Raw genomic sequence first — 139,936 nt, forward strand, 5'->3', positions numbered from 1 at the left:
CCTCAAACCCCACTGGGAGGAAAGTCAGGTAAACCAGCACCCACTGAGGATCCCAGCCTAGGCTGAGGAAAAGCCACCTCACCTTCCCCAGAGTACCGAGATCCCAGACATGAGCATGACGGCCGGTAAGCTGGGGCTGCCACTTCCACCCCAAAAGCCGTCCACCGAAAAGCCCCGGAAGCGGTGTCAAGGGACATAACAGCATCAAGCTCAGAGACCTGATGGTGGATATGTGCAAGGATCGATTGTGTGTTCCAGTGAGCGGGCCTTCCTCTCCCCACCTTTCAGGACCCCTCCCCAGTTAGGGCTGTGCACTTTAAGAGAAGCCCTGAGGGAGAGCAAGGATTGGCCTGGATGGGTGTTTCTTCTGATGGCACGGGCACTGTGACAGGTTATGCACAGATGCTGGGCTTGGGCCCTTCGTTATACCCTCTTTATTACACTACATTGTGGGCAACCACCCAGCCCAGGGCCAGTCTTATTGCTGAACTGTCTCTGCTCTTTCTCAAGAACAAGCAGGACTGGAGCCACCATCAGAAAGGCTGGCTGGCCCAGTTGGTCCCATGTGGCCAGGCATGTGCGGTTCAGTGGCCTGCTGAGGACTAAGCAGAGGGGACAGCAGCGCCTTTCCTGAGACAAGTGGGAAGAAGGTATCAGCCATGGCTGACCGAGCGGTGACCCATGGCCCAACACAGAGCCAATTAGCAACCACCACAATGGTGGTGGGCTCGCTGCAGCTTTCACAGGAGGTCCCATGTGCAACCGGCGTGTCAGGCCAAGTTAGCACCAGGAGGGCTGAGCAGAGTCCGACTGGAGGCTACCTGAGTGGGAGAGCGTGGGTGATAACACTTCCCTCGGGCTCTCGGGAGCTGAGCCAAGTGAGACATTCAAATGCCTCTGCTCACAAGTGCGTGCGGGGGTGCGTGCATGTGTGTTGTGTGTCTGCGTTGTGCACATGTTTGTCGTGTGTCAGTTGCATGTGCATGCTTGCTCATGTTCATGGAACGTATTTAGTGCATGCCTACTTTGTTTGCGCTGGGAATTCTGGGACTAGACAGGCCAAAGTCCCTGCCCTCATGGAGTTTACATTCCTGTGGGAGAGACAGAAGATAAATGCACATCGACTGTATTGTCTTGTAGTGATAAGTGCTATGAGGAAAGTCAAAGTAGGGAATGGGCTGGGGGCTGCTGTTCAGCTAGTGTGATCAGGGAGGCCCCCCTGAGGAGGTGATCTTGGACCGAATAATGAGGAGGCAGCCTGTTGAATATCTGAAAGAGGAAGGCTATAGACAGAGGGCAGAGAGCAGGGCCAGAGTGAGAGAAGCTGCAATTCTACTATGCTGTGTGTAGTGTGGACAGGAGAAGAAGGGAGATACCATATCTGGGGTGGCATCTGGCAGCCCAGATGGGGGCAGCCCTCAGTAAGAACCTACTTGCCCAGCTCAACCCTGAGGGGCAGCTCCGACTCCCTCCCTAGGCCCAGCTCCCCTGCCTGGTGCACACGGGCCTCCCCTGCTTGTGTAGTCAGTGCCTGGGACTGCCCCTGTGGGTACCCCTGGCTCTGCAGATCCCGCTGTGTCCACATGGTGTCCAGCTCCAAGGGATGTCCAGGAAGAGTGATCAGGGCTCATACAGCCAGGCTTGACCCTGGGACCAGAGCCTGAAGCTGCTCTCGAAGCTGCATTCTGGTGGCCAGAGGCACAGCTGCCCATGGATATTCTGGTATGTAGGACCCACTGGCAGATGATGGGATGGGCCTGCCCAGAGGCCTGAGGGGACACTGGAGACTCCATACCAGGCTCTCCCAGCCCCCGCTCCCAGACTTTCCCTTGGGGTTCAGAGGCCTGACGCAGTACGCAATTCCAGCAAGTGAAGCAACCAGGGCTGGGCCCTGGGAAAGCTGTGGGGCCTTGCCTGCCCTCACTGCCCCAACCACCTCCCCTCCATGGAAAGGGCAGGCTCCAGTCCCCAGCAGAGGGGTGGAAAGCCAGTTTCCAACTTTGACCTCCATCTCCCAAACCCCACAGCCCTGGGATAGAGAACCTCTTAGGTCCAGGGCAGGGGAAGCTCAGCTGGCCCCGCTTCAGGTGACCTAAAAAAAAATTGGGTAGAATCAAAGAAAGGGAGGTGAGATGGGTATGACAAACTGTTGTCACTGCACCAAACTAGCCAGAGGCTGCCTTTGACTGAGGAAGACTGATTTGGGTGTCTCGGGAGGATGTCAGGTGTGAAGCTGTGTCTGTGGGCCTGCTACCTATGTGGATTTGGTGTCTGGGTTAGTCTGGTACCTTCCTGCTTGCTTGGGTGTCTGTGAGTGAGTCCTCATGTGCCCACAAGTCTACCTGTGCACTCCCTGGGAGCCCTGCACTGCCAGCTGCGGGGGGCCTCTCTTGTGTGTGCCTTTCTGTGTGTGAGATGTTCCGAGGTTTGTGCCTGTCAGCCGCTAAGTCTATAACACTCTGTTCCCCAGCCTTGCCCTGAGGCTCTCTAGGGAGAAGCTGCCTGCTCAGCTCTCACCAACACTGCATATGGGGATGGCAAGGAGGCTCAAGAAGCTCTCGGGAGATGCAGTTCTGCTGCTGTTGGCTGGCAGAGGTTTGCGCTTAGCTTTGTCTTCACTGTCATTACACACACACCCCCACCCACCCACCCACCCACCCACCCACACACACACACACACACACACTGCATACAGCCAGCTAAGCCAGCAGCCCTAAAATTAGTCACGCATTGATTTTGGTCTCTTACTGGTCTCTGGACGTGGTTTCAGACTCACATCACTGCCACTGCCCACTCCCAGCCCCCTCCCCCTGAAGGTGCATGGAGAGTGGTGGTGAGTAAAGACAGGCAGCTTGGGTGGGACAGGCAGTGTGGCTGCCACAGGAAGCTGGCGTGCTGGGCTCAGAGATTTCAGGTTTGGGATGGAATTAAGAGGTAATCTAGCCTCCCCCATCCCTCTACCATCGACCAGTGCTATCAGCCACAGTTGTGTGTCTGTGTGTGTGTGTGTGTGTGTGTGAGAGAGAGAGAGGGCTCCTGCTCCCGTCCAACCTGATTCTCCAAGGACCCTTCTAAGTATGGGCCCCTCACTGACACTGTCTGGAGTGGGGAAGTGGGAAAGTGGGGTGGGAGCATCCACCAGTGCATGGACTTCTGAGCATCTCCCTCATGCCCGGCTCAATGTTTGGCCAGGGTGTGGTGAGTAGACAAGGGTCTCACAGACTGGTCAGTGAGGCAAGGTGTTAAAGGCCTGGAAAGTCAGATAAGAAACAGCAGAAGTCACAGGGAATCAGTGAGTATGTCTGATGAGGACCGTGAATGCTGGTTGCAAACAGGAAGCTAGAGAAGAAAGGGTTAGAATGGACTGGAGCAGTCGGGAAGGCTTCCTGGAGGCAGGGATGTTACCTAGGTCTTGAAAGACTGATAGCTGGATAGGCAGAGAGAAGGGGCAGGAAGGGCTCGTGGAGTGATCACGGGTGTATGCACAGGAGGGGTATGCACAGGAGGCAGGGACACAGGATGGATAGGACTCTTCAGAGTTTCAGAGCTGTGACTCAGAGTGTCATGGCTGACTCTGACCCTGTGCAAGACATGGGGGGAGCTACACCGGGAGGGATGGACATGCTGCCCAGGAAACGCTGGTGAAAAAGGGAGGAGGCTGGCAAAGGGACTGGCACTTGTCTCATATGAAGAATGGCTGTGAAAAGACGTGGTCTGGAAGAAGACTTGGGGGCTGTGTGCGTGCCTGCGTGCGTGTGCATGTGAGAAACGTGAAGAGTGGACGTTCCGAGGCAGTGTATTTCAGTGGGTAAGCATGTGGATGCTATTGCCAGGAAGACGGGCGACTGGAGTGACCAACTTGTCCCAGTATGCCAGTGGCTTTCCTGGCTTTAGCACTGAAAGTTCAGTGGCATGAGTATACCAGTATGGTTGGTTGCCCTACCTGGGACTTGCTAGCTGTTACCTAACTTCTCTGTGCCTCAGATTCCTCCTCTGTAAAATGGATCTAATGGATACCTATTTTGGCTGGGTGTGGTGGCTTATGCCTATAATTCAGTGTGTCATGCATGTGAGTGGTGGGTGGGACCAGGACAGCTCCAGGGCTCACCCTTGCTGGGTTGGGTTAGGAGGTAGAGGAGGAAGGGCAGGCTGGGCAGGGCTGGCCTCACTTGCAGGCCCCTCCACTGCTGTCATCTCTACAGCTCTGCATGGGAAAAGGCGGGTGTTGGTGCTCAGGACTCCAGTGGCCGGTGCTCTCCTGTGCTCCTCCTTCCCTAGGGCTGTGTTCCATCCTGGCTGCCCTGTGGAAGCCCTGAGGAAATGGGATGTGGCCCTGTGAAAGCAGGTTGACTTGAAGAGCTGCTGGAGACCGTCCTAGAGAGTCTGATTCAACCTGTCTTAGGTAACTACAATGTACAGCCCCAGCTGAGAGCTACCAGACTGGGAGTTGGGGGACAATGACGGGACATTGGTACGGCTGGCTGTGGGACAGGTAGGGCCCAAACTCTGGGTCAGCATCTGTTGAGCCCTGGGAACCTCCTCCCCTGGAGCAGTTAGGACTCTTTTTTTATTGAGACCGCGTCTCACTCTGTCACCCAGGCTGGAGTGCAGTGGCGTGATCTCGACTCACTGCAAGCTCTGCCTCCCGGGTTCATGCCATTCTTCTGCCTCAGCCTCCCGAGTAGCTGGGACTACAGGCGCCTGCCACCATGCCTGGCTAATTTTTTGTATTTTTAGTAGAGACGGGGTTTCACCGTGTTAGCCAGGATGGTCTCGATCTCCTGACCTCATGATCCGCCCGTCTCGGCCTCCCAAAGTGGTGGGATTACAGGCGTGAGCCACTGCGCCCGGCTAGGACTCTTGAGTTGCAAGAAATAGAAACTCAGGGCTGGGCGCAGTGGCTCAAGCCTGTAATCCCAGCACTTTGGGAGGCCGAGACGGGCGGATCATGAGGTCAGGAGATCGAGACCATCCTGGCTAACACGGTGAAACCCCGTCTCTACTAAAAAAAATAGCAAAAACTAGCCGGGCGAGGTGGTGGACACCTATAGTCCCAGTTACTCGGGAGGCTGAGGCAGGAGAATGGTGTAAACCCAGGAGGCGGAGCTTGCAGTGAGCTGAGATCCGGCCACTGCACTCCAGCCTGGGTGACAGAGTGAGACTCCGTCTCAAAAAAAAAAAAAAGAAAAAAGAAAAAATAGAAACATAGTAGTGCCTCAAGAACCCAAGGGTGCAGGGAGCAGCCGGAACAGGAAGGGTCTGTAAGGCCGAGGCCACACCCCACTGACCGTTCCCTCTGTCAGGCCTTCCACAGAAGTGAAAATAGCCTTAACTGATGACATTCCACCATTGTGATTTGTTTCTGTCCCACCCTAACTGATCAATGTACTTTGCAATCTCCCCCAGCCTTAAGAAGGTTCTTTGTAATTCTCCCCACCCTTGAGAATGTACTTTGTGAGATCCACCCCCTGCCCCCAAAACATTGCTCTTAACTCCACCGCCTACCCCAAAATCTATAAGAACTAATGATAATCCCAACACCCTTTGCTGACTCTCTTTTTGGACTCAGCCCGCCTGCACCCAGGTGAAATAAACAGCCTTGTTGCTCACACAAAGCCTGTTTGGTGGTCTCTTCACACGGACACGTGAGACACCCTCCTCGCAAGCATCAGCTAGGGCCTTCTCACCATAGACTGACTTCCTCCGTCATTTCCACATGGCATAAATGGCCACCACAGGGCTCACAAGCTGCCATTAAGATGGTTCAGTGCCACACACTGCACACAGGCCAATCTGGCCTCGCTCAGTTCTGCTCTCCAGTTGTGGGAAAGAGCCCATTTAGCCAGCTTGGGTCAAGGATCTCCACCTCTAATGGAGGGAGGGTGACCTGGCAGAAATATGGCTTCAGGGGCCATCCCCATAGGCAGGATAACTCCTGCCCACCTCACGCCCCTCTTCATGCCAGGCCCTGTGCTGGCTACTGTGGACACAGACATGAGGACACTCCATGGCCTGCTCAGGAACTATTTGAGCTGGGCTTTGAGAAATGAGTGGGCGTTTTTCAGGTGGGCAGGTGGTAATGGGTGAAGGGGGATTCTGTGTCTGAGGCAAGAACTCCCCAGAAAGAGAAGACAGCAACCAGCTCTCTCCCCTCTGTCTGGGTGGAGTGGAGAATGCCAAGGCATGGAAGGACCCCCAAGGGAGACCATCCTAACGTGTTGTTTGGATTTGAGATTCACTGTGCATTTTCCTCCTCCCGCCACCGCCCACTGCCCCAGAATCAGACGTCCTTCCTCCAGTGGTTGGGCTGAGGGTGATATGGACAGTTGTTCTATTTTATGTTTGTCTTTTTAAAAGCAGGGCACACTGCTGCTCTAAACAAAATAGAGGCTCTGCTGGGAAGGAAAAAAGGAAAAGAGGACATTGGACACAAACCCTCAACCTATGAACATGGTCCCCTTGATTGTCAGCATCTGACTCTGCACAAGATGTGGGGGAACTGCACCGGGAGGGATGGACATGCTGCCCAGGAAACACTGGAGAGAGAGGGAGGAGGCTGGCAAAGGGACTGGCACTAGTATCAAATGAAGAATGGCTGTGAAAAGGTGAGACGTGGTCTGGAAGAAGATGGGGGCCGTGTGTGCGTGCCTGCATGCGTGTGCGTGTGAGAAACGTGAAGAGTGGACGTTCCGAGGCAGTGTATTTCAGTGGGTAAGCATGTGGATGCTATTGCCAGGAAGACTGGCGACTGGAGTGTCCAACTTGTCCCAGTATGCCAGTGGTTTTCCTGGCTTTAGCACTAAAAGTCCCGTCGTGTCATGAGTATAGTAGTATGGATTGCCCTACCTGGGACTTGCTAGCTGTTACCTAACTTCTCTGTGCCTCAGATTCCTCCTCTGTAAAATGGATCTAATGGATACCTATTTTGGCTGGGTGGGTGGCTCATGCCTGTAATTCCAGCACTTGGGGAGGCCAATGTAGGCAGATTGCTTGAGCCCCAGGAGTTCAAGACCAGCCTGGGAAACATGGCAAATTCTTGTCTCTACAAAAAAATACAAAAACCAGCCAGGCATGGTGGCATACTCTTGTAGTCCCAGCGTCTCGGGAGGCGGAGGTAGGAGAATCACCTGAACCTGGGAATGTCAACGCTGCAGTGAGCCGTGATCATGCTACTGGACTCCAGCCTGGGCGACAGAGCGAGACTCTGTCTCAATACCACTACTACTACTACTACTAATATCTACTTTATAGAAGTATTGTGGTTTAAACAAGAGAGTGTATAAAGGACCTAACCCAGTGCCTGGCAAAAGACATGTCCAACAAATATCATTTATTTATAATACATTATATTAGATATATAGGCTTTTTCTGGGCAGTCCCAAGTGGGGAAACTGGACCAATCTGTTTAGTGTAAGGAAAAATTTCCTCACAGATCATGGGATAGTGAATTGCCATGGTGTTCAAATACAGGCTGATGTAGGGTCTGGTTGTGAAGTGGAATGTAGAGCTAGCATCCACCTGATCCAGAAATTTCTTTTTTCGTTTGTTTGTTTGTTTGAGACATGGTCTTGCTCTGTCGCCCCAGCTGGAGAAGTTGCTCAGGCTGGCAGCATTTCTTAGTTCTCTGATACATTCAATGTCATCTCTTCTCTTTCTTTCTTTCTTTTTTTCTGAGGAGGGGAGCTAGCTTGTCAGAGAGAGCTGCACCTTTTCTTCTCATCAGGAATTCCTGTCATGGGAGGACCCCCTGGAGCTGCTTGGATAAAGACAGAGAGACACTGCAGCCGAGATTCCAGTGATCCGCGTTATGCTAATGACAGGAGTGACCGTGAATGGCTCTTTGCTGTCCTGGCTAATGGGGCTGCCTCAGGATAGGAGCTGCTAGCCCAGGGTGGCTGGACTTCCATCAGCCAGCTGCTCACCTCCCTGCACCCCAGGCTGTGGGACTAGAACAGCCCTGCTCAGGGGCTCTGCTGCATGCGTGTGCATGCATGTGTGTGTGCGTGTGTGTGTGCGCATGTATGCGTGTGCGTGCATATGTGTGGGTGCTTCCCTCCCCACCCTTTCCTTCTTGTCATTCCTCAGCCCCACCCCTTCACCCCCGCCCCACCCCCTGCCCTTTGTCCTCTAGCAGTTTAGCTGAAGACAATGTTGAGACAATTAACAGTGCCCTTTGAGGACTTGTCACTAGAAAGCTCTTTAACCCAGCCACCTGAGGTCGGGCCCCAGGCACATGACAGGGATGGAGGAGGGGTGCCAGGACCCTGCGGCAGCTGCCAGGGTAAGGCGCCGGCACCGTGTAGAAACCAGGTCGGGAGGCCTAGGTTCCTTGGACATATGGATTATCTGGACATAGCAGGGGTCATTGTTTTTCATTGTAGTTTTTCTCTCACTAGAATTTTGGTCTTGCTAACCGGCTGCAGAACCAAGATCTTAGAGGTGGGGTGCCAAGCAACACACCTGCCAACTACAGGGGCCATCACAGAAAAAATTTCCCCCGGCATGTGGCACCTTAAAGAGGGGACATCGTGTGGTGGATGGCATGTGTTAGGGTGCAGTGGGGCAGGTGGTAACCTCTCTCCTCAGCTCTTCCTACCCCAACGCTGCGCTCCTGGGAGGCCTGGGGAGTTGGTGGGGAAGGAGTTCAGCTCAACGTAAGAGCTACACAGTGGGAGGAGAGGACTAGGCAGAGGGCGGGCCCTGGGCCTCCAGGCCTGTCTCTGCCATGTCTCACAACCATCGTCTATAGCCAGACCATGCCGGGGCAGCAGGAGCCCCGATGCCGAGGTGGACCCTCTCTACAATTGTGTGTACTGTGTGTGTGTGGCGGATGGGTGTCTGCTATGTGTACTCTCGGGGCCTGCCCACCTGGCCTTCATGAGCCGGATAGTGGGGTCCCAATTGTCTCTCAAAACTCCTTTCCGTAAGCGATGAACCGGTCTTTGGTCCTCGCCAGCTCCTCTGGTCGCCACTAGAGGGCAGCAGCCCACACAGTCCGGCAAGGGGAACTTTGGCGGCCGACTCCTGGCCCTACTGCCTCCTACTTCCACCTGTCTGCACCTTCCCAGCCCCTGGGGATGTGCAGGTCCCCACCGTGTGGGTGGACCACTGGGACCACAGATCCTACTAAGGATATCCTTGGCCTCAGGCATAGTGAATATGTAAGTCTGTTAGAATGAGAAGGGGAGTGGGTGAAGACAGTGGAGGGAACCAAAAGTGACCAGGGGTGGTCAGAGCCAGAACCCTAAGGTGTGTTCATTTGTTCCTGCAAGGATAAAGGCACGGGGAGAAGAGGAAAAGCCCAGGGGACCAGGCAGCCTGCAGGGAGATGAGGCAGGACCCAGCCCACTGGCCAAATGGCACCTGATGACAAGGCAGCCAGAATCACCGTAACTGCAAAGGCAGGTGACTCAACTCAGAAAGACCAGAGAAAACATGTGGACTCCGGAGCCAGCCTGCCCGGGTTTGAGCCCTGGCTGCTTAAAATATTAGTGGTGTGACTTTGGACAAGATATTGAACCTCTAAGTGCCTTGGTTTCTTATCTGTGATGGAGACAGTAATAGTATCGCCTGTGCTAGATGTGTGTATTAAATAGGTTAGTACATACAAATCAGTTAGAACAGGTCTGACACAGAGAAAGAACACTATAAATGCTAGCAATCATTGCTTTCTGCACTTCATCTTAGCCAAAAAGCTGAAAAGCAATTTGGTCTTTGTTTTCTCAAGTAGAGATGCCGATTATGTTGAAATAACTAGTTTCCCCTAGAACCCTCTCATGAAATATATGGAATTGGTCCCCCGCCCTACAAACATTTAATGGTAACATTTGGGTTTTTTTCTTTTCTTTTTTTTTTTTCTTGAGACGGAGTTTCGCTCTTGTTGCTCCGGCTGTAGTGCAATGGCGCGATCTTGGCTCACTGCAACCTCTGCTTCCTGGGTTCAAGTGATTCTCTTGCCTCAGCCTCCTGAGTACCTGGGATTACAGGCATGTGCTACCAAGCCTGGCTAATTTTTTGTATTTTTAGTACAGACGGGGGTTTCTCCATGTTGTTCAAGCTGGTCTCGAACTCCTAACCTCAGGTGATCCGCCGGCCTCAGCTTCTCAAAGTGCTGGAATTACAGGCATGAGCCACTGTGCCTGGCCCTCGTGGAGTTTTTTTTGGAGACAAGGTCTCACTCTGTCACTCAGGCTGGAGGGCAGTGGTGCAAACATGGCTCACTGCAGGCTTGACCCCCTGGGTTCAAAGGATCCTCCCAACTGAGCCTCTCAAGTAGCTAGGACCACAAGTGTGTGCCACCATGCCCAGCTAATTTTTTTTTATTTCTTGTAGAGATGGGGTCCCACTATGTTGCCCAGGCTAGTCTTGAATTCCTGGGCTCAAGCAATCCTCCTGCCTCGGTGCCCAAATTGCTGGAATTACAGATGTGAGCCACCATGCCCATCCACCTGTCAGTATATAAATCAACAAACTGATCAGTCACCTTTGAACTTCCAAACCCTTTGACTCTTGAAATGAGTCCCTTGAATTGGGTGTGGTGGCCCTGCTATCCTTTGTTCCCTCCTTCAGGAAAGGCCTGGGTTTGCTCCCCTGGTAACTCCTTCCCTAAACACAGCCTGAGGACCCTCCCTGAGCCCCGCCCTGTCCTGTTGGGTCAGGTGGAGCTGACTTCTCACCACTTTCAGGAAATGGTGGCTTCTCTCTTCCTGCTGTTGGAGGAAATTCGAATCCTCAGCCTTACCTCTCTCAGGCTACTTTTGGCTTTAAAACTGTGGGGAAGTGAAAGTGCCCAGCCCTGGAAAAACAAGACTGGTGTGAAGGTAAAAGCACTTAACCTTTTGGGGACTCCAGTTTCCCTTATCTACAATTCTGGAGAGGGATGGGGGATATTTTTATAGTTTCCTCCTTCCCTGGGAAGATGTTTAGGGAAAAAAAAAAAAAAAAGACCAATTGAGACTTTACTGGTTGGGTGTGGTGGCTCATGCTTGTAATCCCAGCACTTTGGGAGGCTGAGGCAGGTGGATCACTTGAGGCCAGCCTGGCCATCATGGTGAAACTCCATCTCTACTAAAAATACAAAAATTATCTGGGCGTGGTGGCGAATGCCTGTAATCCCAGCTGCTTGGGAGGCTGAGGCAGGAGAATCGCTTGAACCTAGGAAGCGGAGGTTGCAGTGAGCTGAGATCGTGCCACTGCACTCCAGCCTGGGCAACAGAGCAAGACTCTGTCAAATAAGTAAATAAATAAGAGAGGGGGAGAGAGAGAGAGAGAGAGAGAGAGAGAGAGAGACTTTACTGTGCCTCTACTCACTGATGCTTCTGTGTCTCCAATACAAACTCCTCAGTAGAAAAGATCTGGACATGAAGCCCCCCTATTGGAACAATTAGGGATGACCAAGTTCCATGACCCAAGGTTAGCAAACTTACCAGTAAGGCACCACTCAGTGGTTTTTCCTCACATAGGCACTGGGTAACAACAGGAAATTGGAGACATCCTAGCAGGTGCATCATATTATGAACATTTTAATTTTAAACTTCATTTATGAATAGGTAACACCTTTCCATATCTTTACATAGTTCAATGTTTTAAGGATATAAAAAGACATACAGTGGGAATGCCGTTTCCTACTCTCAAACCCCACCCCTTCTCTTCCTAGGAAGCAAGCAATATTACTGTTTTCTAATGTATCCTTCCAGAGATATTTTATAGAAAGAAATGTGTAGCCTGGGTGATGGGGCTCATGCCTGTGTTCCCAAAGTACTACTTTGGGAGGCTGTGGCAGGAGCATTGCTTGAGCCCAGGAGTTCAAGACCAGCCTGGACAGCATAGTGAGACCTCATCTGTACAAAAAATAAAAATAAAAACATCAGCCAGGTGTTATGGCATGCACTTGTAGTACCAGCTACTTGAGAGGCTGAGGTGGGAGGATCTCTTGAACCCTGGGGGTTGAGGGTGCAGTGAACTATGATCTTGTCACTGTGCTCCAGCCTGGGTGACAGAGTGAGACCCTGTCCCTCCCTGTAAAAAATGTGTATATAGATTATTTCTCCCCATTCTTTTGCTTTTTTAAAAAAATAGTCCTATATAGGTACATAAAGAACACCCTCATTGGCTTTTAGGGCTTGGTTTTATGATGTACCAAAATATACTTAACCAGTTTCTTGTCAATGAACACTTAGGTTGTTCTCAGTCTCCTACAGTGCTGCAGTGAAAAGCCTTGTAAATAAGCATATGGTGAGGCTGGGTGCAGTGGCTCATACTTGTAATCCCAGCACTTTGGGAGGCCAAGGTGGGTGGATTACTTGAGGTCAGGAGTTCAAGACCAGCCTGGCCAACATGGCGAAATCCCATCTCTACAAAAATACAAAAATTAGCTGGGTGTGGTGGCAAGCACCTGTAATCCCAACTGCTCGGGAGACTGGGGCAGGAGAATCTATTGAACCCAGGAGGCAGAGGTTGCAGTGAGCTGAAATCATGCCACTGCACTCCAGCCTGGGCAACAGAACAAGACTCCATCTCAAAAAAGAAAAAAAAAAAAAAGCATATAGCCTTTAAGGTCTCACTCTGTCACCCAGGCTGGAGTGCAGTGGTGTGATCCTGGCTCACTGCAACCTTGAACTCCCAGGCTCAAGCAATCTCCCACCTCAGACTCCCGAGTAGCCAAGACTACAGGCACCATTGCACTTGCATAATTTCTAAATTTTTTGTAGATATGGGGTCTCACTTTGTTGTCTAGGTCAATCTCGAACTCCTAGGCTCAAGTAATCCTCCTGCCTAGGCCTCCCAAAGTGCTAGGATTATAGGTGTGAGCCACCCCACCATACCCCATACACATATCTCTCAGGCATTCTTAACTGGGGGTCCAGGGACCCCTTAGAAGTCAGCAGGTATAGAATTTAGGGAGACAAATTCAAGAAGCCTGAAAACTTGGAAGGAGAGAAGTTTCTATTTTTATCTATAACTCTCTCATATGATTAATGATATCTTGAAATATCATTTATACTAACTCCTACTTTGTCATTGTGATAGGTAGTTATTAGATTTTGTAATAGGTCTGCTTATGTCATATATTAATAAAGAAGCACATAAATTACAGAATACATTTGGTTTTCTAAAAATATTTTAATACTTGCATTTCAATATAATTGGTTTGCTTTGTAATCTTTCTTTTGTTTTGTTTTTGTTTTTTGGTTTTTTTGTTGTTGTTTTTGAGACGGAGTCTCGCTCTGTCTCCCAGGCTGGAGTGCAGTGGCACCATCTCGGCTCACTGCAAGCTCCGCCTCCCGGGTTCACGCCATTCTCCTGCCTCAGCCTCCCGAGTAGCTGGTACTACGGGCGCCCGCCACCATGCCCGGCTAATTTTTTTTTTTTTTTTTTTTGTATTTTTTAGTGGAGACAGGGTTTCACCGGGTTAGCCAGGATGGTCTCGATCTCCTGACCTTGTGATCCGCCCACCTCGGCCTCCCAAAGTGCTGGGATTACAGGCGTGAGCCACCACGCCCGGCAACTGTAATTTTTTTTTTTTTTTTTTTTGAGACAGGTTTTCATTCTGTCATCCCAGCTGCAATGCAGTGGCCCAATCATAGCTCACTGCCGTCGCCATCTCCTGGACTCAAGTAATCCTCCTGCCTCAGCCCAGAGTAACTGGGACTACAGGTACACACCACCATGCCTGGCCATTTTAAAATTTTCTGTTGCCCAGGCTGGTCTTGAACTCCTGGCCTCAAGTGATTCTCCGACCTCAGCCTCCCAAAGTTAGGATTACAGGCATGAGCCACTGTGCCCAGCCTGCTTTGTAATCTTTTTTTTTTTTTTTTTTGTCTTGAGACGGAGTCTCGCTCTGTAGCCCAGGCTGGAGTGCAGTGATGCAATCTCGGCTCACTGCAAGCTCCGCCTCCCGGGTTCACGCTATTCTCCTGCCTCAGCCTCCTGAGTAGCTGGGACTACAGGCGCCCCCCCACCACGCCTGACAAATTTTTTGTATTTTTAATAGAGACGGGGTTTCACCGTGTTAGCCAGGGTGGGCTTTGTAATCTTATGTATTTTTTTTTTGGAGGGGGGGAGTTATGCATAACATAAAATTTACCATTTTAACCATTTTTTACGTATACAATTCAGTGACATTAAGCACATTCACACTGTTGTGATGCCATCAGCACCAACCATCTCCAGAACTTTTTCATCTTCCCAAACTGAAACCCTGTATCCATTAAAAAGTAACTCCCCGTTCTTTGTCCCCCAGACCCTGGCAAGCACCATTTAACTTTCTGCCTATGATTTTGACTACTCTGGGTACCTCATGAGTGGAATCATACAATGTGTGTCCTTTCCTATTTGGCTTATTTCACTTAGCTTATTTCACTCATGCCTTCAGAGTTCATTGATGTTGTAGCATGTGTCAGAATTTCACTTCATTTTAAGGCTAGATAATATTCCATTGTATGTTTACAGCACTTTATGTCTATCTTTTTGTTAGCCGATGGACATTTGGGTTGCCTCCCTCTTCGGACCATTGTGAATAATGCTACGAATACTGGTGTACAAATGTCTCTGCTTTCTCAGTTCTTTTGGGTATATACTCAGAAGTAGAATTGCTAAATCATATGGTAATCGTTTTTTTAGAAATATGTATTTTTATGCATGAAAAATATGATTCTGAAATAAGCCTACTAGACTCTTGCTCTACATACTTTATTTTGCATGCCTGTCTCGGCCACTACATGGGAGACTTGTTCACAAGAACTAACCGGTTCCAGGTGCCCCTCAGGAACCCTCCCAAAGGTGTAGTAAATACATCCAGCTCCTAGCGGACGCCCTGCGTGCCCGGCACGGGGTGAGGTGCAGGAGATACAAAGGTGCAGAACGTACCCCAAAAGAACAGCCTAGAGGGGAATTAGGCCTGAGGATGACCGATTAAAATCACTCCAACTCCTGATTGTGCCGCTTCCTAGGTGCATGACCCAGGGCAACTTCCTTTGGTCTTCCCCATCCATAAAATGATTTACGTCATCTGCTCAGATTTCCAACAAGAACACACCTCGCCTTTATCACAGAGCGTGGCATATATTAGGAATTTCAATAATTTTGTCCCTGCCACCTGCGATAGCAAGAGACAGATCTGTCCGCAACCTGCCCAGAGGCAGGTTCTGGGGAGGTTACTGGTGCGCGGTCGGGCTGCCCTGTCCGGCCCAGGACCACCTCCAGGGTGGTGCGGGAGTGCACAAGGAGCGACTGGAGGCTGCACTCCGATCCCCAGTATAGGCGCTTGGTCTCCGCCCCTGGGGACCGTCCCGCCTCCCCTCGGCTGCAGCCGTCTGCATTCGTTCCCGTCAGTGGAGCGGGGGATCCTGGTGGTCGGAGAACGCGGGGCAGCGGCGGTTGGCCCTCCTCTCCGGAGGGCGGCGCTAGCGCGGGCCTGGCCCCGGGCTGCACTCGAGCCGAGCTCCTCTCGGCGGCGGCGCACCGTCGTCCTGCGGTCCGCGGGGCGGGGAGGCGGCGGCAGTGGCGGTGGCGGCTCTGTGTCGCCGGAGCCGAAGCGCGCAGGCCCGTCCCGGCGGCCGGGGAGCGGGCGGGTGGGGCGCCATGTGGTTTATGTACCTGCTGAGCTGGCTGTCGCTCTTCATCCAGGTGGCCTTCATCACGCTAGCCGTCGGTGAGACTGCACGACCCCGCCCCGCGCGGGCTCGCGCCCCGGCATCGGTGCTCGTTGGGGGTCGCATCGAGGGGGTTTCGGAGCCACTCGTGGGGCCATTGCCCGGCGCTCCTGGCCTTCGCCGCCCCAATCCCATCCCGCCTGATCCTGCCCCTCCTGTCGAGCCTGGCAGCCCGGCCTGACCGCGGCTCCTTCCAGGTGTCACAAAGTCCGCTCCGGCAGTGCCCGGGAAAGGGTGGCTCGAATGCCCCGCCCGCGCCTGCGGACCACTAACCGCTGCGGCTCCCACTCTTCGCTGGCCTGCGGCGCGGAACTTTTCCCCAACGCCTACCGCCTCCTTTGCGCCTCTGGCCCTTCATACTTGCTGCTCTCTCCACCTTTGACACTTCCCCTCTGACTAGTTCCCATTCGGCCTCAGTTGAGATGTCATCTTCTCCGGGAAGTCCACAGGGGTTGATGGTCCAGCAGTGCGCTGTCCTTTCCCTAAAGTAGTATTTCTCACACTGAACTCGTCTGTCTGTCTCCCCCTACTGTTCCCTTTCCCTTTCCTAAGCTGGGTCGGGGAGGACCTTGTCTGTCTTGTTCAGCTGTATCCTCAGCCCAAGGACCTGGCTCATGCCAAGTGCCCAGCAGGTGTTTATTGTATACGCGAAATTCTGTTTTCTGAACCAGAGGTTAGCATTGTACTGAGGCATCAAATGCAGACTTTCATTGATTTTGATGAGATTTCTCCTTAGTTGCCCTTAGAAAGTTTTACTTCTGCAGACTTGGAAGGGCAACACATGGGATGTTTGGTTTGTTCTTGACCTTCTGGGGTCCATAAAGGGTGGATGGGGACTGGGCTGCAGGGAGAGGGGTGACCAGGATGGTGGGAATGACCCTGACTGATAGTGTCCCTGCCTCCCACCCTGCAGCGGCTGGACTCTATTACCTGGCAGAACTGATAGAAGAATACACAGTGGCCACCAGCAGGATCATAAAATACATGATCTGGGTAAGTGGCATCTTTCTCCAGGAGTCCTCCTCACTTTTTACCCTGCCTCAAAAGCAGGAAGTGGGGAGAGTTTGGCATGAATGATGAGGCCTGTGTCTCTGCTGTTTCCTGAGCATACACTCTTACCTCCTTGCCCTGAACGCTGTCTTTTGGGTCTGCACTCCTGGGCCCAGATCTTCCCTGGGCTCCTTCCCCAAGTGGCATTGTTTCACTGCAGGCCTTGTCCTCTAGTCCTTAAGGTGACAGCCAAGTGTACATTCTCTGTTGACAAGACCATGGATTAGACTTTGCTTAGCTGTCTCCTATTGTCTTTAGCCCTTTGCTCTGCTCACAGCATTTAAAACTTAGAGGAGCCATAAGACAGTTTTGAGTATATGTTCATTGCCATCTTTCTAATCGGATCAAGTGATTTGTCCTAAGAGCGGCACAGCTTCGCTGGTCTTGCTCTCCCCTGGTCTCATGGGAGACTTCTCTTACTGAAGACACCGTCGTTGCCACTGATGTCAAAGCCATAGGGGTGACTGCTCGTGGACAGACTTCCTTCAGCTGCAGGAAAGGCTGGGGGTAGGGTGCTGCTGGCGGGAAAGTGTCCACAGCCCCTCAAGTTGCCTGGTGTCAGCAGCCACTTGCACTCTGGGCATGGCCTGAGGTTGGGAGTTCACAGTGGAGACAAGACTATAGCCCTCAGCTCTGCTCCAGAGGCCCAGCTTGTGGGTGTTGGCACAGGAATTAGCCCTTCATGCAGCCAACTGTCATTTGCTAAGCACTGACAACTGTAGGTCCTTATGAGTAGTGTTTTTCATACTGTAGGCGTGATTCATTATTTGGCTGTATAGTTAATTCAGTAGTTCACAATCAGCATTTTTTAAAAAAAGGAACATAAATAGAATTGAAATTTGAGCTTTGATCATATATATGTATATATGTGTTGGGGTCACAGCGTAAAATGTTTTTCTTTTTTTTTTTTTTTTTTTGAGAGACGGAGTTTCGCTCTTATTGCCCACGCTGGAGTGCAGTGGCACAATCTTGGCTCACCACAACCTCCGCCTCCTGGGTTCAAGTGATTCTTCTGCCTCAGCCTCCCGAGTACCTGGGATTATAGGCATGTGCCACCACGCCTGACTAATTTTGTATTTTTAGTAGAGACGGGGTTTCTCCATGTTGGTCAGGCTGGTCTTGAACTTCAGGTGATCTGCCTGTGCCTTGGCCTCCCAAAGTGCTGGGATTACAGGTGTGAGCCACCGCCCCTGGCAAATGTTTTTCTTACTGTGGGTTGCTGTCAAAAAGTTTGAGAAATGGGCTGAGTGCGGTGGCTCACACCTGTAATCCCAGCACTTTGGGAGGCCGTCAGAAGTTTGAGACCAACCTGGCCAACATGGCGAAACCCAGTCTATACTAAAGACACAAAAATTAGCTGGGCGTGGTGGTGCATGCCTGTAGTCCCAACTACTCAGGAGGCTGAGGCAGGATAATTGCTTGAATCCAGGAGAACGCACCACTGCACTCCAGCCTGGGTGACAGAGTAAGACTCTGTCTCAAAAAAAAAAAAAAAGTTGCCTTTTGGGAGCAGAGAATCTAGTTGGGGAGGCCAGACCTGTGAAATGAGGAGATTGAAGCATGAACCTAGTGCTGCCCAGAGCGGGCTGGGGGTTGGTGAGTCCAGGAAAGTTGCCTGGAAGAAGTGCCCTGCATTGTCTGCCTCTGGTTGTTTCAGTTCTCCACTGCTGTACTGATCGGCCTCTACATCTTTGAGCGCTTCCCCACCGGCATGATTGGAGTGGGCCTATTCACCAACCTCGTCTACTTTGGCCTCCTCCAGACCTTCCCCTTCATCATGCTGACCTCGCCTAACTTCATCCTGTCGTGTGGTGAGAGGGGACAGAGTTGGGGAGGCCCCTGAAGGGGTTGGGTGTGCCCATCTCCGTCCTGGGCACTAAAGGGGATACAGAAAAAGGAATCCAATTGTTGAAGTCCTCCAGGAATCCAGGCTAATTGGGAAGATGCAATTCTTACTGCTGAGGACTCTAGAGCCCACCTTGGCTCTAGTGAATAGAATTTGTTGGGGCTGGAGGCTCAGACAGGAGGGCTTTCCCAGAGAGGTAAGTTTGAAGGAGAGTTTGGGAAAAAAGAGGTTGTGGATTGGCTGAGGCAGGGCCCCCAACTAAGCAATTCCAGCCTCAAAAAAACCACTTGGCCAGAAAAAGCTGAAAGCCCTTCCGGTAGGCAGGCAGGCAGCTCTCCGTCCAGTCCTCTGACCCAAAGTCATGGTTAGAACTGGAGCCTCGTGGGGCTGTGAGCGCCCGGCAGACTCTGGCCTGGTGTGAATGCCTCCTGGCGGCTGCAGCTTCTCATCTCATTCTCACTGGTTGCCGCTGCCTCGGGCTTGAGCCTGGATGTGGAGGACCCAGTCTTCTTGGCGTTGCCCTGCCACCGCTTTCTGACCCTGGGGAATCGTTGGCCCTCTCTGGGCCTTAGCTTCTCCATCTGTTCAGAGAGGATGTTTCTGAAAGAACTGTTGGGAGACTCAGTGGACATATAGTAGGTGCGTATAGATATTTACAGATATTCCTGGAAAAGGCTCCGGAAAGTATTTGGTTGCCAAGATTACCATTGCTCCTGTTCATCATTACTGGCTACCCCAGCTTTCAGTCAGGGTATCAGGTGGAGTTAGGGGATTTCTTAGAGTGACTTTTCTATTTCTATGAGAGAGCCTGGAGAGTGAATATTATCCACACAAAGGGCATATTGTTAAAGCCAAAACTGGTTTCTTCCTTGGATGTTGGTGTGATTTCACCAAAGAATTTGTTCAGCAGAGGTTTGTTTAGGGAGCCCGTCCATGGAGAGCAGGTGCCTCTGTCCTAGGGAAGAAGTCCTGCCCCCAGCCCCTCAGCAGCAGGCTCCCCTGACTTCATTCCCTCGATCTGCCTTTTGATGTCTAAAAGAGTTTTTCCAAAAGATCTTGTGGGCACCAGGCACTATCCTACCTCCCATTATCTCTTAGCCCTAGAGTGTGGCTAGGCATAGCAGAACTGTAGTCTTTGCCTTAGAATGGGAGAGGCAGGAGAGAAGAAAGGAGACATGGGAATTGCTGTGAGGTGTGTTTGAGGGGACAGTCAGTTTCAGGCGACATGTTCTTTCTGGTGCCTGCCCTTCACCTCACCATGGGAACAGGCAGGGATGACTGTCTCTTGAGCAGCCTGTGTCTAGGATATGCACACGTGCCCTCTTTTATAAACTCAGTTGCACAGCAAGGAGGGGTGGCTGTGTGTGCGTGTGTGTGTGTGTGTGTCTAGAACGTATGAGTTCACGCCGGTATGCCTTACCTGGGGACAGGATGGGGAAAGACCTGCTCCCGCAGAATGCTGAGGAACCTGAAGACTGTACCTCAAAGCATCTAGCAAGTCTTGCCATTTTATTCCTGAGGAGCGAGAGCCTTTTTATTTGAGCAGGACTTCTCCCTGCTGCCCAGTTTGGAGTAGAGCCTCTTAGGGGCATCTAATCTGCACACCCGTGATTTCTCCCCACCTGTCACTGTGGGAGAGCTTTCTTTAGCACTCACATCCACTAAAAACGAGGTTCATTATCATGATGCTTTGGATTATGTAACATAGAAGTCTCATTTTTATAACATGCAAAGAGCTTTGTTACCTTCTAATTTTACTTGGAATGCCCCGTGCAGTGGGGCAGGTTGAGGCTCATTCTCCCATTGTAGCAGATGGGAAACAGTTCTAGGCAGTAGCCTACTCTGAGTTGAGTGTAAAGTCAGGCCTAAAACTCCGTGGAGGCTCCCAACTTCTGAGGGCCTTGTGAAGTTAAAAGTACAGTTTTCTATTATTCCCCTTAAACTGACTGACTCTTCATTCCCTCAACAGGACTAGTGGTGGTGAATCATTACCTAGCATTTCAGTTTTTTGCAGAAGAATATTATCCCTTCTCAGAGGTAAGAGGTGTCCAGCACATTCAGCTGTTAACAGGGACAGGGTAGTAAAAGGGAACTTGCATGGTTTACTTTGTGAACTTAGCTATGATTTGAAACTGAATCTGTTCAAGGATTACATGTTTGAAAAAAAACAAAACATAGATGGTTTGAGAAAGCAGTGTGGATGGGGACAGAATGTGCCCCTTTGTCTGAGGCGGGGAGGACACTGCTCTTCCTCAGTGAGTCCTTTGGGTCCCCCTGGAGGGGTCATCCTGAGGTCAGGAAGGGGCACTAGGGTGACCTTCTCCGACACAGTCCTTACAGGGCTGGGATGGACTGCACCCCTGAGCCCCAGCTTTTCCCAGTGGCTGCCAAAGTTTTCTTCTCTCATGATTTCTCCACACCCTCCTGCTCCAGTTTGAACCTCTGGGAAGAGCAAGGTCACTTCTTTGGGGAGTGTGGGTCAGTCATTCATGGCTTAGGACTTCGTCTGCCTCCTTCAGTCCAGGGGAGTTGCTTGTCCTAGTGACCAAGATGTGGGGCTTGTGGCCACATTCAGTCATCTTCAGCCTCCACCTTTCCCCACAGAAGGATTTCCATGTCTGAGGGTGGCGTTCCCTGCTTCCCAGGCCTGGGCCCCCTTTGGAGATCAGGTGTGGCCCCCTGTGCATTCTTGACCGACACAGTGACCACACCTAGCCTACTCTTGGCACCTCCGGGACACCCTCTTCTCAGTCTCTCTTGTTGCCAGGTCCTGGCCTATTTCACTTTCTGCCTGTGGATAATTCCGTTTGCGTTTTTTGTGTCACTTTCGGCTGGGGAGAATGTCCTGCCCTCTACCATGCAGCCAGGAGGTGAGAAGGGATTTGTAAGGGGCCGAGGTGGGAGCAAGCCAGCAAGCCCTGGGTTGGCAGGGATCCACTGAGGGAACCGGAGTCCAGCCCTGTGTTGGAGACACCTGGGCTCGGGGTTGGGAGAGCCGTATTCACACACACACTCACACACACTTTCTCTCTCTCTCTCTCTCTCTCTCTGTCTCTCTCTCTCTCTCTCTCTCATATTCTTGCCTGTGTCTCCACAGATGATGTCGTCTCCAATTATTTCACCAAAGGCAAGCGGGGCAAACGCTTAGGGATCCTGGTTGTCTTCTCCTTCATCAAAGAGGCCATTCTACCCAGTCGTCAGAAGATATACTGACCCCGATGCGGGCAGGATGTGGGGGCAAGATCAGGAGAGTCAGGCCCCTGGGCCTCTATGCCAGGTGGGGACCGGAAGTCGGGAAGGCACCTACCACCTGCCCTGGCTTTTCTCCCCTCAACTCTGAAGCCCCATCCCCACCCTCCTTGGGGGGCTCAGCTTGGCTCAGATCTGATGCTGCAAGAGGCTGTAACCTCAAAGGGCACCAAGGAGGGTGGCAGAGCCTACTTAGCCAGGAGGCTGAGATCCCTCAGCCCTCCCCTGTCCCTTCAAAGGTGGGTCAGGAGGTTCTGGCCCAGCTGGGGCAGGCAGGGCAGGGTCTGTGAAGCTGAAGAGCAGATGGTGACAAGTTCTCTGGGCAGGTGGCCATGGGGAGGGGCCATGGCTTGGCATGTCCAACAGAAATAGTTTTTGCTGTTGAACTGTGATTTCTCTCCAAGTACGGATTTCCGTTTGAATAAAGCTTCTAGGTGGCACTGTTTGCCTTAATACCCTGACAGTTCATCTTCCTTTCTTCCTGCTAACCTTCTGCCCTGGACTGGACTCACTTTTCTGCTCCAGGGATTCCTTTTCTGGGTCTGGGTCTTGCCCTTCCCAAGGGACTGTTCTTGTGGCCCTTAATGGGAAGGGGGCAGGGGTGAGGAACTGAGCCTGCTCAAGGAGTGGGAAGTGGGGCTATAGGCAGCCTCTCTGATGCACTCTCTTCCATCTCTTTCCCCAAGGCTCCGTGACTGTCAAACTGGGAGTAGGAGAGGGGACAATTTAGGACTGGGTTAGATTTTCAGAAGAACATCTACAATATCCTATTTATAGATCTTCCTCTGGGAAAAGGAGTGGTTTCTGGCTGAATACTATCTTAGGCTCAAGGAGAAACGAAATAAAAATTAGCTTCCAGGCAGCCTGTTTTTAAAGAAATGGGACTAATGGGAGAAGCTGTTTGTCACTCTAAGAGCATCCAAGGCCTGGCCCTCTTCTGTGCACTCTTGGCTCCTGGGGAGATATATCTGCCTTCTAAGAAGGCAGGCCAGGTCTTGGGCACAGACCTGCATTTGTTGACCTTATACTCCAACTACAGTGCCTTGCAAGTGCTCAACAGTACATATTGGAATGAAGTCCCCCGTGAGAGCCATTTCTGGCCATGTTCTATACCTCAAAGTGAGGCCGGCAGGTACAGAGACGAACTGTACACATGTGATACCTTTAAGCCACTGGAAAAACCCCCGTGCTTGAAAATATTTCCTCTATATCATGCCTGAAGTTCCATCATAGCCCTTCATTTCCTTGGCTTTAGCATTTACCTTCTCTTAAGAATACCAGCTTTCCCCTTTCCCTGAGAGGAAGAGCACATGTTGGTCTTCTCTCAGTGTGAACGAGATTGCCAGGCCCTTTTCTCCTATGCAGACCAGAATAGACAAGGCAGGGGACACTGGCGGCCTGCGTTATCCTCCCATTGGACTGATAGCTGGCCCTACTCTCCTCCCTCTGCTGCTTGGTTCTTCACCTTGATGATGTGGCTTCGCCCCCTCCACTCTACTGCCAGTGTACTCCCAGAGGTTGCTAAATCCAGCAGACCCCTTTCCTATCTTACTAGATCTAGGCAGCATTTGACATGGCTGATCACCCCTTGCTTCTTGGATGACACTTCCCTGGCACCTCTGTGGCTAGTTGTCCTCCTACCTCTCTGGCTGTTCCTTTCAGGCTCCTGTGCAGGCTTCTCCACTTGCCCATGCACAGTAGGGTCTTTCAGGGTTCTGCTGTGGGCTCCCTAGGGAAGCCCATCCATCTGGATGGTTTCAAGGACTGTGAGGAATTTAGTGTTGACCTCCAGCCCCAACATCCTTCCTGATCACCTGAATCACAGTTTTGCTGCCTTCTGTGTGCACAGACAATTCAGGTCCACAGCCCGGATGGTACTTGCTGTCTTCTGTGAACCTGCCCCTTCTGGGTACTTCCCTTGGCCCCGAGATCACTCAGGAGCCAGACAGGAAACTTCTATTCCTGTTTTCTCTTTCTGCCCACCACATCCAGTCTCTCAAAACGGTCAGGTCTACCTGAACATCTTGATTTGAGCCACTCCCACTGTCATCATCTTTCACCTGGATTATCGTGACAGCCTCCTATTGCTTCTCTATCCCGTAGCCAGAGCTGTCTTCCTAAAATGCATTGCATAGTTGATCAAGTCACTCTCTGGCCTAAAACCTTCCATGGCTCCCTGCTGCCCTCAGGATAAAGTCTGGACCCCTCAGCATGGCTTGTGAGACTCATGGTGTCCTGGTCCCTGCTCACCTCTCTAGTTTCATCACTTGTCTTCTTGCATTCTGGGTCCCAGCCTCCTGTATCCAGAGATGCAGTGGCTCTCCGTTGCCACTCTGATTTCTCCTTTCTTTTGGCCACAGAGAAAGGGTACTTTCTCTGTCAAATCTCAACTTAGACTTGACTTCCTCCGAGGAGCTTTGACTATACCCTCTCCTCCTGACCCCCACCCTGGCATACTACACAGATCACTCTGGGCTTACTTGCCTGCCTAATGGTCATCTCCCCACTAGACTGTAAGCTCCTTGAGGGCAAGGATTGTGCTGGAATTTTTGTATTAACAGTGCCTGGCTTGGTGCCTGGCACCTAGAAAGCACTCAATAAATGTTTGTTTAATGAATGAATTGTAGTGATGTGTACAAAGAGATACATGGGAGCCAGTTAACTTCCTGGAGGAAGTACAAGTGCTTTCATAGACTGGGATGGAAACCACACATCCCTCCCCTCCCTGGATGTGCTGCCCATGCCTCCCTGAACTGCTGGGAATAAGAACCTCAGTGGCTGCTGGGAATAAGGATGGCAGCCCATAGTAGCAGGGAAGCCCGTGCCAGGGGGACATATTAGCTGTCCTCCACCCCATTCTGGGTCTCAGCTTAGAGCCTGCAGCAGGAAGGGCTTAATCTGAACAAGAAACAGAATTTCCCAGTGGGTCCTTCCATCCTGGAAGCCTGGGCCCTTTGGGGTGGGAGGGCAGTGGGTGCCAAAATATGACAACTTTTACAATGCCAAGGTGAAGGATAGCGACTGACCCCCTACTCTGAACCTAACTTGGATTTCCTGGGGGTGTGCCAAGAGATTTCTTTGCAGAGAGAAAGGAGGCCTGGGGTCTGGGCTCTTGATTGGGAAGGGGGACTCCTGTTCTAGAACTTGGGAGTGGGAAGCCCATAGACACCCCTCCCCCTTTCCTGGCCACCCACAATGCAAATCGCCACACGTCAGCCTTCACTGGGCTGCCTCAGGGGGAGAGGTAGCAATGATAACTTTATGGGTTGATTTGTGGGGAGGGCAGGGCAGGGAGTCCTTGATGGGATCGCACAGCTGCCAGGAAGGCTTCATCAAATGTGTCACGCAGGTTCATGGCCAGAGTGTCGGTCCAGAAGGTGTCGTCACCCAGGTGCCGCTTCCTGGGCACTTCCCTCATGCTGATGGGGTAAAAGCCCTGGGGCACCTTCATTCTGTACGGCCGCACATGTGGATACAGCATGCGAAGCAGCACCTCAAAAGGCAGCCGCGGCACTGGCGCCACCCAGTGGCCGTCCACTGTGTGCAGCCACGCACCGCCGTGCCGGTCTGGTCTCACCTCCAGGAAGCTGCTGAAGTCGTGCTCCGGGCTGGGGTCTGGATGCACGCCCAGGCGGATGCCTTGCGAGTGGCTGATCTTGGTGGTGGGGGGTCTGGCAGGGTTGTTGCTAACGTTCCACATCGTGGGCCGCTTGATCGTGGACTTCCTGTAGATGGGCTTGGGCATCTCCGTGGGCTGTGGAATGCATTGCAGGCGCGCCTCCACAGAGGGGTGGAAGCTGCTGGAACACTGCGATCCCCGTTGCTCTGGGGTCTTGGAGAGGGCGGTGGCCCGGGCTTGCTTGGTATTAGAGACCAGAGAGTGGCCTGGGTGCAGCTTGCCGTGTAGCCACTTTCTGATAGCAGCTTCCCTGAGAATTTTGTGCTCTTTCTGCAACAACAGAGGGTACAAGAGAGTCATGGAGGCCTGCTGCCCTCTGCTTCTGTGCAAGGAGGCCCTGTGGCTGTAGCTTTTGGAAACCACGGTCTGACGGATGAGGGAAACTCTGACTCTGATGGGAGTAACACCTACCTTACGGAAGCCAGCGTTCAGATGGGGGAGACAACTTTTTCCATAAGGGTGCCCCCGGGCTGAGTGGGGAGACAAAGCATCTCTCCCAAAGGGGAGATCTCCAATCTGATGGGAGAGAGATAGCCTCTGCCCTAGGTGAGGCTCCAACTTGACATGGGAGACACAGTCCCTGCCCTAGGGAAAACCTCAAGTCTTACAGAAAGACAAGTCCCCACTTCTCTAAAGGAATCTGCAGTCTGATAGTAGAGACATGTCCTGTCATAAGAGAGTCTCTGGTGTGAAGGGGGAAAAGGCAAATGGGAAGTGCACACTGCATCCTTGACCCTGGAAGGAGAAAGCAGAAAGGACCAGATGGCCTGATGTGGACACACTTCTTGGAAGTGAGAAGTCATGCAGGGAGGATACAATTGGCTGGCTCTCTAGGCCCGGTGGCAGCAGCTCAATCTAGCTCTCTCCTTGCCTCCACTGCAGCCTTCCATATGTTGTCATAGAACCTCCCCCACCGCCATTGTCTCACTATCTCACTCCCAGACTGTTGCTAAGCAGTCAGAGGCTTTGGAGATTGACCCAGCTCCAGACACAGGCTCTGATTAAGCTAAGCCAATCATAATAATTCCATCAGACCTTGCCCCAGACCTAAGTCAGTCAGCATATGGCTTTCCTTTAGTTGTAGCTATAGAAACGAGAATGGACCCTTGATCGAATTGAGGCCATAAGAGATGAGGGGAGATGCAAGGAGCTTCTGGAAAAGGTTAGAGCTACAGAAAACAGATGGGCCTTGCCTCCTCTGGACAGTGTGTGACTCTGAGGACTAGTGACCCCGGCATTAGAGGAGGATAGGGCTGAGAACTGGAGAGAAATGGAGCTGAAACAGACCTGATGTGCTGGAGTCAGCAGCCTCAAAGCCCTCCCCACTTCAGGATTCACTTAAGATTCCCAGTATCTTCTGAGTTTTCTGGGTTTTGCACCCTATGTAATTACACCTGCTTAAAATCCCCTTTCTTACCCAGCCAAGGTCCTTCACTGATGTGGGCCCCTGCCAAATCTTGGCAGCCTCCAACTTACATCTGATCCCCAGCTGCTCTGAGTTTTCAGTTCTCTGCATACATCATGTTCCCAGGTGCCTCTATGCCTTCCCATGCGCTGCTCCTTATGCCTCGTCAGCCCTTCCCTCCTTCTTCATATAGCTAACTGCTGCGCATCCTTCAAGACTCCTCTTAAGCATCATGCCTCCTGACACCCTCCTGGACCCTCTTCTCCTTGATGGGGCTGTAACCTGCCTCCTCTGCTAGACTCTAAGCTCCTTGAGCATGGGGACCACATATTGTTCATCTTTGGACCTGAGGGTCTAGTAGGTTTCTAGCACAGAGTGAATGCCCAGTGCCTGCTGGAAGGAAGGGTGGATTTTTTAAACCAGAATGTGAGCTCCAGTTACCTGCAGGGCCTTGGTCTCATTGAAGGTTCTCATCCTGAAAGAGGCAGTGCACTAAGAGGGGCCCGGAAATACTTGTGAATTTAAGCTTGCTTAAATTGGCTTTCTAACACAGGATAAGACTTTTGACCAAAAGACTGGCTTATTTAAAAGTGGAATTTCAGTCAGAGTACAGGGTGGGAGTACAGGCAAAAGGGTGACTCTTTCAGGGTGGGAGTGCTTCTAGCCACTCTTCCACAGTATGTGGGTCACTGCCCCTCTGCTCACATGCCTGGATAGCAGCTGGCACCCGGCCCCCCGCCCCCCGGCTTCCCCACTTACTTGATACTCAATCAGGTAGTTGTACTCCATGAGGGCCAGCTGGCTCTTGAGTGTCTTCATCTTTCTCATCTCACAGGCAAAGTCCTTCTTGTCCTTTTTCCACATGGCATCCTTCAAGAACCTGGTGCCAAGGTCGGGACAGGGGTGTCATCCCACAGTGACAGAGCTTCCACCTGGGCTGGGAAGACTGGCTGCTGCTGAGGGCTTGGATGGGGATGAGGGGAGTGGCCAGAGGGAGATGAGCAAGATGAGACATCCCCATTGCCTGGGGCCCTCTGGCTTCCTACTTCTTTAGGTGAAAGAGGAAAGTCCTTGATGACATGGTCACCGCCCTCCTGCGGAGGCTGGTCACCTTTCCTGCCTCAGGGCAGGAAAGGAGGGCAGTGATCAACCCAGAGGGCAGGGGACCTGGGCAGACTTACCCCCCAGCCTAGGTGATGAGGTGATTGCCTCATTCAAAATATCCTGGGCAGTAGACGCTTCCTCCAGCTGTCTGGCATCCCAACCCTCCCCTTAAAGGCTCAGCTATGGTGAGGGCTCTAGGGAAAAGGCTGGGGGAGGGGAAGGGGTGGGCAGGCTCTAGGTGGTTCTCACACTCTCACCGGGCACAGGCACGGTGGTTCCATATTTTGCAGAAGTCAATGGGTTTGTAGCCCATGGCATCTTGGGCGTGGACGTTGGCGCCACTCTGTACCAGGACCTTCACACAGTCCAGCAGGCCCTCACGGACTGCCAGGTGCAGGGGCGTGCAGCCGTTGCATGTCTGACTGTGGAAGGCCCCGCCAATGGGGATGACAGCAGAAACGAAAGACAAAGGGCATCTGCCCATCAGATAGATGGACACACCAGTTTCCAAGCCCTGCTCTACCATCTGTCCACTGGGTGACCCTAGCTATGTCTCTCCCTTGCAGCACCTCAATTTCCTTTACTGTAGAGGGAGGAATTGGACTAAGTGAACAGTAAAAATCTGATTTTAGGAGGTATGTGACAGTTAAGAACTGCTGGAAGGAGAGCTGGCTTGGTTCAGAGACCACTAACCTCATCTACTCTTAAACCAACCAGCCCCCTGCCCTTTCCCCATGTCTCATCAGATTCCCTATGCCCACAAGATCTACATGACCTGGGCCTAACCTCCTCGATTTATCCTTTGACCTCGCCCACTCTTTCCCAACACATGATGTTACCTCTACCTGGAACACTTCCCTGGCTCTTTGCATGTCTGGCTCACTCTGTCTTCAGGTTGCAATTTAATGTCACCTCCTTAGAGGTGATTGCTTCATCCAGAATAGATCCTCCCCCTACCTGCTTTACCACCTACCCCATCACCTTGTTTATTTTTTTCATAACCACTTCCCATGCTCTGTCAAGATTTTCTTCATTTATTTGTTTGCTAATTTACTCTCTGCTCCTGCACTAGAATGTCAGCTTCGTGAGGAGAGGGAGCATTTCTGTGACTCTAGCGTAGTGCTTGGCACATAGTGCATGCTTGATACTTTGAATGAATGCAGTCTCCTGTATGCCATGCACTTTTCAGTGATCACAGTAGTCCCATGTGATAGGCACTGCCATTCTCCCAAGTTTCAGTTGAAGACACTGAGACAGAGGTTCCCAAACTTAGCTGCAAGTTAGAAGCACCTGGGGATCTTTTCTGACTTCCAAAGCCCAGGTCACACCACAGACCCATTAAATTATAACCTTTGGATTGCAACACTGGTGTTTATATATATATATATATATATATATTTTTTTTTTTTTTTTTTTTTTTTTTGAGACGGAGTCTCACGCTGTTGCCCGGGCTGGAGTGCAGTGGCGCGATCTCGGCTCACTGCAAGCTCCGCCTCCTGGGTTCACGCCATTCTCCTGCCTCAGCCTCCTGAGTAGCTGGGACTACAGGCGCCCGCCACTGCGCCCGGCTAATTTTTTGTATTTTTAGTAGAGACGGGGTTTCACTGTGATCTCCTGACCTTGTGATCCGCCCGCCTCGGCCTCCCAAAGTGCTGGGATTACAGGCTTGAGCCACCGCGCCCGGCAATGTTTATATTTTTTAATTTTAATTTTTTTTTTTTTTTGAGACTGAGTCTCACTCTGTCGCCTAGGTTGGTGTGCAGCGGCGCAATCTCAGCTCACTGCAAGCTCCGCCTCCCGGGTTCACGCCATTCTCCCGCCTCAGCCTCCCGAGTAGCTGGGACAACAGGCGCTCACTACCACACCTGGCTAATTTTTTTGTATTTTTAGTAGAGACGGGGTTTCACTGTGTTAGCCAGGATGGTCTTGATCTTCTGACCTTGTGATCCACCCGCCTTAGCCTCCAAAAGTGCTGGGATTACAGCCGTGAGCCACCGCGCCCGGCCTAATTTTTTTTATTTTTTATTTTTTGAGACGGGAGTCTTGCTCTATGGCCAGGCTGGAGTGCATTGGTGCAATCTCAGCTCACTGCAACCTCCGCCTCCCGAATTCAAGCGATTCTCCTGCCTCAGCCTCCTGAGTAGCTGGGACTACGCCACCACACCACCCGGCCAGGTGTTCATATTTTTTGAGCTCCCTAGGTAATTCCAATGTACACCTAAGTTTGGGAGCCAAAGCACTGGGGCTTAGAGGTTGAGTGACTTGCCTAAGGTCCCGCTGTCTGCTAGCAAGTTGCAGAGCTGGGATGTAGACTAGGTCTGTTAAAGGCCAATCTCTCTCTCTTTTTTTTTTTTTTTTTGAGACAGAGTCTCACTCTTGTTGCCCTGGCTGGAGTGCAATGGTGTGATCTCGGCTCACCGCAACCTCCACCTCCCGGGTTCAAGCAATTACCTGCCTCAGCCTCCCGAGTAGCTGGGATTACAGGCATGTACCTCCATGCCCGGCTAATTTTGTATTTTAGTAGAGACAGGGTTTCTCCATGTTGGTCAGGCTGGTGTCCAACTCCCGACCTCAGGTGATCCGCCCGCTTCAGCCTTCCAAAGTGCTGGGATTACAGGCATGAGCCACCACGCCGGGCTAAAGCCCAGTCTCTTTACTACACCATGTGGATTCCTGACTGCTTTATGTGGGACCCAATCCTTGTCACCTCCAGCAGCCCCTCTGCTTGTCCTGCATGGATTTGCCTGCCTGGAGGTGGGGCTGTGCCTGTGCCTGAAGTATCCCTCCTGAAGCAGGCTGGACTCACGCATTGAGGGCTGCGCCTTTCTCCAGCAGGTAGTAGATGCAGGGGAGGGCCACGGTGGTGTTGTCCTTGTGGATGACGAGGTGCAGGGGGGTCTGGCTATTGTTGGTCAGCAGGTTCACGGGAAACTTGTACTCCTCTACCAGGACCTGCAGGCATGCAAGCTTGCCCCGTTGGGCTGCGAAGTGGATGGCAGTGAAGCCCTGTGAGGTCCAGAGCAGGCAGGATGAGGCTGAGTGGGGTTGAGGTCCCAGGGTCCACAATTTATATAAATTTATTGGGGTTACCTTCACTGTCTTTCCTGTGTCCCCAGGAATGCTCACATCCTTTTGTTAATTAACCAGTGTGTGTTCATCAGCCCACCCAACCTCCCTGCCCCCAAAATGGCCCTTCCACAGCCAGAAGATGAGTTAAATTAGGAGGCTTTACCCAGAAAAGGACATCTTCTCCAGGTGACCACTCTGAGCAGGGTAGCGGGAGAGGGACCTCAGTCTTTGCCCCCACACTCAAGACCTCACCTTGTAGTCGGTGGGGATTTCCCTGAGGCTCTGGTTCAGACAGAACCGCAGCCATTCCACGTTGCCCACGGCCGCCGCGAACAGCTGGTAGTAGCTCCGGATCGCCGTCTGGTCGATCGTGGTCTGGTCGGACTCCTCGCTGGGGTTGGGATCAACGTGGGGTGCGGTGAGCGAGGCAGGGCGGTGTGGCAAGGCGAGGGCAGTCGCCTGCGCACGGAGGTGGTCGGCGAGGTAGGGCAGGGGCTGGCTGGTGGGCGGGGCAGTGGGGAAGCGACTCTGGGCCAGGGCCCGGGCACCTCTCGGGAGGCGATCCTTGGCCCCCGCCTGGCTCTCCGGGCTTCTCTGGCCGCAGCCTCCGCCCCCGCCCGCTCCAGGCCCTGCCCACCAGGGAGGCGCTGGGCCGGGTTCTCGCGCCTGGCAGCCTGGACACCTTCTCCCGCTACCCACCTGGGCTGCTTGGACTCCGCATCAGTCCAGGTGGCCTTCAAGGAGACTTTGTTCGCCCGCTGCATGGAGCCATGTGGAGTTGGCTGCGGCCGAGCACCTCTCCCTTCTCCCCTTTCTGAGTGCCAGCTTCCCGAGCCTGCCCGCCGAGCGGTGCTGCCCGCGGAGGCCATCGCGGGGCTGGAACTTGAACCCGGGCCAGGCGGGCTGCTCACCCACCCGCTGGCGCCCCGTCCCCGGGGGGCGGCTTCTCGCCCGCTGGCCGCAGTTTCCCTTCCAGGCCGCTAGGGTTCGGCTGCCTCTCTAGCTAGAGGGGCAGAGCCCGGGCGCCTCCGGGGACCCTGCCCGCCTGCCGCTCCCAACCCGCCGCTCTGCTCCCGGACTGAGCCAAAACCCCCACCCAACCTCCCAGTCCTGCTGTCCAGGAAACTCAGCATCAAACACACAAACAACAAAGACACTTAGCTTTTGTTTCCGATTATCAAACTAATAAGTAGAAAACAGAAATGTTCAATGTGGAAATTAAAAATTACCATCCCACCACCCACAGAAATCATGGTTTATTGCAATATATATGCATATCATGACTATTTTTTGTATCTCTTTTCGTTTATTAATAGCATTATATTATGAGCTAGCGCCGATTGTCACTCCACATACTAAATGTACATTATGATGCAACCACAGCCCAGCATCATAATGGATGTGCCATTGTTTCACATGAGCTGCGGGGAACGAAATGGCTCAACTCTGGTTGTTTTCTTAGAATGGATTCCTGGGGGTTGGGCGCGGTGGCTCAAGCCTGTAATCCCAGCACTTTGGGAGGCCGAGACGGGCGGATCACAAAGTCAGGAGATCGAGACCATCCTGGCTAACCCGGTGAAACCCCCTCTCTACTAAAAAATACAAAAAAACTAGCCGGGCGTGGTGGCGGTCGCCTGTAGTCCCAGCTACTCGGGAGGCTGAGGCAGGAGAATGGCGTGAATCCGAAAGGCGGAGCTTGCAGTGAGCTGAGATCCGGCCACTGCACTCCAACCTGGGCGACAGAGAGAGACTCCGTCTCAAAACAAAACAAAACAAAACAAAACAAAACAAAGAATGGATTCCTGGGAGTCGAATCACTAGGTGAAAGGGAATGAATATTTTTCAGCTGTCAATATGGGATTGCAGACTGCCTTCCAGGAAGGTTATATATTCACTTCCACTTTCACCTGCAGTGAAGCTGGTGCGCGTCACATCAGCAGTGTGGCTTTGGGCAAGTTACCTGACTTAGTTTCTACAGCAGCAAAATGGGGATAAAAGCACCTAGTTTACAAGGAATGAAGGAATGCAAACAATGAGAACGGTGCTAGCAGAGAAGCACTACCTGTAAATCTGCTATTACCCAAAGAGGAACTATTCAAACCATTGCTAGCATCAGATATTAGGATTTTAAGTAAATGTTCACTAATTTGGTAGTGGCAAATGATGTTCTAATGTGGCTCTTTGATTACCAACAAGGGTTAAACATTTAATTATCAGTGGTTTTGTCTTCTAGGAATTCTTTTACTTACATGGTTCTTTGAGGGCCTTAATGTGTTTCTTATTGATCTGTAAAACTTATTAGCATAGTGACCCTTTATGTATATTTGTTGTCAATATTTTCCTTAGTTTGCCTTTTGACTTTTTAGAATATATAGTAGCCAAGCAATAACTGTTACTTGAATCAGTGTTGTCTTACTGAGCCATCCACATTCTCATCGCTTCTCAACAGGAATGACCCCAAGTTTATCAGAAGGCTCCTGTGGCTCCAGGGTCAACTCTGGGCATATCTGACTATATCACTCCATCCCTACCACAGTCTCTCCTCTGTACCCCAACATTCCATGTATTTCCCCTAAGAAAAGGACAGAAGGTCCCCTAAGACCACGGTGACCTGCAGAGAGGGACAAGAATACAGATTATCCACCCAGAAGCACCTTTCTCCCTTTCCAGGGAACCGTCTTCTGAGAGCCCACTTGTCCCCCAACCCCAGTAGCCAGGACTCAGCACACCTGCCAAACACCTTCAAAACTAGCAAATCATGCTGGCTATCTGTCCCAGGTAGGGCCTTAGCAACTGGCTTCAAGTTGAGATAAAGTGACAATGCTTTTCAGGGATAAAGTTTGAGGATTTCCTGGGCTATTGTTGCTTCTGGGGTGTTAGGATTCTAATAATGACGACAGGACCCTGTGTATGTAGTGGGGTTGGAGAGAGCATCTCAGTACCTCTCCAAGTTCATCCTCACTATCTTGACCTGTGGTATCTTACATCTCTGTACCAGTGTTTTGCAACCCTGGCTGTACAAACACCAATGCAGGGGACTTACCCCTAAAGATTCCGATAAATTCATCTGGTTTGGGGCCTGGGTGATGGTATTTGTAAAGTTCTCCAGGTGATTCTCATGTGTAACCAGGGTTGAGAAGCACTTTGAGGCCTTTCTGCCTCAGTCCTCTTTCTAGGGAAGCAAGAGACTGCAAGTGATTTTGAGGAAGAAGGGACAATAGAGTAAGGGAGGAAGATATAGGAAACTAGGAGAGTCTCTGGGAGGAGAGAATGTGTCATCCTAAAAACCCCTTGGCCACAGCCATGCAGCTGGGCAAACATAACGCCTGGTGGAACAACAGAAGCTGGACCATGAGAAGGGCAGACAGCAGAAAATGCCCAGAGAAAGGTTGGATTTCTTCTTTGGAAGGTGATAGTAAAGGTGTGGCTCCAGAGTAACTGGTTCTACAGCTCCAGGCAAGGGAGATGGAAGACTGAGGGGAGTAGGCCCATCAGGGAGAAGTAGGGGGAACATCTAGAGAGGCGCTGTCTGCACACTTCAGGGCCAGTGCCCAAGGCCAGATGCTTCCCATCTATTCTCTAAACCACCCCAGGATCCTCTTGAAGCTTAAGCTAGTTTTGATTGAGCTTCTGTCACTTTCAACTGAAGCCTGACTAGTAAAACCTCCTGAGGTTAAAGCCTCTATTGGGTAAAAGAATTAGGACCTGTGGGATAGTCCCAGAAAAGAGCTGTGTGGACTAGGGCACTGTGAAGACCCAGGGGACATTGGAACCTGGCCCTGTGCTGTGTTCCAGGAGGAGGAGTGGTATACCCCAGAGAAATTGCCAGGTACATGAAACTAACTAATTATGCTTGGAGTGCTGAGATCCATTTATTTGAGCAGGGACACACCCTAAGACAGGCCTAGGCTGTGGAAGCTGACACTTTTCACTGTGGCCAGGCAGCGTGCTCGCCCATGGATGGGAGTAGAGTGGGGGAACATGGCTGTGAGAATTGGGAGTCCTCCAGTGGTGAGTCTGGGTTCTGGCTGTGGTGGTAATGGGGTAGGAAACAGCACCCTGGAGTATCTATTTGGAAGGAAGTGGATAATGCTTTTGGGGGAGAAAGAAAAATTTGAAAGACAGGTTCTAACAGGTGGGAGAGGGATTCTCTGCCTCTTGGGACCAGATTTGGAGGAAGGCAGGTATCTGGGTGCCCCCTACATTGTAGGGGTGGGGAGGTCTGCTCAGGACAGGAATACTAAAGAACAAGTCATACCCCTTAAATCAGATTTACATTGAAGGGGAAAAGGACTTCACTACGAAAGCCTATCCAAGTCCCTAAACAAATAAACAAGCAAACAACAAAAAACAAGCCTGAGAGGGGGGAAGGGAAATCAGAATTCAGAGTTACTACAACATATTTCCTAAAAAGTTTAATTTTCAACAAAAAACCATGAGATATACAAATAAACAGGAAAGTATGACCCATACATAGGGAAAAAAAGCAGACAACAGAAACTGCCTATGAAAGAGGCCAGATATCAGATTTAACAGACCAAGACTTCAAAGCAGCCATTATAACTATGTTTAAAGAACTAAAGGAAACTATGCTAAAAAAAAAAAAAAAAAGTAGAAGAAGTTATGGTGGCGATTTCTGAACAAATAGAGACTATCGATAAGATAAACCATTAAAAATAATCCGATGAATTCTGGAATTGCAGAGTATAATAATTGAAATGAAAAATTCACTAGAGAGGAACAATAGTGGATTTGAACTTGCAGAAGAAAGGATCAGCAAACTTGAATATAGGGAGTAGAGATCATGCAATCCAAAGAGCAAAGAGAACAAAGAATGAAGGAAAACAGAGCCTCAGAAAAAGCCGGGGGGCACCATTAGGCATACCAATGTACTCATAATGGGAATTCCAGAAGGAGAGGTGAGAGAAAAGAGCAGAGAAAGTAACTGAAGAAGCAATGACTGAAAATTAGCCAAGTTTGATGAAAAAGATTAATCTACAGATTTAAGAAGCTCAGCAAGCTCCAAGTAAGTTAAACACAAATATACCCACACGTAAGCTCATCATACTAAAAATGCTGAGAGACAAAGTTTTGAAAGCAGCAAGAGAAAAAGAACTAATCACATTCAAGGGAACCTCAATAAGATTAATAGCTGAATTCTCATCAGAAACAATGGAGGCCAAAAGGCAATGGGTAACATATTCAAAATGCTGAACACAAAACAACTCTCAAGAATTTTATATCCAGAAAAGCTATCTTTGAAAATAAACGCAAAATAAAGACATTGCCTGACAAACAAAAACTCAGAAAATTTGTTGCTAGCATCCCTGCCTTACAAGAATTACTAATGGAAGTTCTTCAGACTAGAAGTAAGTGACCCCACACCACAATCTGAATCCTCACAAAATAAACACAAAACAAACAAATCCAAAGAGCACTGGTAAAGATGACTATGTAATTATAAAAACAATATAAATGTGTATTTCTTCTCTTCTTAACTGACTTTAAAATAAGTTGTATAAAACAACATGTATATGATTGTTTTGTTGGGCCTATAATGTATAGAAATGTAATCTATTTGACAATAACAACACAAATGAGGTGGGCGAGAGCAAAGCTGTATTGGAGTAAAGACGTAACAGCAGTTGGTAACTCATATCCATGAGAACAAATAACAAGAACCAGAAATAGTAAGTTAGAAGATTAATATAATACAGTCTATAAATATGTATTTACTATACTTCTCCTCGTCTTTAAATGACATAAAACTATACAAAGCAATAATTATAACAATGTATTATTTGCATATTATATATGCACTATGTATAACAATAGCACAAAAAGTTAGAAAAGGGAATTGAGTAATAGAAGAATAATGTTTCAGTGTCTCACCAGAATTAATTTAGTATAAATCTGAAATAGATTCTGATAAGCTAAAATGAATATAGTAAGCCCTAGAGCAACCACTAAGAAAACAACTGAAAAAAAACAGAATAAAAAATGATTGAAGGAATTAAAATGTTACATTATGAAATATTCACTTAATGCAAAAGAAAGATTAAAGGAGAAACAGGAATGAAAAAGACATGACATATACAGAAAATGAAAAGTAATGGAGTCAGAAATAAATAAAACAAAAGGAAAAGAAAAGAAAAGTAAAATGACAGCTGTATATCCTACCATATCAGTTATAACAGTCAGACTGGATAAAAATCAATATTCAACTATATGCTGTCTACAGGAGACACTTTATTTTTTATTTATTTATATTTTTTGTAGCAATAGGGTCTTACTATGTTGCCCAGGCTGGTCTCAAACTGTTAGCTTCAAGTGATTCTCCCACCTTGGCCTCCAAAAGAGTTGAGATTACAGGCGTGAGCCACTGCCCCCAGCCCAGAAGACACTTTAGAATCAAAGATACAAGTAGGTTGAAAAGGAAATAGATATATTATGCAAACAGTAAACATAAGAAAGATAGAGTGGCTACACTAATGTTGGACAAAATAGACTTGAACAGCAAAACAAAACAAAACAAAACCCGCAATCAAACCATGTTACTAGAAACAAAGGAGGACATTTTATAATGAAAACAGGGTCAATCTGTCAGAAAGATATAACAATTATAAACATATATGCACCTAACACCAGAGGCCAAAAATATAGGAAGTAAAAACTGACAGAATTGAAGAAAAAATAGATAATTCAACAATAATAGTTGAAGACATCAATATCCCACTTTTGATAATGGATAGAACAAGTACCCAGAAGTACAATAAGGAAATAGAAGTCTTGAACAATACTATCAACCAACTAAATCTGAAAGACGTCTGTTGTACTCTTCATCCAACAACGGCAGAGTACACATTCCTCTCAAGTGCACATGAAACATCTGTAGAATAGACAATATGCTGGACCATAAAGCAAGACTCAGTAAATTTAAAATAATTGAAATGTTTTCTGACCGCATTGGAATGAAATTAGAAATGAATAAGAAATTAACTTGAGAAATTCACAAATATGTGGAAATTAATTCACTCCTAAATAACAAATGGGTCAAAGAAGAAACCACAAGGAAAATTAGAGACTGCTTTGGGATTGATTAAAACAATAGGGAAAATTAACTAAACTCAAAGTCAGTTTTTATTTTTTATTTATTTATTTTTTTGAGACAGGATCTCACTCTGTCACCCAGGCTGGAGTATAATGGCACAATCTTGGTTCACTGCAACCTCAACCTCCCAGGCTCAAGTGATCCTCCCACCTCAGCCTCCTGACTAGCTAGGACTACAGGAACGTGCCACCATGCTCAGCTAATTTTGTTTAATTTTTTGTAGAAATGAGGTCTCACTATGTTGCCCAGGCTAGTCTCGAACTCCTGGGCTCAAGTGATCCTCCCACCTTGTCCTCCCAAAGTGATGGGATTACAGACATGAGCCACCATGCCTGGCCTCAAAGTTGGTTTTTAGAAAGGGACACCAAATTTGGCAAACTTGAAGAAATAAGACCTAGTGTTTGATAGATCAGTAGGGTGACTATGGTTTACAACAATCTATTGTACATTTCAAAATAGCCAGGAGAGAATAATTTGAGTGTTTCTAGCATAAAGACAAGACAAGTATTTAAGGTGATGAATGTCCCGAGTACACTGATTTGATCTTTAAAAATTATATGAATGTATTAAATTATCAAATGTACTCTGAAATTATGTACATCTACTATGTATCAGTAAAATAATTGTTTTTTAAAAATTGGTAAATCTTTAGCTAGACTGACCAAAAAAAAAAAAAGAGAGAGAAGACTAAATTTATTAAAATAAGAGATGAAGGGGGATATTACTATGTACTTTACAGAAATAAAAAGGAGTACAAGGGAATATTATGAACAATTACTTGCCAACAATTTGATGACTTAGATAACAAGGGAAAAAATCCTGTAATAACACAGCCACCAAAATGGATTCAGGAAGAAATGGAAAATCTGAATAGACATATAGTAATTAAAGATAATCAGTTAGTAGTAGTAGAAGTTAGTAGCAAAAACTGCCGAAAAGTCCAAGTCCAGATGTTTGGTGAATTTTACCAAACATTTAAAAAAGAATTAATACCAGTTATTCACAAAGTCTTCCCAAAATATAAATGAAAAATGAACAATTTCAACTCATTTTGTTAGGCTAGTATTACCCTGCTACTAAAATCAGATAAAGACATCACAAGAAAAAAAATTTACAGACCAATATCTCTTGTGAATATAGATGCAAAAATCCTCCATAAAACTCTAGCAAATCATATCCAGTAACATATTAAAAAAGATTGTGCACCATGATGAAGAAAATTTATCCCAAGAATATAGGTTTGGTTTGATATCTGAAAATCAATATAATGCACTATATCAAGGGAATAAAGGATAAAAAACCATGAGCATCTCAATAGCCACAAAAAGAGCATTTGACAAAATTCTACATCTCTTATTACAAAACAATCAACAAACTTGGAATAGATTGAACTTCCTCAACTTGGTAAAGGAAATCTATGAAAATCCACAGTTAACATCATACTTAATGGTGAACAGCTGAATGATTTCCCTTTAAGATCAGGAACAAGACAATGGTGTCCACTCTTACCACCTCTATTCAATACTGTGCTACAAACAAAACTTATTCCCTGAAAATTATAAAACTTAGTTGAAAGAAATTAAAGAAGACTGGAATAAATAGAAAGATATTCCATGTCCATGGATCAAAAGATTTAATATTGCTAAGATGGCAATACTCCCCAAATCAATCTACAGATTTAATGCAGTCCTCCTTGTAATTCAGGCTGGCTTCCTTTTAGAAAATGACAGGTTGATCCTAAAATTCATGTGGAAATTCAAGGGATCCAGAATAGCCAAAACCATCTTGGAAAAGTGGGAGCACATCCACTTCCCAATCAAAACTTATTACAAATCTACAGTAACTAAGAAGGTGTAGTAATAGCATAATAGTAGACATATAGATCAATGGAATAAATTTGGAGTCCAGAAATAACCTGTCACATTAATCGTCAACTGATTTTTGCTAAGACAATTCAATGGGAGAAAGAATAGTCTCTCCAAAACATGGGACACTGGAACATCCATATGCAAAAGAATGAAATTGGAACCCTGGCTCACATCATATAAAATATTACAATGGATGAAATACTTAAATATAACAGTTAAAACTGTAAAACTCGGCCGGGCGCGGTGGCTCACTCCTGTAATCCCAGCACTTTGGGAGGCTGAGGCGGGCGGATCACGAGATCAGGTGATCGAGACCATCCTGGCTAACAAGGTGAAACCCTGTCTCTACTAAAAATACAAAAAATTAGCCAGGCATGGTGGTGGGTGCCTGTAGTCCCAGCTGCTGGGGAGGCTGAGGCAGGAGAATGGTGTGAACCTGGGAGGCGGAGCTTGCAGTGAGCAGAGATCGAGCCACTGCACTCCAGCCTGGGTGACAGAGCAAGACTTCATCTCAAAAAAACAAAACAAAACAAAACAAAAAACCTGTAAAACTCGGCTGGGTGCGGTGGCTCACACCTGTAATCCAGCACTGTGGGAGGCCGAGGAGGGAGGATCACTTGAGGTCAGGAGTTTGAGACCAGCCTGGCCAACATGGCAAAACCCAGTGTCTACTAAAAGTGCAAAAATTAGCCCGGTGTGGTGGTGCTTGCCTGTAGTCCCAGCTACTCGGGTAGCTGAGACAGGAGAATCACTTGAACCCGGGAGCAGTGAGCTGAGATCGTGCCACTGCACTCCAGCCTGGGTGACAGAGTGAGACTCCATCTCAAAACAAAAACAAAAACAAAAAACTATAAAACTCTTAGAAGAAAACATAGGTGTAAATCATTGTGACTTTGGATTAGGCAATAGGTTCTTAGATACGACATCAAAAGAAAAACAAGACATCATCAACATTAAATTTTTTTTTTTTTTTTTTGCTTTAAAAGACATCATCAAGAAAGTGAGCAGACAACACACATACAGAATGAGAGAAAATATTTGCAAATCATTGGTAAAGGACTAGAACTGGTATGTCAAATATATGAACAAATCTTACAACTCAATAATAGAATGACAACCCAATTTTAAAATGGGCAAAGGATGTGAATAGATATTTCTCCCAAGAAGATATACAAATGATCAATAATCATTCATTGTTAGGAAAATGAAAATCAAAACCACAATGAGATACCACTTTGTACCCACTAATATGGCTGTAAGAAAAGGACAGATACTAAGGGTTACTGAGGATGTGGACAAATTGGAACCCTCATCCACTGCTGGGGGAAATGGAAAATGGTGCACCCACTTTGGAAAGCAGCTGGTGGTTCTTCAAAACGTTAAACTGAGTTACCATCCGACCCAGCGATTCCACTGCTAGTTGTCTACCTAAGAGAAATGAAAACATGTCCTCATAACAACTTCCACAGGAATGTTCATAGTAGCATTATGCATAATAGCAAAAAAGTGAAAACATCTCACATGTCCATAAACTGCTGGATAAACAGAAGGTGGTATATCCATTCTGTGAAATGTTATTTGGCAATAAAAAGAAATGAAGTACTGATGCATGCATGGATGAACCCTGAAAATATTTTGCTAAGAAGCCAGTCACAAAAGACCACATATTGTATGTTTCCATTTATATGACATAAAACAGACAAATCCATAGAGAGAAAATTGGTTAGTAGTTGCCTGGGGCTGAGGAGTGAATGGATTGTGGGGAGGTGTTGAGAGGTGAAAGCTAAGGGTGTAAGGTTTCTTTTTGTGGTAATGACGACGTTCTAAAATTGTTTGTAGCCATGGATGCACAGCTCTGTGACTATACCAAAAACTTAACTCTTACAATTATAAATTGTATAGTATGGGAATTATATTTCAATAAAGCTGTTATTAAATAAAAACAACTCTTTGCCCAGTGGACACTCAAACCTTTCCCCAAGATGGCTGTAAACTATCTTGGGATGGGAATGGGGAGGGCCTCCTTTGGTGCTAGCTCTTGATCCAATAATTCTGACGTCATCTACAAAACGTTTACCTAGAAATGAAACTCAGCTCTTTGCTGAAGTTCTATCCTTCCAAACCACCCTTCTTTCCCTTCCTAGGTAGCATTCATGAATTCACTGTAGATGGGGCAGGGGAGACAGAGGGATTGATATTACAGAAAAGTTGGCAGCTTTGAAAGTAACTTGAGGCAGCCTGATTTATAGAATACTCTTCATCCATTTCTTAACTGGGGATCTTCAGTCTTCTGCACTCATGCCCCCCATGTCCTTCAGGGCCTCTGCCTAGCAACTCTCCTCCCTTCCTGTCTGGAGCAAACCAAATTCTACCTAGCATCTCTCAGCCAGAGCTGTTTAGAGTTACGCACATCTTTTGTGGCCTCCTGAGCTCACGTTCCACATGAAATTTATTAAGATATATGTGTGTTTGTTTGTTATTGAGACAGGGGGCCACCCTGTCTCTCTCTGCCGCCCAGGCTGGAGTGCAGTGGCGCCATCACGGCTCACTGTGGCCTTGACCTCCCAGACTCAAGTAATCCTCCCGCCTCAGCCTCCTGGGTAGCTGGGACTACAAGTGTGTGCCATCAGGCCTAGGTGATTTTTAAAAATTATTTTTCTAGGCACAGGGATCTCACTATGATGCCCAGGCTGGTCTTGAACTCCTGGGCTCAAGCAATCCTGTCTTAGCCTCCCAAAGTGCTGGGATTACAGGCTTGAACTATCACACCCAGCCTATCAAGCTCTTTCTTTCTTTCTTTCTTTCTTTCTTTCTTTCTTTCTTTCTTTTTCTTTCTTTCTTTCTTTCTCCTTCCTTCCTTCCTTCCTTCCTTCCTTCCTTCCTTCCTTCCTTCCTTCCTTCCTTCCTTCCTTCCTTCCTTCCTTCCTTCCTTCTTTCTTTCTTTCTTTCTTTCTTTCTTTCTTTCTTTCTTTCTTTCTTTCTTTCTTTCTTTCTTTCTTTCTTTCTTTCTTTCTTCTTTCTTTCTGTCCTTTTTCTTTCTTTTGAGATGGAGTCTCACTCTTATTGCCCAGGCTGGAGTGCAATGGCACGATCTTGGCACACCACAACCTCTGCCTCCCGGTTTCAAGCGATTCTCCTGCCTCAGCCTCCCGTGCAGCTGGGATTACAGGCATGTGCCACCACACCCGGCTCCTTTTTTTTTTTTTTTATTTTATTTTTTTATTTTTAGTAGAGACGCGGTTTCTCTATGTTGGTCAGGCTGGTCTTGAACTCCCGACCTCAGGTGATCCACCCACCTTGGCCTCCCAAAGTGCTGGGATTACATGTGTGAGCCACCGCTCCCAGCCCAAGCTATTTCTTAAGGAAGATAATTATCTCCCTAAGAAAAATTTTATTGTCAACTGTTAAGACATTAATGTAGCTTTTAAAATTTTTATTTATTTATTTATTTGAGATGGAGTCTCACTCTGTTGCCCAGGCTGGAGTGCAGTGGCGTGATCTCGGCTCGCTGCAACCTCTGCCCCCTCCCACCCCGGGTTCAAGTGATTCTCCTGCCTCAGCCTCCCTAGTAGCTGGGATTACAGGCATGCGATAATATCACACCCAACTAATGTTTTTTCGTATTAGTAGAGACGGGGGTTTCGCCATGTTGGCCACGCTGGTCTCGAACTCCTGACCTCAAGTGACCCCCGCCTTGGCCTCCCAAAGTGCTTGGATTACAGGCATGAGTCTCGCTATGTTGCCCAGGCTGGAGTGCAGTGGCTATTCCCAGGCACGATTCCGCTATTGATCAGCACTGGAGTTATGACCTGTTTGGTTTCAGACCTGGACTTGTTCACCTCTCCTTAGGGAACCTGCTGGCCCCCGTCTCCAGGAGGTCACCATATTGATGCCGAACTTAGTGTGGACACCACATCAGCATAGCTCACGACAGACCAGAACTCCTGAGCTCAAGCGATCCTCCCGTCTCAGCCTCCAGAGTAGCTGGGACAACATCCTCAGGCTCCGTGCTGGGCTTTTTTAATTTTAATTTTAATTTTTATTTTTTAGAGGGAGAATAGTTTAATGAACTCCTTGTACTCATCACCCCAGCCCCCAGCTTCAACAATTATCTTTTCCTTTCATTTTTTTTTTTTTTTTTTTGAGACGGAGTCTTGCTCTGTTGCCCAGGCTGGACTGCAGTGGCCGGATCTCAGCTCACTGCAAGCTCCGCCTCCCGGGTTTACGCCATTCTCCTGCCTCAGCCTCCCGAGCAGCTGGGACTACAGGCGCCCGCCACCTCGCCCGGCTAGATTTTTGTATTTTTTAGTAGAGACGGGGTTTCACCGTGTTAGCCAGGATGGTCTCGATCTCCTGACCTCGTGATCCGCCCGTCTCGGCCTCCCAAAGTGCTGGGATTACAGGCTTGAGCCACCGCGCCCGGCCTTTTCCTTTCATTTTTATCTTTCTTTTGCCAATCTTGTTTTCGACGAAGATAAATTCATCTCAGTTACTTTTTATTTTTATTTTGTGGGCTTTTAACATAAAAATACAGATACTCCCGTCAGAGCAAGGCATCGCAACCTTCTGTTCTTCCGCAGCGCCGGGAATCGAGGGGGAGGCATGGAGCGCGGGAAAGCAACCGAGAGAGGCAAAGGGATGGAGCGCGCGGCCCCCCCCCTGCCAACCTCGGAGCCAGCGGAGAGCGGAGGGCGGAGGGCGGCGCAGAAGCCGCTGGTTGGGGTGGCGAGGGAGGGGAGACCCGGGACCGAGGGCAGGGTCCCTGCCGGTGTTGGGGCGCCACCGCGCGCGGGGTTAGAGCGCAGTGTCGGGCGCGAGGTCCTGCAGCGCCCCCTCGCGGGAGTAGAACTCGTCGATCACGGCCTGCGGAATGCGCTTCAGCATCTCCTTGGGGAAGATGCGCAGCAGCTTCCAGCCCAGGTCTAGCGACTCGAACACCGAGCGGTTCTCGTAGGGGCCTAGGGACAGAGCGGGATTCCCGGGAGTGGTAGAAATGTGTGTGGGGCGGGAGGAGGGTGAAGAGTTTACTGGCTCCACGCCAGCGACGCGCCTTACCCTGGTTGATGAAGTTCTTCTCAAACTTCTGCAGGAATTCCAGGTAGAGCAGGTCCTCAGAGGTGAGCGCCTCCTCCCCAACCACTGCCTTCATGGCCTGCACGTCCTTCCCGATGGCATAGCAGGCGTACTGCGGGAGGGGCAAGGCGTCGGTGTCCGCTGCGAGCTTACCACGGGAGTCCAGTAGCCCCCAACCTGGCTCTGCTGGGACCCCGTTCGGAAAGGAATTTTGACAGGAGAAAAGCTCGTCCTTCAGATGGGGCTCAGACCTTCAGCTTCTGAAACTAGAGGACTCACCAGCCCCGGACCCTCTCCTCCTTACCAGCTGGTTGGAGACATCTCCATGGTCCTTTCTTGTCATGCCCTCCCCAATGGCTGACTTCATCAGCCGCGACAGGGAAGGCAGCACGTTGATGGGGGGGTAGATCTGAGGGAGAAGAAAAAGGAAGTGGTGGAGAGCAGGACTCAAGCTTTGCTCCCCCTGTCCCCAAATTGTTCTCAGGAGAAGCTCCTCATTTATTCTACATTCCGAGGGGTCAACAGGCACACCCACCCTCTCTTATCTCCCACAAAGTCTAGGGCTTGGGCATGCAGCTGTCATATGTGGCCCTAGACAGAACAGTGGAGGGAGTAGATGACATGGCATTAGTTAATAAAAGGCTCAGTATTTCAAAACTTTTGATAATGTGGACAAAAACCTCTTTGAAGCTTAATGGTTAATAGCTGAAAAAAACAAAAACAAAAACCTGCCAAGCAAAGAGAAAAACGTCATAGGGGTCGCCTTTAACCTACACACAGGACAGATGTGTGTCAGCCGTTGTTTTCTCTCCACCAAAGCAAATAACTGGAAAGGGAAGGGAAATAGTATTTACTATCTGCCAGATGCTGTCTATATGCCAACTTATTTTTATCCTCCACAATGCGTCTGGATGATATATTTGATTATTCTCATTTTATGGATGAGGAAACCTAGGATCCAAGAGATGAAATTATCTTCTCAAGATCCCAGAGCCAGGTAAGCCAGATTCTGCTCAGGCCTGTCTTCTGTCTGTGAACCATGCAATCTTCCATGTGGCTGTCTCCTGTTTGGGGTTCGCTTTGACTGGCCCCTCCTAATTCATGCCCGGGGGCAGTGGAACATCTGTTCCTCAGTGTTTCTCTGGGCTGAGAGCAGGAAGTGGGCAGGGACAGGGCAGTACCTGTCTGTTGTGAAGCTGTCTGTCCACGTAGATCTGTCCCTCGGTGATGAAGCCCGTCAAGTCTGGGATGGGGTGGGTGATATCTACAAGAAAACGCAGTGGTCTCAGTGTGGGTGGGGCCCAGGTCTCCAACCACTCAGGGCCACCTGGGTTCTGTTTCCCTCATGGGAGTGATAGCGGTGTGTGGGGGACATGGATGGTGGAGGAAAGGGCTGTGTCTATCTCAATGGAGGAAAAGCGGTGGTGCACATCTGTGCAAAGCAATGTGGGCTTTTTAAGTGTGTGGCCAGAAAAGGGAGGGCAGGGGAGCTCTGGAGGGTAGTGGGCTGTGAGGAGGCTACCGTCATTGGGCATGGTGAGGATGGGGATCTGCGTGATGGATCCGCCCCGACCCTCCACGCGGCCTGCCCGCTCGTAGATGGTGGCCAGGTCTGTGTACATATATCCAGGAAAGCCTCGGCGCCCAGGCACCTCCTCTCTAGCAGCAGAGACCTGCAATATCCATGGGCATTGAGGTAAGAAAGGGAGTGAGAGGCTGAAGCTAGGAAGGGTGGGTGGGAGTTCAGTGACCCTGTGAGAAATGGAGTGGGGGGCAGGGGAGGAATGGCCAGGCTGAGACCAAGCCCTGGAACTCATGGGAGTGGGGCAGGCTTGGGTGGGCCAGCTCCCCTCTGTTTGCAGGGTGACCCTCTGGGGTGTCAGGCTTAGGGAGGGATAGGGAGGAACCTGACACCCCTTGCTAGCCAGCTCACCTCCCGCAAGGCCTCTGCGTAAGAGCTCATGTCCGTCAGTATGACCAGCACATGCTTCTCACACTGGTAGGCAAGGAATTCAGCAGTGGTCAGCGCCAGGCGTGGGGTGATGATCCGCTCGATCCTGGAGGTGTGGCCAGGTGTTGAGAGAGCCTGGAGCCTGGGCTAATGCTCCACATAGCCCGGGGGTTGAGTGCAAGGTGAACTGGGAAGCTGGTGTTGTGCATGGTGGCAGAGGAATGGATAAGATGAGCCCTTGGCCCCATCCCCTAGGCCAGGACCACGGTTCCCGGGAGTAGGCAGACTCCAACACACACCTCGCCTACTGTCCGAGGTAGGAAAGGGGACAGAGGCTGAGGCCAGGAGGCAAGTTGGGTGGGAAAAGCCAGGCAGGGCCAGGACTTTGTCTGGTGACGAAGAGAGTGGCTTTTGTCCCCTGCGGGCTGAAGGGGAAGGACTCTGGCATATCACCCTGTAGATGAGTTGGGGGCACCTGCTTTACCTCTGTCTTACCCTAGGGCACCCACACTTGGGTCAGCTGGAGCACTCTCACCCCACATTCTCTGGATGGTTTCGTCCCTCTCACTGCTCCTCTCAATGTCCCTTTCAGTGCTCCAAGCACACCTAATGTCCCTGTCTCTATGCTTGCCAGCCCTACAAACCCTTCCCACGTGGAGCGCTCCTGAACACCGTACCTTGGCTTCAGACACTCTCAGTTCCCAGCTTTGAGGCTGTGGCTCTTCCCCTTGGGGATGTCACCAACACCTCCAGGATTCTATTATCTGCTTTCTGGAGTACCCTCCAGAAACACCCGGGACAGTTTATTAGAATTGTTTTATCCACCTGGCTGCCACATTTAAACTCCCATTTTCTACACTTTTAAAATAGCAGTTTTTCTAAACAAATGTTTAGGGAAATGATCTCCTTGGGGTGACTTTGTGGATGTGACACGGAGATAAGGAGCCCTGAGTTGGGATGGTGGCTGGACATGGGTTGTGGGAAGAGCAGAGGGCACAGGCAGCAGGCAGAGTCATGGTCTGGCTCCCTCTGTCTGCGGGTTTTTCCTAGCCCTTCCTAGGAGGCTAGCCTTTCCTAGCCCTTCCCAGGCCTCAGTTTCCCCATCTACACAATGAGGGTTGTTCTCCCAGCTATGGCCTGTGGCTGTAGTTCTGGGATGCCCTGGAGCCCCGGCACTCTAGGTCTTGGAAGGGGACAGGGTCTGCCCACCTGAGGGCAGTTTGGGCCTCAGGGGAGAGCTCACGTGGGGTCGTTGGCCAAGTTCAGGAAGAGGCAGACGTTCCCCATGGTTCCATTCTGCTCAAAGTCAGACTTGAAGAATCTGGCTGTCTCCATGTTCACCTGGATACACAGCAGGGTCGGCTGGAGGTAGGGCCCTGTGGCCTGAGGGCAAGGCCCGGCCCCTCCCAGCTGTCCTCAGGAAAGCCTGTGGACTGACCAGCTACCATTCGCTAGGCACCATGGCCATGGGGTGGTGACCCTGGGGCTGGAAAGGGCAGGCTCTGGGTTTGCTGCCCCAGTCCTCACAGGGCCTCGTCAGATGCCCCTGAAGAAGCTGAGACTTCTTTAAGTCCAGCTCTGCTCAGTGCCATCCCTGCCCCTCCTGTCACCAGCTGCTGCTCTGCCCACCTCCCTGGGCTCCCAGGCCTCCCCTTCCTGAAGCTATCTTTTCTCCCCAAATCCCCTGGCTTCCCCTCCTTCAGGCCACCCAGGGCCCATCTTACCACTGTGATTGCCTTTGGGACACCCTGAGGGCCACATGGCCCTGGTCACTGCTCCCATCCTCACCCCTCCTGGCTGGCCGGGACACTGATGGCTTCCCCATCAGATCAGGTCATGCCAGGGGCTGAGGGAGACAGGCTGCCTGCTCCCAGCCTCCAGAACGTGCCAGTCTGCTAAGTCCCTCACCCCCATGGCTGCAAAGACGATGGCGAAGTTGTCGTCGTGGTAATCCAGCACAGCCTTGGACTTCTTCACCAGCCCCGCCTGGCGGCAGATCTGAGCGGCAATCTAGGGCAGAGTGGATTGGGTGGGAGTACGTCACAGTCGGAGCCGACGCCCACCCCACTGAGCACCACTGGCTCATGGCCTTTGGTGGGAGGGATCCAAGCCCAGAGAGGTGAAGGGGCTGCCCCAGGTCTACAGTCTTTCTTGGGGTGGAGGGTGGGGGCTATTGTGCAGCTGCTAGTGGGCTGGGGGTGCCTGATACGAGAGGCAGGACAGAGTAACAGTCCCAAAGAGCAGCTGCCTCCGTACGGGTCTGGGCACCTTGGCATAGGGCAGGGCCATACCCTTCCACAGCCTGCTGGGGGGCTATCTGGGCACAGAGTTGCCCTGGGCCTGCAGTATGTGGGCCTCCAAGACACCATGCCCAGAGTCAGGAAGGAAGGGTCACAGTAGGGTGGGGGCACTTATGCCCTCTGATCACTCAGGCCATTTTGAGTGGTCAGGGTGCTGGGTGTCTGGAGGAACATCTCGAGACCTTGTCACACCAGCTGCTCAGAGAGGAAGCGGCTGTTCACTGTGGTGGTTGAGAGAAGCAGGAACGGGTAGTAAAGATGAGTGCAGGGACAGTGGTGGGGCTGTGAGCTCCCCTGAGCAGGACTTTCTACCCTGGGAGCTCCCCATGGGCTCCCTCGCTTGGGGCAGCCTGAAGATTGGACCTGGAGGAAATCTTGTACAGTCCTGAGTCCCTGAGCTGCCTGGGGACAGCTGCCAGTCTTGATACTGGCGACCCCAGCCCCGACAGCCCCTGCCTGCTTGGCACAGGAGCCATCCTCACTGGCCCAGCAGCCCAGCCACTGCTCTGTCCCTCCCCCAGCCGTGCCTGCTGGCCATGCAGGCCTCACCTCATTGTGGGGGAGCCCGGCTGCTGAGAAGATGGGGATCTTCTGGCCACGGGCAATGCTGTTCATGACGTCAATGGGAGAAATGCCCGTCTGAATCATCTCTTCCGGGTAGATGCGGGAGTGCGGGTTGATGGGCTGGCCTGGGAGAGGACGATCACAGAGCCACGCTCAGGGGTTCAAACCCTTCCCTGACCTCCTCAACGCTGACCCCAGACTCCAGAGCAGCGCTGTTTGACGGGCCTTCTGGCGATGATAGAAACGCGCTCTGGCCGTGCTGCCTGATGTAGCCCTAGATACAAATGGCTACAGAGCACATGACATGTGGCTCTGAAATGGGACTTTCTTTCTATTTGAATTAGTTCAAATTTAAATAGCCACAGGCCCAGTGCTACCTTGGACAGCGCTGCCCTCGTGCTTTGGAAGTGGCAGGCAGGAGGAAACTCAGGCTGAGGCTCTAGGGCCCAAGGGGGCAGAGCCCTCATCACCACCTCCAGGTACTAGTGCAGGGTTCAGAGGGCCTGCGGGTGACTCAACCTCCTGTCTGAGCAGATGAGTCTTCTGTGCTTGGCCACTGACTTTCTGTGTGGCCTAGGGCAAGCCATGGGTCCCCACAGGCCTCCAGCATGTCCTCAGTAAACAGATGGGATAGGGTTTGAGGCCTGGGGAAGGTGCCCACTTGAATGGATGAGAGCTGGCAGAGCACCGCAGCCCACTCTCAGGATTGTGGACAGGAAGCCAAAGGCAGGGGCATGATGGCCTTGGGGCAGGCGTGGAGCACTGCCCAACGATGATGGCATTTTACAGAGGATGGACATGGAGTGCTGATGGCAGTGTTGGGGTTCAGTGGAAGATTTGGGGATAGAGACGCACGCCTTTGCTGCTCTCCCATCACATCTGATCTGCTCGTGAGTCTGGGCAGAACTTCCAAGAGTGGGGAAGGTGTTAGGGCTTGGTCCTGAAGCCATCCAGTGCCTCCAGTCACTCACCGTTGATATCCAGAAAGTCCTCCGCCATGACCACTGGCCCCTTGTCAATGGGCTTGCCGGAGCCATTGAACACCCGACCTGAGTGTGGGCGAGGAGTGTTGGAGGGTGCTCAGGCTAGCCCTGTGTCCCTCACTGCTGCCTACCCTCCACACCACCACCAGCTCCCTCCCACTCCCCAAAGGAGTGTCCCGTGTCCCCCTCCCCTGCAGCCCACAGGTAGCCCTGTGACTAGCTACAGTGACTGTTGCTGTGAGAGTCTTCCTTCCTCTCCTGGAAACCTTTACAGGCAAGGCCTTGGCCCAGGACAATGACTCTAATGGGGGATTCCAGGACTAGAGAGAGGAGAGGGCCAGGCCGGGTCTTGGGAGAGAATTAGGGGATATTCAAGGTTTAGCAGTCCCTTTCAGCCTGGCTCCAAATAGGTGGCTACCTACTGTGTCTCTAGTCTATTGAACCCACCTTCCTCATTTATTGAACACCTGTATGTCAGACCCTGCGCTGGGGTCAGGAATCAGAGAGAAGACACACCCCAGACCTCAAAGAGCCCACCAGGGAGACAGGCATATAAACAGGGAGCGACAGTGTAGTGTGCTGAGGGCTTGGTCAGAGAAGCTGGGCTGGGAGGGCAGAGGAGCACCTCCATCCCTTCTCCTTCCTGTCCCTCACCCAGCATGTCCTCTGACACTGGAGTCCGTAGGATGTCCCCTGTAAATTCGCAAGTGGTCTTCCTGGCATCGATCCCTGATGTCCCTTCAAACACCTGTGGGAACAAGAGGGAGTTTCTCCACTAAGGGGCCTGCTGGAGGGAACAGGGCTACCCATTCTGGACATGTTTTGTACTCTCAGGGAAATAGACCATTTCCTCCTGCCTTCAGAGTTTGTAAGATAGTGTGGGAACTTTATGGGTTAATTCATTGATTTAACTAGCCAATGTCCCATTGACCCCACTCACCTGAACAATCGCCTTGGTGCCAGCCACCTCAAGCACCTGCCCGCTCCTCTGAGTCCCATCTGGGAGGGTGAAGTGGACGATCTCCGCATACTGGGCAAACTGGCAGGAGGGGAGAGCAGCCATGTGAGACAGTGAGACCAGAGGCAAAGTCCCTTCTCCTCAAAGACTTCTCCGGCCACCCCTGACCCAGTCCCAAGCAGTTCTCTCCCCTCTTGTGCCCAGACACTTGTGGAAATGAACTCGAGGGGCTGGAAAGTGAAAGTCTGAATTCTGTTTGGGAGGCAGTTGCACCCACTTCGGAGTTGCAAGACCAGGTTAGAATTGAAACTCTGAAGCTTAGTAGCTGCCTGACCTTGTGGAAGTTACTTTACAATTTCAGTAACTCATTAAATACGTAAGTCATAAGTAATGAGCTTTAGTTTCCTCATCTTTAAAATGAGGATAATAATACTAGTACTTCCCACAGCTGCTATAGGGAAGAAATGAGATAATATATGCAGATCCATTAGCATGGTGCCTGGCACTTTGTAAAAGCTCAATAAAGATGTAGTAATGATGCCGGGCGCAGTGGCTCAAGCCTGTAATCCCAGCACTTTGGGAGGCCGAGACGGGTGGATCACGAGGTCAGGAGATCGAGACCATCCTGGCTAACACGGTGAAACCCCGTCTCTACTAAAAAATACAAAAAACTAGCCGGGCGAGATGGCGGGTGCCTGTAGTCCCAGCTACTCGGGAGGCTGAGGCAGGAGAATGGCGTAAACCCGGGAGGCGGAGCTTGCAGTAAGCTGAGATCTGGTCACTGCACTCCAACCTAGGCGACAGAGTGAGACTCCATCTCAAAAAAAAAAAAAAAAAAAAAAAAAAAGATGTAGTAATGATTGGGCTGCCTCGGGTTCTGGACAGCGTATCTGTTTCTGCCCCTGTGGACTAGGGGTCAACACACTGGCAAAGTGCTTGCCTCTGCTGAGGCACCAGGAGAAAGACTCTCTGCTCGCAGGCGTCTTTCAGTACCAGTGGCATGGGACTAGAATTGACTTATGTAGTCCTTCCAGGGATCAGGAATTTTAAAAATCAGGCTAATATTCAGAATATATACAGAACTCTTAGGCTGGGTGTGGTGGCTCATGTCTGTAATCCCAGCACTTTGGGAGGCTGAGGCGGGCAGATCACTTGAGGTCAGGGGTTTGAGACCAGCCTGGGCAACATGGTGAAACCCCGTCTCTACTGAAAAAAGAAAAAAAAAATATATATATATATATATATACGCATATATTGCCAGCTGTGGTGGTGCACACCTTTGGTCCCAGCTACTCGGAAGGATGAGGCTGGAGAATCGCTTGAACCCAGGAGGCAGAGGTTGCAGTGAGCTGGCATCGCACCACTGCACTTCAGCCTGGGTGATACAGTGAGACTCCATCCAAAAAAAAAAAAAAAGAACTTTTAAAATGCAATAATCAAAAGGATTTGATCAAAGGATTTGAAAAAACATTTCTCGGCCGGGCGCGGTGGCTCAAGCCTGTAATCCCAGCACTTTGGGAGGCCGAGACGGGTGGATCACGAGGTCAGGAGATGGAGACCATCCTGGCTAACGCGGTGAAACCCCGTCTGTACTAAAAAATACAAAAAACTAGCCGGGCGATGTGGCGGACGCCTGTAGTCCCAGCTACTCGGGAGGCTGAGGCAGGAGAATGGCGTGAACCTGGGAGGCGGAGCTTGCAGTGAGCTGAGATCCGGCCACTGCACTCCAACCTGGGCGACAGAGCGAGACTCCGTCTCAAAAAAAAAAAAACAAACAAACAAACAAAAAAAACATTTCTCCAAAGACAACATACAAATGGCCAATAGCCACAAGATAAAATACTCAACATCAGTAGTTATTAGGGAAATGAAAATCAAAACCACAATGAGATAGATGTCACTTCACACACCCTAGGATGGCTATAATAAAAAAGATATGCAAGGTGAGGTGGTTCATGCCTGTAATCCCAGCACTTTGGGAGGCTGAGGCACATGGATCATATGAGGAGTTTGAGATCAGCTTGGGGAACATGGTGAAACTCTTGTCTCTACAAAAATACAAAAATTAGCCAGGCATGGTGGCAGGCATCTGTAGTCCCAGCTCCTTGGGAGGCTGAAGCAGGAGAATCCCTTGAGCTGGGGGTGGGCAGAGGTTGCAGTGAGCTAAGATCACACAACTGTACTCCAGCCTGGGCAACAGAGCAAGACTCCGTCTCAATACAATACAATACAATACAATACAATACAATACAATACAATAAAAAGATAGATAATAACAAGTGTTGTTGAGGATGTGAAGAAATTTGAATGCTCGTACAGTGCTGGGAGGAATAGAAAACAGTGCAGCCACTTTGGAAAGCAGTCTGGCAATATTCATAATAGCCAAAAGTGAAAATAACTCAATGTCCATCAACTGATGAATGGATAAACAAAATATGGTGTATTCATACAGTAGAATATTATTCAGCATTAAAAAGGAAGAGACTGCCCTGGAACCCATGGGGGCAGGCAGCCAGCTCAAGGGGCGGCCCTGGAATGGGGCTATGGTGGTACATGTGGACCCAGCTATGGTGGCTGCGGGGCTAGTGAAAAACTTCTCAAGATCCTTGGGAAGCAAAGGAGGATTTCATAAGAAAAAAATGGATGGAGGGGAGAAAACCCATGGTGGCTGCGAAGGCCCTGATGCCATGTATGTCAAATCGATATCATCTGATGGTCATGAATGTACTGTAAAAAGAGAACATACATCAGCACCAGGCACTATAAAATCTATGTTGAGTGGCCCAGATCAGTTTGCTGAGAACAAAACAAATGAGGTCAATTTTAGAGAGATCCGTTCACATGTGCTATGAAAAGTATGTTTGTATTTTGCAAACAAGTTTCACTAAACTACCAGCTCCGCCAAGATTCCCGAATTCCCGATAGCACCCGTAATTGTGTTAGAACTGCTGCTGGCTGCCACCTTCCTAGACTGTTAAAAAAAAAAAAATTATAATCAACTGTTAACTCTTTTCAGTAGTTAATACCCAAGCTTCAGTTAGCAATTTTTTCATACATAGTGTGTTGCCTGTATGCAGTTGAATTATATAAAGTTCATTGCAAAGCAGATTTGTTTTTTGCATAGCAATCAGAGTTGAAATTTGTTTGTTACATCAACAAATTAAGGACATTTTCACAAACTGAGAAATAAATATGCCAATTCATAAAAAAAAAAGAAGTACTGATAGATGCCGCAACATGAATGAACCTTGAAAATATTATGCTAAGTGAAAAAAGCCAGGCACAACAGGCCACATATTACACAGTTCTGTTAATAGAAAATGTCCAGAAAAGGCAACTCCATAAAGACAGAAAGTAGATTAGCTCAGGGCTGGGAGAGGGAGGACTGGAGTGAGAACTAATGGACATGGGGTTTCTTTTTGAGGTGATGACAATGCTTTGGAATTTGATCATGATGATGTTTGCATAACTCTGTGAGTATACTAAAAGCCACTGAATTCACAGTACGCAAATTATATTTCAATTTTTGTAACACATCAGGGTCCCAGATAGTCAGGTGGCTGAGACAGGAGGATCACTTGAGCCCAGGAGGTCAAAGTTGCAATGAGCCATGATTATGCCACTGCATGATCATGTCCCACTTCAGCCTAGGTGACAGAGTGAGACCCTGTCTCAGAAAACCAAACCAAACCAATCCAAACCAACAAACCATCAGGCTGTCCCTCCAGGATCACAGGCAGCACATGGGCAGGTAGAGCTTTGTCCCGGGGAATCCCTAAGCTCTGCTGTCTGTGCCTGCTCTGGGAGACACCCAGTCCCAGTCTTTACCCACAGCGAAAGGAGACCACAGACGTGGCCAGGGAAGCTGGGCTAGCAGAACACACCATCCCCATTGACACTCATCATCAGCTGTCATAAGCACCAAGAGATCTAAGCCCTGTACCTGCACCTTCTTCCTGGAAAAAGTCCTGGAGCAAACGCATTGCATCCCCTAGGCTCCCTCACCTCACTTCCCAGGTGGCTGATTTACTCCAGGGAGTAAGCTATAATCTTAATCCAACTAAAATTAATGGTTCCAGGCACAGTGGCTCACGCCTATAATCCCAGCACTTTGGGAGGCTGAGGTGAGAGGATTACTTGAACGTAGAAGGTTGAGATCAGCCCGGGCAACACAGTGAGACTCATCTCTACAAAAAACCAAACCAAACCAAACAAAAACCCAAAACAACAAACAAACAATTGATGGTAAAAAGATAACACTTTCCTCCCAAATTCCTAATATTCTGGGAAATTAAAGCACTCTTCTGAATTACCTTTTGTCATTAGAGGCAATCAAGACTGAAATAACAGATTATCTGGAAAAGAATGAGGAGGTCATCATTTTGTGCCACGACCTATGAAAGATATAAAGCTGTACCATGTTCTCTGACCATAAAAGTAAGTTAGAAATCAATAACGACAGAAAAAAAAAAAAGTCAGAAAAACCTCTTACATTTGGAAGAAAAGCATTCTAAGTATAGAAGCATTTATATCAGAATTAGAAAACATTTAGCTCCCGTAATAGTGAAAAACTGTATATCAACATATGTGTGAAGCATTTAAAGCTTTAAATGATTATATTAGATAAGAAAAATAGTTGAAGAAGCTAAAAGTATGCAATGTGAGAAGTCAGAAAAAAGAACAGCATTAAAACTCCAAAGAAAGTAGAGGAAATAAGAGTAGAAATTATTAAAACAGAAAACAAATATATAATAGAGAAGACCAACAAAGCCAACTGGTTTTTTGAAAAGCTGACTAAAACAGACAAATTGCTGGCAACACAGATTAAGAAATAAGAAAGGCATCAATAAATAATTGTTGGAATAAAAAAAGTCACAACTAGATAAACTGATAATATTTAAAAGATAATGAAAGGAACTATGAACAATTTTATGCAACACATTTGAGAAATTAGATGAAATGGATAAACATAACTCAAACCAAAGCCAACTGAAAATGAAATTGAAAGCCAGAATAATCCTGAAATCTTGAAGATATTAAATAAGCAAAGAAAACACCAGTCCCAGATAGTTTTAGCAGTGAGTTCTAACAGTCAAGGAATAAACACTTTGAAACTTAAGCTCTTCAAAGCTGGGAAGAGAAGGTACCGTATTTAACTCATTTTATGAGGCAATTATAGCCTTGATACCAAAATAAAATAATTATGGGAAACTGGTAGGCAATCTCACTCATGAACATGGATGCACAAATCCTAACAAAATATTAACAAATCCAATCTAGCAATGCATAAAAAAGACCAAGTTGTAAGCCAAAATAGTAAAGAAAAGAAATAAAGATAAACATATACACACAAATAGAAATTTTAAAAGACCAAGTTGGGATTATTTTAGGAATGTTAGTCTGGTCTAGTATGAGAATATCTATTCATATAATTCACCTTATTAACAAATTAAAAGATTAAAAACTATGAACATCTAAAAACATTTTGAAAAAAGTTTTTTTAAAAAAACCCATCCAGCCGGGCGCGGTGGCTCACACCTGTAATCTCAGCACTTTGGGAGGCCGAGGCGGGCGGATCACAAGGTCAGGAGATGGAGACCATCCTGGCTAACACGGTGAAACCCCGTCTCTACTAAAAATACAAAAAAATTAGCCGGGCGCGGTGGCGGGCGCCTGTAGTCCCAGCTACTCAGAAGGCTGAGGCAGGAGAATGGCATGATCCCGGGAGGCGGAGCTTGCAGTGAGCCGAGATCGCACCACTGCACTCCAGCCAGGGGGACAGAGCGAGACTCCGTCTCAAAAAAAAAAAAAAACCAAAAAAAAAAACCAACCCATCCATGATTAAAACCAAAACCAAAAAGAACAAAAGTACTCTTTGAAAACAGGAAATAAAAGGAAAATTTCTTAACCCCAAAAAGAATATCCTCAAAAAACCCTAAATAGGCTGGGTGCATTGGCTCATGCCTGCAATCCCAGCAGTTTGGGAGACTGAGGTGGGCGAATCATTTGAGGTCAGGAGTTTGAGACCAGCCTGGCCAACGTGGTGAAACCTCATCTCTACTAAAAATACAAAATTAGTCAGGTGTGGTAGCGCATGCCTGTAATCCCAGCTATTGGGAAAGCTTAGGCAGGAGAATCGCTTGAACCTGGGAGGCGGAGGTTGCAGTGAGCTGAGATCGCACCACTGCACTGGGTGACACAGCAAGACCCTGTCTCGACAAAAAACAAACAAACCCTACAGAAAATATGATATTCAATGATATGATGCATAAAGCATTCCCTTTAAAATTAGGAGCAAAGCGAGAATCTCTGCTATTTTCATTCTATTCAGCCTTGTACTGGAGGAACTAGTTAAACTAATAAAATAAAATGAGTAACAATTAGAAGGAAACAACTACCAAATAGAAAGCCCCCCTAACTCCCAAATACATTAAAGATAGTACCAAAAGGAAAACTATAGATCAATTTCTCTTATTAACATAGATGCAGAAATAAATTATTAGTCTAATCAAGCAGTGTATTAAATAAACATGTATGACCAAGTAGGATTTAATCCAAGAATGCAAGACTAGAGCAATCAACATTACGGAATTTGTCAACATTTGATAACAAAAATTATAATAATAGAGAGTTCGTCAACATAGATTAAAAACAAATCCTACAAGATTATGTAAATAGAAGCCGAAAGGCTTTTAATAAAATTCAGCATCTGTTTCGCTTGTTTGTTGGTTTTGAGACAGAATCTTACTCTGTCCCCCAGGGTGGAGTGCAATGGTGAGATCTCGGCTCACTGCAACCTCTGCCTCCCGGGTTCAAGCAATTCTCCTTCCTCAGCCTCTCAGGTAGCTAGGATTACAGGCGCACACCACCACGCCTGGCTGATTTTTTGTATTTTCGGTAGAGACGGGGTTTCACCATCTTGGCCAGGCTGGTCTCGAACTCCTGACCTCAGGTGATCTGCCAGCCTTGGTCTCCAAAGTGCTGGGATTATAGGGGTGAGCTACTGTGCCTGGCCAAGCATCTGTTTCTAATACAATTCTATATAAAACAGGAATGGAAAGCAACTACTTGAACACTAAACTATTGACCAAAACCAACATCAGCATCCTTGTACATGGTAAAATGTGAAAGTTACTTTTATTTCCAATAAAAATCAGTAACAGACACAGATACCTATATCACAATTGTTACCTAACATTGTTTTGGAAGTTTTTGTTTATACAGTAAGACCAGAAAAAGAAAGGAGAAAATTAAACATAAACAGAAAATGTCCTTTTTTTTTTTTTTTCTTTGAAACAGAGTTTCGCTGTTGTTGCCCAGGCTGGAGTACAATGGCGCGATCTCGGCTCGCTGCAACCCCTCTGCCTCCTGGGTTCAAATGATTCTCCTACCTCAGCCTCCTGAGTAGCTGGGATTACAGGCATGCGCCACCATGCCCAGCAATTTTTTTGTATTTTTAGTAGAGATGGGGTTTCTCCATGTTGGTCAGGCTGGTCTCGAACCCCTAACCACAGGTGATCTGCCTGCCTCAGCCTCCTAAAGTGCTGGGATTACAGGCGTGAGCCATCACAACTGGCCGAATGTTCTACTTTTTTAAAGATGGTGGTGGGAGGTGACTGTATTCTTCAAAATGTCAAACAAAGGCTGTGGGAAAATGTTCCAGATGATAGGAAGCTAGACAGACATGACAAATGCAATACCTGACCTTAGACTAGATCCTATACTGGAGTGAAGAAAAAAAATGCTATATTCCAATTTATCAGCTTACCTGGGAATTGGAATATGGATGGTAGATTAAAGTATTGTATCAGTATAAATTTCAGAAGTTGATAGCTCTACTGTGGGTATATAAAAGAATATCTTAATTCTTAGGAAATACACACTGAAGTACTTGAGCTTAACATACCCTCAAAAGATTCAGGAAGTCCAGGTGTGGTGGCTCATGCCTGTAATTCCTGCACTCTGGGAGGCTGAGGCGGGTGAATCACCTGAGGTCAGAAGCTCAAGACCAGTCTGGTCAAAATGGTGAAACCCTGTTTCTACTAAAAATACAAAACTTAGCCGGGCGTGGTAGAGGGCACCTGTAATCTCAGCTACTCGGGAGGCTGAGGCAGGAGAATCGCTTGAACGGCCGGTGGAGGTTGCAGTGAGCCAAGATTTTGCCACTGTACTCCAGCCTTGGCAACAAGAGTGAAACTCTGTGTCAAAAAAAAAAAAAAAAAAAAAAGTGTCAGGAAAAAATGATGCACACACAGCCACACATGGAGAGCAAATGATAGAGCAAGTGAGATAGTATGTTAACAGTTGGTGACATGGATGTTCCTACTACTATTTTTATTTTTGAAAATTTTTATAAAATTGAAATTGTCTCAAAATAAAAAGTAAAGTAAAAGTATGCTGATGGAAAAAGAGACATAATTCCCTTTATTTGCAGATTATATTATACTTTAGAAAAACTCAAGAGGCTCTGGTTTAGAAAAAAGTTTTAGAATGAATAAGATAATTTGGCTGTTTATAAGACAAATATATAAAAATCATCCCCCCCCTTTTTTTTCTATTTTAGTAGTAACCAGTTAGAAGAAGCAATGGAGAAGACTATCCCATCCGCAATAGGGCCAAAACTCATAAAATAGCTATAAATAAACAAGAAAGATACAAGAAAAAAATATTATGGAATAACATTAAACAAGTCCTAAACAATGAAGAACATTATTGTCTTCCAAGACAGAATGACTTACTAGCATAAAAACATGAATCCTGCCGGGCGCGGTGGCTCACGCCTGTAATCCCAGCACTTTGGGAGGCCGAGACGGGCGGATCACGAGGTCAGGAGATCGAGACCATCCTGGCTAACACGGTGAAACCCCGTCTCTACTAAAAAATACAAAAAAACCAGCCGGGAGAGGTGGCGGGCGCCTATAGTCCCAGCTACTCGGGAGGCTGAGGCAGGAGAATGGCGTGAACCTGGGGGGCGGAGCTTGCAGTGAGCTGAGATCCAGCCACTGCACTCCAGCCTGGGCGACAGAGCAAGACTCCGTCTCAAAAAAAAAAAAAAAAAAACCATGAATCCTTTTAAAAAGTATATAAATGTAATCCAACCCTAATGGATTATCGTTTATTTTAAAATTTAATAAAATGATTTTGAAGTTCACATAAATGTCTGAGAATAGCCAAAGTAGTTATGAAAAAGATCAGAGATAGAGGACTTGCCTTATCAGCACAGTGCTGGTGATTATCATCATCATTACTATCGTTTTATCACCTCCTGGCCACAAACTAGTGACCTTAAGGGCTTGGGGGGAGGAGCGAAGGGCCCAGTTCCCCAGCAAGGTGTGACCAGGGTAGGGGCCACTACGCCAGGAACCCCTGCTGGTCGAACTTGAGACTAGGTTTGCAGCTCTGACAGTCACACGGAAGGAAGCTCTAGCTTAGGTCCCTCCTTGTCCTGTGAAGAGGATGCCAGGAAGGTGACCTGTGGTTCCCCAAACCACCCCTCAGCCTTGCGGAGTGGGGGCCTTAGCAGGAGGCCGGCCCAGGAGGAAGGCTCCGAGGTGGGAGGAGGTGCTAAATCCCCGGCGTCTTGGGTTCTCAACCACAAGAGGGAGCCCAGGAGCACGGACAGCGAGTGCCTGGGAAACGCTTGGAACACACGTCCCGGCTCGTCTCCCACTCTGATAACCTGTGTTTCGATACCAAACGGGCCTTGCCTCATTGTTTATTACCTCCCTGGAGGTGACGGAGGGCTGTTTTTAACCTCAGGGGAAAAGTTGCTGTACAGAGCACAGGCCAGAGTGTGCCCCAAAGAAATCAGGCGGAGTGATTAAAAGTGATCATTTTCTGTAATCCCAGCTACTCGGGAGGCTGAGGCAGGAAAATCGCTTGAACCCGGGAGGCGAAGGTTGCAGTGAGCCGAGGTCGTGCCACAGCACTCCAGCCTGGCGACAGAGCAAGACTCCGTCTCAATAAATAGATAAATAAATAAATAGTGATGATTTTCATGTGGGCTTATGTGGGTGAGGGAGGAAGGGAGGGTGGAGAGGAGAGGGGTGTGTTCTGTGTCCCTGAAGGATAAAATCAGAGAAAATGAACTTTAAATAGCAAAAATTATGGTCAGATCTGGGGAAGGGCCATCAGGTTTTCACACCCAGGCATGGAGGGTGTAGTGTCTGGAAACTTCAGGAAGAGCCCCAGGCTCTAAGTGTGTGCTGGCTCTTCGTCGTTGTTATTGTTGGTGGTGGCATCTCATGACCAGTTAGGGCAGTGGGTGCCAGGGAGAATTCCATTGGGGGATAGCGAGTCCAGGAGCTTGTATCTTAAGGGGCCCTATTTCCCAACCACATACTGAGCAGGCCTGATCCCATCGACTCTCACTGTGGGTTACTAAGAGGGCTGCAGGAAGAGGGCATGATGCAGTGCAATGGAACCCTGTGCTGGAGATTCACCTGAGCTCTCAACCAGCAAGTGGCCAGGCACCGGGGAGCTGCTGCGTACACACAGAGGACTGAAAGTTCTTAGTAAGCCTGTCGGGATTTGTGCACAGGAATGCTGCCTCTAAGGTCCCTCCTGCTTACAATGGCCAGGGCAGTGCGGGAGCTCCTCTTTGGAAATTGTCTTCAGAGCTGATGCAGACTCTTTTGAAAGCAGCCACAGACATTGGGGGTCGAGTCTGGTGGTTAAGGTGAGTACTTACTCCAATTCTCAAACAGGGAGCAATTTGAATCACAGAATACAGGAGTCAGAAAATTCTCTAGAACAGAGGTTCTCCGTGTGGTCCCCATACCAGCAGCATCACCTAGGAATTTGATAGAAATGTACATTCTTGGGCCTCCTACGCCAGACATGCTGCATCAGAGCTCTAGGGTGGGGCCCAGCAATCTGCCCGTTAACAAGCCCCCTGCACCCCCGATATTCTGATGCTTGTTCAACTTCTGCAAATCAGTTAGCCTTTTCTGGGTCACAAACATCTGGAAAATCAGATGAAACTGTAGAAACTCCTCCCAGAAAAATGCACAGGCACATTCATGCATACGTTCAGAGGTTTGCACACAATTTCAAGGGCCTAATTCCCTAAACTAAGAACCTCTGATCTACACAAAATTCTTCTCTCAAATGTTCTTACATTTGAGGACGGAAGCAGGAAGAGTAATTGCCTGTGTGATTCAATGTGGGCAGAAGGTGGCGCTGTAGAAACGCTGTAGCATTTGCTAAATCCTGGAAGAGGGAAAAGGGTAGGGGCAGAGGAGAGGAATGCGGAGAGGTGCCTCCACCACCCAATTATTTTCTCTGCCAAAGCTACAGATGCAAACGATAGTCACAGAACCACAGATCTGGGGACCTAGTTCTGGTTTCCTAGGTCGGCCTCATTTTACAGTGGAGAAGGTGAACACCTGTATAGGTTCCGACTCCATGCCACCCTGGGTCCCATGGGGAATGGCAGGTGTGGTGGAGAGTGTGGTGGAGGTGGAGAGGGGCAGGAGGTGGCACCAACTGTTTAATCAGGCTTATTAGCATTTCTGCATTCCAGGCAGAAATACTGCTGGCTATTCTCAAGGGAGAATAATGCTACATTTGTCTGATGTGACCCTCACAATAACCCTATTATTATTTAATAGATGAGGAAACTGGGACTTGCAATCCTAGATCGATGGTTCTCTAAGCATCAGTTCATCTGGAAGGCTTGTGAGGACAGACTTCTGGGCCCTGCCCCCAGAGTTTCTGATTCTGCCGGTCTGAGGTGGAGCCCAAGAATTTGTATTTCTGACAAGTTCCTGGGTGGTACTGATGCTGTTGATCTGGGGTTGGCAGGTAGCTAGTAGAAAAGAGTGGGATGGAGCTGGGATTAAAATCCAAACCCAGTGTGCTACACTTAACTACTCAGCCACACTTCCTCCTGGGGCGTCCCTTACACTGGGGGGTCAAATGGTAATGTCCCTATGAACTCAGAATCTGTTTGCTAGCAACGAATGGGTCTGATTTCTTTAATATTGCTGGCTCAGGTTTTGACAGGTCCATAGCTAGTCATGCTAACATTTATTCATTCATTTATCTCATTAATGTACTCACCTTTCCTTTGAGCAAACATACTGAGCACCTACTATAGCCTACGTGTTCAGTAAAAATGCTGTGTTGGGCTTCTGGAGCTAAAGACGAACAAAACACAGTTCATGGTCAATAGCAGGGCACGGTGTGTGTGGGGAAGGGCAGGGAGGAGATATGTGGCCAGATCTTGACCAAATGCCTCAATGGATGCCACTAATAAAACCACAAAAAGTAGAAAAGAGGGAGAGGCATCCAGGAGAAGGTGACCTCTCAACCCTGGGGATGAGTCAGAGGGAGGGAACAGGGGGAAGGGTAGGATAGGAGGCAGAGGGAAAAATCTGTGCACAAAATTACAGCTAGCCAGGAGCAATAAGTTCTAGTGTTCTATACCACAATAGGATGACTGTCCATGACTGTAGTTAACAAATATATATACATATGTCTTCAAATAGCCAGAAAGCGGATACTAATATTCCCAACACAAAGAAAGAATGCTGGAGATGATGGATATGCTAATTGCCCTGACCTGATTACTATGCATTATATAAATCAAAACATCACTGTGTACCCCAGGAATATGTACAATTATTGTGTGTCTATAATAAAATACCCAGACACAAGCCTGCAATCTTTGTCGTTCCTTTCCACATACTCTGTCCTCTTGTCCAACTAATTGTGAGAAGAGTTCTTTGCCTGGAACCTGTCTCAGAGTCTACAGAGAGAACTCAGGGGTTCTGTGATCTTGGATGGGAAAGTTATATTTTTACATTCATTAATGTTTACAGAAATTTAGTGTTTCCTCTAGTTCTGAATGTAAGCAACAAACCACAGTAGAATTAGCAGTTCCACAGGACCTGTGACTTTGTCACCAGCAGAAATCACAGATATTTTCATACCAGTTACAGTTGTTGCAGAGATCTCAAAATCCTATTTGTGCTCATCACTACTTTAAAATTATAGCAGTGAAACTGGTGGCGAGATCTCGTTATTTAATTTGTTAATAAACATACATTACTGATCACATTTTTAAAAAATGATATGCAAGTGCCCAGAGATCTCAAATGGCAGCCCCATGCAGACACTATTTCAGGTGTTAGTTTTTACACAGGGAAGGGAGAGTGATGAGCGTGAGCGGAAAGGCTTGCAGCCACCTTCATAGAAAAGACCTGTAAGTGGCCGGGCGCGGTGGCTCACACCTGTAATCCCAGCACTTTGGGAGGCTGAGGCGGATCACAAGGTCAGGAGATAGAGACCATCCTGGCTAACACGGTGAAACCCCGTCTCTACTAAAAATCTAAAAAATTAGCTGGGCGTGGTGGTGGGCGCCTGTAGTCCCAGCTACTGGGGAGGCTGAGGCAGGAGAATGGCGTGAACCCGGGAGGCGAAGCTTGCAGTAAGCCGAGATTGCGCCACTGCACTCCAGCCTGGGCGACAGAGTGAGACTCTGTCTCACAAAAAAAAAAAAAAAAAAAAAAAAGAAAAAGAAAAGAAAAGACCTGTAAGCTGAGGGCACTGGGGAGCCTTAGGCGAATTTGATGCAAGGATCAGGTCTGAAAGGCTGGAGGATGGAAAGAGGATAGGAGGGTGCCAGGCTGGGAGCCCAAGGCCATTGCCATAAAAAGGTAGCAGTGGGGTGGGAGGGAGCTACAGACATGGGTGCTGGCAGGTGTGGGGGCTGGGACAAGAGGGTTCAAAGGGGCACTGAGACTTCCAGTTTGCTCAGCTAGGTCGTGGGGTGGGAGGCTGAGGGATTGGGGCTGGTTGGTGGAGGAAGGATAAGAGAGTGATCTTGTACCTTTGCAGGGCTCTTTATGGCTCAAGAATTCCCAACCCCAGGACTCAAGATACTGTGAGTGTCTGCCAGTTTCCCAGGGGCTACAAAATAGCCCACAGCCCACTTACCTTTGGTGGGGCCACTTCACTTCCCACCCATGTTGCTGAGACTGAGATATTCCAAAGGCCTTTGGAAGTCATCAAGATCCCTAGAAATTTTAGTTGGCATTGACTCGCCACCTCCTCCTCTTTCCCCTTAAAAGAAGATCCTGTGAGAGCTGCGGGTGGGGAGAGTCTAGCCCTCGAGGAGGTTAGGTGCAACCGTGCTACGGTCCAGCCTTCCTCTGAGGTTAGGTACGCCCATGCCACTGATGGGGAAACGGAGGCAGGACAACTCGTTAGGGGTAGAAGCAAGTTTCCCAAGGCCCAGGGCTGGGCCTCCATGGGTTTTTATGGTTTTTACTGAAAAGGCAGGGAGGAGAAAGCTTGGATGGCTGCGGATACAGCTAGGGTAGGAGAGTGGGAGTGGGTGCCTGGACGGAGAGAATAGAGCAGGCCCTGGGGGCCATGGAGGGAAAGGGTAATTTAAAAGAAATCCTGCAGGGCAAGGGAGAGGCGCCCTGGGATTTGGCCTTAGTGCCAGGGAGGCGGCGGAAGAGTCTTACCTTGACCCGGTCCAGCACCACCAGAGGCCCGTTCACGCTGCACACAGTCCTGTAGGCTGGGGGAGGGGCAGGGGTGAGGAGGGGTCTCACCCCAAACACCTGCTCACACACACAGAGGCATCCTCCGCCTTCCCTTCCTCTCCACACCCCACCTCCTTCCCAGCCTGGGCCGTCAGGGTCATTAGCTGTGACAGGGCCAGCCACCATTGCTGTAAGGGTCATGCCCCTGCCCGCAGGGCCCCCGCTGCTCGGACACCTGCAGGAGGCTGGGGGAGGGCCGGGCAGAGGGCAGAGGCCTCCTCAGAGTCCGCCCCCATCACACAGAGGCCTCTCATCCCTGGGGCTGCTTCCCCTCTGGCTTCCACCCCCACCTCACCCACTCCATCCTCTCTCACTCCAAACATTTTCCAAAAGTTCCCGGCCCCCGGCTGTGGCCGAAAAGTGCCCTCCTCTGCCCTCACCAGGACTGTGTGTGTGTGGTGTGTAGGGGGTGCAGGTGTCAGTGAGAAAAACCAAATGGGGCTTCTGCTCTCATCACAAGGTTTCTGGACTCCCCAGGCTCACTGGGTGCTCAGCATGGGAGGGGAGGGAGTGCAAAGGCAGGGGAAGGAGGGAAATGCCTGCAGATGTGGCAGCTGCAGAGACCCACACATGGGAAATGAGCTCAGCTTGCACAGGGAATTGGGTTAGATGTCAAGAAACACTTCCAAACTCCCATAGAAGAAGCTGTGGACTGGCAGGAGGCAAGCATAGTTTTGGTTCTGCTAGAGGCTGGCTGAGAGACCTGGGACAATCCCTTGCCCATAGTCCTGGGATACCAGTGCTCTTCTCTGGGGTTCTTGTGATGCACCAATGAGATGAGACACCTGAAATGAAGGCACTTGGCAAGGTGGGCATGGGGCCTGTGAGGCCACTGGGTCAGTCACAGGCTGGCAGGATGCAGAGGGGAGTGGCCCAACCCCTCTTTCACAGGCAAGGAAAATGGGGCCCAGAAGTGTGAGAAGCCTTGGCCAGGGCCACACAGCACATCTGTGGCAGAGCTGGAGCTGGGACCCCACCTTGTGCTTCTTGCTGGACCACACTGGTTCTCGGCTCACTTACCCTCCTGCTTTGGACAAGCCTGGCCCCAAGCCACCACATGCCAAAGAAAAACCAGAAGTCCCTCCCCTTCCCAATCTGGATATCTGTGGTCAAACTTCTTATTTTTGTTTGATCTAAGCTCTTTTCACCAGGACTTAAACTAGGAAGACCGACTGGGCACAGTGATTCTTGCACAGATCTTTACAAGGATCCTCCAAGTGTAAGAACCATTTGGAAAACTCTGGGCCTCGAGGACAGCCAGAGATGACAAGTTCAACTTGCACTTTGCCGTAGCAGGGGAACTCCCTCAGTTCCCTGCCTTCAAACCTACCTTACAGACCTGACTGGCCTGCACCTGAGCCACCCTCTTTTTCCTTCCTATTCCCACCAAGGAGGTGTCCCTGCTTCCTTCATAGCGGGTCCTTCCTCTGCACTGGGAAACAGGCTCTAGAGATGACTCCATGGGGTGAAGGACCAGAGCCTCCCTGCCTCTCTCTCTCTCTTTCCTCTCTTCCCATGAAGCTCTGATGTTTCCAGTCCTAAAGAAACCTCGCTCAGTCCCGGTCCTTCTCCAGCTCCTCCCCTCACAAGCATGGCCTCCACTACTGGCTTTCCTTCCCCACCTTTCACCCTCTCCTTGGCCCTGTCAACTCTGGCTTCAGTGGTCTCTGATGCTATACTCAGAGCCCGGGCACTCTGCCCTCTGGAAGATCTCCTCTGGGGCTGCCCATCAGCCTCCTCTGAAGACTCACACTCACACTCCTCACTGTCAGACCTTTGGGTGCCAGAGGACTTCAAGGCTTGGCCTGGCTCTCCACTTCTCCCTCTCCTTTCCTCTGAGATCTGCTTTCTTCCTTCCCTCCCCGCTTCCTTTCTTCAAGCATATCTACTGCATGGATGCCTTCTATGTACTAAGCGAGGCAAATGAAAGTGACAAATGAAAATATGAAGTGCCTACAGGCTAAAAGGATACAGAGCAAATAACATAATTACAAACTGCAGTGGGTGCTCCTAAGGGAAAGATCAGGATGGGTGAACGAGAGTGGGAGGGAAGACCAGACTGGGTGCGCTTGGAGGAAGCATCTTATGGGAAGAGCTGTTTGAGTTGAGCCTTCAGGGTCAATGGGTCGAGCCTCCCAGGGAGCTAGGGAAAGGGCACTTCTGGCAGAGGTGAGAAAGAACTCATTCAGGGCCTTCGGGGAACAGAAAGAGGGCAGTGGGCTGGCATGCACAGGCTCACTTCAGGTGCAGTAAGACCTGTCACCTCCAAGAGGGCAAGACATCATCTGTGGTGCTCATCGCGGTGTCCCACTTCGTGGAGTAGTGCCGGGAATATGGTACACACTAAAGAAATATTTGGACAGGTACAGTGGCTCACGCCTGTAGTCCCAGTGCTTTGGGAGGCTGAGGTATATGGATTGCTTGAGCCCAGGAGTTTGAGACCAGCAATATGGTGAAGTCCCGTCTCTACAGAAAATTAAAAAATTAGCCGGGCACGGAGGAACATGCCTGTGGTCCTAGCTCTCAGGAGGCTGAGGTGGGAGGATCACCTGAGCCCAGGGAGGTTGAGGCTGCAGTGAGCTCCGATCATGCTATTACTGCACTCCAGCTTGGGTGACAGAGTAAGATCCTGTCAAGAAAGAAAAGAAAGAAAGAAAGAAGGAAAGAAAGAAAGAAAGCAAGAAAGAAAGAAAGAAAGAGAGAGAGAGAGAAAAAGGAAGGAAGGAAGGAAGGAAGGAAGGAAGGAAGGGAGGGAAGGAAAGAAAGAAAAAGAAATCTTTGCGGCTGGATTATGTTAACTGACCCCATCTGCTCCTTCCCATGCTTCCCACATCAGAACCGTTGTGTGTCCCCTCCTGACCTTCCCAAGCCTCCAAACCAAATGAGAGTCCTATCGTCCAGCCTAAAGGGTTGCACCCGTAGCACCAGTCATACGTCCTGAAAAGGCAGAGAGTAGAAGAGAAAGAGGATGCACTGGGCTAAGGGGTTGTTGGGCGTAGGAAGACTCCTCAACGAGAAAGGGTAGGAAACAGAGGCTTGGGCATTACCCTTCCCACCAATAAAAAAAAAACCTCTAAACAGCCACAGCACTCCCACACCCACATGGTGTTTGGATCAGACTGTCTGGATCGCTAGTGGATTGTGCAAGCAGGGGAATGCAGGGCAGGCAGGAGAGACCCTCATTTTTATAAGCCCCAGGGAGAGCTGGCATCTGGCATGCCACACCTGCCAAAGGGCTGCGCTGGGGGAAGAAAGCAGTGATGAAAAGATGCAGGGTGGGTGGGCTGGATAGGGAGGTGGGGGTGTGGGAGGGGATGGGGCCCAAGGACCAGAAAAGTCCAGGGAATCATTTCTAATTCCACCGCCTCCGGAGACAAGTCTTTCAACTTCCTCCCTTCCTTCACAGCTGCTCCCCCACTTCACAACCCCTGTCATGTAGAATCCCCATTAACCCTGACATCCAGCAGCTCCACCTGGGAGTGGGGGCAGCAGCAGAGTGGTGATGGGGGACAGAGGATTAGGGGATCCACACAGCCCTTCCCTCTGGAGGAGGGGCTGGCCTGGAAGAGGCCTAGAGGCGGCTGCAAAGTACTTGCCGCAGGCCCTCTGGGAGTCAGATGCCTTCCCCGGCCAGGCCACTCGGGTGATCAGGGTGAGATATCAAAGCTCAACATCTTAGCACATCAGCCTCAGCTGTGAGTTGCCTTCCTGGGCTTCTCGCAGCTTCCAGGCCTGGCTCTGCGTGAACACATCGCTTCATAGCCTGGACCCTTCTTTGCAGATAATCCACTTCCGCGGCTGTTTCTGTTCAGCACTGGACTATGTACATCCTTCAAGGCCTTGCCCCTGACTGACTACTGCAGCCCACTGGGTCCTCTCCCGACTGCTGTCCCACAGTACTATAGACAGGGACCCTAGAGGGATGATGTCTCTCCCCTCAGATGTCTTAGGGCTCTGCCCCTCCGCTGTCAGGCCAGCCTGATCTTTTCTTCTAGGCTGTTCGGTTTGGACACAGCCAAAATGGGGGCTGAGCAACAGAGGTGTCCTTGACTGCAAGCCGGTCCTTTTGTTTGTATACTGCAGCCTCCACCTCCATATGTCCCTTGCATGGAGTGGCAAAACGAGGCCCAGAAAGTGGGCTAGTTTCTCTTAGGACGCGCCACAGTTCAGGACGGTATCCTGCAGCGCTCAGCGATTATGGCCACTCTGCAACCCTGGGATGTTCGCCTGGACCCTGGAGAAGGAAGCGGGTGCATTGCCACAGGCAGAGGGGCGCTCCTTCCATGGGCCTTCCAGAGACTTTGCCGACACTCCCTCCAGCTGCCTGGCCCACCCCCTCTCCATTGTCCTAGCTGACACTTTGGGTTGTGCTCCGGCCTTCTGGCTGGTGGAGCGCCTCCCTGCCCCCACCTCCCTACCGCCTTTTCTGTCAAAGGCTCAGCGGGGCTCCCGCGCGGCCCACTAATTAGCGCTGGCCCAGCCACACCTGCAGCGTCCTGGGAGAGGGCTGAGACAGGCGCCCATGCGTGAGGCCAGGGTGGGGGCAAGCCCAGGGCAGCAGGTCCCGCACCTCCTCCCCGATCCCGCTGAAGGGATTAGGGGAGGGAGGGCAGGGGCTGGAAGCTGAGGGCTCTTCAGCCCAAGACCCTGCTTGTTGGGACTCTCTCCGTGTAACTCCTTCCCCTTCCAGTTGAGGAAATCCAGGCGGGGAAGCAAAGCCAGTGGTTTGACACTCAAGCTCCTGGGGGATCTGCGGGGATCTGACCTGGCTTCATCCCTCCAACCAGGCTGCCAGCTTGTCCTTCCTGACCTTTGCTCCTGCTGGGCACCTCCACCTGCCAAGCCCAACATCTTCTGCCCAAACAGATGAAGCTCCAGGATACCTCCTCCCCGGCTGGGAGCCAAGGCCCTTGGGGAACAATTCTAGCTCCTCCACCCTTTCTGGTGTCTCCCCCTTTCTGGCCAGTCCTCTCTCAGCCACTGCAGTGAAATCACCCTTAAAGTCTCAGGCCTCTTTAGCCCACCTGCCCAGGGAAGGCAATGCCTCTTGAGTCACCTGGACTCATCTCCACCCATGGCTGAGCGAGCCCTGGGGCCTCCTTGCCCTTAGCTCCCCCCTCCCCAGCTTTTCTGCCAGAGTTCTCCTGTCTGGGAGTGCTTACAGACCCAGGGTAGGAGGCCAGGCTGGGGGGGAGACAGGCGGAGAGGGACAGAACAACCCTGCCTCCGGTGTACTGAGGGTGCAGCCCTAAATTTTCAAACCCTTGCCAGCCCTGCGCCTGTCCACAGGCCCCAGGGAGAACCCCCCCACCCCTCCCACCCTCAGAGCCTGAGGAGGAAGCAAGTGGGGTGGGGAGGGGATTGGGAGACACTGCAGATGAAGGGACACACCGAGGAATCTGAGCATGCCCCTGGGGCTGGGAGGGCATCTGGGCTGAGCTGAGGCTAGTCCCGTGCATCCTGTGAAGACACTCCATAGGCAGCAAAAGTAAAGGTGCTGGCAGCGAGCAGAGCCTAGAGGGGCTCCCCTGCACGGACCTTTGCTCTGGGTCCCTGTTGGGTTGTTGGGTGTGAACACATTTTCCTGGGTGGAGGCCATATACAGCCAGCATCGAGGGAGGCATGCAAACATGGGGTGGCGGGGGGGACACTGCCACCCCTGGGTTCCAGCCTGGGTCAGAATCTCCAGGGAATGTTGACTATAAATAAGGGGCTGGGTGGGAAGGAGCTGACAGGAGGTGGCTCCAGGCTTGGGCCATCCTGCCCAGAGGAGTGTGGGGTTAGATGTTATCTATAGGGTCCCTGGGCATCAGGAGGTGGGAGCACATTCCAGGAAGAAGGAAAGCAGAGCATGAAGGTGCAGATCACACACCACGCTCGGCACCCAGCAGCTCCCCAGTGCCCACAGGGAGGAGGGACGGCCTGCAGGGAGTGGGGCTCATCACAACAGACTGGCAAGAGTCACACATCCTAGCTTAGGGCTCCAGGCCTGGGCTCTGGACCCAAGGGGGCCCAGTCACTGCATATTTTTGGGCCTAGGCGACCCTAACTTTGGTCTAGGGAGAATCTGGACCTCCTATCCTCCCCCAACCTCCATGGGGCAGGGCCTACAGGCCTTCCTTGAGAAATCTGACCCACCCCATTCTCACCATTTCTTCTTCGCTGGAATGTGCTCCACCCTCAGCACCTGCCTCAGGCCTCAGGAGGTGCCCCACACCCCAGGGCTCTCCTCCCATGCGCCCCTGGGCCCCTTTGCTCTGATTTCACCCCTCAGCTACCCTCTGAGTTCACGCCACCTCCTCTCCTGGCCTGGATAGTAACAGAGGAACGGAGGGAGGTGGGGTGGCTGTGTCAGGCTCACTTCCCCTCACATCACACTCCCTGTTAGGAGCCTCTGGCTCTGCATAGCTGTGGCGGCCACGCTGGTTTACTCCAGTGAGCCTCTGGCTCTGCATAGCTGTGTCGGGCCACGCTGGTTTACTCCAGTGAGCAGGGCAGCCTGAGAATTCACCAGGCCAGGGAGAGTGACCTTGGACAAGGAGATGCAGGGGTTCCTTTTGGTCCTCTGGACCTTGCCCCAGACATCTGGGCCACCCTTGCAGGACAGGCACAGGAGCCACACGTAGGGCCTCCCCTCTGAAATTGACAAGGGTACATCCCAGCGCCTGTGGACACTTCCATGCCTCAAACCTGGATACTCGTTCTTATCCCAGCTGTACACACTCTCACCTTACTCAGATATATGACCCTGCCGGAACACATACACACGTGCTCTCTCCATAAGCGCACATGCACACACATACATCACACCTAAGTGCACACACACACACCTTTGCCCTGAGTGCATAAGCATGCTGTCACACATTTCCTCACCCCAAGTGAAGGTGGGAGCACCCCCTAGACACATGCTCCTACCTGCTTATGCACACAGGCACCTCCCCAGTCGGGAGCAGAACATGACATGCACCCATTGATGTGACGCACACAAGGCACCTATTTCCTCAGGCTGAGAGTGCTGACACTCTACACTGCCACACACGCCCCTCCAAGTACACTTAATCACACCCCGCCTCACGCTGAGTGCTTGGGTGCACACTCCTCACACAGGCACGTTTACACAAGAGCAGGTGCACAGCACACCCCACTCTCAAGGGCAACTGGAAGCTGTCTCTGGACTTGGGGTGTTACGGCAGGATTGGGCTGATGACAGCTATTCCCCAGCCCCTCTTCTGGGGTAGGCTGGGCTGGGGACCTGCAACCCCTCACCTGCAGAGGTGGCCCCTGGTCCAGGTGGCCCCACGGTGTCACTCTGCTGGACAGAGAGCCCTCCAAGTCTCCCCAGGTCTTGGGTCCTCCTCCTTTTCTGAGGCAAGAAGCAGAGCCAGGGAATCTGGCAGCCCACCCCAGCTCCCCACCCTGACCTCACCCACCATGGTGGAGGGGCTACTCACTGACACGGGGGTGGGTGATGTAGTTTCGGGTGACCGCCTGCATGTGCTCTCGGGCTGCGCCTAGGTTGCAGCCACTGCTGGGGAGCCCCCCAGGCCTGCTGTCTATCTCCATGGCCATGGTGCAGTGCCCGGCTGGGAGCCCAGTGCCTGAGCCTGCTGCTGGTGGCAGCTCTGAGACCTCAGGTCCAGCTGGAGCTGGAGAGAGCTGCTCAGCCTTCCCCTGCGGCCACCCCTCCCCTCTCCCCTCCCTTCCCTCTCCTCCTCCTCTAGGTTGACAGTAAACAAGGAAGCCTCGGGCTCTGGCTCCCAAGCTTTCCTCACACTGAGTTGTGCAGGTCTGGGAGGGGCCCCGGTCACCTGGGAGCTGCAGGATGTGGAGGGAGAAGGGCAGAGGGGAGGGCTGGCTTTTTCCTGCTTCTGTGCTAGGCGGTCCCTCCCCGCCAACCCTAAACTGTGTGAATTCAGTTCCTCCCCCTGGACCTTCAGGTGCTGTCAACATTCCCACACTCGTCCCTCAGCACAGCTCTTTCTGGTCTCTCCACACCCAACTTCTGGCAGGCTGCCCTCTCTTCACTGTTCTCGCAACCTGACCTCACCCTGCACTCCTTGCCCTGACTATACCTGGATACTTCTTCCCCGCACAATTCCATCGTCATCTTTTTGAACATCTGTAGAGAATTATTTCCTGGTCAGCCTCAGTTCTGCCTCCTACATGAAGCCTTCTCTGGATTCTCTAGCAGCCAAGATTTACTAAACATCTAGCCTCTTTCCTAAGTCATGCCCTTTAGGAGAGGCCTCTCTTGTCCCTGCCACTGGGCTGTGAGCCCCCAAAAGCTGAGCCTGTGTCTCCACCCACAGACCTGGGTCTCCTGAAGCCTGTCTGTCTCATTTTATTGAGAGATCTTGAGAACGAGGGCTGGTCTCTCTCCATCTGATCGTAGAACCAGGTCTCATCTTCTCACATTCACCTCCAGAGTTCTGTACAGCAGGCCTGCCCTGACCTTTCCAGTCCAGGTCAGAAAGTAAAATAGAGGTCCCTGTATCGTATAACTAAATACCTGGAGTTATAAATCAAGCTATGTGCACAGCCTGGCCTGGGTTCCACCCAAGACCTCACCACTCCTTCCCAAGAACTCTCTTTGTGTCATGAAACTAAGAGTTGTGGTTTCTCCTGGTGAGTGGAGTGTGGTACAGGTCCACTGGGCAAGGCAGGGTGGACCCTGGATGGTAGCTGGACCTGCCCAACCCAAGGTCTTCCGGTCACCCCCATGCCTCATTCTAGACTCAGGATTTCTGCATTTCTAAGCTCCTCCCCAAACCATACCACTGAGCAGAGGGTAGGGCAGAAGTATGTTTGTCTAGGGATCACTGTCCCCAAGCACCCACTCCAGGTGACTCAGGACAGCCAATTTGAAACCAAAGCAGTGGCTACTATGTTTCTCAGAGCAGACTGGAGGAGACTGTGCTTGTTATTTCTGTTCACAGAGTCAAAATCTGACCCCGCATCCTCCCGCCTGAGGACCCATTTCAGGTCTCTGGTTCCTGTCTCGTAATGCCCATCCTTTCAAAGAACTCTCCTGTGGAGGGCGGGGGTGGGTGTGACCACCAAGGAGCAGCACGAGGAAGATCTTTGTGGTGATGGAACAGGTCTGCATCTGGATTGCAGTGGTGAGTCCACGAATCTATAAAATGACATGGCACTATGCACACACATGGTACCAATGTCAATTTCCTGGTTTTGATATTGTACGATAGGGAAGATGAAGCTTATCTGTCTCATACGATTGAGTTCCTGCCAATGGAGGGAACTTCTCTGTCCTATCTCTGCAGCTTCCTGTAAATCTACAATTACTACAAAATAAAAAGTTAAATAAAAGGGTCTTGAGCAAGACTCTTATTTAACTTTTAAAAATTTTATATTGTTTGAGCAATATAAAATATATACATTATATATATATATTTTGAGACAGAGTCTCCCTCTGTTGTCAGGCTGGAGTGCAGAGGCATGATTTCAGCTCACTGCAGCCTCCGCCTCCTGCGTTCAAGCGATTCTCCTGCCTCAGCCTCTTGAGTGGCTGAGATTGTAGGTGCCTGCCACCACGCCCAGCTAGTTTTTGTATTTTTTGTGGAGATGGGGTTTCACTGTGTTGGCCAGGCTGTGTGTATATATATTCTAAAGGGTTTCATGTTGCAGTCTGTGATGGGTAGGCCCACTCTGAACACCTGGACTCTTGCTTGCGTTTACCTTTGATGCCCTCTCTCCCTCTCTCTCGACCTGGTCTCACCTTTCATCATTCACCCTCTTCAACGTGACAATGTTTCCCTCTCTCAAGTATTTTTTATGTTTGAAAGAGAGTTTGTAAAGGGCAACATTTAACCAAAGAATTAGTGTTGGTGCCATGAGCCTCTATTGAGTGGGAGTCAGGTGCCTGCTGACCCACACATGTGAGTGCCCTGACCCCCAGAATCCCAGTTTCTGCCCCCTCCCATCTGAGATCCCTCTGACTCTAAGCCCATTTTCCCTTCCAGTGACAAGAGGGATAAAAGGGATTGAGGGGTAAGTAGTTGTGCTGTGGGCGCTGTTTCCCTTCTTGTCATTGTTTTCCTTTTATTTCAGTGAGAGACACACACACGCACACCACTCACGCACACAAGCTGCGGGACCAAGGCCGTTTGGTCTTGAGTCTCTGAGCTGGGGGGCAGGTGGGGAGGAGTGCGAGGCTGCTGCCCCTCCTCTCCGGGGCCTGCTTAGTGCAGTCCGCTGGGGCACAGGAGGCTGGGAAGGTGCTGTGCTCAGGACTCAGTGTCACAGGGTAGGAGTCTTAAGTGTTAGCTTTCTTGCCGCTGCCGGCGCTGCCCACTTTCCGTTCTAGCCAGCTGTATGGCTCGAAGGCCGAGGAACCCAGTTCGTAGCCAGCAGGCAGGTCCAGCAGTGGGGCCGAGGAAAAGCAGACAGCTGGCAGAGGGGGCGGCAGCGGGGGGGAAGCCGAGGCCGAGGGCAGCGGGTTGAGGCGTGGGGAGGAGTTCCTGGGGTCACCTAAGGAGGTGCCCCTGTGGCTGGCAGGTAGGCCTGGCAGGCTAGGGGTCAGCGCCAGGAGGCTGGGGGCCCTGGGCACAGAGAGCAGCCGGCCCTGCTCCAGCAGCCGCAGAATGTTGGAGGTAGCAAAGGCCTCGGAGGCTGAGGAGGACGCCCGCTTCTCCAGGTCTCTGCTCTGGTCTTTCTTCTGCTTGGTGCGGCGGTTCTGGAACCAGACCTTCACCTTGGGGTGGGGGAGGGGTTGTCAAGGAGGGAGATGGGACAGGCGAAGCAAAGTGGGGGCAGGCGGGAGGAGAAGAGGAGAGGAAGGGCATGGGTGGGGCAGGTGGTGGATGGGGTGGGGCAGGGTGTGAGGGTGGAGCGAAGAAGGGCATGGATGGGGCAGGTAGTGGATGGGGTGGGGAAGGGTGTGAGGGTGGAGAGAGGAAGGGCATGGGTGGGGCAGGTGGTGGATGGGGTGGGGCAGGGTGTGAGGGTGGAGCAGGAGGGAAAGAAGAGCAGATTGTTGTTAGGGTCTCCCCACAACCAGCCTGCTCTAGACCAACTGATTAGGGACTCTGGTCCCCCAAATTATGGAGGCCCCTCTACTGCTAAACTGACTCTGGCCTAGGATGGAGGAACGGATTGACAGACAGAGGATGGAGTTTGGGGGTACAACTGATGTTCTCCTCTTGACCCACATGCCCTTGGCTCAAAGTCAAGTTCACGGCCTCAGCCACCATTTATGTGCTGGTAATTCCAACTCTACCTCAAGCCCAGGAGTCTGAACTGAGATCCAGGCCACGTATCCACCTGCTTGCTAGACATCTCCCCATGGATATCTCAAAAAACACCCCAAACCCCACATGTGCAGCTCTGTCCTCCAAACAGAGGCTTCGCATGTTCCCTCTTCCATCATGGCCGCCTCCACTCACCTATGCAGGAGCCCCTCTCCCCGCTCCCTAGAGCAGACCCTCCTCTCTTCCTTTGTTCTCTCTGACCTGGACCATGGCACTGTCTCTACAGAAGCACCTCTCGACCCTGGCTGCCCATGAGAACCTGGGGAGCTTTAAGACCCTAGTTCACTTCTCACCTTGGACCAATAAACTCAGAACAGGGGAGCCTGGGACCCAGACTCTACTAGTTTTTAAAGCTCACCAGGTGGTTCCAAGGTGAAGAAACTGGTGTTTTAAAGGTGTCTCTGCCCCAGGTCTAAACTGTAACATTTAGAGGGCTTGGGGCAAGAGAAAAAATGGAAGCCTCTGGCTCATGGCCCACCCTGGCTCTGACCCACACGTGTGTGGCTGCCCTAGCCTGTTCACACTCTGCAAATAACCCCGCATTGGCTGCTTCTTGGGCCTGGGGTGCTGAATAATGTCTGTGGTCTGCCCTTGGGAGGACTGACCCTGGAGAGGCCCAGACAGGTGCTGGATGTGGGCTCAGGGCCATTTGGCAGGGAATTCTGAAACTGGACACTTTGGTGGCAGGGATGGGTGGTCTCGAAGGTGGGCACAGGCTTCTGGCAGGCTAGACCCCTTGGCTTTGCAGAGTCCTTATCACGTAGTGGGGGGGCACGGCCAGAGGAGGGGCCAGATTCCTGTCTGAGGACGGTGAGGCCTCTGCCTCCATGCTGGCTGCTGCTGCCTTTGGAGGGAGCTCTTTCTAACCTGATCTGACCGTTGCCCGGTTTGAAGTTTTTAGCAGCACCCTCCCGCCCCATCACCTATAAAGGCCAAGTTTCTCAACGTGACACCAAGTGTGACTGGATGTGGCAGGTTGTTGAGGGGGACTTCTGTTGGCCACACAAAGCTGAGGACACTGTGGTGCCACAGTCTGAAGAGAGTCACCAGCATCATGGAAGAGGTCTTTTTCAGGGCCTCTGAGAGGAGGTAGAACTGGCCCTGCCCCTACCACTCAGCACCCAGTGCTCCAACCCCCTTCCTAGTCTACATGAGGAAAGGGAACTGGGCAGGAAGCTCAGGCTCAGTCCCCTGGGGGCCACAGAACCTCATGGGAGGAAGGGTGTGCTGCCCCACAGACACAAGTTGGGGGAGGGCCCAAAAGAATCACTTGTAGGCACTAGGAGAGACTGGCATTCATGCCCCAGTCCAGAAACTCATCAGGCCACAGCACCTACAGGCCCATGTCATGGGGGCCACCATGGGAGGACCCAGAGTTGTTTCCCTGGGAACACAGAGGCCAACCCTGCTCCTCACCTAGAGCTGGGGCAGGTGTACCAGGAGGGAGGTTGAGAACCGTGGAGGGGAGGGCCCAATAAGAAAAGGTCAGGAAGACCTTGCTGGTCCCTTCCTGTAAGGAAGGTTTTGAGAAGGTGCCAAGAAATGGGTGGAGGAGGAGGCTGGAGCCAGAGGGTTGCCCAGGTTAAGAAGACAGGCAGAACCAAGGCAGACTAGGCCACCTTGGCCATGCCAGACATCACCACCTCCTAGGAGTGACTGGCCCTCCAGCAAAGGCCTTCAGAAAGTGAGGCCTGGGTGCCTCCCCTCCTCACACCAGAAGATGTCCAGTCTTTTAAAAATATCTCCGCCTCCTTGAAGCCACCCTCTACCCTCTGATCCTGGAGGAGGTGGCTGTTGGGGGAAGAGGGAGCAAGTGACTGAGACAGATCACAATCCCCTCCAGAGGCTGCACTGGGAGGAGGCAGAGTGGGCAGGGGTCCTTTCGTAGTTCTTCAGCAGGATGATTGCGTGTTCATGCTCCTATGTGAGATGTGCTTTCCTCAAACCTCAAACCTTGCTGGCAAGCAGTGAGTCAAGGCTGTTCTGAGTGGGGAAGCAGTGTGGGGCTTCAGGAGAAGATGAGATTTAAACTAGATGTGAGCTTGGTGTTTTGAAGGACATTGGATTGAGTTTCTTTCTTTATTTTTGTTTTTAGAGACAAAGTGTTGGTTTTCTGCCCAGGCTGGAGAGCACTGGTGTGATGAGAGCTCACTGCAGCCTCAAAATCCTGGCCTCAAGCGATCCTCTTGCCTCAGCCTCCCAAGTTCTGGGACTATAGGTGCACACCACCGCACCTGGCGGACACAGATTCAATAACCAAAAATGACCAGAAAGTTATGGGATCTACTTGAGGTTGATTGCTTCCTTTATGTGTTCATTCACTCATCAGATATACACTGAGGCCCAGGGAATCAGCAGTGAACAAAGCCGAGTGAATCCTTGCCATGTGGAGTGGGCAGTGGAGTTGGGGAGGCAGAGGATGAACAACAAACACAAACAAGCCTATCTGTCAATTGGCAACAAGGACTTTGAGCCGTGTTTCTCAAATTATTTGAGGTGAGGACCATTTATTAAGTGTCCAATTTTGTTGAGGACCAATACTTTAAAAAAATACAATTAAAATGAATTACTGGAAAGATTACTATATACATTTTTTTTTTTTTTGAGATGGAGTCTCACTCTGTAGCCCAGGCTGGAGTGCAGTGGCACGATCTCGGCTCACTGCAACCTCCACCTCTGGGGTTCAAGTGATTCTCCTGCCTCAGCCTCCTGAGTAGCTGGGATTATAGGCGTGTGCCATCACACCCAGCTAATTTTTGTATTTTTAGTAGAGACAGGGTTTCACCATGTTGGCCAGGCTGGTCTTGAACTCCTGACCTCATGATCTGCCCACCTCAGCCTCCTAAAGTGCTGGTATTACAGGCATGAGCCACTGCACCAGGCCTTTTCTAAATACCTATTGTCTATTTCTGTACTTACCGTGTCATAGACAGGTAACAGTTTATGGGCTGGCAGTGGCCCAAGGGTCATACTCTGGGGGGCACTGCTTTAGAGAAAGGTGGCAGGATAGCGGACAGGAAGGAGCGGGGGTGACTATTTTGTTAATGGAATGACACATGCAGCCTCCCTGAAGAGGAGACATTTGAAGAAGATACCAGTAAGGGATGGTCAAGGGAGATTCAGCCAAACCTAGCTAAAGGCAGTGACTGGAAAGAAGAAAATCCTTTCCTATTTGTCACCTCTGGAATCTGACTGCTGAGGGAAGCAGTCCCACCAGATCCTCAAGGACCATAGCGCTGCACACTGCTGCATTCCCTGTCCCTGCTGGGAAGCTTCCTGACCTTTTAGCCAAGCCAGCACCTCCCCGTCCTAGGACGTGAAGCCAGGCACCACCTCCAGGAACCCCTGAGCCTCAGTGTCTCATCTTTAACATGGGGACAATAATACTTGGCTATTGCAGAGATGAAAGAAGAAAACCCATTGAGGGGGCTTAGCATCATGCCTGGCCCACGGGAAATGTGGGTAGTTATTTATCGCTTGCTTTCTTTGTTTCTAGCTCTGTTTCTGAACTAGAGGGAGAGGAGACACAGATGTCATGATTCTGGTCCTTGGGAAGCTGAAGGTCTAGTGGGGGAGTGGCACTAACTCATTACCGACAAACAGAGGGCAATTCGTACTCAGGGAGTGGCAGTAACAGGGTGTGACAGATGAATGACCAGGCATTTGCAAGGTGCTCTCCCACATATCCCATCTTCCTTCAGCTCTGAGTGTAGCAAGGAGAGGTGGGTGTGAGCTGGTGATGGGTTTGGGCATCTCCTGAGAAGGTGAGCCTGGACTCTAGGAGAGGAGAAGTCAGAGGCAGATGGAGCAGGGGCTGGGAGCAGGGGCTGGGACCAGGGGTGCTTGTTTCTTGGCCACATATGGGCTAGGTCAGGAATTCTCAAACTTGGCCGCACATTGGAATTTTCTGGGACAATGTCCAGGCCTCATTCCACACCCATATTAAATCAGAATCTCTAGGGAATGGGGCTGAGGCCTGAGTATTCTTCTAAAGCTCTGTGGGTGATTCTAATGTGCTTCCCAGCATTGCAAACTTCAAGAGCAGGAGTAAGAAGGCTCAACTCTCTACTTCCCACCATCAATCCCATCAGGCCCATCAGGCCGTAACAAGTAGGTTCATAAGGTCCTGCAAATGTTGTCTCTCTGTCTCTCTGAAGAACAGACAGGCTCAGAACCCTCTGAATGTGTCCCTCCTCCCCCAGGAGGCCTTCATTTCCACCTCCGGGTCATCCTCTTCTCAAGGTTAAATCCAAAGTGATCCGTCCTTTTCCGCTTCTGGGAAACCATTCCTAGCCAACTTCACAGGGCGGCGAGGCCAGCACGCCTCTCCCCTCACCTGCTCAGTGCACCTTCTGGGCTGTCTCCCTCCTCTGTCTTCTCAGGGCCCTGTGTGACCTCCTGGAGGCTGTCATCTTGACTCCCTGGGACTCAGTGAGTGCTTGGTGCCTGCCCTGCCCGCCTCCCGATCTCTTGCTGGGCCACACTGTGACCCATGGCCCCGCCCCGCTCCCTGATGTCTTGCTAGGCCACACTGTGACCCACAGCTGCGCACCAGGGGATGGGCATGGTTTCCACTTGGCTGCCAGGACTACAGAGGAATTTTCCAGGAGATTACCCACCAGCTTCTTTGGGATCATGGTCAGTATTAAATTCCAAGATTCATTGTTGATCTGGAAATGGCATTCTTCTTTTAAAGACTGTTTCCTGTGACCATGGGCCCATACTTAATCTGAGGTGAGCGGTATCTGTGTATCTAGGATGGCCTGGTTTTTGTAATCTGCACTGGAAAGGTATAATCTATTCTGCTGTTCTGGAAGAAGCCATCTGGGGCACAGGCATCAAGCATGAGGCTGAGGACAATGCTGAAGGGCTGGACCAGCTCTTATCCAAGCTAACTGGGCATCCCGGGGGCATACTGGGACTTGGCAGTTTGTTCTCCGCCTGACTCCTGGGCTCCTGGCCCTAAGAACGTCCTCCAGGCCAGCTGCAGGAGGGGAGTCCTGAGCCAGCCTCTCACCTTCCCTTCCTCTGCAGCCACATCCTCTTATGTCCTGCTCGGACCCTGGTACTCCGGTCATTCATTCAGCAACACAGAAATATCAAGCATTTGATGCAAGCCAGGCATTGCCAGGTGCTGAAAAAACAAAGATAAATAAAACTCCATTTTGACCCTCTTGGCTGTCAGGCACTAGCAGGGTGGGTCATGGGCAAGCAGTAAGTGTTATGGTATGGTAAGTGTTTTGGTCGAAGTAGCAGACAATATAGTGGAGAATCAGAGGTCAGACAGCCCCTAATTCAATTCTGGTTCCCTTACTAGCTAGATGACTTAGGACAAGTTACTTAACTTCTTGGTGCCTCAGTTTCCCCATCAGTAAAACAGGGTTCATAACTCTTCCTCATAGTTTTGTTGTAATGACTCCGTAGGCTAATAATCATGGACTTAGTAAAGTGCCTGGCAGATGATGAAGTCTTTTTTTTTTTTTTTGAGATGGGGTTTACTCTGTCGCCCAGGCTGGAGTGCAGCGGCACAATCTCGGCTCACTGCAAGCTCCGCCTCCCGGGTTCACGCCATTCTCCTGCCTCAGCCTCTCAAGTAGCTGGGACTACAGGCGCCTGCCACCACGCCTGGCTAATTTTTTGTAATTTTAGTAGGATGGGGTTTCACCGTATTAGCCAGGATGATCTCAGTCTCCTGACCTTGTGATCCGCCTGCCTCGGCCTCGCAAAGTGCTGGGATTATAGGCGTGAGCCACCGTGCCCAGCCTATGATAAAGTCTTTTAAGCAACATGGTGATCACATCTGGTCAAATTTGCTCACTTTTCCGTAAGCCAGTGATTCTCAGACATCACTGTGCACCTGGAATGAAAAGTATATAGGTTGTGGGATCTTCCCTAGAAATCTGACTGGGAACCTCTGGGCTGAGGGTGGCACAGGCATCTGTATTTTACCCCAGGGGAGCTGTACGTACAGCTGGTCTCCAGAGCATACCTTGAGAAATGCTGCTTTAATCAAACACCAAACTTTCTTTTTTAAACAAAGCATGGTGACAAGGTGTATCAGAATGTTTCTAAAATTAAGGAGAACTGGACTAAATGGGGCTGTCCCTGTTCTCCAACATGAGAAGAGCTTTGAGTGCATGCTACTGTTGGGCTGATAAAGGTGGGCAGAGGGTTCTTTTGTAGTCTCAAGAGAGAGATTCCTCTGAGGCTGCCCCTGCTCTCCAGGGCAGCCATGCACAGCCTCTATTTCACAGCCATGGAGTCTGGGCAAGGCTGGGACGGAGGTCAGCTGCACTGTGTCTTGCTCACTGTTCCTACTGTGGTGGACTCTTTATCCTGCAGAGCCCTGTGGGTGGTGGGGAGCCAAGGAAAGGGCTTCCCCGTTCTGCCTGCCCAATCCTGTAAGTGGGCTTCTGATTTAAATCTGCAGACAACTCAACTGAATTGGGCATGCTAGATTATAAAAAGAGACTAGCCATGGAAATGGGCCCTGAGCAAGCTCTGTGTTTTCTCTGCCTGAATTGGAACCATGCCTGGGTCCTCTGAGTATCCAGGGAAGAAGGTAGAGATGCTGTTTGGCAGAAGGAAGAGAAGAGAAAAAAGAGAGAAGAGAAGAGATAAGAAGAGAGAAGAGAGGAGAGGAGGAGAGGAGAAACAGAGAGAGAAGCAGGTATTTTGGAGAGCAGTTGGAGCGCATATTCAGCAGAGCACTGGGAGGAAGGTCTGTGAGCAGCTGGTGCTGAATCTGTTGGGCCCAAAAGAACCTTTGGCTTTCAGTCTCTTCCAATTCCTGGCTACACCGTGGTTCCCGTTATTGAATTTCCACAAGGCTATGGCTTCTGTTTTTATCCCTGGGGAGACCACCCATTATCTGAGGGCACCTGAAGGAATTTCTTATCTTTTCCCCCAAAAGAGCTCTGACAGAGACTCTCAGATAACTTAACTTAAATCAGAGAAAAACCAGTCCTCCCCAAAATCTGACATGCCTTCCTGACATCTCTGCTGGGATCTCAAACTTAACTAATCCAAAACAATATTCTTGATTACGCTCCCACCATCTTGCTTCTCCCCTACTTTCTCAACTCGTTAAATGGTGTCACCATTCTCCCAATTGTTCAACCCAAACCACTTCCTTTCCCTCACCCTGTGCGTGTAATCCATGAGCAAGTCCTAACAGGTTCCAGCGCTAAATTAGAGTACCTCTCACGTCAGTGCGCTTCTCTTCTCCACCACCGCTCTGTTCAAGGTCCATGTCAGTAGTCCCTACCCATCCACTCCTGTCCCCTGTGGTCCCTTCCCTGGGTGGCAGCCAGAGCAACTTCTGTAAAATGCCAATCATCTCCTGTCACTTTCTCTTCAATGTATTATCATGATCTCTAAGCCCCGCATGATCCTCCCCTACCTACTTACTCAATTACCCTGTAGCTCCAGCCACTCTGGCCTTCTGACACTTCTAGAGCATTCTATGCCAGTTCCTGCCCCTCAGGTCTTCATAGTTACCCTCTGCCTTGACATGTCCTGGCTCCTCATCTGGCTGTCTCTTCCTTCTCACTCAGGCCTAAGCTCAATGTCATCTTCTCAAAGAGGCCTTCCCTGAACACCTCAATAAAACACTTCCTTCTAGTCTCTCTCCTATGACCCCATTTGAGCTCCCTCATAACACTTATCACTCTTGGAAATCCAGTTTGTCTTTGTCTCCATGGATCTTAACTGCACAAGGGCAGATGCCTGGTCTGTTTTGTTCTAAGCTATAGCCCTAGTGCCTAGAAGAGTACCCGCTATATAGTAGATATTCAATAATATTTTTGAACAAAAGTATGGGTGAACATACTGAGAATGCCACAGAATCCTAGCTACAAGTTAGTTAACCTCTCTGAGGCTTAGTTTGCTTAAATGGGGATAATAGGACCCATAAAGCCATCTTCTTCTAAAGGTTAAATGAGCTCATGAATGCGCCTGCTGCAAATCTTGAGCAAGTTATTTATTTAACTTTTCTATGCCTCAGTTTCCTTTTTTTTAAAGTGGAAACCATATACTCTTATTGGCTGGGCATGGTGGCTCACACCTATCATCCCAGCACTTTGGAAGGCGGAGGAGGAAGGATTACTTGAGACCAGGAGTTCCAGGTCAGCCTAGGAAACAAAGCAAGACCCTGTCTCTACAGTAAATAAATGAATGAATGAATGAATAAATAAATAAATAAATAAATAAGACTTACTGTCGTATGCTAATGAGGTGATTCAGGGTGGATCTCTAGGTAGTTTCAGGACTGGGGCTGGTTCTAGAAAGACCATACTTGTGATTAGAGGGTGGAAACTTTCAGCCGACCCCATTTTTTCCTTCTAGGCAGGGGAGGGAAATGGAGATTGGATTATAGTCTTTTTTTGTTTGTTTTTGAGATAGAGTCTTGCTCTGTCACCCAGGCTGGAGTGCAGTGGAGCTAACATGACTCACTGTAGCCTTGACCTCCTGGGCTCAAACAATCCTCTCGCCTCAGCCTCCCAAGTAGCTAGTACTACAGGTGTGTGCCACCACACCCTGCAGTTTACTGTTTAAACTGTAAAAAATGTTTCAAAAAACTGTTTTAGAGATGAGGTCTCCCTGTGCTGCCCAGGTTGGTCTTGAACTCCTGGGATCCTGAGTGATCCTCCCTCCTTGGCCTCCCAAAGTGCTGGGATTACAGGCATGAGCCACTGTGCCAGGCCAGCCTGGATTTAGTCTTGAACAAGGAGACCAGGAGAACTTCTGGTTGGTGAACACGTGGAAGCGGTGGGAACAGGGACACTGGAAACGGTATGGGAGCTCCACGCACCTCCCCCTTACCTTGCCCTTTGCCTCTTCCATCTGGCTGTTCCTCACTTGTGTCATTTATAACAAACCAGCAAGGGTAGGGGAGGTGTTTCCTGAGTTCTGTGCGTCATTCTAGTGAATTGTCAAACCTGAAGAGGGTGATGTGGGAGCCCCCAGTTTTAGGCCAGTCCATTCAGAAGCACAGGTGGCTCCTGAAACTTGAGTCTGCTGTGGCACTGTCTTGTGGGACTGAGCCCTTAACTTGTAGGGTCTGAGCTAGCTCTGGGAATTGCTGTCAGTATTGAACTGTTGAATATACTCAGTGACGCTGGAGAATTGGAGCACTGCCTGCTGGTGGTTGGAACATACCATACGCTTGGTGTTGGAAGAAAAATCTCACATGTATCCCACAAGGTTGTGGTGAGGACTAAACTAGTTAGACTATGTCACACCCTTGGAACAGGACCTGGTGCATGGGAAGTGCTCAATAAGCATCAGCTGTCCATGACTTTTACTATCTGTCAACCCTAGGACTGGGGACAGAGAAAGGAGGGTCATCAGTGGGAACAGTGCGGAGGACTCACTGAGGGCCTACTGTGTGAGCAGCTGTGTTCTGGTTTCCTTGCGGAGCACGACGAGGGGCCGTGGCCTATAAACACATTCTTGCCCTTGGGAAGCAAATACTGGTGGAGATCCAACACCACACACATGTACACATACGCGCACACTCACACACACACACGTACACATGCGCACACACACACACATTCTCTCTCTCTCTCTGTGTCTCTCTCTCCAGGTCAAGCCATGTGGAAAGGTCTCTTGGGAAGAGGGCAAGGCACCTGCAGAAGGCTTCCTGGAAGAGGAGGGGCTTGGGCTTGACCTCCAAGGGCAGCTCCGTGTAGGGAATACGGGCCTCGGTGACTTCCCCAGGAGCTCTGGCCTGGCCCTGCCACTGCAGCCTCCTCTCTGAACACAGGCCAGGCTTCCCAGCCCCCTGTTGAGCCCAGCTGGAGAGAGGCCCTGAAGGGTTGTTTGGGAGCTCTGCAGTGGCAGCTGGGGGAAAACAAGTGCAGGTGGAGATGACCCAGCCCTGCAGGACAGCAGCTGCTGTCCTTCCCCAGCCTGCCCCTCCTCCTGGTCTGCCCCTCCTCTGCCTCTCGCCCCTTCTTGCCTCTTCCTCTGTCTTACACTCAGTGTACCCCAGGAGGAGCCTGCTCACCCCTCAAGGGGACCAGGACTTCCACGGGCATCTGACTATCCCCTCCCCAGGGGTGGGCTACACAGCACTCTGTTGGTGGGATTTGAGGGGCTGGAGGAATTACACTGAGGGAAGCAGGGAGAGCTGACCTCACTGAGGCAGGGACACAGGGGAGGACAGCAGCCACACAGCACAGAGGGGAAGCCCTCACTCCAGCACAGCCTCCTGCCTCACTCCAGGAAGGAAACCAGCACACTGCTCCAGACCAGCGCTTCCTCACTCCCCTCCTCCCTTCCTCTCCACTTTCTCAATCCTATTTTGGCCATTGTTTGCAATGCATGTATTGATTGATCTCCCTCAAATATGAAAGCAAACTACTAGAGCTCTGGCTGAAAGAAGGGTCTCTGAGTTATTCTTTGACAAGCTCAAGGAAGGTTGCCCGTTTATAGGCAGCATGAAGACGAGAGACTGCTTGTCCAAAGCCCAGCTCTGGAACGAATTAGTTCTCTGACCTTGGGCATAACTTCCTGTCACCTGTAACATGGGAATGACATCATCTGCTTCTTGGCAGGGATTAGTTACTTAACATAGGCAAAGCACTTAGTGCCTGACACATGTTAAGTACTAAGTATTATTATTATCATTAGTAGTAGTATTCTGTAGCTCTAGTACCAGCTTGAAGGGTCTCCATTCATACAGGGTAGGTGCTTAATTTACAAAAGTTTTTTTTCTTTCAAGTTAAGCATACTTCTGTTAAAATGCCAGTCCTACCCAGGTGAAGGGGGTGTGCAGACCCCTCCTTTCCAACAAGAGACTGAGGCACCCTGAGATGAAGGGAAGGTGATGGAGAGTGGGAAAGGGCCGGAAATGGAGAAGCAAGAGGTCCCCAGCCCAATTTTATAATGTTTCATCTTCCCCAGAATCTTTATTTCCAACCAACCAAGCCCTCACCATCCCTTCTCGTCACTCCTCTTACATGCCAACACCCCCTCAAGCCATTCCCTGCGCCCTGAGGGCTGCTCTCCCCGTTTCTCTGAACCTTTTCCATATTCCATCCAAAAGTGCCTGATGTATCCAGAAGGCCCTCGCTGGCATTTCCTGACTGTCTATGGTCACGGTGTGTTTATTTGCTCTTTCGCTCTCATTTACCTGTAGCTGAAAGTCTTTCCCTCGTGTTTGTCTGAACTCCTCCGAAGTTGGGTCTCCCTGTAGCAGTTCACAGGGCCTCATATCCCCAGGAGTTCCCAGGCTGCCAGGACAAGAGTGGAGTGGCCTGGCCCTGGTCTCTTACCTGGGTCTCGGAGAGGTTTAGCTGGCGGGCCAGCTCAGTGCGCTCGCGGCCCACCACGTACTGGCAGCGCTGGAACTCCATCTCCAGGCGGTACAGCTGCTCGGCAGTGAAGGATGTACGTGTCCGCTTGGGCCGGTCCAGGTCCAGGCCCTTAGGCAGGACAATTTCCCGAATTGTCCCCTTGGCATCTGCAGAGACCATGAAAGGAGCCAGGTTAGTTCATTAGCTAGGGAGTTAGATCACCAGAAAGCATCTTAATAAAAGGTGGTGTGATCTATCGCGGAGCTCCTCTGGCCTGGATCTGGTTGCATGACCTGTAACAAGTTGCTCACCCTCTCTGGGCCCAGATTCCTTAACCACCCAATGCAGGATATTGTATCAAATGAGTGGCTAAATGTATGTGAATAGGCCTCAGTACAAATACCATCATGGTCTGGGAAGAAAGGACTCACTCTGACCCAGCCAGGATTCTGGGCCTTTGCAGAGTACGGAACAGATGGGAAAAATATGCTGGATCCTCAAGTACATAGGGAATGATGGGTTAGAATTGAGTGTGATCAATCAGGTAAGGCTTACTGGAGAGGTCAGAGCCGGGTCCTAAGCTGTGTGTGTGTGTATGCGTTGTGTGTGTGTGCATGCATGAAGGAGTGTTATCCACAGACCTGGGGTCCATGAGGAGGCGGCTAGCTGATGAGGGGCAGAGGACAGTCTGGGGAGCTGAGGTCCCCAGGAGGAGCCCAAGGACAACTGCTGTCATATCAGGCTGCTGGGATGCTTTCCAGATGGGGGCTTCTGCCACTCCCCATATACCTAGTCCTGAACAGTAGGGCCACTCCTGGACTCTGACCAATGCCCTCCACGCACAGTGCCTCCAATATTTTGGAGCCCACTGAAGAGAGATTGAAAACCCAGCAGCCCATGTTCCCCATGCACTCCTGATAAAGAACTTAGTCACATTTAACTACAGGGGTGGAGATGATGTTTGGCCCACACATACTGATGGCTTGAAATCTAGTTATTAGAACATTTTCTGTTACAAATTAGATTGTGGAAATATGATTTACAAAATCACTACCAACAAATGATGTCCATGATAACGAAGCTAAACTAACAGGAATTTCCATTACTTAACATTGGCAATGGGAAGCTTACCAACTCAAGGACGCCGTGAGGAAACCCAGGGAAGAAAGCAACCCTCCACAGGTGCAGGAATTCCAATACCCTCCAGGGGGCGCACGCAGTCGGAGTTTGCAACGCGGCCAGACTGGGCAGTGGCTGTTGACGTTGCAGCCATAACAAAGGGTGACACGTCTGCAGTACTTGCTCTGGGTCAGGCACTTAATTTAATTTAATTTTGTTTTGTTTATTTATTTTTTGAGACAGGGTCTCACTCTCTCGCCCAGGCTGGAGTGCAGTGGCGCATCTCAGCTTACTGCGGTCTCGACTTCCTGGGTTCAATCCATCCTCCTACTTCAGCCTCCTGAGTCGCTGGGACTACAGGAGCGCACCACAACGCCCAGCTAATTTTTGTATTTTTTGTAGAGACGGGGGCATAGGGGATTTCACCGTGTTGCCCAGGCTGGTCTGTAACTTCTGGGCTCAAGTGATCCGCCCTCCTCAGCCTCCCAAAGTGGTGGGATTACAGGCGTGAGTCACTGCACCCGGCCTTATGTTATTTTTATTTTTTTCTTTGTTTTTAAAAAATGAGATGGGGTCTCACCCAGGGTGGTTTTGAACTCCTGGGCTCAAGTGATCCTCTTGTCTCAGCCTTCCAAAGTGCTGGGATTGCAGCTGTGAGCCACCACACCCCGCTGTTTTAAGCAATTTAACCTTCCCAATGTCTCCATGAATTTGGAATTATTATGATCCCCGTTTTACAGATGAGGAAATGGAGTAACAAATTTTAAGTAATTTACTCAAGGTCATACTGGCAGTGTCCAAGAAACTCTTGAAACACCGTCAATTTTTTTTTTTTTTTTTTTTTTTGTGAACACACTCTGTTGCTTAGGCTGGAGTGCAGTGGCACCATCTCAGCTCACGACAACCTTCTCCTCCCAGGTTCAAGTGATTCTCCTGCCTCAGCCTCGCGAGTAACTGGGACTACAAATGCGTGCCACCATGCCCGGCTAATTTTTGTATTTTTAGTAGAGACGGGGTTTCACTATGTTGGCCAGGCTGGTCTCGAACTCCTGGCCTCATTCATGATCCATCCACCTCGACCTCCCAAAGTGCTGGGATTACAGGCATGAGCCACTGCGCCTGGCTCCATCATTTTACTTTATGCCTTCCCTCGGTTCGTTCTTTCTTTCTTTCTTTCTTTCTTTCTTTCTTGCTTGCTTGCTTGCTTTCTTTCTTTCTTTCCTTCTTTCTTTCTTTCTTTTTCTTTCCTTTTCCTTCCTTCCTTCTTTCTTTCCTTCCTTCCTTCTTTTCTTTCTTTCTTTCTTTCTTTCTTTCTTTCTTTCTTTCCTTCTCTCTCTCTCTCTCTCTCTCTCTCTCTCTCTCTTTTCTTTTCTTTTCTTTTCTTTCTTTTTGAGATGGAGTCTCACTCTGTTGCCGAGGCTGGAGTGCAGTGGTGCAATCTCAGCTCACTGCAAACTCCATCTCCCGGTCTCACACCATTCTCCTGCCTCAGCCTCCTGAGTAGCTGGGACTACAGGCACCCGCCACCATGCCTGGCTAATTTTTTGTATTTTTAGTGGAGACGAGGTTTCACCATATTAGCCAGGATAGTCTCGATCTCCTGACCTCGCAATCTGCCTGCCTCGGCCACCCAAAGTGCTGGGATTACAGGCGTGAGCCATCATGCCCGGCCCTCAGTTGGTAATTCTTAATAATTCAATTAATAGGTTGAAATGAAGTGGACTTGGTCATGAGTAAAAGATGGAATCTTCTGGATGAGTTCATCACTCCCCTGGAGAACATAATGGAAAGAGCTATATTTGGGACATGCTGTCTACCAGGAGGCTCCTTGTGATCCACAGGGACTGAGGAACCTACCTTGAGAATCCCTGCTCTAGATGGTTACCCTGAGTCCCTCCCTCCAAATGTGGCACCCCAGGAGACTGACTCTTTCTGGGTCCTGCCAGTGCCAGTTGACGCTCCCTCTCCAGGGTATGATCTGGCTCCTGGCTCAAGAGTCCTGGCTCTGATCTCACAGGTTCTCAAGCACCATCCTGTTCACAGTCAGCCTCAGGGAGAAGGTGAGCCAGGGTGGAGGATGTGTCACTGCTCACTCAGAGGTGGCCTCCCTCCCCATCCCAGGCCAGGTCCTACCAGGCTGCTGGGCAGAGCCTATCAAAAGCTGTGTCGTAGAAACTATAGACCTCTTAGGACAACTCAAGCTTCCCAGCTCCAATTCTGTTCACATTCTAAAATGATAGGGTAATATTTGTGACCCCACTGTGACTGGATCAGTCTCCTTTGCTCAGGTTCCATAATTTCCAATTGTGAGAGCAGACTCAGAACTTTGTCACAACACTCCCAAGTGAATCCATCTCAAATGGCACTGATTTTATCAAACATGTTTTGTGGGGTACGAATAGGAGGAACGGTGCTGTTACAGCTGGTGTCATACTCTCCCCTTAATCAGCCTCCTCAAGCCCACCCTGGAGCATCTGAACCTGAGCCCCTAACCATAAGATCAAACCACCCCTCCCTCTTTATACAAGACCTAAAAGGAGGATTGCCACCTCAGGGAGCAGCCAAGTGCAGCTGTCTCCCTCAGGGTCAGGGAGGCACGAACCAGACGAGAAAGGCAACCTCAAACTTGCCACCAAATATCAAAACATGCCATGCGAATAAGTGCATGAAAAATGTTCAACATTGCTGGCCGTCAGGGAAAGGCAATTAAGGTCACAATAAGAAACACCTATCAGAACAGCGAAAAGAAAAAATACCAAGAGTGGAAAAGCTGGTGAGGATACAGAGAAGCTGGATCTCTCCTACATTGCTGATGGGAATGGAAAATGATACAACTAGCTTGGCAGTTTCCTAAAGAGTTAAAAATATACTTATCCTACAACTCAGTGACTGAACTCCTGGGCATTTATTCTAGGGAAATGAAATATTTGTTTTGTTTTATTTATTTATTTAGAGACAGAGTCTCGCTGTATCCCCCAGGCTGGAGTACAGTAGTGTGATCTCAGCTCACTGCAACCTCCACCTCCCAGGTTCAAACGATTCTTATGCCTCAGCCTCCTGAGTAGCTGGGGTTACAGGCACCTGCCAGCATGTATGGCTTTTTTTTTTTTTCTTTGAGATGGAGTTTCACTTTTGTTGCCCAGGCTGGAGTGCAGTGGCGCGATCTCAGCTCACTGCAACCTCCACCTTCCAGTTTCAAGTGATTTTCCTGCCTCAGCCTCCCAATAATACCAAGTAGCTGGGATTACAGGTGCCTGCCACCACACCCAGCTAATTGTATTTTTAGCAGAGATGGAGTTTCACCACATTGGCCAGGCTGGTCTCGAACTCCTGACCTCAGGTGATCCGCCTGCCTCAGCCTCCCAAAATGTTGGGATTACAGGCGTGAGCCACTATGCCCAGCTGAAATCTTATGTTCACACAAAAACCTGTATACAAATGACCATAGCAGCTTTATTTGTAATAGCCCCCTAATGGAAACAAATCAGACGTCCCTCAGTGGGTGAATGGTTAAACAAACTGTGGCATAACTGTACTCTGGGATAACACTCAGGAAAAGAAGGAATAACGATTGATACACACAACAATTTACTGAGGAAATTATACTGAGGGGAAAAAACAGTCCCCAAAAGTTATACACTATATGACTCCATTCATTTAATATAAAAGTAACAAAATTATAGAGGTGGAGACCAGATCAGTGGTTGCCAGGGTTTGGGGATGGAGGAAGGACCTGGCCATCAATGAGTAGTAAGAGGAAGTTCCTTTGTGGTGACACCATAGTACCGTATCATGGCTGTGGGGGTGGTGACATGGATCTATAAATGTAATAAAATGTCATAGAACTATATACAAAACCCCAAAAAACAGTGCAAGGAAAAACAGGTGAAATCTGAGGAGGTCTGTAGTCTAGTTAATTATATTGTACTAGTGTCAATTTTCTGATTTTGATAATGTACTATAGGTTTGTAAAATGCCACCTACAGAGAAGCTAGGTGATGGATACACAGGACCTCTCTGTACTATTTTTGTAACACCTTGTGAGTCTATAATTATTTCAAGATAAAAAGTTGACAACAAAAGCATGCCATAAAGCTAGAGTGATGTGTTGTCACAGAAACTGACTAATCCATTAGTAGAAAGAACACAATATTGTCCCTGTATTCCATCTGTAAGATGATTTAAAATGGTACACAAATAAACATATGTCATGTCAAAAGTTAGGCATTTATTTTAATGTTTACTATAAAAAATTTAAACCTATAATTTTATAAGCTTAGGGTGAGGCTAAAGTGGAAATTTAATCTTAAAATGCATTAAGCTAAAATATTAAGAAAATAAATGGAATATGAATATAACAAATGAAGATGGGACTCAAATGGCTGCATATGGGGAAACAATAGCGTGGAAAGTACAAGATAAGGGGATATTAGACACATGTATCTATAGTCATAGAGTTTATCATAAAGGGGCATTCGAGATGGGAAAAGAGTGATTTAGTCAATTAGGCAGATTGGTGATCATAAATTGTATGTTTGGAATAAAATTAAGTTAAATTTCTGTCTTGCTCCATAAATAACAAAACATTTAAAGTGGATTAAACAGCAAGTCATAGATGATAAAATGATAAGCGCATTACAAGAAAATACAGGAGGATGTTTTTAGAATCCTAGGCTTGGGATGAGATTTCTCAGCAAGCTACAAAACTGGAGGCTGTAGGCCAGGCATGGCGGCTCACGCTTGTAATCCCAGCCCTTTGGGAGGCAGAGTCAGGTGGATCACCTGAGGTCAGGAGTTCGAGGCCAGCCTGGCCAACGTGGAGAAACCCCGTCTCTACTAAAAAATACAAAAATTATCTGGGCGTGGCGGCAGGTACCTGTAATCCCAGCTACTTGAGAGGCTGAGGCAGGAGAATCACTTGAACCTGGGAGGGGGAGGTTGCAGTGAGCTGAGATTGTGCCATTGCACTTCAGCCTGAGAGAGAGAGCAAGACTCGGTCTCAGAAAAACAAATAACAAACAAACAAAAAAATACTGGAGGCTGTAAAGGAAACATAAAGGATGTATTTGACTACATTAAAGCTAAAAACTTGGGTGACAAAAGCACCAAAATCAAGGTAAAGTAAAAGAAACAGATTTGAAAAAAAAATACATTTAAGAGTCAAAGAGGCTGGTTGTGGTAACTCACGCCGGTAATCCCAGCACTTAGGGAGGCCAAGGTGGGCAGATCACTTGAGGTCTGGAGTTGGAGACCAGCCTGGGCAACATGGTGAAACCCCTTCTTTACTAAAACTACAAAAGTTAGCTGGGCGTGGTGGCATGCACCCGTAATCGCAGCTACCCGGGAGGCCAAGGCATGAGAATCACTTGAACCTGGGAGGTAGAGGTTGCAGTGAGCCGAGATCACACCATTGCACTCCAGCCCGGTGACACTGTGAGACTTTGTCTCAAAAAAAAAAAAAAAAAAAAAAAATTAAAGTAAATAGCCTAGTAAAATAAATGGTCAAGTAATTTATCTGGGTCATTCACAGAAAAAGACAGCTAAATGGCCAATAAACCTATGAAAGGGTAAGCATAGCTTTATGGTAATCAATATAATACAACAATGTTTCCAGCAACAATGGAAAGCCCTTTATATCCCATAAGATTGAAAGGACATTAACAGGTGATTAAAAACAATGATGACAATTAATAACAATGATGCACTGTAGGGAAATCTACATTCCTATACGCTATTAGTAGAACCATAAATGAGTCCATCTTTTAAGGCTGCATTTATCAAGATTAAAGATGCACATAACTTTTGCTTCCATTATTTTATTTTATTTTATTTTATTTTTTTTATTTTTTTGAGATAGAGTCTTGCTCTGTCGCCCAGACTGGAGTGCAGTGGTGCGATATCAGCTCACTGCAGCCTCCGCCTCCTACGTTCAAGTGATTCTCCTGTCTCAACTCCCGAGCAGCTGGGATTACAGGTGCCCATCACCACGCCCCCTAATTTTTGTAATTTTTTAGTAGAGACAAGGTTTCACCATGTTGGCCAGGCTGGTCTCAAACTCTTGACCTCAAGTGATCCGCCCACCTCGGCCTCCCAAAATGCTGGGATTACAGGCATAAGCCACCACACCTGGCCTGATTTTATTTTCGTTGGCATTTGTGCTAGAGAAACACAGGCTCAGGTGCTCCAAAGTATATACAACAATGATGTGTATTGCTGCACTGCTCAAAACACCAAAAATTTGAAAGCATCTTCAATATTTTCCACAAGAGAAATGGTTGAACAAATACTGGTACATTCATATTATAAAACACCATGTAGTAATTGAAAAGAATGAGGCAATAAGCTATATGAACAGACATTAGTGTATGAAAGTAAGTTACAGAATAACATGTGTAGTTTAATCTCATTTATGTAGATTAAAACAACTGAATATTTTCAACCATTCAATATGTATTTAATAAGCACTTATGTGTCAAATACTATTCTAGGGCCTGGGGATACAGAAATGGGCAAAAGAGAAAAGTACTTGTTTCCATAAACCTTGTACTAGGGAGGGAGACAGATAATAAATGTAAAGTTATTTATTTATTTATTTATTTATTTATTTATGTATTTATTTATTTATTTTGAGACGGAGTCCCCCTTTGTCGCCCAGGCTGGAGTGCAGTGGTGTGATCTCGGCTCACGACAACCTCTGCCTCTTGAGTTCGAATGAGTCTCCTGCCTCCACCTTCTGAGTAGCTGAGATTACAGGCGCCCACCACCATGCCCACTAATTTTTGTATTTTTATTAGAGGCAGGGTTTCACCACGTTAGTCAAACTGGTCTCAAAATGCTCAAGTGATCTGCCCGCCTCAGCCTCCCAAAGTTTTGAGATTACAGGCGTGAGCCACTGCACCCGGCCTTCAAACAACCTATTTTTAATAAAAAATAAATTTTAAAAATATGTAAGGCAATGATGAGTGCTGGGAAGGCAATAAAACAAGATAAGGGGATATTACTGTCCCTGCCCTAAATAACAAAACCCAATAACCAGAGAGAGTATGTGTGCTGCCACACCCTTTCTACTTTGATGGTCTTGGAAGCAGGAGTGAAGAAGCTTTACCAGCCTGGGTTTCTGAGTACCAAGATGAGCCCCTGTCCACTTGTGATGGACTTATGTGAGTGATAAATGCATTTGTGTTTTGTTGGGCCTCTAAAATTTGGGATTGTCTCTGCAGCAAAATATAGCCTATCTTACTAAAGTAGCCCTCTTTTTTTGAATTGCTCCTTTTCTGGGAGGAGTTTGGGAGGAGCATCAGGAAAGAGGAACAGCTTTCATTCCAGGGCTTCCTTGCAGGTAGGCACTTATTAGGGTGAAATGTACTCATTCCGAGTCCTACATTTTGCTGCCCCTCAAGTCTCCTCAAAGAGGGGTGAGCTCTGGGGGTATGTGGGAGGATGAATTCTGCCCAGAGAGCCTTTGCTTGGGAGAGGTGGTGACCCCTGGCCTAACAGTAGTTAGCTTATGCTTCTGACCTCAGGTGCCCTGCTGGCACCTCTCCAGTAGACACCCCCCGCGACGCCCCGTCCCACCTCCAAAGCCCTATCTCACTTCTTTTCCTACCTAGAACCAGGTAGTCTCTGTGCACAATAAGCTGATAATATGCTGACTTTTTTTTTTTTTTTTTTTTTTTTTGAAACGGAGTCTCGCTCTGTCACCCAGGCTGGAGTGCAACGGCGTGATCTTGGCTCACTGCAACCTCCGCCTCCCGGGTTCAAGCGATTCTCCTCCCTCAGCCTCCTGAGTAGCTGAGATTACAGGCGCCCACTGCCGCGCCTGGCTAATTTTTGTATTTTTAGTAGAGACGGGGTTTCGCCATGTTGCCCAGGCTGGTTTTGAGTTCCTAACCTCGGGTGATCTGCCCACCTCGGCCTCCCAAAGTGCTGGGATTACAGGCATGAGCCACCATGCCTGGCCGATAATATGCTGACTTTTAAGTGTGCAAGGCCCTTCCTGCCCCTACCTACAAACATAATGTGATTACTATAAAAATTCCTTATGGAAAATTCATTCTCAAGTTTATTGGGAACATTGAAAATGCTAGAATAGTCAACAAGAAAAGTTAAACAATAGGAGTGAATACATGTATTACCACACAGCAAGTATGTTACAAATCTACAGCAACTAAAATGGTATAATGCTGCACAAGGGTTATGAAGCAAATCCATGTGTCTGTGTGGATCTGGTATGTTATGAAGACAGTATTTCGAATTAGTTGGAGGAAAGACAGGGTTATCAGAGATATGACTTTTGGACAATTAGTTCATTATTTGGAATAAAGTTATTTATCTCACACTGTGTGCAAAAATAAACACAAATTTAAATGTAAATAAAGCTCTAAAATTTGAAGAACAAATATAAAATAACTTTCTAAAAAGCAAAATAAATGACATATTTGAGTACCAAAAATAAATGCTTCTGCCGGGTAAGAGACAGTTAAAACACAAATGAAGATTGGGAGAAAATATTCATAATGAATGCTTAAGAGAGTCCTAATGTCTGGTGTACACACAGCCTCTGTAAACCAGTGAGTAAAGTCAAGCAGTCCAGGGAGAAACCAAACAAATTATTCAGAGAAGGAGAAATGCATGTGGTTAATAAATATGAAAAACGACTCGGGCTAGAGGAATCAGAAAAATGAAAGTTTTAACAGCAATGAGATACCTCCTTTTTTTTTTTTTTTTGAGATGCCATATTTTATCTATCAGACTTGGAAAGTTGTGCTGGCAAGGCTGAGCAGAATTAGGTTCTCTCAAGCTGTGTTAATAAGAACATAAATTGATATAATATATGGTTTTTGAAGAGAAATAATGCCTAACTAAACTTAAAATGCACAGTGCCTTTGTCTCAGAATTTTTATAGAGCTTTCTATCACACAGAAACATTGGCATACTTGATAAATACAGACCCATTGTTTGTAGCATAGTTTGCAAGAGGGAACAAAAGGGAAAAAACTGAATGTTTATCAATAGGAAAATTGTCAATAAAATCATAGTCTAGTAATAACTTTCGCTATATGTAGACATTAACAAGAATGAGACACATAACCTGGATGGATGTTTATTGTATACTACTAAGTGAAATGGCAAGTGTGCATAAACCCATTTTTATATTTTAAAAAAGCAGTAAAAGTAAATCCTCTGTGTGCATGTGTCTGTGTTTTTATAACCACACAGGAACAAATCTGGCAAAATAAGCACCTCACTCTTCTCTTGCCTCTGAGGAGTGGAAACTGATCAGGGAGAAAAGATTCTACGCATTTTTTGTCTTTCTTTATTATTTCTTTTGCTGAAAAAACTAGGTAATAAAATTTTTTTGGTAACAAAAATTTTTAATATGTTTGTGTATGTATATATAATGTTTTAAATGCTGGATGATGATTTTTCTAACTAAGAGCTAGAATCTAGAAGCCCAAAAAGGAACGACCATTAAATGTGATTAGGGTTTAAATGTCAGTTTAGGAAAAAAAAAAAAAAAATCCCACGAAGAAAGTTTTTTGTTGTTGTTGTTTTGTTGTTTTTGTTTTTTTAGAAAGTGACCTGGGAGTTGTTTGCAATACATGTCACAGAAAAAGGGCTCCTTTCCTTACTATATAAGTAGCACTGCCAAAGATGAGAAAACGATTAGTGATTCGATGAAGAAATGGCTAAATATATGAATAATTCACAGAAGAGAATATTAAATGAAAAATAACTACATAAAAACATGCTTAACCTCACTAGCAATTTAAACTACTAATAAAATGGGATTATTTTGTCACTTGAAAAGATTTCACTCTAAAAAATTAAGTATATCCTGAGTTGGGAGGACGTAGAGAAATGGCACTTTTATACAAGATGGCTAAGAGCATAAATCAGTATTTTTGATATAAAATTTGGAAATACTATCATAACTTTAAATTTATATCCTTGGATTTTAAAAGTTTGCTTCCAGGAATTTATCCTGTAATTATATTCATACCGTGTATATGTAAAATGATTGTTGTTACTTTAAATATTTTATTATGACAAATTTCAAACATTTACAAAATTAGGGAGAGCAGTATAATGAGCTCCAATATACCTGTCACCCAATTTCAACTATTAGAAACTCAGGAATAATCTTATTTCTTCTATTCTGCTGTAATTGTTAGCAAATTCTAGAAGTCATAACATTTCGCTTACGAGTATTTCAACATGTATCTCTAAAAAAGGGGGACTCTTAAGAAAGTCACCTACAATACTATTATCACAATAAAAATTGACAGTTATTCCTTAACATAATAAAATATCCCACCTGGTTTTACATTTTCCAAATTGTCTCATAAATAAGATTAAACAAAACCATTTGTTCAAAGGAGCACTCATTCTATGGTAAAAATGAGATGTTGCCTGATAAAAAGATAGGAATAATTAAATATAAAACAAACCATTTGTTCAAATTAGGATACAAAGATGTTCACTACAGCCTTGTTTGTAATAATGAAAAATTACAACCAACCTAAATATCCATCAATAGAGAACCAGTTAAATAAGTTATATTATATCTACATAATGGAATCCTATGTGGTGGTTAAAAAAAATGAGGGAGTTCTAGAAAGAAAGATTTCCACAAATATTCTTTTACCATACTTGCAAGCTAAGACAATTTTTTTAAATTAAAAAAAGCCATTGCCAAAAATCCCATTTTTGTAATATATAACTTACATATTTGTATTTTTCAATTACTAGGTAAAGTTTGGAAGGTAAATCTTAGGAGTGGAAGTGTATTATGTAAGAGAAATGAGAAACTTTTAAATTTTATATGACATAGCAAAATAGTATGGATTGCTTTTGTAATTAAAAAGATATTTTATGAGAGGCCCAGGCAGGAGGATTGCTTGAGGCCAAGAGTTTTAGACTGGCCTCCTCAATATGGTGAAACCCTCTCTACTAAAAAAAAAAATAAAAAAAAAAAAAATTAAAGCCAGGTCAGCATTGTGGGGATTGCCTGTAGTCCCAGCTACTCCAGAGGCTGAGGCGAGAGGACTGCTTGAGGCTAGGAGTTCAAGATTATAGTGGGCTATTGTTGGGCCACTGCACTCCAGCCTGGGTGACAGAGTGAGCCCTTGTCTCTAAAAAATAAAATATAATGACATAACAAAAATAAAAAGATACTTTATACTTTTGAAAACAAAAGACCATCCTAAACCGAATCAAAGGATAAATTGTAAACTAAAATGTTGCAACACATATTGAAAGCAATACATAGAGTTTCTGCAAATCAGTGAGGAAACAGTATATTTGCAAATTAAACTGGTCAAAGGAAATGAATCAATAGATAGAGGAAATACAGCTGGCTAATGAAAATGAAGATTGACAAAGATGAAATGATACAAAATGTCCAATGTGGGAACAGGGCAAAGGGGTGGGCATAAATTACTAAACTTCTCCTGCAGAATAACTTGGCTATATTTATCAAGATGTAAAATGTGAACTGTGCTGGCAAATTTGGGGAAACAATCACTTTCAGACATCCCTGGTGGCAGTGTAAATTGTTACTATCTTACGGAGGACAATTTGGGATTATCTTGCAAATTTCAAACACAGATACTATTTGACCCAGTAACTTACTTTTAGGAACTTCTCTGACAGATATACTCACACATGTGGAAATGACCAAGAACAAGTTTTTTTATTTCAGGATTACATATAATAGAAACAGATAAGAAAATAACCAAATGTCCACAAATAGGGCACTGGTTATATGATATTCATTATGATCCACCTAGTCCATTTAAATTGAATATTATGCATCTATTAAAAAACAAACAAATAGCTATTTACACCCCAAGATATATTGGGAGAAAAAAATTATATAACTGCACTGATTTCCATAGGCTTAAACATTATCTGGAAGGACATATTAGAAAGTCCTTGAGCCAGGTGGGAAGTGGGTGATGGGGACAGGGATGGGAGAGGTTTTTCACGGGATACTTTTTAAAAAGTGCTGTGGCTCCCACCTGTAATCCCAGCTATGTGGGCGTTTGAGTCCAGCTTAAACCCAAAATAGTGAGACCCCCATCTCCTGATGTCTGGAAAAAAAAAAGATGTTTTGATGAATTATCTATTTTACAATTACCCATTACAGAAAATGAAACATATTTAAATTGCGTGTGTAAACCTTTTGAAGCAGCAATCATACTGCTAGAAACTTACCCCACAGAAACAAAGGTCGAGAAGACCGCTGCCTTCGAAGCTTACTTCAGTGTTTATACTAAGGAAAAACAACCCCGACGCCCCTCCTGTCTTTAGGGAAATTAGGCTCTCCCCAACCAAAGGAATACTTAATTCTACAGTCAAGGGACAGCAAGAACTAGTTCAGCAGAAAAGATGATCACTGCAGATTAAATTTTTTGAAATGGTAAATTGCAAATCAGCCTATGAAATATGATCCCGCTTTTATTTATTTGTTCGTATAAGAGCATGGAAAAATCGCCTGGAAGGACTCGCCCAGAATTGAAAACAATGGCTGTTCCTGGGATCCTTCTCTGCCTTTGGTTTTTAAAAAAAATCGAGCTCGTATTACTTTTTGAATTTAAATCCTCTATTTACCTGTCTACATTGTAAGTGTGGCGCTGCCGGAGGCTGTGCTTTGCAGTGTCCTTTGCCCGGCCCTGGCTCCCGCAGCTCCGCGGGAGGACGCCGTGGGCTGCCAAGCAGTGGGGAATAGAAGGCGGGATAGGGGCTCTGAAAGTCAGTGTCTCCAGCAAGACGCTAAGGAAACCGTGGCATCAACTGCGCGGTTATTTTTGGCTCCAGTCGTGGGCTGCAGCCTTGTGAGCTGGCAGGGGCAGGGGCACAGATTTATCTAGTTATTTCTGTCAACCCTCTGGCTGGCTTTGCCCGTGGAACCTCACACCCAGCAGCCGCCAAAAGCCGGGACACTCACCATTGACTTTATGAGCGGCCCAGCGCTTCCCAAGACCTCCGCTCCAGCCTGGGCCGGCCTCTAAGCGGCCGCATATGTGAGGGTTTTCAGTTTTTGTAATTTTGTAGTTTTGTAATTTTGTAGTTTCAGGTTTTGTAATTCAGTGCTTCCCAAAGCTGCGGATTGCACAAACAAAATTCCAAAGCTATGGCGTTGCCAACTTCATGTTTTAACAATTATTCTATGTCCTGCCATGATCACTGTTTCATATAAGAAGGACATTGCAACGTCAAAAAATAAGATAATCTTAGAACACACGTTCTTCCAGGAGAAGGCGTTGGCCGCCTAGTACCTACAGAAATACGCGATGTTGATGAATTCTGTCTCGTTTAAATTATTTGAGAAGTATTTATTGAGTGTCTACTGTACGCTAAAAGCATCCGGGAAGATCGCCTGGATTTGGTGGGCACAGTGACCACCTTCTACGCGGTCTTTGCCTGGCGTCGAGGGAACAGGGCTCGGGGAGCGTGCCCCCTAGACTTCAGCGCGGAAGTCCCTACCCAACTATTCATGGCCTGGCTGTGGGAGCTGGGCAGAAATAGCTCACATCCCTGGGACACTGCATGCCGGCAGCTTCAGCCAGGATCAGTCTGGCACACAGTAGGTACGCATTAATGTTTGTGGAATAAGTTAAAGAACAAGAAATGCGCGGTAGCTCAGTCCTGTAATCCAGCAATTTGGGAGGTCGAGGAGGAAGGACCGCTTGAGCCCAGGGGTTCAAGGTTACAGTGAACTATGATTGCACCCTTGCACTCCAGTCTGGGCGACAGAGCAACCAGTGTATCTAAAAAAAGTAAAAGAAAAAAGGAAAAAAAAAAAAAAGAAAGAAAGAATAAAGTATGTTAAGGCTACCGGGGAGACGTTCAAGGAGGGCCCTGAGCCCTTACAAGCCCAAGCCCCTATCAAGACCTTACAGCACACTCCTCCAGTCTGGCACTCACCCTGACTCTTCGGGTGCATTCACCCTGGCTCTGTAGGTCACATCCAAGCCTGGGGCTGCTACCTCTTTCTGCAGTGCTGGATGTCCCCAGTCAGCATCCACCAACAGTGGGAGAACCTAGGGCACTGAAACCCCCAACCACCTTCTGGGATAAGCGCGGTTGGGGGTGTGAGGAGTGAACTAGGCTCCTAGATCTGTCTGGCCCCAGGGATTGGTGGGCAGGCTCATGCAGCCTTGGTGTCCTCTATAAGAGTATCTTGAACTGGGGTACAGAATCTGCAGATGCACAGCCAGGTAACTGGCTGCTGGCTCTCCAAGGGTAGTCAGGTCTAGCATTATTTGTGATTTTATATTAAGCAAAGAGCAAATAGGCAAAATTCACATGCTCCACCTCCCACCATTAAAATAGAAATCAAAGAAATGTAGCCAACAAGAAAGGAGCATGCGGCCAAGAGGTTTAATTGGGGAAATGGCACCCAGGCCAACATGATGTATAGACACCCTGTCTCCTTACAGATGGTGCACAAAAGAGGAGGACTTGAGCCCGGTGGCTTTGACTGACTGCGGGTGCATGCCACTGCCATCTCTTCCCTTTTCTGTAGCCCCAGGTACCCACTCACTGTCTGGACTTCCAAAGAATTTGGCTTCCTTGCCCCTCGGACTCCCCAGAAGCTACCTGGGGGACCGTTCCTGAAGAGGCGGGTGTGTGGGGCGGGGGATGCGGTGGCGGTTCCATGGGTTCCTGGGTCTACCAGACCAGAAGGGGAACAGAAATCGCCTGAGGAGGGAAGGAGCTGTCTAATCTTCCTGAACGGTTCCCTGAAAATGAAAACTGGGCACACAAGACACAACTACAAGATGATTTTTCGGGTTGCTGGTCTGCTTCACTGTGTGTTTGTGGGGGTGAGGGTTATGGAAGGGGGAAAACAAAAGAAGACCCAAATGAGAGGGCCTTCTGGCATAGACCCACTAAGGGAATGTGGGCCTCCTGCCGAAAACAAGTAAAAGGGAAAAATAACGTAAAGCAACTCCAAGAAAACAAAACAAAAAAAAGAAACCCTCTACAAAAGCTAAAACCAAAAAATAAAAACAAGTACAAAAATCTCAAAGTGTAGTTCCTTGCATGAGCCATTTACACTTTTCCACGTCTGCCTGGTGTGCTGGTCCTGGGTTATCAGGTCTATTAACAGACTCAGATATTGAGACGAAAGTCCCATGGTCCTTGCTAAACGCCTGCGCAGCAGGGCTAGGCCTGCGGCCAGGGCCGATCTCCCCAAGCCCAGTGGCTGCTGGAAATCCAAGCAGAAAGCGAGCAGAGGCCGGCCGGCCATGAGCCTGGACCCGGCTGCTGGAGGCGAGGCGTCTGTCCCTGCAGTAACCTGCCAGCCAGAGCCCCGAAGCTGCACCCCCTTGCACGGCTTCTTCAAACGCGCCACTGGGAGATAGGGCCCCAGCGGCTGCACGCCATTGTGCTGTGTGTACGAGTTTGGACTTGCGTGTTTCTGGAGCGTGGGTCCCGGCTGCCCGCAGATTCTCCGAGGGGCTGGACTCCACTAAGGTCAATCCCACCCGTCCCACGGCGGGCATCGCCCAGCCCAAGCAAGAGGCCTGGGCTTCACGAGTCCCCTCACGGCCCCCAGCCATCCGCGCATCCATTCAGCTCCCGGGTGAAAGCGTTTTTGCTGCTGGTGGTGGGGTTGCAGCGAGTGGCTTCTTCAAGGGATCCTGCAGTCATCACGCCCTACCGCTCCCAGACAGAGGGGTTCGGAGGGTTTCGAGTGGGGTTTGAGGACCCACAGTGGTGGCTCTCAGCCCAGAGAGGCCGCTTTGGGTGAGCAGGAACGGACACTACGCATTGTCTGTAAAAGTTGCTGTGTTGGTGGACAGAATTTCCCGGATCTATCAAAATCGGTCGTTAAATTCGCGTCCGGATTAATTTGGGAAACAGGTGCGTTTGAGTGTGCAGGTGCGAGCGTTGATCGTGGGGTCGTAGGGAGTCTGGGGTCAGAGTTGTCCACCTCTTCTGCCTGCTGGGATCCCAGCTCCACCGAAAAGGCTGGTGCTCGGCCACTGCCCTGTGCTGTTTGAGCCACGACTCAGGCGGCCTGTTCCTTTGGTTGCTTCCTGCCTGCCTTTGGTGTGCGGTTTCCAATATAAAACAAAAGGATTCCTCCGTCCCCGCCCTCACTGGTCTAGGGACTGTGCACGCGGAGGTGTGGAGCGGCCTTCTCGGGCCTTAGGGTCCGAATGGGAGGCTCGCTGTGTCCGCGGTGCGATGTGCGGGGTGCCTGTTGTGCGCCCGGCCTATCATCTCAGCAGCTCCGGTCCGTGCCCTTGTGTGACGGGAAAGAGCCTTCATTTTGATGCACGGGAGGCATCACATTTGGCCTCCCTGGCTCCCTACCCTGCATTGGCAGAGGCTTGAGTCACTGGTCCCAAAAGGTTCCCACCAAGGAGATTGGGGAGGGCCGCACTGTGTGGTCTGCAAGATGGTGCTGATTTTCTTTTACCATCAGTGTGTTCTTGACCCCTAGGTGCTCACCTCCCAGTACAGCCCAGACCCTGGGCCAGAGCCAGAAGGAGGGGGAAAGGGGTGACTTGGGAGAGGCCTCAAACAACAAAGGTCCACTGCCCCACCCATCAAAAGTGGTTAACCTCAGAGCTACACCCTTCCTTCTGTCAACAAATATTTATGGAGATCCTACCGGGTGTTTGCAGTTTTAGACATCACCTCTGATTCTTGGCAAGTCCTTTAAGGTAAGGGCTATGGGTCCCTTTGTAAGATGAGGAGGCAAGCAAAGAGAAACAAAGAAATTGGTTCAGGTTTAAAGGGCTATAAGGTCAGTAATCTAAACCAACTTTGCTTAACTCTGGCGCCCAAGTTCTCCTCCTACTCCCTGTGCCAAAGGACTCCCTCAACAAACCTGCTCCCCTGTGGTAGGCTCTTAGGTGGAGGAGTGCAGAATGAAAGGAGGCAGAAAGGACCCAGAAGGCCTCCCCAAGAAAGGGAAGGTCCTGAGGAGGCCCCAACCCAACATTGACACAGGACAGCAAGTGCAAATGCCTCCCTTTTACCTTTTAGTGGTTTCCTTCCACAGATTCTTTGGGAGGATGTGTTCTCAGAGGTCAAGGGAAAAGTGTATTGAAGGCCTATGGAAGGGATGTTCATTCAGGGGCCAAGGCAGTTCAGACTTTCCTTCACCAGTCCAGGCCTGTCTCATTGATCAGAGCCCTGAGCCATGGCAGGACTGCCAGTGACTCAGGTGACCCTGGCTAGGAGAGATTAGTGGTAAATCACATCCTGAGCGTTTCAGGCCCATAATAACCTCCCCATCATTAAATGGGGAAGGGCAGAGGGATTTATAAAAGCCACACTTGCCTTTCATTTCTGTTACGTGTGTAAATATATCCTCTATGCTTTATATCTAATATTTTGATTATATTTTACAAACGCAATGGCACCTCTGTGTGTGCACATACATTTATAAAAAGTACACCCCCTGAAGACTCACACAGGCTGTCTTACATCCAGTGCAAGCCCATCTCTGCCTGACTGTGGATTGCTCCAGCTTGGGTGGCCCCACCTCACAGGCTGGAGGGTCACTTTTGAATTCCACTTCCTATTAGTTTACCCCTGAAGGCTATTTAATTGACATCTGTACACAAAACTTATTTGCTCTACATAAAGGGTTAGTAGGGCAGAGAGGGTGTTAGGTGGGCACAGAACTCACAATTGTCCTGGGGGGAAGAAAATGCCCACCCATAGGTGGGGTTCAAAGTGATGAGTGCCACAGGCAGGGACTTTAGATCTTCCCCTGGGAATGTGTGGGATTGGGGGACTGAGTTCTCTGGCAGTCCTACAGATTTTTTTAAAGGAACCAAAAGGGCTGCTTATGCCTTCACTCAGGACACCCCACAGTCTAAAGAACAAAACCGGATTTAATCCCTGGTGCCCAACAGGTCCATACACCTGCTAGAATTCCTGATGGTATAACTGCCTTGACTTAAGCAGTCAACTATGAGTGGCAGTGAGCACCCACTGTCCCAGTGACATCTGGCACCAGCAATGTTTCCCAGAGCTAGGGCCCCTACCTCTGTATTCAAGGCAGTCATCAGTCACCCTCACACTGGGCTGCCTTCATGCTCTGCACTCCAGTCCTCAGAGCCACCCACACCCAGCAGTCGCAGAGAGGTCGTACCCAACTGGCCCAGGGTGTCCCAGTCAGCTTGAGGGTAGCCGAGCTCAGACCAAACAGAATCCCTTCGCTGGAACGACCCAGGGCCAGCTTCCAGCCTGTTCCCTTTCCCCAGGCGGAGGCCAAAGAAATCAGCTCGGGACAGTGGCCTCCAGAGGCCCAGAGGCTCTCCCGAGCGGCGCGTGTGAAGAGGCTGGAAAGAGGCAGCGGGAGGAAGCCGGGAGGAGGGAGCCCAGGAAGGAGCCTGGGGGAGCCATTACCGCCAGTGGCCTCTTCTGGCGCTGGGTCTCCCGGTCGCAGGGCTTGGGGTGGAGGAGGCAACGGACTTCAGTCTCTGGCCGCGACCTGCGGTCGGGCTGAGGGCAAGACCCTGGAGTCCCCTTTCTCCTCCCATCTCGCCGGGCAAGGCCCAGATCCTGGGAAAGCGGAGCCCTCGGCACTGCGAAAGGCTGGCGCTGGGGGCCTGGGGAGCCTCGGCCTCGCGGCGAGGAGGCCAGGAAGAGCTGGGTAATCGGTCGCAGTCCAGATCGAGGCGCTTGCAGGAAGAAGGTGCCGGGAAGACGCGTTCGGCTGAGAGGAATGGCCGGGAAAGAAGAGAGGAGGACGAAAGCCAAGGGAGAAAGGGAAGGACGTGAAGGCCAGGCCGCGGGAAGGCGGCGCCGAGAGCCGGCTGGGCCCAGGCGCCGCGAGGAAGTGGGAAGCGAGACAGTGAAGCACAGCTGGCGAGCGCCGCGCACGCCACTCTCCGCGTCCCGCGCCATCTCCCCCGGGCAATCCGTGCGGGTCCGGATTGCCGGGGATGGGAAACGCGGCTGAGCAGGACGGGAGGAAGCACCCCGGCCGCCCTGCAGAGCCAGGGCCTTTTCCTCCCGCGGTTGCCGACCCTGCTCTCTCCACGTCCTGTCCCCGCGGAGCGCGCGTGACGCTTTTCTCCGCACTTGCTTGAGGGTCACGGGACAGAGACCAGGCTCTCAGCATCCGGCACTCCATTTCTGCCCCCGCCACAGTAGAGGTCCCGGGTGGGCCTACGACTAGGGGACTGGACCGAGAGGCGGAGAAACGGGGACCGCTTCGGTCCCATTCGCTGCTTTGTCCCCTCACTCAGCTCAATGTCCAGCACACAATAGACGCTCAAAATATTTGCTGAATGAATGACTGGATGACAAATAAATGAATATATGAATTGGGAGATGTCATCTGCAAGAAGGTCGGGGGCCCCAGTATGGGTAGGGTGAGGGTCCAGTGGAGCAGGGCCACGGGCTGTCCCCTTACCTCGCACCAGGATGCGGCGGCAGTGGTCTGCCTCGCCGGGCCCGGGCTGCCCGTCGCTGTCGGCTCCGCTCTCCCTGGAGCCTGCGGGACTGGAGGCTGAGGTCCCGGCCACCTCCGTTGGGCTGTGGCCACCGCCATCAGCTCGCAAGTCCTCCGCTCCGCCGCGGTCCCCGCCGCGCCCACCGCCGCCAGCAGACTCCGCCCGGCGCGCGGGGCCCCGGTCGCGCTCGGCGCCCCCATCGCCCATGCCGACCGCCACTGCCAACCCCACTATTGAGGAGCCAGCCTAGGCTGGTCGTGAGCGCCGCTCCCCGCCCCTCACGCCCCCGCCCGACTCCTCCTCCTCTGGCCCCGCCCCTGGCCGCTGCTCCTCCCCTCGCCGCTGATTGGGCGGGAGTCAGGGTTCCTAGACTCCCAGCTGCGCCGGGGCTCCGCGCCAGGGGGAGAGATGGAGGGGGAGGGGAGCGGTGGTCCCACTCCACCCGTAGTCTAGCCCTGCTCCAAACCGGGCAGAGGGAGAATGGGGCGGCCTTGAGGAATGCCCTACAACCCCTCCTAAAGTTGATCAATCTCTCCTCCCCTCCACCGTTCCCCTAGCTTACTCACCTCCCCACTCCCTTGTTCCCACAGAAGCGCAGCCGCTGCGCTCCGGCCGATTCAGCGGGATCAATAACCAAAGTGCGCAAAGAAGGCGACCTCGGCGAGACCTAGCAGAGAAGAGGAGGTTGGCCTTGCTCGGGGGCTTGGCAGGGTGGGGTCGGTGGGGGTGCTGGAGGCGGGGGCGCAGGCCTGGGCTCAGTGCGCCAACCCCTAGATTTATACCCACACCCACACTCATGAACACAGACCGGAGGACCCCCTCCCCCGGCCCTCATGGAAGATCAAGGGCGTGAGTGGGCGAATGAGGCTGGGAAAGTGAGGCAAGGAGATCGACTCACCCGCGTCCCCGGGGGACACTGAACAGGCGCACAGGCAGACAGCCGGGTGCAGGCGCCCAGAGACTCGAGAGCGAGGCTGACCGTGGTAGGCGGCAAAGTCCTGGTTTCCCCGCAGGTCTGAGGCCGTCACAGGGGACCGCACCACGAGACAGGGATAGAAGGTGGGGATTTCCTTGTTTCCCTCCGCGGAGCTTTCCCCGTGCTCTGTCGCTGTGTCGCTGTCCCGGGTCCCGCCTTCTCCGAGTCTGCGGAGAGGTAAAGGGCGGAGGTGAGCAAGGCTGGAAGTGTAGCAGGGTCAGGCTGTGAGGAGTTGAGCAGCTGGGATCCTGGGGCTCAGTACCCCTCCCCGAGGCGTGGATCCCCAGCATTTACTGGAGAGGCCGGCGCTCGCCCGAGCCTAGTGTCTCTCTCAACGCACTGGGAGGGGACTTTCTTTGACTCAGAAGGGGACCTGGACGAAAGATTGAGAACGAAGGTGTGTGTGCAAATGTGTGCACGCGCAACAAGGCCTGTGACCCTTCCCCTAAAGCACTACAATCTCAGACTTTCCTTCGTGTTTTTGACCTGCTGGCGTGAGCAGGGTGCTTCGGTCTGTCCAATAATCTGGTTAAGGGGGTCTATGAGAGCGGGTGTGGATATGCCCGTGAAAGTGGCTGTAGCGTGGCTGTAGCATGGCTGCATGTGTCCCTGGTGCAGCCTCCATTATCCCTGTGAGTGGGAAAGCAGTTATATGAGTGTGTGCGTGTGTCAGTACCATAGTGCGTGTACAGTGTTCATGTGAATGGTTGCCTGTTTCTGATGCCAGATATTCCTGGTAGAAGGTGAGGTTGTGGGGGGGACACATACCAATTATTTAATTGAATAATTAACAACTACTCCACTTAGGATATGGAACCTAGGGAAAGGGGAGGGTAAAAAGGGCAGGTCGGGAGGTCTTGCTGGTAATAAACAAGGGAGGGAGAAAGGGAGAAAGGAAGAAAGGAAGAAAAGAAGGAAGGAAGGAAAGAAGGAAGGAAGGAAGGAAGGAAGGAAGGAAGGAAGGAAGGAAGGAAGGGAAATGCAGCCACAAAGTGATTTGGGTGGGTGGCAGGAAAGGTGGGATTGAGCCCAAGGCTTAAGTCAGGGTGTTCAGAGGGAGAACAGCGTGAACTACCTGTAGGTGCTGAGAGTTTGTGGGCCTGGGGCACAGGACTGTAGGAATGTGTATGTATGTAGGAGGAAGGAGTGAGAAAGAGGTTTCAGGAGGGTCCTGGGGAAAGTGTGACCCAGTGGAACTGAGCTCAGCTGAAGGAATCCATGTTGCTGGTGGCCATGAGCTCTGCACTGTTCCTCCCGGCCTGGCCTTGGAAGTGGCAGTGAACTCCTTACTGACTGCCAAGCAGGTCAGACCCTCTCTCTCTCCATCCGCCAAGCTTCCCAAAAGTCTTGTCTCTCACCCAGCCACCACCTCTACTCTGCACTTCAGTTTTTTGCCTCTCTGGCTCTCTCAAGTTTATTTTTATTACTTGAGTAAGATGCATGTAATATACAAAAATTATAAACAGAAATATAAGCAAACACTCGGCTTGCCTGGACACTGCATCCCTACCCCCAGCTCTAGCGGTTCTGCTTGCTGCAGATGAGGCCCCAGTTTCTGTGCAGACAAAAATGGAAAAGCAGCACTTGCTGGACCGTGCCAGGCTTCGTTTGTTGTCATCGTTTTAATTTTTCATTTCACAAATGGCATCTTTCCATGCCAGTAACTCGAGTCTCAGTCCTGGAGTCCTTTTCCAGTGCCCATGGATGAGGTCCTGGGTGTGAGCACACTCCTGGGAGAGGTCGGAGGCCTCTTATAGAGTCCTCCGGAGCCTAGACTCTGGACGTTCTGGCAGCTTTCCCTTCCCTGTCTGCTCCTGGGAGCCTTGCAGGGAGCACCGCCCGGCTCCAAGCCAGCTAGGTATCGACTCTTGGGTGTTCCAGTCTTCTCCTTTCTCCTGCACCCTTTATTCTTCCTTTCTCACGTTCTCTCTTGGAGGTATAAGATTCGGCCTCCCTCTGGAATCCTGGGTGTCTCTTGTGGGCAGGCCTGGGCAGTGGGGCCCCAGCCCCAGTGCACGTGCATGTGGGGATGGAGTGAGGAAGTCAGGGCTTCTGTGGGCGGAGGCGCCCGGGTGTGTATGGAGGAGCAGTGGAGAGGAGGACTGGGTCTCCTCACTGAGCCCTTCCCTGACCCAGTCAGACCCCTTTCAGGCCGAGCTGGGAGCCTGGCCGCAGGAACAGAGGTTCTTGAATCCCAGGCCGCCTGGCCCCCAGTGCCTCCCTAAGCTTGCTGCCTGGGCGGTCTAATTCCCCACCAAGGAGGCGCTTTGTGCGGGAGCCACTAGGCTCCCACCCGCGTCCTCCCCTTCCTAGAGACAGAGGACATCTTGCTTCGCTAAGTCCCCCGGGTCCTTGGTGAGGAAAGCTGGACCACCTGTGCCCGGGTACAGACACATGGCGAGGGTGTACTGGGGGATGTAGGGGTGCGGTACCGCCCCTTCAGAGTATGTGCGTGGGTTGGGGAACAAAGCGTGCCTACGCTGAGTCCCTGCCTGGCTCTAGAGGAAAGTTCCTGCCCAGTACAAGACCAACGCAGAGCTTGGAGGCGTGGCGAGTCCGCCTGACGCGAATTCACTGGGATCAGGGATTCCCCATTCGCCACTAGGACCTGAGCGCCGGTGTCCCGGGCCTGCTGCTCTCCTCTTCACCTTCAGTCTCCCCCTGTGGCCTCACTGTGATCTCAACCCGCCAAGACCCCAGGGACCCAAAGAATTTCTTCCGACTCTTCACTTCCTCTCTTTTTTGGTAAGGAGATTGAGAAACTGAACCTAAGGGAATTGGAAGGGGACTGCCAGACGGTGAGGGGAGGGCAGTAGTGGTTCAGGTCCTTCATTCTCAGTGGGAGAAATGGGAAGACCGTTGGCAGGGAGGGGCACTCCTGCTCCCAGCTCCCCTTAGAGACCCTTTAGAACTGGGATCCCCTGGGGCTTCTCCAAAGCCCGGCTGGAGTCGGGGAGAGAGGCCATCCTCTCTGGATTCAGCCTTGCTCAGCATCCTCTGCCACCCTCCAATTCTTGCCGCCTTTTCGGGGCGCGGGCCTGTTCCGGTCATTCCCTGTGGACCCTCCAGCCCTGCACCACACACCTTCTCGCCTTTTGGCCGCTCAGCAGGAGGGACGGACCTCCCGAGCCTTCGTGGCGCTAAGAACTGGATCCCCGGTGCCTGCGGATAAATACACTCCCCTGCCCCCTACCCCCAACACCACGACCCACAGCAGCCCTCTCTAGGGACGGCAATGTGAGGCCTGTGCTGGCTGCTAGGGGAGCGAAGGGATGTATGTGGGCGCGTGGAATTCGTAGGCCAGGTTCCCCAGACACTACCCAGTACCTCTCTGCGAAGCCGTTCTGTCCTTTACTGCCAGCGCTCTGCAGTTCTGGAAGAGCCTTCAGTATCCGGCTCAGGTGCTCAGAACCTGTGTCCAGCATTCTGTCTACTTTCGTATCCTTCGGGATGCTCTGGCCGGTGCACCAGGCCGGCTCTCCAGGCCTGCACTCTGTCCTGCTCAGTCTGGCTACTTAGGGTGCACTTCCCTCTAGCTGAGGCTGGGGCCTGGCCTCTCTCCCGCGGTGCGCAGTCATGCGGTGCCTTCGGGGGCTCCCCCTGCGTCTTTCCTGTCCTCCCCTTTGACCCTCTCTGCCTCTACCACCCCGTTGCCTCTCTCAGCTAGCGCATCCCCCCAGCCATTTCAGGCCCAGAGCCCCAGAGGCTCAGGCAGCCTGGGTTCCTCAGCTCTGCTCTGACAACTTTCTTTTTGGGTCTCTTGCCCTCCTCTCTCTTCTCTAGTTTTGGGGCCCACCTTAAGGTCCCTGGGAAATCCTCCGCAGCACTTGCCCTCCTCCCAAAAAATCCAGTCTCCAGGCCTGCCATTCTGCTCAGCCATCATGCAGGAATGGGAGTTCTTTTGCAGCTAAAGAGAGCTGGGAGCTTGGGATGAGCAGAGAGGAATAATCCTCACAGAAACTACTCAGGGAGTAGTTTCTTTGTCTGAGTTGGCAGAAAGCCTCTGCACCCCACTTCCTTCTCCAGCCCCCTGTCTGTGCCCCAACTCTAGTGCCTGGGATCCTGACTTCTGCACCAGCCTGTTTGGGAGGGGCCCACTCACCCACCCACTGCTAGGGAAGGATTGACATTTTAAGATGTGATCGTATTGGATTTTGGTATTTTTACAATGAGCATTGTTATTTTTATAAAACAATAAAAATATATTTATTTCTGAGAAAAGTAGCAGCGCTGAAAGTGAAGGAGGTAGCTCCAACAGTAAGACCATAGGCAGGTCCTTGGGGTGTCGAGAGAGGTGGGGGAGCTCCTCAAATTTCACTGTGTAGGCGCCTCCTGGATCACTGGCCCCTGCAGGCTCAGTCACTGCTCATTTCAGACAACACAAAATGACTGTGGCATGTCTGTGCTGGATGCCAGTGTTGCCCTCTGGGGTTTATGCAGGAGAAGGACCCTTGGGCTGTAGGGGCACTCTCTATGAGCACAGGTGAGAGGTTACCCCTGAGTGGGGAACAGGGAACCCAAATTTGCTGTGCTGAACCCGCCTGGTTCAGGGTGAGAAGCCAAAGACTCCAGCCACTGCACCACCTCTGGACCCACCACCTGTCCAACCTGGCATTTACCTTCGCTGGCCTAGGCCCACAGGGTCTTCAGTTGGCTTTGTGTGCTCTGGGTTGCAGGACAGTAGCTTTAACTGCTGCTGAATCCTTCCCTCTGCCACCTCAGTGTGGGTTTCTGGGCCTAGTCTCCCCTAAGACACCTCCAGGGCACAGCACAGAGCCCCCTAAGGCAGCACTTACCTGCTTTGCCTCTCTTTGCTCCATCTTCTCTGCCCCAGCAGGGATTCCAGCCAAGCTGTGGGAGCTCTAGAGCCCATCAAGATCTGCTGCCTGTGTGCCAGGCCTGAAGCAAGGTGCTGGCAACTTTCCTGATCTGCTGAGTCCCAGGGCCTAACCAGGAGGGCTTCCCCCAGGGAGGCTGTGGGTCTAGGCCGGGCTGTAAAGAAGGCCACACTGGAGTGACCATTGCTAACATGTCAGACCTGAGGAGGTCCTCTAGGTACCTAACCAGGCAAATATACATTAGGCAGTACTGCCTTGGCTGTGGCCTTGGCCCAGGGCCAGGAAGGCTTAAAGAAGGAGGCAAACTGGAGTTCTCAACACTTGCCACATATTAAATCACCCAGACAACTTAAAATGGCTGGTGCTCAGCTGAAGACCAAATGGCTCCTTAGTGGTTCCTAGTGGCTATCCGTATATTTAAAAGGCTTCCAGGTGAAGCCTGGTTGGGAACCACCTGAATTTGGAAAAGGGCTGGGGAAGCTGGCACTTTGCTGGAGCAAAGGCCAGTGGTGATCAGCATACTCTGGTTCAGGAAATGAGAAATGGTCAGGACTCTGGGTGGGATCAGGGAGGGGGCAAGCCAGGGGTAGTGGGGTCTGGGAGGTGGGGGAAGTTTTGTGGGAGGAGGTTCATTCGGGGATGGTTGAACAGACCCGGGCAGAACATGACTGGACCCAACCTCCAGGTGTCCAACTTAATCTGAAAAGCCCTGTCCATCCACAGGACTCAGGATTCTCCAGGGCTGCCCAAGAGCAGGGAGAGGATGGCTGGGCCAGAATAGGGAGAGAGGTCCCAGTCGGAAGCCAATGGAGACCAGTGTCCCCAGGTTCTGGAAGGGGGGCTTTCGGACTCCTGACTTGGTAATCTTCTCCAGATTGATCCCAGACTAGTTGGCTTCTTCCTTCTTCTCCCCGGTAGTTCTCTGTGACTCTTCCTCCTCCTCCCCTTTCACCTGATGATTTGGTCACCTCCCCCTCCCTTTGCCTCCGTTTCTCCTTCTTTTCTTTAGCCTTCCTCTTTCCCTTCAGCCACCCCTTCCCTGGGCAGTTCTGTCCTTCCTGTCCCTTGAGTTTTCGAGGCAGTTTCCCTAGTATCCTCCTCACCAACACTCTCTCCTTCCTCCATCTCCCTTTTCCTTGCTTCCTTATTTCCCCTCTTCTCTTCTGCCCTCTCCCTGTAGGGGTAGGAGTGCCCTCTTTCACTTGTCCATTTTAGGCAAATACAATCCCACTAGGTGTGGAGTTGAAATGAACAAAAGAAATGCAAGAGACTTGAGACAATCTTCTAAAACTTTTTCTTCTTTCTTAACAAATTAAATCCCTTCACTCGCACCACTTTGATTTTATCTAGATCATTCCCCAAATTCGCTCGATCCTTCATCTGTTTTCTAACATGGAATATACTGGCTAGTGCTGGAAGTTGTGCTAGACTCATAATTTCATGAAATACTCACAAGACTATTTAGGGTAGGGACTCAGTTGTCTCAATTTGCAGAAGAGGATACTGAGACCAAGGTCACAGAGCTGGTTCATGTGGGACCCCAAGGGCCCTGCCAAGGCAAGCATTTCTTCCCCTCCTTCCAACTTCACTCTGTGAAGGGGGCTGTCTCCCAGTCTAAGAGGTTCTTGGTAGGCTGGATCCAGGCTCCTGGCACAGCACAGAAGGGGCCTTTTGAATTGAGGGGCAGTGTCATTCACTGCAGGGGAGCTGTGGCCTCTACAGAGACTGAAGGAAACTTGGACTGCAAGGACATGGACACTTGCAGGGCAGAGCCTGGATCAACCTTGGCTGGGTGGTGGGCTTATGTTCTCAAACTATGTGTGTATGCTGTATTGATTTTTGTGTTTTGGTAATAGCTTTATTGAGATGTAATTCACATGTCATATAATTCACCCATTTAAAGTGTATAATTCAATGGTTTTCTCGTGTATTTACAGATATGTGCAACCATCACCACTGTCAATTTTAGAACATTTTCATCACCTCAAAAAGAAATCTGGATCTCCCAGCCTTCTATCTCCTCAAACCCCCAGCCCTAAGCAAACACTAATCTACTCTCTGTCTTTATGGATTTCCCTATTCTGGATACTTCATATAAATGGAATCATCACCTGTGGCTTTTGTGCCTGGCGTCTTTTATTAGCATAAAGTTTCAAATTTCATCCATGTTGTAGCGTGTATCAGTACTTCATTTCTTTTTCTGACTGAAGAATATTTCATTGTATGATTAGCTCACTTTTTGTCTATCCATTCATTATTGATGGAAATTTGGATTATTTCTACCTTTTGTGTGAGCATGCCTGTGACTCCCAAACTGGTTTTCAGCCTGCAGGTCAGCAGCTTGACCAGAAGAGCGGGGAGGTTTCCTGGGAGCAGCTAGACGAGCCCGGCAAGGCTTGGGAAAGGCCACTGATGGCTATGGGTCCCCAGCTAATCAGTCACCTTCTGGAAATATTCTTTCCGATTTTGTCCAATGGGGAAGAGCCACCTGGGCTGCAGCATTGTAGGAATACAGTCTCTGAAGCAATGATTCAGAGTAGTGGCTCCTGGCTAGGTTGGGTTCAAATCCTGGCTCTACCACTTAACTAGTTGCTAACAGGCTGCTGAACCTCTCCATGCTTCAGTGTTCTCATCCATTAAGTGGGAGTAATATTAGTATCAACCTCTGGAACTGTTAAGAGGAGTAAATTAATATATTTAGAGCACTTTACACAGTGCACTTTACCTGGCACTCTGTGGGTGCCGAAGGAAAGATTTAAGCTTGTGTCATTTAAGGCTTAAAGCCAACAATACACTGTAGCCCTAATTGATCCCTCTCCTCCTCCTGCCAGGGTGCATGAAGAAATGAGGAGGTTAGCCATGCCCAACGGAGCAGCGGGAGACTGTCCAGCATGCGGGTTGTGAACCCAGATTCCAGGGCCCTCCACATTGACTACCTTAGTGCCTGTCCCAGATGGTGGGTCCAGGTGAAATGAAACTGGCTGCCAAGGCTGAGGATAGCAATTCTCCTCCCAGTTTGGCTCAACTTTCTGCTTCTCAAAAGTGGTCATTGGGTTCAGAGGACAGTGTGCTGTGAGGCCCGGGCTCGAACCCTGTCTTCCTTTATCCAACTCAGCTCTGGCACAGACACTGGGGAGCATTCTGAGTTTATCATTCCGCTCTCACACCCAAAGCCAGATCCTGCATTCTGCCCAACCTGAGAACCCCAGCCTATCCATCAGCCTTTCCTGAGGCTCAAGGAAGAACAATTCAGGGAAGAAACAACAACTCGAGCCCAAGAAAGATCTGAGTCCTCTGGCACAGAGACAAAGGGAGATTGTAAAGGCTCTGTGTGTGTGTGTGTGTGTGTGTGTGTGTGTGTGTGTGTGTGTGTGTGGCGGGGGGGTAGGGGGGCACACGGGAGGGGGCAGGCATCATTTCCCAGGCATTTCTCATGAGGTGCTCCTGGAAAGCTCAGGGTGCAGCTGGGATCACTGGGACTGCTCCCTGGGCTGTCTTTGGGGAGGGGCCTGGAGGCCAGCATGGGTGGCCTTTGTTATATCCTTTCATACCTTTTGAATTTGTGGTGTGTTAAAAGTCAAATGAATCCAGTAAAACACAAGTTTAGAATAGGCTTGAAGCATTTTGTTCCTGTGTTTCCATCAAGGGCAGTGGCTCACCTTTCCTTCCTGACTGTGCCTCAGAGAGCTTGCCTACAGTGACTTACCACTTAGGCAGGCCTCCTTTTTGTCTTTGCCACTAGTCACTACAAAGTAGGCAGGTCTCCTTTTCATCTTTTTGTCATTTTTGTCTTTGCCATGCCTTCTGTGCAAGCCAGAACACTGTACATTCAAGGTCACTAACCACCTGTCTCCCATATCCCCAGTGCTGGGAAAACCTCAGATTTGGGGCCCTGTTGCCTCAAGCAATAATCATTTATGATCAGTGATCCATGTCACCTGCAAGCGGGTTCCAGACTGAGCTTGGCAAACAGAAGCCAGGCATCTCTGGCACCTCTTCCTAGGTCACCCTCTCTCTGAAGTTTCCCCTTCACCATGTGAGCCAGAGTCCCTGCTCTCAGGCGCAGGTGTGTCCCAACACAAGCACCCAAGGCCGGTCTGCTGAGTGGCCTATTGTCTATGGTGAATAGGAGAGGTTACCCAGGGACTGGGTCTCTAGGAGCCACCGGCCTGGTGGGAACAGGCTAGAGGAATTCTCTATCTCTTAGCCCTGGGAGAGGACTTTCAAAACGCAAGAGTGAGGAGCTGAATGACAGCCCGTGTTGGGTGACTGTCGGGCCTCTGTGGGAAGGCACTGGCCACTATCCAAGGCCTTCTAGAGGTGGCAGCCTAGGCGGCCTGTCCTCTTACTCCAAGATGCTGCTAGGAATTTATATCTACTGGAAACAGTTCTCCAGGAGCTGTTGCACATTCTTTGAAATATTTGTCATCTAACAAATGTTTATTGAGTTCCTACAATATGCCAAGCACCGGGGGACAGCTGTGAGCCAAACAGACTCGAATAGTCGGTCGTGCAGACTACATCACTGGAGATGGCCACCCTTCCTGGGACAGTCAGAGTGATACACGATCAAGGCTGGAACCCCGGAGTGTGATCTCTGGGGTTGGGAGGAGCATTCTACCTGGTTGTTTACATGTTGCCCATGCCAGGGGATAAGTTTAAGTATCCGATTTTTTTTTTTCCTGGCTAGAAAACAGCCTCTGAAAATAACTCCCCTTAAAGAAATGCTTTTTACGAAGCCTCCATGGTCCTGGAATAATGAAACACCAAGAAGGGAAGTACAGTGCCTTGGGTTGGTTTCAGTTCGCTTACAAAACAAAACAAAACAACCCCAAACAAACATGCAGACCCCCACCTTGGAAGTGTTTCTGTGTGTGTGTGTGTGTGTGTGTGTGTGTGTGTGTGTGTGACCTGTTTGTAAATGCGTGTGGTGTGAACTAATTTCATCAACTTTTAAAATAATGACTTTTACTTTTTTTTTTTTTTTAAAGAGACAAGGTCTCACTCTATAGCCCATGCTGGTTGCAGTGACACGATCACGGCTCACTAAAACCTTCTACTCCTAAGCACAAGCTATCCTCCGGCCTCAGCCTCCTGAGTAGCTAGGACCACAGGTGGGAGCCACCACACTCGCCTAATTTTTTATTTTTATTTTTTGCAGAGACAAGGGTCTCGTTAAGTTGCCCAGGCTGGTCTGGAACTTCTGGCCTCTACAGCTTCTCTCCCCTTGGCTTCCTAAAGTGTTGGGATTACAGGTGTGAGTCACTCCGCTCTGCCTTTTTTTTTTTTTTTTTTTTTCTTTTAAAAGGAAAACTTGCATCTGAGAAAAAAATTCTAAGCAGCACAAAAGGTTAGGAAATGACTAGTAGGTGCCTCTCCAGAATCTCAGCCCCATCCCTAGAAGCTCAAGCTATCGTCCCATCTCACTCTCTGGCTGTAAAAATGAGATTAAGTCGCCCTGTCCGCGGTTCTTCCTGCCTGCCCGCCTCGCCCGCGCCTGGCGCTGGCTCCTGGCTGCGGGTGTCCTGCTTACCTTTCCTGCGCCCTCATTGCGCGCCAGCCACGTGGGAGAGTGCTTGCTTCCCCACAGCGTCGCCAGCTTAGCGTCTTACCGAAGATTTTGATCTTTGTGCGTCCGACGGGTCTCTTAAAGAAAGACATGAATTATGCTAGGGAAACAAGAGGAAGCAAGAGAACGGCAGAATGTTTGAGGCAAGAGACGGTTTGCTTGGGCCCTAGGGCGTGCGAGCGCAGGCTGGGGACAATGCGGGGCAGTCGTGGCCTGAGCTCCAGATCACACCTGCACTCAGAGGTGGGAAGCCCTCATGCCAGTCACAGCCGCGCGAGCCGAGGTGACGGGGCAGCGGGGTCAGCGGGAATTAGCGCGCCGGGGCCGGGGCGAGGGATTGCCGCGGGGCGAGAGTTCGGGACGGGATTAGCGGGTTCAAAAGCAGGTCAGGGAGAGCTAAGCAAGGCGACGAGGTCCGCGCGAGGTCAAGGTCCCCGAGAGAGGCGGGTTCCGGGCCGGGATCGGGAAAGGCAGCGGGCATTGGGATAGCTGGGAGGCTGCATCGGGAAGACCGAGTTCCGAGCGCGTGGAGGACTTGGCCAGCTTTCGAGCGTAGGCCGCGTCCTCTAACGGCCGCGGGGCGAGGACACCTCTGACCATGGGCCTTGGTCAGGAGGAATGAGCGAGCGGCGAGGTGAACCGGGTACGAGTGCGCGGCAACTTCAATGAATGTATCGGAGGTCGTGAGGCGCGCGCGCCGCATATCTGCAGAACCGGGTTTATCTATTCGTCTTTTACATCGTAATCCTGTTTCCTTTTATTTTTATAACACTTTTTCTTTCTGGCAAGGGAGATCATCTCTTAGGCAAACAGTCAAAAAAAAACTGCACTGAACAATGCAAAGAAATGTTCTTGCCAAGAGTCAGTCTCTTCCCCGTCCCCTGGCACCTGTGGCCTCCCTGCAGAACAGATCCCAAAGTGTGACACCTTCTGTGTAAAAATCATCGCAACTCACACTCCACCCTTCTGTGCGTCCTGCACATGCACCAAGGGAGAGCTGGAAGGACAGCCGAGGGACACACGCTCTTCTAAGAAAGAAATAGGTTTTAGGGGGGTGTGTGTGTGTGTCTGAGCCCCTGACTTGAAGTTACTGGAGAAGGTATTCGTATATTATTTGGGTTCTCTCTTAAGGAGCTTTTGGGTTCTCTCTTAAAGAGCTCATGGGGAACACACGTGGCGGTACTGTGGGATGCGAAGTGGGCGCCTCACTAGGAAACCCTGGCCTTGGTGGATGATCTAAGAAAAACAAACAAACAAACAAACACCCAGACGGACGGATACATGGGCACTTTCGGAATCGCTGGGTGCAGGCCGCCCGGCCGCCGTCGCCATCTCCGCCGTTCACTACTCCAGGCACCTGCCTCTCTTCCCCAGCCACGGCCTTTAGGGCTCTCTTCCCGCAGATGTCGCCTGGAGAAATGGAGCCCGGATGCTCAGGCGCGCGGCGTGGTATCCCCAAGCCCGGGACTTCTGTTTTGGCTCTGGTTGATTTTCCACGGAGAACCGAAGAGTCCGCTCCGCAGGGCGAAATTTGCAAGTCCTTGGGGGAGCTGGTGACGGGGGCTGGGGCGTGAGTGTGAAAGGGCAGGAAGGGAAGGAGAGGGGAGAGGAAAGCCGGCTGAGAAATGGGGGAAAGCCGCGGAAGCCGCGGAAGCCAGGCGCGCGGGAGCTGAGCGCGGAAGCCGGGTCGGGGGAGGGGCGGGCTGGGACCACGGCGAGGGGCGGGGCCGGAAACGGGCGGGCGCGCGCCCCAGACAAAGCGCGGCCGGGTCGGCGAGGGCCAGCTGCGCTCCCCGCAAGGTCTCCCGAACCTTCGCTTGGCCGTCGGGCTGGTTGTGGTGGGGACGCGCAGGTTGCTGGTGGGGAAGCCAGTCCAAAGGGATCGATCGCTGGAAAAACCCCACGCATTCAACCCAAACGGCCTTCTGCTCCGCGTAACCTCCGGGTGGCTGGAGCAGAGCCTAAGGGTCAAGGGCGAGGGGCCCCGAGGGGCCCCTTCCCTGCCCTTTCGTTCAGGTGGACTCCGTGGCCGTCGTTTTGTTCTGAGACCCCCCCCCCCGGGAATTCCACTGCCGGGCCCCAACCCCGACTGGCAGGTCAAGGTGCAAAACGTCCCTCCATTAGAAATGCATTCCCCTGGCTGAAAATGTCTTCTTTTTCTCAGTTTTACAATCATGTACACAATGTTAAGACTCTTCTTGATGCCACTTCCAACCTCTGCACTGTTCGCATGGCTAGAAGAGCAATCACAGAACTGAAAGCAGGGAAAATATTCCCGTGCTACCCCTAAAAGACTCAGTCTCTCTCTCTCTTTTTTTTTTTTTTAATGTGCGTCCTTATTTTGCATAATGTTAGTCCTGGTGAAGATGTAATTTTGTATTCAGTCTTTTCTACTTGAGGCCACACTTTAGTATTTGCTCTGTGCTATGATCCTCATAAACATACTTTTCAATGGCCGAGTAATGCTGTATTATGTTACTGTGTAATTTACTTAAACGTTCAATTACTTGATATTCTGCCGTGTCTAGTTTTTCTGTATGAAAATAATACACAACCCAAAACCTTCTTGTATATAGTTTTCTCCTTTGGGGAGGATTATTTCTTCAAGATTCTTACTGTTTCAGCAGGAAGGGGACATTTTCACTACTCTTAATAAATTGCCCAACTGCTTCCCAAAGCAATTTACGCAGGCATTTATTTTCGGGTCATTATGGGCGTAGTGCTACCGGTCAGAAAAGTCCAGACTAAATCAGTCCCACCCTTACAGCACTTTCCCTGGACCCCAAGCCTCTGAGAGGCAGGCCCCCGGAGCAAAAATCACCGCTCAAAGTGGGGAGCACCGTGGGCGGAGGGAAGAAGAGGCAATAGGAGCCGGGGAGTGGGTAAGGGTTGTGAGGGTTCTTTCCCCAGCCTGGAGAAAGTCAGGAAAGGCTTTACCTGACTTAGAGAGGAAGTGAAGATGACTCCCGAGCACAGCCCCAGGCAGGGGTTTGTCAAGTAGAAATGGAGGGAGAAACATAGAAACCTTCGCCTGCGCAGGCTGCAAAGTTTGTTGGGTTTGGAGAGGTAAGTAGTGGTTATACGCTGCACAGGATCATAAATGTGGGTGGGAAAGTCCAGGAAAGTGGGACTCTCGCCAACCAGTCCAAGGAAATTGGAAACAGACAGCCTGGTTATTGTGCATTTGCATTATTTTAAACGGTTTTGCTGTATTAATAGAGGCATGATTACATAATCATAATTATGTTTTTCTGAAAAGTAGTTTACATTTCCTTATTTAAAAATACTAATTGTCTTGCCTTCTGACTCTTCAGGCTGAAGAAAGAAATACGAATTGTCCTTTAAGAAACAATTCCTTCTCTAAACCACAGTAATATGTGTTTTAAACCATAAAAGCAATACATATATTATTTGATTTTTTTCATAAGAATATATTCATATAAGATTAATTTAAAAATTATAAGTGAACACAAAGTCATAAAATAATCAGACAACTGTATACAAGTCCTTCCTTGATCCTCTCTCCAGAAGTAGCATGGCTTATAGTTACTGTGTTGCATATGTGAACTATTTAGATGCTTTTTGCAACAATGATTCATATTCTCTGCCACTCTGTAATTGCCTTAAAAAAAATAGCTCATAGTTTTGTTACATGTTAATGGACGTAGGTCTGCCTCATTCCTAACAGCTGGCTTGGTAACATTATATGGATGTTCCACCATTTTTTGTCTGTATTTAAAAATTACATATTTAATTATTGGTTGTATTTTATGTAATAAATGTTCAAACAATGACAAAAGATAAAGATAAAACATGAAACATCCCTTCATGCTTTTCCCTACTTCTACCCTATCTCATTCCTCAGAAGTGTGAGGTGAGAAATTTGGGGGTTGTTTCGGCAGCTCCCCTCCCTAGTGTGTTTTAAAAATTGTGTATGCATGGTGGCTCACGCACTTTATGTAGGCATGGTGGCTCACGCTCTTTGGGAGGCCGAGGTGGGCCGAAGTGGGCGGATCACCTGAGGTCAGTACATCACCAACCTTGCCAACATGGTGAATGAAACCCCATCTCTACAAAAAATAGAAAAATTAGCTGGGCGTGGTGGCGAGCGCCTGTAATCCCAGCTACTCCGGAGGCTGAGGCTGGAGAATCGCTTGAACCCGGGAGTCGGACGTTGCAGCCGAAATCGCACCATTGCACTCCAGCCTGGGCGACAAGAGGGAAGCTCCGTCTCAAAACAAAACAAAACAAAACAAAGCAAAACAAAAGTTGTGTGTTTAATCTCTTTAAACTGAGGACTCACTCACATTCTCCTCCTCCCTGAATTTCACAGCCCCCTTCTCCAAACCACTGGGTTGTATTTAAGCTTTATTTTTTGGTGTGTGTTTTTATTTTATGTACATGGTATTGAGTTTTATATTTCATTTTATTTTTAATATTATTTAAAAGTTTTAAAAACAATTTCAAATGTATGGGAAAGTTGCAAGAATATTACAAAACTCTAGTATAGCTGTCTTTTAGCTGCAATTGCATTATTCTCTTATAAAATTATTTTTATGGAAGCATTTGAGGATAAGTTGCAGACACCATGCCCTTTTACTATTAAATACTTTAGCATGCATTTCCTGAGGGCCATCACCTACATGCCACATTGCAATGATTAAAATTAGGAATCTTAACGTTGATATATTATATAATCTTCAGATCTTTTTTTTTTTTTTTTGAGAGGGAGTCTCGCTCTACCCAGGCTGGGGTGCAGTGGCCGGATCTCAGCTCACTGCAAGCTCCGCCTCCTGGGTTCACGCCATTCTCCTGCCTCAGCCTCCCGAGTAGCTGGGACTACAGGCGCCTGCCACCTCGCCCAGCTAGTTTTTTGTATTTTTTTAAAATAGAGACGGGGTTTCACCGTGTTCCCCCAGGATGGTCTCGATCTCCTGAACTCGTGATCCACCTGTCTCGGCCTCCCAAAATGCTGGGATTACAGGCTTGAGCCACCGCGCCCGGCCATAATCTTCAGATCTTATTCAAATTTCATCAATTGTCCCAATAATGTCCTTTATATTATTATTATTTTTTTCTGGTCCAAGATTTAATTCAATATTATCCATTGCATTTAGTTTTTAAGTTCTTGTTAGTCTCCTTTACCTGGAAACAGTTTATCAACCTTCTTTGTACATGTTTGTAACAGACATTTTGGAAGAATATGGACCAGTTAGTTAGATTGTATATATTAGAGTTCCTTGTTTTATTTCAAACAGTCTGAAACTTACAGAGAAATTGTCAAGAGCATTACAAAGAAACCACCTCCTCCACTTACCTGTTTGAACTCAAGTTGCTGACATAATGCTTTAGTTTGTATTTCTAACAAACAAGGACATTCTCCCTTGAAATCACAGTGCAATCGTCAAAATTAGAAAATTAATGCTATCACAGTTGACTCCTCAGACCCCATGAAACCTTGTTAGTGATTCTGGAAATGTCCTTCATTATCAAAAGGATGCAGTAAAGATGTATTACAGTCAGTTGTCATGTCTCTTTAGTCCCCTTCCATCTGTGACAGTTAGTTCCAGTCTTTGTTTGACTTTCACGGCCAGTTATTGTGTAGAATGCCCCTTGGTGTGGGTTTATCTCATGTTTCCTCACAATTCAATTCAGACTATGCATCTTTGGCAGGAATATCACAGAGATGATATTGAATTCTTCTCATTGTGTCGTCCTAACAGATGGTACATGATTTTGATGTATCCTTCACTGCGATGTTAACTTTGATCATTTGAGTAAGGAGTAAGTTTCTCCCTGTAAGGTTATTATTTTTCCCTTTGCATTTAATAAGTATTTCGCAGGGAGGAACTTTCAGACTATGTATATATCCTGCCCCTCATCAAACTCTTAGTGCATTGTTTAGATCAATATCAACAAATGGATTCCTATTGTGTTCAGTGGGCTATATTTTGTTACTATATTATTTATTTAATTTGCAAATTGTCCCAAATGTGAAAGTCTGTTCAAGCTAGCTTCTTTGTCCTTTTGTGGGGGTAATAGCTTTATTGAGATTTCATTCATATATCATACACTTCACCTATTTAAAATACACTGTGTAATGTTTTTTAATATGTATATTCACAGAGTTGTACAACCACTCCTATAGTCAATTTTAGAACATTTTCGTCATCCCCAAAAGAAATCCCATTCCCATTAGCTTTCACCTCCTAATTCTCCCATCCCTGCCAGCCCTAGGTAAATATCTACATTGTGTCTCTATAGATTTGCCTATTCTGAACATTTCATATAAATGGAATTGTTCAATATGTGGTCTTTTGTGACTGACTTCTTTCCCTTACCATAATATTTTCAAGGTTCATCCATATTGTAGCATAAATCAGTACTTCATTTTTTTTTTATTTTATTATTTTATTATTATCACTATTATTATTGTTATTATTTTTGAGACGGAGTCTTGCTCTGCTGCCCAGGCTGGAGTGCAGTAGCGCGATCTCGGTTCACTGGAAGCTCTGCCTCCCGGGTTCACACCGTTCTCCTGCCTCAGCCTCCAGAGTAGCTGGGACTACAGAAGCCCATCTCCATGCCTGGCTAAATTTTTGTATTTTTAGTAGAGATGGAGTTTCACCGTATTAGCCAGGATGGTCTCGATCTCCTGACCTCATGATCCACCCGCCTTGGCCTCCCAAAGTGTTGGGATTACAGGCGTGAGCCACCGTGCCTGGCCAGTACTTCATTTTTAATGGACGAATAATTCCATTGTATGGATATACCGCATTTTGTTTATCTATTCGTCGGTTGATGGACATTTGGGTTGTTTCTACTCTTTGGCTATTATGAATATATACTGCTGTGAATGTTCTTGGAGAAGTTTTTGGTGGACATATATTTTCATATCTCTTGGGTATACACCTAGGAGTGAAATTGCTAGGTCAAACAACTAATTCTATGTTTAGCTTTTTGAGGAACTACCACACTGTCTTCCAAAGTGGCTGTCCCATTTTACATTTCCCCCCAGCAACGAATAAGAATTCCAATTGTTCCACATCCTTGGCAACACTTGTTATTGTCTGTTTTGTTTTGTTTTGTTTAAATTATAGCCATCCTAGTGGATGTGACTTGGTATTTCATTGTGGTTCTTATTTGCATTTCCCTGATGACTAATGATGTTGAGCATCTTTTCATGTGTTTATTGGCCATTTGTATATCTTCTGTGAAGAAATATCTATTCATATCCTTTGCTCATTTTCACATTGGGTTACTTGTTTTTGTATTATTGAGTTTTATTATTTATTATTTTTATTTTTAAGGTAGAGTTTTCTAGCTGCACAGGTTGGAGTGCAGTGGTGCAATCAGCTCTCTGCAGCCTTGAAATCCTGGGCTTAAGTGATCCTCTCACCTCAGCCTCCTGAGGAGCCAGGACTACTGGTGTGCACACCATGCCCAGTTAATTTTTCATTTTTTGTAGAGACAGAGTCCTCCTATATTGCCCCAGCCGGAAGGGCTTTTTCTAGTTTTCTTCTTTTCTGTATTTATAGCTACCTTCTTGACCAGTGAGAAATCTGTCTCCTGTTTTCCTATTTGATCAATTTCCTGGTGTGTAACCAGTTTCCTGTGGCTGCATTGCCTCTCTGTGCCCCACTCCTACTGAGGAGGCTCTGCTCACCCCAGTGTGGCTGAGGTGCCTGATGCTGACACTGTGTGGATGTCTCCCTGCTTGGATCCCAACACACCCATGTGGATTCACCGTGGCAGGCTTTCTCCCTTGTGGGGATGCTTAGCTTGCTTGGCCCTACCTAATGGCTTTTGGATGAAATTTTCAGGAAGGGAAGAGCAACTATATATATAAAATTGTGGGGTTTTTTTTTTTTTTTGCCACATCAATTGACTCTTTATTTTATGAGAGATTTCTCTGTAGCATGAGATGCTGTTTGACAGCACTTTACCCACAGTAGAACTTCTTTCAGAATTGGAATCTGTTTTCTCAAACTGTGCTGCTGCTTTATCAACTAAGTGTATATAATATTCTAAACCCTTTATTGCCATTACAAATAATGTTCACAACATCTTCACTGGAAGTAGATTCCATCTCAACAAACCACTTTCTTTGCTCATCCATAAGAAGCAACTCCTCATTCATTCAAGTTTTATCATGAGATTACAGCAATTCAGTCACATCTTCGGCCTTCACTTCTTTTTTCTTTTTTATTATACTTGAAGTTCTAGGGTACATGTACACAACGTGCAGGTTAGATACATAGGTATACATGTGCCATGTTGGTTTGCTGCACACATCAACTCCTCATTTACATTAGGTATTTCTCCTAATGCTATCCCTCCCCCAGTCTCCCACCCCCTGAGAGGCCCTGGTGTGTGATGTTCCCCTTCCTGTGTCCAAGTGTTCTCATTGTTCCATTCCCACCTATGAGTGAGAACATGTGGTGTTTGGTTTTCTATCCTTGTGATAATTTGCCGAGAATGATGGTTTCCAGCTTCATCCATGTTCCTGCAAAGGACATGAACTCATCTTTTTTTATGGCTGCATAGTATTCCATGATGTATATGTGCCACATTTGCTTAATTCAGTCTATCACTGATGGACATTTGGGTTGGTTCTAAGTCTTTGCTATTGTGAATAGTGCCACAATATGCATACATGTGCATGTGTCTTTATAGTAGCGTGATTTATAATCCTTTGGGTATACACCCAGTAATGGGATCACTGGGTCAAATGGTAATTCTAGTTCTACATCCTTGAGGAATCGCCACACTGTCTTCCACAATCGCTGAACTAATTTACACTCCTGCCAACAGTGTAAAAGCGTTCCTATTGCTCCACATCTTCTCCAGCATCTCTTGTTTCCTGACTTTTTAATGATTGCCATTCTAACTGGTGTGAGATGGTATCTCATTGTGGTTTTGATTTGCATTTCTCTGATGACCAGTGATGATGAACATTTTTTCATGTGTCTGTTGGCTGCATAGATGTCTTCTTTTGAGAAGTGTATGTTCATATTCTTTGCCCACTTTTTGATAGGGTTGTTTGTTTTTTTCTTGTAAATTTGTTTGAGTTTTTGTAGATTCTGGATATTAGCCCTGTGTCAGGTGGGTAGATTGCAAAAGTTTTCTCCCATTCTGTAGGTTGCCTGTTCACTCTGATGGTAGTTTCTTTTGCCGTGCAAAAGCTTTTTAGTTTAATTAGATCCCATTTGTCAATTTTGGCTTCTGTTGCCATTGCTTTTGGTGTTTTAGTCATGAAGTCCTTGCTCATGCCTATGTCCTGAATGGTATTGCCTAGATTTTCTTCTAGGGTTTTTATGATTTTAAGTCTAACATTTAAGCCTTTAATCCATCTTGAATTAATTTTTGTGTAAGGTGTAAGGAAGGGATCCAGTTTCAGCTTTCTACATATGGCTAACTTGTTTCCCAGCACCATTTATTAAATAGGGAATCCTTTCCCCATTGCTTGTTTTTGTCAGGTATGTCAAAGATCAGATGGCTATAGATGTGTGGTATTATTTCTGCAGCCTCTGTTCTGTTCCATTGGTCTATATATCTGTTTTGGTACCAGTACCATGCTGTTTTGATTACTGAAGGCTTGTAGTGTAGTTTGAAGTCACGTAGCATGATGCCTCCAGCTTTGTTCTTTTTGCTTAGGATTGTCTTGGCAATGCAGGCTCTTTTTTGGTTCCATATGAACTTCAAAATAGTTTTTTCCAATTCTGTGAAGAAAGTCATTGGTAGCTTGATGAGGATGGCATTGAGTATATAAATTACTTTGGGTAATATGGCCATTTTCATGATATTGATTCTTCCTATCCATGAGCATGGAATATTCTTCCATTTGTTTGTGTCCTCTTTTATTTCGTTAAGCAGTGGTTTGTAGTTCTCCTTGAAGAGGCCCTTCACATCCCTTGTAAGTTGGATTCCTAGGTATTTTATTCTCTTTGTAGCAATTGTGAATAGAAATTCACTCATGATTTGGTTCTCTGTTTGTCTATTAATGGTGTATAGGAATGCTTGTGATTTTTGCACATTGATTTTGTATCCTGAGACTTTGCTGAAGTTGTTCATCAGCTTAAGGAGATTTTGGGCTGAGACGATGGTGTTTTCTAAATATGCAATCATGTCATCTGCAAACAGGGACAATTTTAGTTCTTCTTCTCCTAATTGAATATTCTTTATTTCTTTCTCTTGCCTGATTGCCCTGGCCAGAACTTCCAACACTATGTTGAATAGGAGTGACGGGAGAGGGCATCCTTGTTTTGTGCCTGTTTTCAAAGGGAGTGCTTCCAGTTTTTGCCCATTCAGTATGATATTGGCTGTGGGTTTGTCATAAATAGCTCTTATTATTTTGAGATATGTTCCATCAATACCTACTTTATTGAGAGTTTTTAGCATGAAGGCTGTTGAATTTTGTCAAAGGCCTTTTCTGCACCTGTTGAGATAATCATGCTGGTTCTGTTTATGTGATGGATTACGTTTATTGATTTGTGTATGTTGAACCAGCCTTGCATCCCAGGGATGAAACCGACTTGATCGTGGTGAATAAGCTTTTTGATGTGCTGCTGGATTCGGTTTGCCAGTTATTTTATTGAGGATTTTCACACCGATGTTCATCTGGGATATTAGTCTAAAATTCTCTTTCTTTGTTGTGTCTCTGCCAGGCTTTGGTATCAGGATGATGTTGGCCTCATAACATGAGTTAGGGAGGATTCCCTGTTTTTCTATTGATTGCAATAGTTTTAGAAGGAATGGTACTGGCTCCTCTTTGTACCTCTGGCGGAATTCGGCTGTGAATCCATCTGGTCCTGGACTTTTTTTGGGTGGTAGGCTATTCATTATTGCCTCAATTTCAGAGCATGTTATTGGTCTATTCAGAGATTCAGAGATTCAGCTTCTTCCTGGTTTAGTCTTGGGAGGGTGTCTGTGTCCAGGAATGTATCATCTCTTCTAGATTTTCTAGTTTATTTGCATAGAGGTGTTTATAATATTCTCTGATGGTAGTTTGTATTTCTGTGGGATTGGTGGTGATACCCCCTTTATCATTTTTTTATTGTATCTATTTGATTCTTCTCTCTTTTCTTGTTAGTCTTGCTAGCGGTCTATCAATTTTGTTGATCTTTAAAAAAAAACCAGCTGCTGGATTCATTGATTTTTTGAAGTGTTTTTTTGTGTCTCTCTCTCTTTCAATTCTCCTCTGATCTTAGTTACTTTTTGCCTTCTGCTAGGTTTCAAATTTGTTTGCTCTTGCTTCTCTAGTTCTTTTAATTGTGATGTTAGGGTGTTGATTTTAGATCTTTCCTGCTTTCTCTTGTGGGCATTTAGTGCTACAAATTTCCCTCTACACACTACTTTAAATGTGTCCCAGAGATTCTGGTACGTTGTGTCTTTGTTCTCATTGGTTTCAAAGAACATCTTTATTTCTGCTTTCATTTAGTTATTTACCCAGTAGTCATTCAGAAACAAGTTGTTCAGTTTCCATGTAGTTGTGCGGTTTTGAGTGAATTTCTGAATCCTGAGTTCCAATTTGATTGCACTGTGGTCTGAGAGACAGTTTGTTGTGATTTCTGTTCTTTTACATTTGCTGAGGAGTGCTTTACTTGCAATTATGTGGTCAATTTTAGAATAAGTGTGATGTGGTGCTAAGAAAAATGTATATTTTGTTGATTTGGGGTGGAGAGTTCTGTTGATGTCTATTAGGTCCGTTTGGTGCAGAGCCGAGTTCAGGTCCTGGATATCCTTGTTAACTTTCTGTCTCATTGATCTGTCTAATATTGACAGTGGGGTGTTAAAGTCACCCATTATTATCGTGTGGGAGTCTAAGTCTCTTTGTAGATCTCTAAGAACTTGCTTTATGAATCTGGGTGCTCATGTATTGGCTGCATATATATTTAGGATAGTTAGCTCTTCTTGTTGAATTGATCCCTTTAGCATTATGTAATGATCTTCTTTGTCTCTTTTGATCTTTGTTGGTTTAAAATCTGTTTTATCAGAGACTAGGATTGCAACCCCTGCTTTTGTTTTTTGCTTTCCATTTGATTGGTAGATCTTCCTCCATCCCTTTATTTTGAGCCTATGTGTGTCTCTGCACGTGAGATGGGTCTCCTGAATACAGCACACTGATGGGTGTTGATCCAATTTGCCAAGCTGTGTCTTTTAATTGGGGCATTTAGCCCATTTACATTTAAGGTTAATATTGTTATATGTCAATTTGATCCTGTCATTATGATGTTAGCTGGTTATTTTGCTCATTAATTGATGCTGTTTCTTCATAGCATCAATGGTCTTTACAATTTGGCGTGTTTTTGTAGTGGCTGGTACTGGTTGTTCCTTTCCATGTTTAGTGCTTCCTTCAGGAGCTCTTGTAAGGCAGGCCTGGTGGTGACAAAATCTCTCAGCACTTGCTTGTCTGTAAAGGCTTTTATTTCTTCTCTCTTATGAAGCTTAGTTTGGCTGGCTATGATATTCTGGGTTGAAAATTCTTTTCTTCAAGAATGTTGAATATTGGCCCCCACTCTCTTCTGGCTTGTAGGGTTTCTGCTGAGAGACCCACTGTTAGTCTGATGGGCTTCCCTTTGTGGGTAACTCGACCTTTCTCTCTGGCTGTGCTTAACACTTTTGCCTTCATTTCAACCTTGGTGAATCCGATGATTATGTGTCTTGGGGTTGCTCTTCTCGAGGAGTATCTTTGTGGTGTTCTCTGTATTTCCTGAATTTGAATGTTGGCCTGCCTTGCTAAGTTGAGGAAGTTTTCCTGGATAATATCCTGAAGAGTGTTTTCCAACTTGGTTCCATTCTCCCCATCACTTTCAGGTACACCAATCAAACGTAGATTTGGTCTGTTCACATAGTCCCATATTTCTTGGAGGCTTTGTTTGTTTGTTTGGTTGGTTTTTTTTACTCTTTTTTCTCTAAACTTCTATTCTCACTTTATTTCACTAATTTGATCTTCGATCACTGATACCCTTTCTTCCACTTGATCAAATCAGCTACTGAAGCTTGTGCATGCATCACGAAGTTCTCGTGCCATGGTTTTCAGCTCCATCAGGTCATTTAATGTCTCCTCTACACTGTTTATTCTAGTTAGCCATTCGTCTAACGTTTTTTCAAGGTTTTTAGCTTCCTTGCGATGGGTTCGAACATCCTCCCTTAAGTCAGAGAAGTTTGTTATTACCCACCTTCTGAAGCCTACTTCTGTCAACTCGTCAAAGTCATTCTTTGTCCAGCTTTGTTCTGTTGCTGGTGAGGAGCTGTAATCCTTTGGAGGAGAAGAGGTGCTCAGATTTTTAGAATTTTCAGCTTTTCTGCTCTGGTTTCTCCCCATCTTTATGGTTTTATCTACCTTTGGTCTTTGATGCTGGTGACCTACAGATGGGGTTTTGGTATAGATGACCTTTTTGTTGGTGTTGATGCTGTTCCTTTCTGTTTGTTAGTTTTCCTTCTAACAGTTAGGTCCCTCAGCTGCAGATCTGTTGGAGTTTGCTGGAGGTCCATTCCAGACACTATTTGCCTGGGTATCACCAGCGGAGGCTGCAGAACAGCGAATATTGCAGAACAGCAAATATTGCTGCCTGATCCTTCCTCTGGAAGCTTTGTCCCAGAGAGGCAACTGCCTATATGAGGTGTCTGTTGGTCCCTACTGGGAGGTGTCTCCCAATTAGGCCACACAAGGGTCAGGGACCCACTTGAGGAGGCAGTCTGTCCATTCTCAGAGCTCAAACACCCTGTTGGGAGACCACTGCTCTCTTCAGAGCTGTCGGACAGGGATGTTTACATCTGTAGAAGTTGTCTGCTGCCTTTTATTCAGCTATGCCCTGCCCGCAGAGGTGGGGTCTAGAAGCAGTAGGCCTTGTTGAGCTGTGGTGGGCTCCGCCCAGTTTGAGCTTCCTGGCCACTTTGTTTACCTACTCGAGCCTCAGCAATGGGGGACACCCCTCCCCCAGCCAGGCTGCCACCTCGCAGATTGATCTCAGACTGCTGCACTAGCAGTGAGCAAGGCTCTGTGGGCATGGGACCTGCCAAGCCAGGCACAGGAGAGAATTACCTTGTCTGCCAGCTGCTAAGACCTTGGGAAAAGCTCAGTATTTGGGTGGCAGTGTCCCGTTTTTCCAGGCAGTCTGTCATGGCTTTCCTTGGCTAGGAAAGGGAAATCCTTCGACCCCTTGCACTTCTTGGGTGAGGCGACGCCCCACCCTCCTTTGGCTTGCCCTCCATGTACTGTGCTGCACCCACTGTCCAACCATTCCCAATGAGATGTACCAGGTACCCCAGGTGGAAATGCAGAAATCACCTGTCTTCTGCGTTGATCACACTGGGAACTGCAGATCGGAGCTGTTCCTATTTGGCCATCTTTTTTTTTTTTCTTTTTTGAGATAGAGTCTTGCTCTGTTGCCCAGGCTGGAGTGCAGTGTTGCAATCTCAGCTCACTGCAACCTCTGCCACCTGGGTTCAAGCAATTCTCCCACCTCACCCTCCCATGTAGCTGAGACTACAGGTGTGCTTCACTACACCCAGCTAATTTATGTATTTCAGTAGTGACGTGGTTTCATCATGTTAGCCAGGCTGATCTTGAACTCCTGACCTCAAGTGATCTGCCTACCTCAGCTTCCCAAAGTGCTGGGATTACAGGTGTGAGCCACCATGCCCGGCCCCATGTTATATTTTTAAAGATCTGTCTCTGTTGCTTCAGATGGCTCTATAACTCTCCATGGTGTGTGACCACTTCATTTTACTCTGCTCTCCCAAGGTCAGATATCTAGGTGGCTCCAACAACTCCCCTGCCATCTCAAATAATGCCATAACAGGCTGGGTGTGGTGGCCCATGCCTGTAATCCCAGCACTTTGGGAGGCCGAAGGAGGTGGATCACCTGAGCTCAGGAGTTTGAGACCAGCCTAGGCAACATGGTGAAACCCTGTCTCTACAAAAAATACAAAAATTAGCCAGGTGTGGTGGTATGTGCCTGTAGTTCTGGCTACTCAGGAGGCAGAGGCAGGAGAATCACTTGAGCCCAGGAGGTGGAGCTTGCAGTGAGCCAAGATGGTGCCATTGCACTCCAGCCTGGGTGACAGAGCAAAACCCTGTTTTTTTAAAAAAAGCCACAACAAACATCCTTGCACAGGTTTCCCTAAGCACCTGTGGGAAAATATCTTTGGGAGCTATACCAGGAGTAGAGTTTCTGGGTCACTAGAAACATCTAACTTGCCTAAACATTGTCAGCTTGCTGTCCAGAATGGCTGCTCCAGTCCACACTCACCAATGTGCATGTAGTTTTGTGTATCCACACATCCCCTCCACTGTCAATTTGGTATTTTCCCACTCTCAAGTTTTTGCCAGTCAGTTAGGCATCAAGGGATATTTTGTTGCTCTAATTTCCATGTCTCTGGAAATTACTAATGATCTTGAGCATCCACCCAAAAGCTTATTGGTCTTTGACTTTTCCAGGTCTATGCATTTAGCTGCATGTAGTCCTCTATTTTCTTAAAACCTATATGGGCTCTGACTGCTCATATTGTTTTCCAACCCTCCCAACCTCCACCCTTTTAAATGTCTTGGAAAGCTTTTTATCGCTGCATGGAAGTGAGAGCTTGAGTGACCCATAAAGTATTAAGCCATTTCCCTATTAATGGGCATCTGGAGTCTTCAGAGGTTTTTCGCTACCACAAACGAATGCTCCCATAATCCTCCTTAAACGTGCATCTTTGCACTTGTGCCTGAATTTCTTCAGATAATTTTTTAGAAGTGGTGTTTTTAGTTTAGCATGCATGTTTGAAGACACCATATTTAGCCATATATGAGTGTTGTCAAGTCTGTGGTGGAGACCAGGGGCTCAGTCAGAGACCACAGTTTGGGAGGAGAATAGGTATCACTGAGAAGTGTTCCTGATTTGAGACATAGGAAGATGCATTGAAGCTGGAGTTAGGTAATAAGGATAGCTGCCAGGAGACAGTGCTGAGCACACGCGGGTAGTCAGCCAAGTTGACTGGGATGTGCCAGGTAGTGGGAAGGGAGGCCACAGCCTTCCTGAAACTGCCCCGTAGACACCATCAGGCCCAGAGGCAGCTGCTCTGGAAGGAGCAACAGGGAATTTTGAGTCCACTGACAGGAGTAAGCAGTATTTTTTCACAGGAACATTGACCACCACCTTCCCCTGATGGCCCCAGAGATTAAAGGTGGACAAGTGGACACCTGCCTGGTCATAGTCTTCTTCACAGTCTGAAATCTTGCTTCCTAAGGAACTGCAAGGATGTAGGTTTCTGCCACATACAGTTGGGCAGATTGTGCATTGCACAAGGTTACCTGACCCAGAAGATAAATGGGGACTGAAAAAATTACCCTGAGCTAATTCATACAGATTTTTTTCCCTGTCTCTGAGCCATGAGGGAGAAGACAGTGCTAGGGCTCCCTGGCCTCAGGTCAGCTGCACAACACTATCCAGGGGACAGTCCCTAGGATCGCTCTCTCACCAGCTATCTCCTACTGAAGAGGACATGTCTCCTTTTCCAGCTCTCCTTCAGGGAGGCAGCCCAGACTCCCTGGGGAGACTCTATCCTGTTCTGCTTTGGAGCGGGCCAGTGTGGGGCTGTGTGGTGAGCAGAAGAGTAGCATTTTCATGGGGTGCAGACTGGGGCAACTGGGCTGAGCTTCAAACTTGTTTTCTTTGAGGAAGAGTTGAGGACTGATTATATGCACCAACTCCTGGCTGTTAAAGAAGGAGACAGAAGGCCATATGAGGTGGCTCATGCTTATAATCCCAGGGCTTTGACAGACCAAGGCAAGAGGATGGCTTGAGGCCAGGAGTTCAAGAACAGCCTGGGTAACACAGTGAAACCCCATCTGTAAAAAAGTTTAAAAAAATTAGCAGGTGTGGTGGTGTGCATCTGTAGTCCCGGCTAGTTGGGAGGCCGAGGTGGAGGATCACTTGAGCCTAAGAGTTTGAGGCTCCAGTGAGCTATGATTGTGCCACTGCACTCCACCCTAGGTGGCAGAGAGAGACCTTGTCTCTAACAGAAAAAAAAAAAAAAAAAAGAGGCCAGAAAGACATGGGGGGTCTTATTTCTTTTTTAGGAATCCCCAACCTCAGTCACAGAAACAAGCACCTACAGAGACGAAGACACAGAAGGTGGGTGAGGACCACTGTGGGCTTGGGGAGGGAACAGCGCTTCCTTTCACACAGCAAGAAGTTCGGGCTGCTTGGGGGCTCCAAGGGGCTGGAGTTTGAGGAGACTTGGACAGGATCAAGTGGTTGATTTGGTCTGAGGTCAGCCAGGGGCTGTGTAGGGCCCAGTGTAGAGCTGTGGCAACCTCATCCCCACGCAGCTTGGCCTCACAACAGCTCACAGAGCAGTTACTTTGATGGGGGACGGGGCCGGACGCTGTAATCCCAAAATGCCTGACAGGTATGAACCCAGGCAGCTCAGGCATTGGGGGACTTTTTCATGCCATGTGACCCAGAAATTCCACTCCTGGGTATAGATCCTAAACATAATCTCCCACAAGTGCTAAGAAAACCTGTACAAGGAGAGATGCACAGTTGGGCAATTATGATGCAATAAGAAAAGTGCTGATGAAGGTTAATATTTATTAAGCACTTACCGGTCGGCTTATGAGCTCCCTAACGACCCAATGAGGTGGGCCTTATTACCCCATTTAATAGATGGGGAAGCTGAGGTTTAGACAGGGTGACTTTCCCAACGTCACACAGTAAACGGTGGAGTGGAAACATCCTTTCAGCCTCAAGGCAGAGCCTATGCCCCCATCACTGCACCACACGGCCCTTGGTACCACACTCATGGAGGAGGGCGGCGGTAACGACAGTGTCCTGGGTGTCAGGGACCGGGACGTTCCCCTGGCCTACGCACTAATACCACGCCCCAGTCTTCAGGGTAATTTCATACTGACAGGGCTCTACTCCCCTGGCCGCCCCCGGTCAGTGCCCGCCCGCGCTCCAGCAGTGCTGCCGCGGTCCTGCCGGCCACCTCCAGGGAAGCGGCCTTGTGCTGCCCCCTGCTGGTCGCAAACTTACAGCACCGAGGGGTTTCGCTCTGCGCGCACTTCCTTGCGCAGGCGCTCTGGGTAGTGGGCCCTGACTCCCTAAGGTCCAGAAAAGGGTGGATGGGGGTGGGTAAAGGAGGGAGGGTGGGGGATGTTTCCAACGAGGTCAGGCCCGGGAAGCTGGCCGCGTGTCGTATTTCTCTGGTTACACCTGTTTGTGCCCAGCGCAGCAGTCCACACTCCCTAATCCTGGTCCATAAGGGAAGGGGCAGGACGGACAGCCCCCTTAGGATGGGGGCCCCAAGAGGAGTCCTTTATTTGCTCCCGGAATACTCCCTGAGTACTGGGGGTACAATGATAATGAAAACATCCACCTTGCTGTAGTGCACAATGGCAGCTCCCACCCCAGGGTACTCCTGGGACCAGACGTCAGTCACTGTCCTCTTCCTCTTAGTGACTAGAGGCCATTTTGAGTGTCTGTAGGGGAGACAGACGTAGGGAGATTATACAGGTGATGCATGCAAGAATAACTGTGGCTGTAAAGGGCGAGCCTGGCACCAGGAGGATCAGGAGCCAGGGAGAGCTTGCATTTGAGCAAGGCTGGGTATAATCTATACATGCTGGGCTTTCTCTAGGTAGGAGGCCCTGGGAAGAGAAGAGTCGGAGGACAGCTCAACTCTGTGTATCTGCATCTGCTCTGTTCCAGGAAGCACGCCCCTTTTTCCCTAGCTTCCAATCCTACATCTTGGCAGGCTGCCAGAGATTAGGCCCTTGGAGATATGGGGTGATATTTCTTCTTTGCCGTTTGCCATTGTAAGAGGACAATCACTGGCTTTACCTGAACAGATAAAACATGACAACAGGAATATCAAATATGTTGGGGAAGGGGGTCCCTAATGCTCAGGAGAATGACAGGTCCTTCCCAATCCACTCTCTGTCCCATGTGAAGGGCATCCCCAGTCAACCGTTCTCCAGAAGCGCAGTCCCAGAGTGGGAGGTGAGAGGAGGC

The 139,936-nt window shown here is 49.0% G+C and overlaps 4 protein-coding genes, 1 long non-coding RNA gene and 2 pseudogenes across 26 annotated transcripts; 4 read left to right on the forward strand and 3 right to left on the reverse strand.

Moving 5' to 3' along the window:
- The first annotated feature begins 13,807 nt into the window (after window positions 1-13,807).
- On the forward strand, window positions 13,808-24,415 carry TEX261 (testis expressed 261). Of its 4 annotated transcripts, XM_015433429.3 has the most exons (6): window positions 15,475-15,652; window positions 16,567-16,646; window positions 18,361-18,514; window positions 20,519-20,586; window positions 21,317-21,419; window positions 21,647-24,415. In XM_015433429.3, the coding sequence occupies exons 1-6, from the start codon at window positions 15,583-15,585 to the stop codon at window positions 21,760-21,762; spliced, it is 591 nt and encodes a 196-aa protein (XP_015288915.1). In that variant the 5' UTR covers window positions 15,475-15,582; the 3' UTR covers window positions 21,763-24,415. The 4 variants fall into 4 exon arrangements, with proteins under 4 accessions (XP_073867682.1, XP_073867683.1, XP_015288915.1 ...); XM_074011581.1 differs by lacking the exon at window positions 18,361-18,514 and having other exon boundaries at window positions 13,808-15,652; XM_074011583.1 differs by lacking the exon at window positions 21,317-21,419.
- Window positions 24,416-25,016: 601 nt separating this feature from the next.
- Window positions 25,017-32,135, reverse strand: ANKRD53 (ankyrin repeat domain 53). 3 transcript variants are annotated; one of them, XM_015433427.3, is made up of 6 exons: window positions 31,755-32,135; window positions 31,308-31,446; window positions 30,793-30,992; window positions 28,244-28,408; window positions 27,642-27,762; window positions 25,017-25,747 (listed from the first exon to the last, which is right to left on the reverse strand). In XM_015433427.3, exons 1-6 carry the CDS (start codon window positions 31,922-31,924, stop codon window positions 25,058-25,060), a joined length of 1,485 nt encoding a protein of 494 aa, XP_015288913.3. In that variant the 5' UTR covers window positions 31,925-32,135; the 3' UTR covers window positions 25,017-25,057. The 3 variants fall into 3 exon arrangements, with proteins under 3 accessions (XP_015288913.3, XP_005575694.3, XP_073867681.1); XM_005575637.5 differs by having other exon boundaries at window positions 31,308-31,554; window positions 31,755-32,011; XM_074011580.1 differs by lacking the exons at window positions 28,244-28,408; window positions 30,793-30,992; window positions 31,755-32,135 and having other exon boundaries at window positions 31,308-31,418.
- Window positions 32,136-44,523: 12,388 nt separating this feature from the next.
- Window positions 44,524-74,063, reverse strand: ATP6V1B1 (ATPase H+ transporting V1 subunit B1). Of its 14 annotated transcripts, none has more exons than XR_010580418.2 (15): window positions 73,873-74,063; window positions 66,341-66,396; window positions 51,846-51,944; window positions 51,560-51,653; window positions 50,894-50,971; window positions 49,908-50,047; window positions 48,967-49,068; window positions 48,302-48,399; window positions 47,041-47,164; window positions 46,630-46,780; window positions 46,289-46,371; window positions 45,882-45,933; window positions 45,412-45,516; window positions 45,090-45,219; window positions 44,524-44,992 (listed from the first exon to the last, which is right to left on the reverse strand). XR_010580418.2 is itself a non-coding variant. In XM_074011577.1 (15 exons), exons 5-15 carry the CDS (start codon window positions 51,564-51,566, stop codon window positions 44,829-44,831), a joined length of 1,182 nt encoding a protein of 393 aa, XP_073867678.1. In that variant the 5' UTR covers window positions 51,567-51,653; window positions 51,846-51,944; window positions 62,554-62,655; window positions 66,341-66,396; window positions 73,873-74,063; the 3' UTR covers window positions 44,524-44,828. The 14 variants fall into 14 exon arrangements, 7 of the variants coding, with proteins under 7 accessions (XP_073867678.1, XP_005575697.1, XP_073867677.1 ...); XR_012422220.1 differs by having other exon boundaries at window positions 47,041-47,253; XR_012422222.1 differs by having other exon boundaries at window positions 73,688-74,063.
- Window positions 54,244-55,080, forward strand: LOC102139260 (elongin-C pseudogene; annotated as a pseudogene).
- Window positions 74,064-76,454: 2,391 nt separating the features above from the next.
- On the reverse strand, window positions 76,455-109,802 carry VAX2 (ventral anterior homeobox 2). Of its 4 annotated transcripts, XR_012422224.1 has the most exons (5): window positions 109,510-109,802; window positions 88,971-89,158; window positions 85,907-85,969; window positions 82,706-82,822; window positions 76,455-77,132 (listed from the first exon to the last, which is right to left on the reverse strand). XR_012422224.1 is itself a non-coding variant. In XM_074011584.1 (4 exons), the coding sequence occupies exons 1-3, from the start codon at window positions 109,754-109,756 to the stop codon at window positions 85,952-85,954; spliced, it is 453 nt and encodes a 150-aa protein (XP_073867685.1). In that variant the 5' UTR covers window positions 109,757-109,802; the 3' UTR covers window positions 76,455-77,132; window positions 85,907-85,951. The 4 variants fall into 4 exon arrangements, 2 of the variants coding, with proteins under 2 accessions (XP_073867685.1, XP_005575699.3); XR_012422223.1 differs by lacking the exon at window positions 85,907-85,969; XM_074011584.1 differs by lacking the exon at window positions 82,706-82,822.
- LOC123568541 (small nucleolar RNA U13) lies at window positions 79,565-79,677 on the forward strand (annotated as a pseudogene).
- A 140-nt stretch (window positions 109,803-109,942) lies between the features above and the next one.
- On the forward strand, window positions 109,943-117,479 carry LOC123568362 (uncharacterized). Its single transcript, XR_010580419.1, has 2 exons — window positions 109,943-110,233; window positions 117,301-117,479. It is a non-coding gene; the product is annotated as an uncharacterized lncRNA (long non-coding RNA).
- Window positions 117,480-139,936: the final 22,457 nt, after the last annotated feature.

Source organism: Macaca fascicularis, chromosome 13 (assembly GCF_037993035.2).
Source record: "Macaca fascicularis isolate 582-1 chromosome 13, T2T-MFA8v1.1".
NCBI classification, from domain to species: domain Eukaryota; kingdom Metazoa; phylum Chordata; class Mammalia; order Primates; family Cercopithecidae; genus Macaca; species Macaca fascicularis.

Coding starts and splice junctions, on each gene's coding strand:
- TEX261 (XM_074011581.1), top strand. CDS start 14,997: ATGATTTACGTCATCTGCTCAGATTTCCAACAAGAACACACCTCGCCT. Junction 16,647..20,518: donor TCATAAAATACATGATCTGG/GTAAGTGGCATC, acceptor TTCCCTCAACAG/GACTAGTGGTGGTGAATCAT. Junction 20,587..21,316: donor AATATTATCCCTTCTCAGAG/GTAAGAGGTGTC, acceptor TCTTGTTGCCAG/GTCCTGGCCTATTTCACTTT.
- ANKRD53 (XM_005575637.5), bottom strand. CDS start 31,924: ATGGCCTCCGCGGGCAGCACCGCTCGGCGGGCAGGCTCGGGAAGCTGG. Junction 30,993..31,307: donor AAATCCCCACCGACTACAAG/GTGAGGTCTTGA, acceptor TGGACCTCACAG/GGCTTCACTGCCATCCACTT. Junction 25,748..27,641: donor ACTACCTGATTGAGTATCAA/GTAAGTGGGGAA, acceptor CTGTTGTTGCAG/AAAGAGCACAAAATTCTCAG.
- ATP6V1B1 (XM_005575640.5), bottom strand. CDS start 73,990: ATGGCCATGGAGATAGACAGCAGGCCTGGGGGGCTCCCCAGCAGTGGC. Junction 51,654..51,845: donor GCACCAAGGCGATTGTTCAG/GTGAGTGGGGTC, acceptor TTGTTCCCACAG/GTGTTTGAAGGGACATCAGG. Junction 44,993..45,089: donor GAAGAACTTCATCAACCAGG/GTAAGGCGCGTC, acceptor CTCTGTCCCTAG/GCCCCTACGAGAACCGCTCG.
- VAX2 (XM_005575642.5), bottom strand. CDS start 109,756: ATGGGCGATGGGGGCGCCGAGCGCGACCGGGGCCCCGCGCGCCGGGCG. Junction 89,159..109,509: donor CCGCCGCATCCTGGTGCGAG/GTAAGGGGACAG, acceptor TGGTCTCTGCAG/ATGCCAAGGGGACAATTCGG. Junction 77,133..88,970: donor TAAACCTCTCCGAGACCCAG/GTAAGAGACCAG, acceptor CCCCACCCCAAG/GTGAAGGTCTGGTTCCAGAA.